The sequence below is a fragment of the Mytilus trossulus genome, chromosome 11 (assembly GCF_036588685.1).
Source record: "Mytilus trossulus isolate FHL-02 chromosome 11, PNRI_Mtr1.1.1.hap1, whole genome shotgun sequence".
Taxonomy (NCBI): Eukaryota; Metazoa; Mollusca; class Bivalvia; order Mytilida; family Mytilidae; genus Mytilus; species Mytilus trossulus.
The window spans coordinates 13,234,817-13,337,278 of record NC_086383.1 but is presented as its reverse complement, the minus strand read 5'-3'; the positions used below and the strand labels follow the sequence as shown (position 1 = coordinate 13,337,278).

At 32.0% G+C, this 102,462-nt stretch overlaps 3 protein-coding genes and 1 long non-coding RNA gene across 4 annotated transcripts; 2 read left to right on the top strand and 2 right to left on the bottom strand.

Moving 5' to 3' along the window:
• The first annotated feature begins 390 nt into the window (after window positions 1–390).
• Window positions 391–12,106, top strand: LOC134690753 (ras-related protein Rac2-like). Its single transcript, XM_063550808.1, has 4 exons — window positions 391–596; window positions 1,750–1,915; window positions 9,126–9,259; window positions 12,009–12,106. Exons 1-4 carry the CDS (start codon window positions 414–416, stop codon window positions 12,057–12,059), a joined length of 534 nt encoding a protein of 177 aa, XP_063406878.1. The 5' UTR covers window positions 391–413; the 3' UTR covers window positions 12,060–12,106.
• Window positions 12,107–21,651: 9,545 nt separating this feature from the next.
• On the bottom strand, window positions 21,652–30,160 carry LOC134689754 (uncharacterized). The gene is made up of 8 exons (XM_063549724.1): window positions 30,145–30,160; window positions 28,561–28,977; window positions 27,989–28,077; window positions 26,977–27,108; window positions 25,878–25,997; window positions 24,017–24,967; window positions 23,504–23,725; window positions 21,652–21,758 (listed from the first exon to the last, which is right to left on the bottom strand). The coding sequence occupies exons 1-7, from the start codon at window positions 30,158–30,160 to the stop codon at window positions 23,597–23,599; spliced, it is 1,854 nt and encodes a 617-aa protein (XP_063405794.1). The 3' UTR covers window positions 21,652–21,758; window positions 23,504–23,596.
• Window positions 30,161–54,295: 24,135 nt separating this feature from the next.
• On the top strand, window positions 54,296–62,881 carry LOC134689753 (probable serine/threonine-protein kinase roco6). Its single transcript, XM_063549723.1, has 7 exons — window positions 54,296–54,574; window positions 55,787–56,017; window positions 58,444–59,052; window positions 59,453–59,562; window positions 61,125–61,742; window positions 62,247–62,326; window positions 62,827–62,881. The coding sequence occupies exons 1-7, from the start codon at window positions 54,322–54,324 to the stop codon at window positions 62,879–62,881; spliced, it is 1,956 nt and encodes a 651-aa protein (XP_063405793.1). The 5' UTR covers window positions 54,296–54,321.
• Window positions 62,882–70,802: 7,921 nt separating this feature from the next.
• LOC134690513 (uncharacterized) lies at window positions 70,803–73,150 on the bottom strand. Its single transcript, XR_010101952.1, has 3 exons — window positions 73,025–73,150; window positions 72,540–72,616; window positions 70,803–70,921 (listed from the first exon to the last, which is right to left on the bottom strand). It is a non-coding gene; the product is annotated as an uncharacterized LOC134690513 (long non-coding RNA).
• Window positions 73,151–102,462: the final 29,312 nt, after the last annotated feature.

Below are 102,462 nucleotides of genomic sequence, written 5' to 3'. Positions count from 1 at the left end.
AACGGTAACAAAGTGATATTTGCTATTCATTCGAATTCACTATTTGACTGAGAATCAAATCGGCCACTTTTCATCTTTGGTTGTCATGGTATATCGTCTGTATAAGGAATGTGACTTTTAAATTACTCTGACATTACCTCTTATTTATATACGGAAGCACTAGATATAGGAAAGATTTGGTATGAGTGCAATTCACAATGAGACAACTATCTATCCAAGTCATAAATTTTAAAAGAGTATACCATTATAGGTCAACTTGAAGGTACGGTCATCAAAACAGAGCCTTGGCTCAGACTGAACAACATGATATGAAGGGTCACCAAAAATGACTAGTGTTAAACCATTCAAACTAAAAAACCAGCGATCTAATCTATTACAGAACTGTGTTACATTTTAGTCTTGCCTTGGTTGCTATGGAGAATAAGAACTTGATTGTTACCGGAGACAGTGGTGTTGGTAAAACATGTCTTCTTATTTCCTACACCACCAACGCTTTTCCAAGTGAATATGTCCCTACCGTGTTTGACAACTACACTGCAAATGTGATGGTGGACAGGAAACCATATGGGTTAGGACTTTGGGATACTGCTGGACAGGTAATAGTACTGTAGAACACACTATATTTCTGTTTGTTCTAGTACATTTAGTTGTAAGGGTCTGCATTGTCGGGGTGTTAATTTCTTTAGTGTTTAATTGTTAGGCTATTATTCTTTATATTTCACACCATTCTCTATTGTTTATATTTTAACACGCTATTAATCGCTATTCTACTTTTATTTTTGTCGGTTTAATAAACGTAAAAAGCTGTCAAATTCATGTTCACCGATTTCACTCAAATTCTCATATTTGATTAATATCACACTTAAATGTATATTTTAATTATTAGAATTGGAAAAAAAATATTACAGGGCATAGGTTTGATAATACTTTTCAGCATTTCATCTGTGTTTTAGTTTAGACGCCATCTAATTCGCCATCGCGGTGACCTTCTAAGACGGTACATAACCCGACAAAACATAAATCTAGATATAAATAGATAGCGAAATCGTGCCATTGGATTTTCTAGGTCTGTATTTCATTAATAGCTGACCACATCTATTTCATGCGTAACCCACTCTAGTTAAGGGGTTAAATTGAAGGTCACATAAATACGGATTCAGTGAGGTATAATTTTTCACTCACAAGTGAATAATTCAACGGCATTTTTTCTTAGGTTATTTTGACAAAATGTATATAAAGTTGCTGATAAAAGCGAATTATCATTTCACTTTTACACTTTCATTTATGATTGAACAAAAAACAATAGTATTCTAATTGTATTTATGTCTCGTTAGTAATGCACATTTAAGACCTTTGTATGGTTTAATATTTCAGGAAAAATATGAGAGTATAAGCTTATAGATTTTACATTGCGGAGGATTATGATAGATTAAGACCTTTGTCGTATCCACAGACAGATGTTGTTCTACTGTGCTTCTCCGTCAACAATAGATCATCCGTGGACAACATAGAAAAGAAATGGATACCGGAAATAGGTTATTAGGTTAATTTGACAAAATGTATATAAAGTTGCTGATAAAAGCGAATTATCATTTCACTTTTACACTTTCATTTATGATTGAACAAAAAACAATAGTATTCTAATTGTATTTATGTCTCGTTAGTAATGCACATTTAAGACCTTTGTATGGTTTAATATTTCAGGAAAAATATGAGAGTTAAGAAGCTTATAGGTTTTACATTGCGGAGGATTATGATAGATTAAGACCTTTGTCGTATCCACAGACAGATGTTGTTCTACTGTGCTTCTCCGTCAACAATAGATCATCCTTGGACAACATAGAAAAGAAATGGATACCGGAAATAAAGCACCATCTACCAAATGTAGCTATAATGTTAGTTGGTTGTAAAACTGGTAATAATTCTCCAGCACACCTCTTTTCTACCTTCAATATTAAATGTAAAAAGTATTTTTTCTGTTAAATGAAGGAATTCGTACGGAACTTAAATTCACAACGAGTGATTGGCACCGGTATTTGTTTAAGAATGACATATACTCGTATACATAAATGAAGATAAAAACACAGATTCTATACTATTACAATACTTTGCAAATAGATGTCTCATGGGTTTCATTGATCAATACCTGCTCATTCCCGTCAAATGAGTCTAAAACAGCACCGTCAAAATAAGTCAGCATTACATCATCTTAGCCTAAAACATCACCGTCAAAATGAGTCAGCATTACATCATCTTAGCCTAACAAAGCAGCGTCAAAATGAGTCAGTATAACATCATCTCACCATCAAAAAGCACCGTCAATATGAGTCGGCATTACTTCATTTCAGCCTTAAACAGCACCTCCAAAATGAGTCACATTAAACCATTTTAGTCTCAAACAGTACCTGTTTCGGAAGTTTACGGTTGCTCAATCGTTAAATGTCTGTCCACTTAAAGGGAAATCACACTATTGTTTACACGCATCGCTCTCGGCGCCGCTATAGTGTCGTAACTGTATTATGACGTCGCCGTTTTCGTGTCCGTCGTAAAGGTTGCTAATTTGAAAAATAGCGAGCCGCTCAAATGGACGTTACACTAAAGCAGGAGAAGTGACAACGAACATATCATATGTTTTTAGAACTGTTATAATTAAATAAAAAAATACGTGTCCACAAAAAAAGGTCTGATTGTATTGGGGTATATTTACGGAATACAGAATAATGGGCAAATACTGCAGAATAAAAGGCAAAAAAACAGATGAATAGAGAATGAAGCTTTTAAAATATAAAGAATAAAAAATATTGGTAACACAAAATAAATATTAATAAACGAATGACCCTCTATCCAGACCCTTATGATAAAAAGAACATATCAAGACAAAACACCTAATCATCATGATTAATCAACACTATGAACGATGGAAATTCATAGCATATTCAATATAATTTAGTACTCTCTCGGACTATTTTCTCGAAAACGAAGTTGCTGACAAATACTTTTCATTGGCAGCGTATCGTCGCGATGCGGTATGAAGAGTTCATGGTATATTTTCGGGGGAAGGGAGGGGTACAAATAGACCAGGAGTAGCAGCAACGTAAGCGTACACCTTCCTGAATCTGTAGTTTTCAGTCGAACAGAGAGTTGTAAATAGGAACAATGAGTTTCTACAGTTTTCTCATATCACATGCATGAAACGTCATAACTTTTTTTTTTAATACTACATGTATAAATAATTCATCAACAATCTCATTTCATATTTATATTTATCCGGCGCAGCCTGTCGGGTCAATACAAAGCAGGGTCAAAATTAATATGTTCTAGTTCCGAATACTTGTATGCACTAAACTTGCCACTGGACGTAAATAATGTTTGAAGTGCTATTTGATCTCGTTTTTTATTAAACATGTGACGCCAGAAATTATTCAAGTGTCGTCCATCTTTCCCGAATGTTCCTTTGACATCTAATGCTTCTCACTTTTTTAATTTTTTTTTTTTGGGGGACTGGTGTCATGAAAACGAGTCACGATTTGTAGAGTGATCGTATTTATTGAAATATTCAATCAAAAATGTTAATAAAATAACGAAAATCATCCAAAATTTTACATCGGTTTCTGGCTGTCGAAATCAAAAAAAAATTAGCACCGTATTGTATGGTACGTGATACTCAATCTCTCTTAAATGCTTTGTTCATGATAACATTTGGGCACAACAAAATATATTTCTTCAAACTGTCGTTAGCAAACTGTAGGACCAGCAAGTTAGAAATAAGGCCGCTAGACGTCAAATAATCTGGGAAAATCAAACACTATGCATAGTTATATATTTTGGTACTACTGATGACCTACACCAACAACAATAAAATGTTACGCTGAGCGCAGCCTGATATGCCCGCAGAGGTTGAACAGTTTTGGCACGTTTGGAAACAATATCCAAGCTTGATAAATATATATACTGCCTTTGGACTGTGATCAAATTTTTGACAAAATATAGGTTTCTGACACAAAATAAATATAGTAGAAGGTCTTAAAAAACTATTGTGCAATAAGAGATTTCTTTTTGGTATATTTCAAAAAAATTGAAATTAGAAAAATTTGAAGAAAAAATTATTACCCCAACCCCATTCCTTTTGTAGTAATTACCCCCAAACTCAATCCCAGCCTTCCCTTTGTGGTGTGGAAGCTTGTAGTACAATTTTAGATAGATCCATACACTCAAACACAAGTTAGTGTTAAATAGTAAAACTAGTAAAATGCTTCTTTTTGAAACCTAATTCCTGAACGTTTCGAGCAATTACATGTACCCCCAACTCAATTTGTGATATGAAACCTTGTGGTACAATTTCAGAGGGATTCATTAAATCTCAGTGTCATATAAGAAATTAATGAAAATCAAAACAGGATTTACATCAACAGATTTAAACAATTCATCAAATTTGTATGAAAATTGGAAAAAGCATTTTAGAGTTAGGCGTACGAAAACTGGAAAAGCCCCCCCCCCCCCTTTTTTAATGAATAAAACCCAGATTCGTACAATCGAAAATCTATAAAATTGAGCCTACATCAATCGATATGAACAATGCACTAAACTTTCATGAGATCTGCTGAAAGCACTTATTGAGGTATTGTCCGAAAACTTAAAAAAGACCGTTTTTAATAGTAAAACCGTATAACTCGGACACGTAAAATCTAAAATTCATAAAAGACGAAATGAAGCTAACGCCAATAAATACAAAAATTTCACCAAAGTTTTTTGCAAATTGGTTGAAGCGTCCGACATGCTGACAGACGGACGGACGGACGGACAACGGTATACCATAATACATGCATGTCCCGTAAACGGGCGTATAAAAATTTCTTAACACGTACTATACATTTGGCTTTAAAAGTCTCCATCAAGAGAAATATTCAACACACACACATGTATTTATGTAGAGTTACATGTCTCACAGAGTACTGCTTAACTGTAACCAACACATTAATGAAGGAATATTCCACTCATATAGACAAAAGTTTTGTGCTGATGATCATGAAATATTCGCCACTGAAAATTTTGCAAAATTCATGAAAACAATAAACAAAAAATAGTACTGACAGAACATTCAAATCGCTTGCCTGTCGACAGTGGTCCAGTCAAATTGTCGGATTTCGACCATGATTGAAAAGGACAACTAGTTTTTTAATACAAAGGTAGCTAATAAACCTCTCATTCTTTGGTTCTTTAAAAAAAAAAAAGAAGGCCAATATGATATAGCAGAGAGTGCTTAAATTGACACACCGATTCAATCAGTTATTTTCAAATTAACTACCATTAATCAGTATTGGCAAAAAAAAAGTACATATACTATCATAAAACAATATACATTCAAAGAAAGAGAGTTGCACCAACAAAAAATAGAAACTGCAATATTTCTTACTGTTAATTTCATCGGATCTCAAAATGTGTATGTACTCTTTCCAAAATTTTTACTCTATCTAACAGTATCACTCGAAAGTTTCTAAGTGTAACTCTAGCTTTGACTAGAAATCTTACTCGAATAAATGTTCGAAATCAAAATAAAACTCGAACTCAAAATTTACGTGGAAGTCGAACTTTTTTTTTTTTTTTAAGACATACAAACGTTTTATTTCTAAATATTTCCTGTGTACAATTACCTTAGTCGTCCAGGATCAGGCTAAGGGTCCCTGTTAACAAAAGAAACCATCTATCCAGGGGAAATAGAAGGCAAAAAAAGTTATCCACTTTTAACCTTGGAATACATTTAGTGTAAAAAATATAATATCCATATAATGTTAGAAGCATCTAACAGTTCTACACTTTAATTTCAAAATAGTAAGTAAATAATTATAAGGTACCCACATAAAAGATGTGCATTTACTACAATAACCATGATAGGCTAATACTTTTTTTTTATCATTTGTTTTTGATACAATTATTATTCTAATACTATAAACCATAAAAAATGTACTTTGACTCAAGCTGTATAAAAAATGTCCAAATTTTCATTATTACAGACTCCAATTTTGTCTTATCAATGATATCAACGCCTTTCAAAAGAAGAACAAATTTTAGATTACATTTCAAGTTTTGTTTCCAGATTTTATAAATATCTTGTGGTGTTTTAGGCGTTTTATTAAATTTTATTGAATTCCTAATTTTCCATAGTGTCCATTTAAAATATATGATTATTATGTTTAAAAAATTATCATAATTTAGTTGTTTCGTGTTTATACCCAATAGAACCTCCTTTTCACCAAAAGGATTACTTATTCCTATTTTTGACTTAATAAGTATTTCTTGGAGGTTTTTTAAAATTAACTGTGATGTACTACAACTGAAAAATAAGTGTTGCAGGGTTTCTATATTATTGTCATTTTGACAAATGTGGCATTTTCCATTTGATATCTTCATTTTTTTTAATCTTTCTTCAGTATATAAAATATTGTGCAAGGATTTCCATTGGAATTCTTTTACTTTATTTTCAATCTTCAAAAATTTTAGTCCCGACCACATATTTTCCCAAGGTAAATTTGTTCCATATATTTCCTCCCACTTAATTTGACATTTTGGAGATACATCTTTATTTAAAACCGTACGGATATAATTGAGTTTTAACTTTGATGGTTTGATTTTTTGGTTGTTTAAATTAATGATCTCAAGGTCATTTGAAATCTTTAATTTACTTTCATGATGCAAATTCTGGTTTCCGCAAAGTTTCAAAATTTACACGAAATCTTTAGGAATTGGCTGTTTAATTTTTGAAAATTCGGAAATACAATTTCTTCGATCAATCAACTTCTTATAAATTTCATTGCAGCTGATGAAATCTGTAGTTTCTAAATTCCAAATGTCCTGGATAGTTGTGAAACCGCTTTTTAAAAAAGAAGAGTAGAACAATGATTTATTTTTGAAACGAATAGAAGAGTTTCCAAATAACCTCGTATTTAAAATAGCACTTTTATAGGGAGGTATTTCAACATTTTGAATAAATCCTGACCACGTATTTATAATTTTCTGATAAATTTGTGGTAGTTGGTTCATATCTAAACCGTTTAAACTTGAACATTTACATACAAAAAAAGTGTCATTATATTTTTCGTCAAATTTCCGAAGCCAATACTTACCGATCGCATTCCAGCTTTCCAATGGCTCATGAATTAAACGATATACTAGTTTTGTTTGTTTGCTTTTTATAAACGTATCTATACTTACCATTCCCATCCCCCCTTTTATTTCGTCCAAACAACAGACATTTCTATCTACCTGGTTCACTTTACCTTCCCATATAAAGTTCCAAATTATATTATTTAGCTCTTTAGTATATTTATCCGGAATTCCTCGTATTTCGATCTCGTAAGAACAAAGAGAAAGTATCATATTTTTTACTATAAGTGTTTTACCTTTAAATGTAAGCTTCCTACTTTTCCATACATGTACACAGTTTTTAACCATTTTCTATTATGGAAGTGGAACTTAATTTGGTTCAATTATATATATATAAATTGAGCGTGGTGTAATTACGGAAATGTTAACCAATTTCAATTTTTTTCCGAAAATGGTGTCATTAAGGACTATTTTTTACAGTGCTCAGTTTGTGGATTTTTAAACACGGCATATCAGGTTTTATCTTCCCGGTACGAATATATACAAGTTAGTGAATTTATTCTATTTGTAGTCTACTGGAACGTGTTACTTTTCAGTCCAGATACCATCAGTCTTCCGAAGTAGAAGATTCTTTATCTGCAAGCTGTAAATTATTTCTTTAATACGGCACGGGGCAGACACTCGTTAACCCTATACAATGAATGCAATTAAAAAATGCAGATGATTTCAACTTTGACAATTATTTTATAATGAACTGTTACTGTATTTAATGTTTAACGTTTCGATAGATTGATAAAAATATCAATAAATAATCGAAATACCCTAAAAAAATGTTATTATATTTTGTAGTTACAAGGTTTAGTCCAACCCGATAGTTCCAAGCATTGCAAGAAATCACTTGCAAGAAACTCTCCTATGCTAGCAACGTTGTTCTCTAACGTTAGTTATAAATAGTTCCCGCCAAAAATCGATAATAAGATTGTTTCCGTTTTAGCGGATTTAAAATATCGGTGACCCCCCATTTTTATTTATGGTTTAAAAATCTTCCCTGAAGCTGCAGCTTATGCAGAAGTTTGAAGGAAAAAACATTAGTAGTTTTTTTTTATTTCAAGAAAAATCTATAATAAGTCGAAATTAAAAACGGCGGGAAATGTTCAAAGGCCTTGAAAAATAAGGAAACTGCGAAAAATAAATGTGTATAAGGTAAAAGTTACAATTGACTATTATAGTTTTACCAGTAAAACATCGTTTTTCAATAATTTTGCCTTCAATTGGCAATTTAGAGCGCTATTTCTATATTTCGGAATAACGCGATTCTTTACTTTTTGATGACGTCATATCTCGAAAATAACATCGGTGACCCCAATTTTTTTTTCGACTAAAATATTGTAAAAAGTATGATCTGTCTACATGCAAAATTTCAATGAATTATTATTAGTAGTTTAAATAGTGTGATTTCCCTTTAAGTGGTTTGTTTTAAGTTTGATTATTGACTATATTTTCTTTTTTATGCCCCACCTAAGATAGTAGAGGAGCATTATGTTTTCTGGTCTGTGCCTCTATTCGTCCGTCCGTCTGTGCATCCGTCCGTCCGTCTGTGCGTCTGTGCGTCCGTTCGTCCGTATGTGCGTCCGTCCGTCCGTCGTACCGTCCGTTCGTCCGTCTGTGCGTCCGTTCGCTTCAGGTTAAAGTTTTAGGTCAAGGTAGTTTTTGAAGAAGTTGAAGTCTAATCAACTTGAAACTTAGTTCACATTTTCCTTATGATTTGATCTTTCTAATTTTAATATCAAATTAAAGTTTTGACACCAATTTCATGGTCCATTCAACATAGAAAATGATAGTGCGAGTAGGGCATTCGTGTACTTGGGACACATTCTTGTTTTTAACATGTTTTATGTTGCTTTTCTTGAACCGCGATGTTTTTCCTGTTTTCCCCTTCTAGTCTGGTTATTTTAGAGATTGAGGATTATATTAGACTCGGTTTAACAAAGTACATTGACATGGGTTGCATTCACATATTTCAGATTTAAGAGATTCAAGTAAAGACACATGTATAGATAAAGAGGAGGCAGAGTCTTTTGCCAGTGATCACAGAATGCCATATTACGAAACAAGTGCACTTACTCAGAAAGGATTGAAGTCATGTTTTGATAATGCTGTTAGTAAGGGCATACAATACAGTTACGAGAAGGTAACAACGTTGCAAACGTATTTTTCTTTTCCGCGTCATCAAACTGTGACACATCGAGTAAAGATGCATTTTTTATGATTAAAATGATTTCATTTGAAAACGAGTACATAGACCCCTCTTTTTTAAAATGGCATTAGGTTTGAGTACGTATGAAAATTATCTGTTGAAATAAAAAAAAGTTAGATATTGTATGCATACTGAACAGCGTTATACTTCTGTTCCCTTAACATGCTTGAGTAAGAACTGACATGCACAACGCTGTATCACATGGTTATGATCGTCTGATTATGTTGTCTTCTATTTCTGTATTTATGTTGTGGTAACTACTTTTAATATTTTGAAACCGCATTCGTAACAGTTTTTTCTCTATACTTTATTTGTTGTCCTATTTTTCTGTTAGTGTAGCCAATTATTCCCTAATATTCTGTAAACCCCATCCAATTGCTTACATTAATATGATAATGCAATTTATATCAACAACATGACTATATACATTCTTATTTACACTTAATCATGAAACATGCTGAATATAAAACAGAAGATGTGGTATGATTGCCAACGAGACAACTCTTCACAAGAGACCAAATGACACAGATATTAACAAATGTTTGGCCTTTGAATATGAGCAAAGTCCATACCTGGACTTTATTATGCTTCGACATCGGTTATCTATTTGCTCTCATATGTTTATTTCAATGCAAAACATAACAAGAATTCCAATTCTGAATTACTTAATAATTGAGAACGATGTCAAGAAATCGTACCCCCTCAAAATTAAAACAAAACCCATCAAAAACAAATAATAGTGTGGCTAAAAAATAAAACGAGGGAAATAAAGTCAACAATAACAAAACTGGGTTTGAACCTCCGCGGGGTCACTCCAACGACTTTTAAATTGGAATGAGCTGCGCGGCATTATAAAAAAGGGCAAAGACTTGTCAGCTCGGAGTATGGATAATCTACTGACTATTACATTGCGAAGTGGTCTAGTTCGAATCATGGTAATAATTAATACCAAATTAACATGTTTACTAAATATGGGTGTATTTTGAATTTCCCGCTGGATGTTCAACATCCATCCATCAGCATCATCATTGAATGTGTTGTTAATTGTATCATGTTTCATATGCACTCACACGTACAATCGGAAGCAGTTGATTAAATTTGAACAAATTAAATGATAGTAATCTGTATTAAAGAAAAGGAATTTATTCTTAATGAAAATCCATTATCTTATCAAATACCTTAAATGTATTGCTATTGTATTTTGTCTTCTCATACTATAATTCCCCGATAGCTTTTCTGTAGTACGCGGTAGACTTCACCAAGCTATGTTTACTTATCTGGTCAAACGAACAGCGCAAGTGCGAAGAAAAGTTTAGGGGTGAACGATAATGTGGAAAAGTGAAGAGAAACAGTGTTAATTCCTTTTGGTAGACAAAAAAATAATGCAAAAGCACTTTTAAAACTGTAATTATAACGTATAATTTACATATATAAACACATGGGGAAATAAATACAAATACCAAACATTGATTTGTAGGATCATCTGCTAGCTCACTTTTTTATTCCCCGTTTATTGGCATTATGTTTTCTGGTCGTCTGTTCATCCGTCCCTTCGTCATGTGAAAAAAGCATGGACAAGGTAGATTTTAATGAAGTTCAAGTCCAATTAACTTGAAATCAAGTTCACATGTTCCCTATGCTATGATCTTTCTACTGTTAATACCACATGCTCCATGATTTTATATTGATTGTTTATTGTTTTAACGTTCGGGTAAGTTCCTTTAAAAGTAAACATGAGTTGTAAATATAAATTAGCAGGAAAACGGTGTTTAATCGATGAAATGTTTTTGTTGCAATTGATTCTACCATGAATTAAATGTGCAAAAAATTATGATAGGAAACTTTGTTAAGGTAGCACAATAAAAATATTTTATAACTCAAACTCCTAAGCTTTAAAATGCTGTAACTTTCTTAATAATGCTTGAAAATTTATAAAAGTGGTATTTATGGATAGCTAACAGATTACTCTTTCAAATTAATGCAAAGTTAGTATTACAGATCAGTTATGTGAGCAAATATAATGTTAAATGTGTCTAAAATATGTTTCACCAATTTTCCACTTTCAATTGAAATTAGCTTCTGCATAGGTATTCCTAGATGGTTTATTATAGGTTGTTCCTATGGCCATTATCAACAAAAATGTGTCTCAGATTTCAGATAGAAAGTATAGAACACATTTGACATCTAATTGAACATTTTCTACTGTTGTGTGGTTATAATGTTTACACTAATTAGAGATTTATGAGAGAATGGAATACGATAGCGATAATTTGAGACACACTTTTGAAGCCCATGACGTGTTGATTAAAATGTTCTGTATAGGTGAGGAGATGATAGAGCTAAATTCATTTGAGTGACCTGACCGAGAATTAGCCACTAATTACATAATAATTGATTACATAATAACTGCATAATAAGAATATTTCATCCATTTCAATGATTAATCTTTTATCTATCTATATATATATACCTCTATTACTATTTTATATGCATTCATTAGTTTTAAAAGTTAGTGGTTGGAAGTAAAAAAATCTTTGTATTGTGCTACCTTAAAAAGATATAAATGTATTAGTCGATTAAAACCGTAACATTATAATTTCAAGAAACTGCAAGTTTTATAATAGTAATTTAACTATCATTTCATTTTCAGGTAAGGGTAAGCTGCAGAACGACTGAAATAAAGTGGTTTCAGAAGAAATGAGCTTTATATAAATGGCATTGTTGTGCAATAAATGAAATAGATAAAACCAATAAATATGTTCATTGCATTTATTTAAAGTGCATATATTCCTATGTGTATGTCCACAAAGAATATATTGCAATTCATATTGGTATGCTTTTCTTCAAACACTTTCACTTAGTGTCTATCAAAGTTTACTGAGTCACATTATCAATTAATATATTCAGACGTTAGAATGTACCAAAGGTCAATACAATGATTTTTTACGGAGACGAACAATGATATTTATATCATAGACAAACAAAGTTGTTGATAAAATACTAAATCTACAAATGCATCTTACAGATTAACAAAGATGTTGTGACAAATATGCGTAATATATCTTAAATACTATAAGACATATTTGTGACACACCAGCTTATCATGGATCTTCTTACATGAAGCATAACAATAATTAGAATAGGAAAGCGACAATAACACAGCAATTATAGCCCTTCCATTAGTGAGTGAAGAATTTCGTCAGTTTAAATTCGTTCTTTCGTTATGTATGACATTTTGGTGTAAGTTTCTGGTCATGTGTTTGCAGTTCCAATGATTCACTGCATCGGGCAATGCATCAATAGGATAACATAATAATGTCTACTACTGATAAAAGTGAAACAAATCTCCACATAAAGACATAGTTCGGGCCGGATTTGGTGGTGATGCATTTCACTAAGTATATCTGAATCATTTGTAAACTATCCCACTCCAACCAATGTTAGGGATCGTCTTAATCTCACAATGTGGTGACAGTTATTTTTCGCTTTTCGACAATGTCTAAATCTCTTTAATACAATAAAAAGGTTTAAAAAACAAATGAACATACATGATCAAGCCAACAAGAAATTTATCATCAACATACTTAGGTGTCAAAATTACAACATAAATGAAATTGAACAAAACAACATACTACGACAAGCACAAACAACAGACTCTCCCACAAGAAATAGAAATAGAAAAGAAGATTAATAATCTCCATCTGTTAGCAAAACCTGTACTCTAATTTAGGTATCAAATTATTTTTAATAAGAGGACACTGCGATCAACATTGGCACGATTATGTCAATTTGAAAAAAATGAAAATAAACACATCATTATCTTTTAGACAATTTTACTTTCAAAATAATACGTAGATTATGGTACCTACTACAGTTAAGTGGTAACTGATCTGGAACAATAGAATCACAATGAACATACAAAGAGAGATAACTTATGTAGGTATGTGACTTAAACGGAAGTTACCATACGAATAAATCGATGACGATAATCGTACAAAAATTATGAATTGAACAGAGTGAGCATATAGGAATTATACGAAAAAATGTTGCTTGCAAAATCTGATCGTAAGTATTTGATTCTATGTCATTTACGTGTCTTAAAAATGTATTACACTTTCGTTTTTGCTAAGCTTTTGATATACTTAAATTAGAAGTATGAGCGTTATAATGTAACAATTTGACTTAACTGATGAACTTTAATGGAACGACAGTTGTTATGACTTTCGGACTGTTTTTAGGAACAAGCAGTTGGGCACCGTTTTGAAAATCTGTTTATTATTTTTATTCTTAAGGATGCATGTCTGCTCATTGTTAATAAATAATATGACACGAAAAACCGACCCAAAGATATAATGAAACGTTAACATCAATAATTGTTTCGAACTAAACAAATCTGAAATTGATTTGTAAAATAGATTTTCTAAAGGTTAAATACAAACACATTATTTTATAAGTTACAGGAAAACAAAGGTTAACTGTATTTGTAATAAGATCCAAACAATATAAATACCTAAACGTATTACAAAAGAGGACATTTAAATATACAACATAACTTTAACATTGGAGAATCGTTTTGTATTTGGTCATGTTAGTGTTAATAACAGTTTTTGTGTTACGAAGCACAAGATCTATAGTAATTCATTACAGATATCTTTGATAAAACACAAAAGGATAGATATAGAATAGTTTAAACTTGATTCATTTAACGAGATCGGTCGATTTAATTGATTCGCTAAACAAAGATGAGTCAAGCGTTTATTGGTAACAAATTTTAAATGCAGATTAACACTAATTTTTCGAATTGAAAAAGAAAAAAAGTAGTTTTTCATTGAAAAATACGAAATTTTAAAAACACTGAAACATTTGGTACATACTTGAAATGAGATGAATACATTATGGACTTGTATTTGGAAGTTTTTAGAAATTCATATTAGTTATTTCTCTTCTTAAAACAGCACCATAAAAAATCACAACATATTTTCCTTTTGGAATTCTACGACTTTTTTTAAAGATAACTCAAGTTTACAAACCGAATAATACAACACGGACCATCCGATATATGAGTGATAAGTGTTTTTTTAACAAGCAATATCCGTACTTTACACAACTGTTTGGATTTTTGGGTCCTCAATGCTCCTCAACTTTGTACTTGTTCGACTTTCCAACATTTTAATCTGAGCTTTACTGATGAGTCTTTTGCAGGCGAAAAGCGCGTCTAATGTATCAAACTAAAGTCCTGGTACCTGTGATTACTATTTACACCACTTTGTCAATGCCACTGCTTGGTGAAGTCTCGAGGGTATTACAAGCCCTGTAGCCAACACAAAAGGTGTTGACATGAATATCAATTAGTTGTCATTTTTTGATCTACTGTTTGCAAAATATTGGATTCTTTGAAATACAGTGAAACTTGTACTTCGTACTTTATTTGGCCTTTGTAACTGTTTTGGATTCGAGCGTCACTGATGAGTCTTTTGCTGACGAAACGCGCGTCTGGCGTATATACTAAATTTAGTCCTGATGTCTATGATGAGTTTCTTTACAACCACTGGGTCGATGCCACTGCTGGTGGAGATTTATTTCCACGAGGGTATCACAAGCCCAGTAGTCAGCACTTTTTGTGCTGACATGAGATGTCATAGTTATGGTTATATTTATAAATTTACTGTTTACAAATTTTTTTTTAAATACTAAGGATTTTCTACCTCAGGCATAGATTACCTTAGCTGTATTTGGCAAAACTTTTAGGAATTTTGGTCCTCAATGCTCTTCAACTTCGTACTTTATTAGGCCTTTTTAACTGTTTTGGATTCGGGTGTCACTGATGAGTCTTTTGCAGACGAAACGCGCGTCTGGCGTATATACTAAATTTAGTCCTGATATCTTTCATGAGTTTATTTGTCCAAACATAACAAATGTACGAAGGAGTTTCGTATCCTATGCATAGATTTCCGTGGCCGTAATTGGCAGAACGTTTTTGAAAATGTTGGTTCTCAATGCTACTACAGCCTGTATTTGATTGAATTTAAAAATATTTTGATCTGAATGTCATTATTTTAGTTAAGTAAACTTTTGACAATGACATAAGAACCAACTGTGGCTGACCCTCTTCTTGTTGCCTTGTACATGTTTTCTAAAGCGGAGACTTCTTTGTATGTTTTCGATTGTGTTTGTATCAATTCAGTATGTCTGTTGTTTCATTGTTTTCCTCTTATAGTTGATCTGTTCGGCTCGGTTTTCGTCTTGACCAGGATTTGTTTCAGGTTAACCGAGTATGACTATTGAACAGCGATATACTACTGTTACATGAAATCCATCACTAGCTTCTAATGACGGATAAATAAAAAACTAAATAGCTTCACGTTCCATTATACCGACTATAGCCTCTCACGAGTTTATTCACTTTGGTGACTTATTTGAAATTGTCGTACTTGTTTGAATTTCTAAATATTTAGATCTGAGCGTTAATGTTGAGCCTTATGTAGACGAAAACCTCGTATGGCTATCAAATTATTAACCTGGTACCTTTCAAAACTGTTTGAAAATGTTCATTTAATTGAAAGTAAATTTAAAGATATTCCATTTTAGTCTGCCTCATAATTTATTTACATCTAATTGTAATTCTTATAGTGGTCGGTCCTAAAACATTGCGACAAAAGATTAGATTTGACTAGCAAATTGTAATTTTGATAATTTAAGTAGCGTCTTCTAATGAAGTATGTATCTACGAGTTAAAATTAGACGAAACAAACAATATTGTCACTGGCAAAAAAAGAATGTGGACACAAAATTATCTTTAAAAATGTTCATTCCATATAATTTTCAAATATTGCTGTAAAACAGGTGATATGCCTACTTCATCTTTTCAAGGTTTTGAATCATATACATGCTTATATTAATTATTTTATTTCGGTGAATAAATATATTTGATTAAGTTTTTTACTAATATTTACGGTAATTTATAAAGTAAAATCCCAAAAATAATGAACTCCGAGAAAAGTTTAAAACGGATACTAGTAGTCAATTTAAATTGCAAAATCAAATCCCCAATCATATCAAACGAATGGATAACAACTGACTTGGTATAAACATTTTCTTCGTTAAAAAATTGTGGCTTGAATATTATTATCATGTATAACAGTGACCGCATAAAAAAAACCTGTCCACTTGAGCGAATAGTGAGACACTTTATCATAAATTAAATGATATTTATTTTTTATTTTTTGCAGTTTGCTGTTTAGATTTCACAGAAAAACGGTAAAATTGATGAATGATGCATTAACATGATTATTCTTCTAATACTGGTAAATATAGAAATTATGTGATACTATTGTTCAACAGTTAAACTGTTTTATTCCATTTCCCTCAATGGGCTTATGCTACGACACATATAAAAAATCTAAACAATGATTTTTTTGCTCAACCATTAATGAAAGTAATAGTAATTCGATTTAAACAGCCAGTGTGCCTTGATAAGATATATATTTTTTATAGGCGGAAATTAGTATTGTTCAATAGTCATCGCCAGTCAAATGTCACAAGTATAATGGGTGCGAAAATGCATTCACCTCAGTAAACGTCGACCTTATTTTATTTTGAATGTCATTAAAGGACCGTAACAGACACCCAATACACGCTAATGTTCAGTCTGACGGAGTTGATTACATAGTATAAGTAAATGCAATTTACAGTATAACATTATAATTGTACAGTCAAATCATTACTTAATACAAAGTTGATCATCAATCAAGATACTTTGCCAAAACGTAGTATCTATTGATATGTGTTCAAAAATATAATAAAAATGATAGGTCACCGTACATGAATATCAATAATGTGGTCATTTTTATAAATTTCCTGTCTACAAAACTTTGAATTTTCAAAAAACTAAGAATTTTCTTATCCCAGGTATAGATTACCTTAGCCGTATTTGGCACAACTTTTTGGAATTTAGGATTCTCAACGCTCTTCAACTTTGTGCTTTTTTGGCTTTATAAATATTTTGATTTAAGCGTCACTGATGAGTCTTATAAAGACGAAACAAGGCGTCTGGCGTACTAAATTATAATCCTGGTACCTTTGATAACTATTCTTGTAGATTCCTTTAGAAAATGTACTTTTTAAGAGTTACTTCCCCTTAAAATGCCAATTAAGAAACATTCAAAACAACAAAAAACAATCTAAACTTGTTAAAAATATTAATATTTATAAGTAAAATTCTTATGAACAGGTATTTTAAAATGAAAATTCACTTTAAATATCTGCCTTTCTGCATTACATTTTGTTAACTTAAAAGAAAATTTGGACCATAGGTTTCCGGGGTTTTTTTTACAATCCAAGACGAGAGACACCCATACCACATTCAGCATTGAATTATTAAACTAGAAAATTACCAGATTTTGAAATAACTACAGACAAAATGTCAAAACCATAAACTACGCAAAAGAATTTCAAACAGTTTAGAAAACATTGCTTGTCGAAATAATTTGCAGGATTTTACATCGTGAATGAAGATCATTTGCTTTGTATAAGTGTATATACGTTGACATACTAGAAATTGTATAGTAATAAAGGCTGACTTAAAAACTTATAAAACAGACACGTTAAAAAGATATTATACAATCATTGACATCTTTTAACATCGCTAATGAATATAATTTCCTATGTAAGTAAACATATTTTTTTCAATGATACAATCACAAGGTTTTAAATGAAGGAAGTCGTAATTTATGATATATTTCAGATTATTGGAACGGCGAACGGGTATAACTTAAAATGTCCAGCGAAAGCAGAATGGAGTTTAAAAGCAAACGTGTCCTGTAATTCGGTGGACAAATACACATGTTTGTTCAACGTACTGGAAGAAATATATTTGGAAAATTGTTTAGGTTCAGATCAAAGTAGCATAGGTAAAACTGATTTCTTGAAATTTATCATGTGATCATTAAGTGATTATGGGTCAGTTATCTTCTGAAATACAACAGTTCTTAAATCATTTTCAATTGTTTGACAATGTATTTTAAAGAGGCTGGGACATGAATCATTGAGCTAAGGTTAGAAAGTGATATTTTTTTATTTTCATAAAAATTATGATAAATGCTCAGCTGAAACAAGAATAACACATAAATAAAGTTTTTTTCAATTTTTATCAAATTTGATGGTTTCCATAGCAAGTATATACAATACACTTTATACGGACTAAAAATGCAATAATTTAAACAAAATATACAACTTTTTCAGCTTTGAAAAGAACAAAAAGCTGAAGCATATGGTATCTTATAAGTTTATCATTGCTTAATCATTTATTTTATAAATAAAATTAAAAAAAAAATTAAGTGAACAATTCTTTTTTCTGTTGCTATGGTTACATAAAACTTACAACTTTTTGATAATAATAATAAATGCGAAAAACACCATTTTTCCTATGCCAATTAAAAAAAATCGCAACAGTTAATTTGAAGTTCTTTCTTATTCCCTGTTCATTTATAGTATAATAATTTATTAAAAAAAAAAAAAATGGGTAGCAAATGATTAAATTTTTTTTTTTAGTCTTGGTGAAAATTTTAAAAAATAAAAAAAAAATAATCTAATTTTCCAGAATAGACTTAAAAATACTGGTGTTTTATTATACCACGAGAATTAACATATATATAAAGAACACTTAATATGTTTCACACATAATCAGATTCAAAATATCAATATTTTGAAGAAAAATGTTGCATAGCAACCAAAAAAAGGCCATAGCAACGTATTTCATTATTACTTTTTATCAAGTTTTGAGAACAGAATATCCTTTTTTATGATTAAAGATGGGTATATAATTGTTTACCAATGTCAATTATTGCTAGCTGTACCTTATTCATTAAACATTTTTTAAAAGTGCCAAAAAGGTTAAAACAAATCTTGGAGCGATAAAATTTAATAAAAAGTAAGAAGAATTTTGAATTTTGCAACACAAAGCTAAGCCAGATCATTTATATTTCTATCATTCTAGCAAAGACAACTTTGATATAGGTTAATAAATCAAATTGTATTGACAACCTTATATGACAAATTAGAAAAGTGAGGATTTTTCAGCTAACAACAGTTGTAATAATTTACTGAATGACAAACACATACTCATAATCCCATTTCTCCATTCCAGAACATAACCATTGTGAAAAATATATGTATGTTTCATGCAAGATGCAATCAATGCTTACCCTTCCTGAGCACCATAGATGCCTAACTTTAACCTTGAACTTAAAAAGTCAGTGAACCATGTCTGAAGGTGTCGGGTCATATAGTTTCATGGATACTATAGTACATGTATATATATACATGTCAATGGTTATTCAACTACATACCAAACATCATAGGGTTTCTTACAATATAAACTTATCATAAACTTAAACCATGGACATAATTCAGTCAGTAAGCCATGACTGAGAGTTTTTTAAAATAAAATTAACATAGAATATTTATGATGTACCTTATCAAAAGACATGAATTCATAACAATGAATACATTTACACTATAAGCAAGATTTGAATTGCAGCAGATCAAGTTTACGAGCCTATTCCATCTACGCCAGTGACTTACAACCTTACGACTTTTCACAGTGCGCCAGAGGGTTGCTTCCTGTTCTGCAAATCATGTTTTGCTTATTGAATGATTTTTCCCCCAATAGTTAAAGACACCAAAATAATAATGATGGAAAGACAGAGAGGGACATAACAATAAATATCATCTTTTTTATCTTATAATAATACAGAAATATTTAAAAACAGGCTATTTTCTATATAACAATTGGAACCCAAAAAAGTTTAAGAAAGACAATTAAACAGAAATACCATAATTGAGCATAGACTACAAATTGAATAATATAACAAAGTTAGTGGTAAAGTTAGTTCCTGGCCAACACTTGTAACTCTTCCAATGTCTCTGCAGCTATTCCAGCTTCCATATCTTCTTCATCATAAGAATTGCATGCTGTTTTTCTCTTCTCTAAAACAAGTCTACTAAAATATGAAGCAATCTGAGTAGCTGATAAAAAATCATCTTTGGAAAAAAATCTTTTTCCAAGGCTGCTTTTAGCACTTCTCATTTCTAGGGAAACTTCTTCTGGGTCACACTTGTGTCCAGTTCTTTCTCCTTTTGAAAATTTTTCCTTCAAGAAAGAAATTTGTGTGGTCGTGAATTTTTTTACAGTTCGTCTTTGTTTTAGACCCCATCCTTCACACAATTTGCTGGAATTTTCAATTTCTGTAGTTTCGTGGCAACAGCTAGGTAAAACAACCAATTTCTGTTCAATTTTACTAGCATATTGTATCTTAGACTTATCAATTAAAGATGAAACCATTGGTTTTATTCTATGAGAACCAACATCCAAATGTCTGACCAAATTACCATACTTGCTAAACGTTGATAGACAATTTGGTTCTGAACAGGTAAGCAGGTTGCTCCCATTATCATCAATAACTTCCTCAATATCAACATCTGATTGATCTACTGCAATATTTGATGCTTCATTTCTGCATTCTTGAACTATAACACCTTGCTTGGCTGTTCTGGATGGAATTGAACAAAGGTGGCCAGCAAAAGCTTCTACCACTGTAATATTACTGCAACTCAACAACTGCAGCTTTAGTGATGAATTGGTAAGAAACTTTCCTTCCCCTATGCCATACTGTCTGAACACCCTTATACCCGTTTGTTGGTAGGCAAAGTTGTTCAGGGTTGTAATGTTATTAATTTGAGATTTGATCTCTTTCTTGTTACTGCTCTCTGGAGGTAGTGCAACAACCACAGCTACATTTCTTAAACTGCATATCTGAAGTGCTTTCTTGAAATCAGCTGCAGTGCACACATCATGTCCTTCATTTACATATTTTCTAATTGCTGATTTTATGTGTGCAGCCCTCCTGTCACAGATAGATTTTCCTCCCTGAGGATCAGCAAAATCCATTTGCACAACCTTAATGTTTTCTTCTTTATTGATAAGTGCTATTTCACTGACTGCCAAAAAACCATGGAAACATCCAGCATTGTCTGACCTTATGTAAGCCTTTTTGAGGGAAGGATTCATTTGTTGAAATTGTTGGAGAGTGTTTCTTAGTACAGCATTTGATGTTCTTGCATCTTGGGAAGCATTATCAAAGACATGGATAATGGTTTGCATTTTTAGGTCATCAGTATCAGAAGTATGATATGATCCTACACTAACATGCCAATTTAACCCTCTTTTGCCAAACCATTTAGACTGAGACTCTCTATAGCGCATGGGCAGGAATTTCATAGCCCAGTCTCTCTCTACCAAAACTTCATCTTTTGATAATTTATGCAGAATCTCACTTCTTGCTGTGTCCTGGTTATAGGATCTCAGGAGGTGTTTCTTCCACTCTTGGACCGCCTTTATACTCTGAAATATAAAAATTATACAGGTACATGAATATAATCCACTATTCTAAGACTATAACATGGCAATAAATAGTTCCTAAGGATTGACAGTTTATTCTACCAAAACAAAATTGGAACTTGATGTATCAGTTGTCATATATAAACTATATCATATATTAAATATAAAATCAAAATATTTCAACATAATGAAAAAAAGTGTCAAAGACTGATTACGTTTTTTAGTTTCCTAATTTCCTAAGTCCAAGAACCATAACTTTGCAAAAATCATCAGACCACAACAGAATTTGAACTTTATCTGTAACTTGTCATGGTTAAACTATACACCAACTATAAGATCAATATATTCAAGAATGACATAAAACAAGAGGCTCCAAAGAGCCGGTGTCGCTCACCTTGGTCTATGTGAATATTCAACAAAGGACACAGATGGATTCATGACAAAATTGTGTTTATAGTGATGGTGATGTTTTTGTAGATCTTACTTTACTGAACATTCTTGCTGTGTACAATTATCCCTATCTATAATGTTTGGATTCAGTGGAAAATGTTAGTAAAAATTTAAAATTTTATGAAAATTGTTAAAAATTGACTATAAAGGGCAATAACTCCTTAGGGGGTCAATCGACAATTTTGGTCAGGTTGACTTATTTTTAGATCTTACTTTGCTGTAAATTATTGCTGTTTACAGTTTATCTCTTTCTATAATAATATTCAAGATAATAACAAAAAACAGCAAAATTTCCTTAAAATTACCAATTCAGGGGAAGCAACCTAACAACCAGTTGTCCACTTCATCTGCAAATGTTAGAGCAGATAGATCTTGACCTGATAAACAATATCACCCCTATCAGATTTGCTCTAAATGCTTCAGTTTTTGAGTTATAAGCCAAAAACTGCATTTTACCCCATTGTTCTATTTTTAGCCATGGCAGCCATGGCGGTTGGTTGGCCGGGTCACCGGACACAAATTTTAATCTAAATACCCCAATGAGGATTGTGGCCGAGTAAAGTTTAATTTGGCCCAGTAGTTTTAGAGAAGATTTTTATAAAAGATAACTAAGATTTACGAAAAATGGTTAAAAATTTACTATAAAGGGCAATAACTCCTAAAGGGATCAACTGACCATTTTGGTCCTGTTGACTTATTTGTTAATCTTACTTTGCTGAACATTTTTGCAGTGTACAGTTTATCTCTATCTATAATAATATTCAAGATAATAACCGAAAACAGCAAAATTTCCTTAAAATTACCAATTCAGGGGCAGCAACCTAACAACCAGCTGTCCAATTCATCTGAAAATTTCAGGGCAGATAGATCTTGAACTGATAATCAACTAAACTCATGTCAGATTTGCTCTAAATGCCTTTTTTTGAGTTATAAACCAAAAACTGTGTTTTACCCCTATGTTCTATTTTTAGCCATGGTGGCCATCTTGGTTCAATGGCCGGATCACTGGACACAATTTTTTAAAATAAATACCCCAATAATGATTGTGGCAAAGTTTGGTTTTATTTGGCCCAGTAGTTTCAGAGGAGAAGATTTTTGTAAAAGCTAACGAAGACGGACGACAGACGCCAAGTGATGAGAAAAGCTCACTTGGCCCTTCAGGCCAGGTGAGCTAAAAATGTGGAAAACTGATTTCTCAGACAGACAGAGTAAAATCCCTAAGTCCACTTCAGCTTCAACGGTAAGGGGCTTTATGGGTAATTGGGAGATATCAGCAAATATACAATGGGATTTTTTACCTGTTCAACCATGTATATGGTGTCATCTTTTTGATCAGCTGACTCATATAATACTTCATCTGATGATTTCTCTATTTTTACCAGGGTTTCTGTTTAGTCATCACATTTCTTACACACTTGGTTGTGCTCATGTTGACAAGAAGCAGTATATTCTTTTGATTGATCTGATAAGGCAAAGTTACAACAATGGTCTGCAGTTTCAGATTCTTTGGAAATATGCAACTGAAAAGAATAAAAAAAATCATGTTATAATTATCTTCCTTTTTGTTGCAACTGAGAGGAAAGTCTGGAAGTTAAGAAAGAGTTTCTTGAATGTGTAGCTACTCGGTATTGTTAGCACAGTTGAGTTCAAGAGTTGCTGGTCTACAATGTCCTCAAATATTGGAGATTTTTTTTTTATGGAATTCAGAAATTCATTTTTATTAATGGAAAATTTAGATGTGCATAATATTCTCATTTTGTTTTTACGTTGATACACACCATGACATTTCTTTGAAATAATAAGTTAATTACCATGTATTCTATTTTGAGGTACTGCTTCCCCAAGGTTAAGGATTTCTGGATAGACTCTTGCCATAGTGCTCCCTTCCCCAGTTTTCCAAGTAATTCTGCAACTTTTTTTAGATCTTCAAACGCCTTGGCTCCATCAGCAGCATAGTTGTCCAACCCCTTCATGCACTTTCTAATGTTTGGTTCAACTGCCTTCATTATTCTCAAATAGGATCGTGAACTTGCTGTGGCATCAAAATGTGTGTCTTTACAATAGGATTCATATTGTTCAATAACACGGGTTCTTACACTGTTCAATATTATTTTTGGCACATGAAACACTTCCCCTGATGAAATCTTGAGATGTGTCTCTCCATATGGTGCATCTGTCATTATGGATGGACTCATAATGAAGTCCATGAAATGGCTTATCTGCTCATCTGTCAAACCCTCTCGACTATATGATGTTTTACTAACAGGTTGTCCATTACCAATCATTGAAGAATGTTTTCTGGCTGTGGTGTACTTGTATTTTGACAAGTCAGGAATAAATTCCTTGATTGCTTTCAAGGAGTAATTTCCCCCAAACAGAGATAAAATCTGTCTTTGTGTTCCCCAATCTGTGGCTTGGTTATATGCAGCAGATAAAACTTCAAGCATATTATTGTCATCTGATTGTGTTGAAGACAATCTTTGTAGCACAGCATTTGATAAAGAAGACACTTGTCCAGGAGCAATAACATTCAAAACTTCTTGAAAGATTGAAGTTGCTGTATTTGTGTGATTTCTTCTAGTGCGCTCAGATGCTTTCTCCCAATTACACTGTAGCTGGCTGACTGGATCTAGACCACAAACAGTCAAAAAATAATCCAGGGCTTTTCTTTTTAAGTCATTTTCAGGCACAGACTCTTGGCTGTCAGGCCGCCAAACACTACCCTGAGATTCATCATCTGTAAAATCTGTCTGGGAAAATTCCTACAAAGAATATGTTTATATCAAATTTAATAAAAGATCTTGCACTGATTATAAATATTTAAAAAAATTAAGTGTTATAACATTTAGTGCAGAATTTAAAATTTGATCGAGGTATAGCTAATATACACATTTAATGAATTTATATCTATGAGAGTGTTAACAAGGTAATTTTCCATAATATTAATATTTCCAAGCAGGCAACTCTTTTTAAAAAAAGTTGATTTTAGAACTTGTCCGAGATATTGCTGATATTAACCTTTAGTACTAGTATAAGTTATATACAAAAAACCTCACAGGAATTCCTCCTTTGGGAGCACTAACAAAACTGGACACCCAGTATTTCTATGTCCCCGCAAAAGTGCAAGGAGGATTAAAAATAACATTATATGTGAGTTTCCATCTGATGATTTAAGCCTTTTTCAACTGACTTTTATAGTTCGTTCTTATGTTGTACTGTTATACCACTGTCCCAGGTTAGAGGAGGGTTGGGATCCCGCTAACATGTTTAACCACGCCACATTATTTATGTATGTGCCTTTCCCAAGTCAGGAGCCTTTAATTCAGTGGTTGTCGTTTGTTTATGTGTTAAATTTATTTGTTTCTCATTCATTTTTTTACATAAAAATGGACATTAGTTTTATAGTTTGAATTGTTTTACATTGTCTTATCGAGGCCTTTTATAGTTGACTATGCGTTATGGGCTTTGCTCATTGTTGAAGGCTGTATGGCTACCTATAGTTGTTCATGTCTGTGTCATTTAAGTGTGACAAAAGTTTTTGTGACTCCATCGATGAAGACACTGACGCAGGCAACATATACATCACTAACAACGGATGATAGAGTAAATAAGTCATATATCTCATCTTGAATATAATGTAACAATATCAATGTGTTTTAGTTTTAAACTTACTGTAATTTCAGTTGTCTCACTTTCTTTTACTGATTCATTTTCTTCAAATTTGTCAAATTCTGCAAGGTAACCAGGACTGCTGCATTCCTTTTTCTGCTTGTTTTTCACATACATTTCATTCTATAAAAAAAGAGATTTGTTGTTATTTTATTTTATTCTTAAATTAAAACAAATAGAAACAAGAATAACACAATGAGGGTAATTAAACCAGTCTTGTTTTTTTCTTTTTTTGTGTCACACCATTTTTAAATCTATAACCATGACAGTGGAATTTGCTAATATCAAACTTTACCTTCATTGTTCCATCAGTAACAATATGTTAAATTCAAAAAGCTTTTATGAAAAATATAAGCAACAGTTCAAAGGTTATCATTATACATAGACACTGTACCAGAGCTGCTGGCTCACCAACTAACCTGCCTGTGTGCCATACAATACATACAACCAAAATATCAATTGCAAGATCTTTTTTCGAAAATCTAGTTAAAAAATTAAAATTCTATAAGATATTATTTTTTTTTATGAGCTCTATGCAAAATATTTGCCATTTTTAATTTTCTGCAAAAAAATCTCTCAACACTTCCATACCAGAATTTAAATGACAGCAAAGTTGACAAAATAATTCATCAACTTTTAAACTGAAGTCAGAGAATGGAAGCCAATTTTGGGATCTTCATAAGAACATATATACATACAGACAATCATGGGTAAAACATAATGCCCCATTAACATAGCAGCGGAGGCATAACAATCAGATTTGAAATAGAAAGCTTCACAATAGGTGCTGACCTTTTGTACCCCACTTTATATAATAAATGGAGACTGTGACACAGATGATGCCCTCGTTCAGATATAATACCATTAAGGATTGGTAAAGGTAACACCAACCAAATTGGAACTTGATCTATGTTTTCTATAATTTTTGTTTGGGGAAAATTTAAGTAAGAGAATGGAAATCATTTGGGGAATGACATACAAATGTACAGACAGATAAGGCTTATGCATATTACCTGTTTATCAACAAGTGTTGCATAAAACCATAAAAGCTCTGTCAAATATGACTTGATATATAAAGGTACATTATAAACAGCTGACTTACTGTAATTTCATATCTCTCACTTTCTTCTAATGATTGTGATTCTTCCATAAGATAGTCAAGTTGATCTGCTAGGTAAAACTGACTGTGCAACTCCATATTTGTCTCTAGATCTCTTTCAATACAACTTTCATTCTGGAAAAAAAAATCAATCAATTCCAATCTGGCTGCATCATTTAAATATGTATATATATGGAAAATTACTGAATCTACTATGTTTTTGGAAATCATATAAAAATGAGGATACCCAGTAACCCTATCAATATTTATATTATGATACACGGACCAAAACTGGAAGGTATTGTACTAGACAGCTCATCCATAATTTTTTTTTCTTCTTCGTTTTAGCCTTTTGGCCAAGTTGGCATTTGAACACCACCAATATAAGGATTTCCTGATGTGGCTTGATTGTGATTTTAACTTGAACTAGCTGGCATGATCAGTAACTGCTGCGAGTACTCTCAGATCTGTACTAATTCTTTTTATTGTTGGGATATACAAGTACCCAGCCACGTCCACTGTGTGTTTTTTTTTAAAGATTTATTTCTATTTGTATTCATCTGATGAGTAAAGCTTTTTCCAACTGATGTATTATAGTTCGTTCCTATGTTGTACTGCTACACCCCTGTGTCTCAAGTCAGGGGATGGGTTGGGATCCAGCTAACATATTTAACCCCACCACATTATGTATGTATGTGCATATCCCAAGCCAGGAGCCTGAAATTCAGTGGTTGCTGTTTGCTGTGTTACATATTTAATTTTCGTTAATGTTTTTGGTAGATTAATTAGGCCGTTAGTTTTCTCGTTTTAATTGTTTTACATTTGTCATTTCAGGGCCTTTTACAGCTGACTATGCAGTATGGGCTTTGCTTATTGTTGAAGACTGTATGGTGACCTTTAGTTGTTTATTTCTGTGTCATTTGATCTCTTTTGAAGAGTAATTGTCTCATTCAGTCATTGGCAATCACACCATATCTTCTTTTTTATATTTTTATAAATTATAATTGATTCTTACATTCAGCTGGCATTCATAATCTTTATTATCCTTTGTTTCATGGTCCTTTAATTCTTTCACTATTTCTTTCCGACAAAAAGTACACACCCCTGTAAGCAAAATGTAAAAAAAAACTTTACTTTATATTGAACTGGAGGATGTCATAACTGTTCATGACTAAAAATCATTCAAAGAAATGATAGGTCAAATACATACAAATAATGTACAGCATGGATTAGTTACAATTTATTATGTTGTTTGGATTTGGAAGAAGTAGTAATTTGGTTTATATGATTGATTGATGTTGTTTTAATGTATTATCAGGGAAAGCAAATCCTGACATGATTACAGAGTGAAAAGTGAGGCCCCACATGGGAGGTTCCCATAATCACATTTATCATTAACTATTTCTTTAAACTCAAGAGTCTGTAATAAAAAAAATCATGTAATATTTGGTTTAGTAATCAAATAATCAGTAACAAATGGCCAAATAATCACATTTATAATCAATAACCCCATGAGGAGGTTCAAAGGTTTGTTATTCATAGTTTGAATATTGGTTCATTGGACTTATTCTTTAAATAGATTGTTACCTGGTCCAATCTGTATTAATTGGTGTCTTTGTTTCCACAGATAAAGGGACTGACACAAAGCAATAGTTCCTTTCAAAAGAGGTTTCTTTCTTTTTTGTGTTTCCTTTCCCCTTGAACAATATTTCAGCATGCATAATTGACTGCTTCTCCATCCTAAGCCTAATCTGTACCTATGGTTTGGACAAATTGTGCATTGCTCTGTTGGTATATCAAACAATCCTCCACGATATTTTAATAAGTCAGCTTCATTATTGACATCTTTAAAGTTTATATGAAAACGTCTGCAGTGAGATTCAATGGATTTGGTGCATGATATCAGAGGTAGAACTTTGTTACAATCAGCTTTAGCATTTGACTCACAAAATATATTATTTACACTAGTAAATTCTCCAAAGCTACAGCATAAAGGATTTCCACCTGCAAAAAAATAGAATCATTTATCAATAAAGTTAGAAAAAAATCAATAGTGAAATATCGCTTTATCAGCAAACATATCTAACATATGTCTTAGGCCTAAATCAATTTATTGTTTGTTTCCCCGATCACGACCCTGCCAAGCCAGGTGTGGGTACTAAGGTAGGTAGGTAGGTAAACAGTTTTTTTTCTCCAAAAAACCTGAATATTATTGGATGATCTGGCAGGCCCGGAAATCAGAAATGAATAAAATAATATTTGACTTATTTTTAACAATAAAATTTCATGAGTAGGATCACTTTTGAATGGTCGGTAGGGATTGGGGAAACAAACAATATTTTGTTTTAGGCCTTATATCAAAAGTTTAATTTATTTTCCAAAACCAAAAAAATATTTCTGACCTCAAAATTGAAATGACTGTAAAAAGTCTATTATCATAAATAACATACAAAAAATAAAATAATTCCCATGACCATATTTTTAAGTTATTGCATGGATAATTGTTTAAAAACAGTACAGTGGCAGGTTAAAGTAAATGCATATTCAGGAAAAGAAAATGATATTATGCATATTCAGTGACTCTTATTTGCACAAAACTCTTACATTGAACTGGACTTGTTAGAGCCAAAACTTTAAAATTGGGAAATTTAAGCAAGAATATCAAAAATCGAACCTTTTTCTGGTAATTCAAGCATCAAATTCAAATTTGAAGTTATATTGAATAACTGCCCCTCCCCCTTTTTGTATGTATGTGCCTGTACCAAGTCAAGAGCCATTAATTCAGTGGTTGTTGTTTGTTTATGTTTTACATATTTGTTTTTCGTTCATTTTTTTATATAAATATAAGGCCATTAGTTGTCTCGTTTGAATTGTTTTACATTGTCATATAGGGGCCTTATATAACTGACTAGTCACTATGTGTTATGTGCTTTGCTCATTGTTAAAGACCGTATGGTTACCTGTTATTGTAATTTCTGTTTCATTTTGGTCTCTTAAAGAACGTAATGTCTCATTGGCAATCATACCACATCTTCAGTCAACCCAGTAAGGCAGTATATATCCAGAAATTTTATGGCAAAACAGCTTGTGATTTGGACAGTGCTCATATTTTTTATTTGTACCTAGAAAAATGAATGGTTGCAGTGTGGTGGTTAATATTTTTCAAATTACCTGATTGATGTGCCATAATTGTTGTTCATATTGTATGTACAGTATCTTATTGCTGCAAAAATCTTGTAAATCGTCTGCAATCCTCAAATCAATGTTGTTGTCTGCTGTACAGGAAGTGTGTAAGGGAGATAATCGAGTATCTCAGTTGTCAGGGGAGATAATCAAAACATGTTCCAACTGCATTTCATTCAAATTTTCAGCTTTCCGTAACTGTCCTTTGAGTCATTTGCTACCCGATTTTGTTTTATTTGTTTTTCAACTAGCATGTCTGCTTGTTGTTAAATGTATAACTTCAATGATAATATGTTGCGCTTTTGAAAAAATGAATATTGAACATTAATTAAATTTATCGATCAAAAGGGGCAATAAATTACACAAACCACTCAAATATCCTTTGACAAAATAATTATTATTTCTATAATTTTTCCTTTATTTATTAACTTTTTACTTAAGTATAAACATTTTCTTTAATTTTTAAGCGTTTATTACATTGTAAAATGTGTATAATATGTCAAAGTACAAAACAGTCATTGGTTATATATGGATCCCAGGTGTAAGGGTCCTAATACACACAATAAAAATGGATTTCAACAACAAAAAATGTTTTTATGCCTTATATAAGATGGATACATGAAAATATCAACATTTGAAGAAATTCTATATTTTTCTATTTTCCATTTTTTTGCTGAAAAGCTCAACGATTCACGTCCCAGCCTCTTAAATATCCAGGAGTAGAATATCATAAACATGAGATACTTTCACCAAAGATACCTGGGTTTAAATTGTTTTCAATAGACGCCCGTTTCAACTACAAAAGACTAATCACTCACACTCGGAACAAGAACAATGATATGTCAAAAAAGGACCAACATAAAAAGCTTTGCGAATCCTCAATTCCGGCCGATACAGATTGTATTAATATGATTCAGTTATTGAATGTTATGTAGTGTCAATGGTTATTATGTTAAAAATTGCAATGATACTATGACACAATTACTACACACACACATACACACACACACACACACATGTATCACTTTCTGTTGTTGTCTGTTTTATGGTCGGGTTGTTGTCTCTTTGACACAATCCCCATTTCTATTCTCAATTTTATTTTCTCGTCTCGTTAACATCATAAATATAAACGATTGTCATATACATAATAATACAGTATAAGCTAAGTTTAAACTATTCATCATGTTCATAAAATGTTAAAATATTCGAAATCGAATTAGGTTCTAAAATAGCAACTCCGTTATAATGTTTATACGTAAACATGACTCTTATTCAGATTTCTTAAGACGAATATACAATTGGAAGCATACTTTGAACTTATTAATATGAGTTAAAATTTACAATGTATTACACTTTGTCTTTTCTATAAACAAAGTAGTTTTTGAATTAACAACCAATTGGTTGGATTTGTTTTCTAGATAGAAACAATAAAATACAAATTAGATCAAGAATAAAAACATGATGTTCTAGTTATACATGTTATAAAAATAGAGATGAAAGGCGAACATAAACGAATAACAATCAAACGTCAAACAACTGAATACAAAATATAACATAGAAAACAAAATGTTTAAGCAAATTGAACCCCACGAAAAATCTGGATTCATCCCAGGTGCTATGGATCGGCAAGCAAATCCTACTCCGCATATGGCTACTGGTGTGCAAGTTTTGTTAGTAGAAACGACTTTATGTAGAATGTACGTATAATGTGTTATTTCATGTTCATTATTCATTCAAAGGAAGTAAGTTAGTGTTCCAGCCGTTGTTCAATCTAGCAGAATGTGATGCCAGAAGATATCAACCTATAGTGTTCACCACTCATGGAAACAGTGAATTTATCTACAGTAAATCAAAGTGTACTGAAGAGGGACAGGTTGTATTCAAGAATGATTCTTCTAGCGCCGATACTGCTTGTCGTTGTGACTACACAAAGGGGTATGCTTTTGTTACGAGACCAACACACCGTTGTTTCTGTAACCCATCAGAGGAAGATTGTTCGTGTGTAAGAGTTACATGTTCAAATCTAACACGAGGTTAGTTTTTTTAGATATAAGATCGATAAACATTAATGGAAGACAACCTTTTCCTTATTTTGTTTTTCTTGGCACTCTTTATATACACTTACATAAATCGAAATAAACAAAAAAGCTAAGTTGATTGCTCGTCGTTTAATCAATATTTGCTTAAACCGATTTTTTGTCCCTCGATAGTAAGAAGATGAATAAAGGCAACATTTGTATACCGCTGTTCAATAGACTAGTTATATTTGAATTAAGTTAGACAAAATATGGATAAACACAGGCCGCAGTAGAATAGCGCTGTTAAATATCGATTGAGAGAAAACAAGTCCGGGTTACAAATCAAAACCTAGAGAAACACATCAATGATCAGATGAAGACAACGAAACAACAGAAACTATGAAGTTCAACAATAACTAACTACAATGCAACACACACAGAAACGACCTAATAGATAATAAGTGCTATTTGCCTGAATTCGTATATGATATTTCAAGAAAAAATTATTGGTTAAATTTGGTTATGTGGCTAGTAACAAACTAAAACCGAGGGAACCAAATCAACTATATGAGGAAAACAACGGAACAACAAAACGCTAAAACAATAGCAAATTGCTATAGTCCTGAGTTGGTACAGGACATTTAAAGACAAATGGTGGTTGGTTGGAACCTGTTTTATTACTTGCCAAACCACCCGCTTAAATGGATATGTTAAAATACGAAATGACACAACGTGACGTTTATATTATAACAGGCAAGTTTTTAAAAATAAAATAATTTATTTCATTTATAGACACGAAGAAGAATATATTAAAAAAACAATATGGAATCTGACATCATAAAACACACAAGCTATTTTTATCAATTATCTATGCAAAATTTAACATGTACCAATCATGCCAATGGCTCATCTTTGTTGTTTGGGGCTGAGGCAAAATTATATTTCAATCCAAAACCTAATGCAAACATTGGAGAGTGTCAGAGGTCAAAAAGAATAAAATTTGATTATGGTATTCAATTACTGAAGAAAAAAAAATATGGAACAATTCAGATATATTAGTTATCAAAGGTACATAGTTTATTTAAACATTTATTCCGTAGATTATCAATGCATTACTGATGGGGAGATAATAACAAATGCAACATGCCAGGAGATACATCAATCAATGTAAGTTATTTCGTTACTGGAAGAGTTCTTTCCTCTTAACATATCATTTGATAAAATCTAAACTAATATGTATGTAAGAAACACCGGATGATCTGTTCAAAACACAGTTTGATTAATTCTTTTTGTTTGTGTTCATAATATAGATATAGGAAGATGTGGTGTGAGTGCCAATGAGACAACTCTCCATCCAAGTAATAATTTAAAAAGTAAACCATTATAGGTTAAAGTACGACCTTCAACACGGTGCCTTGGCTCACACCGAACAACAAGCTATAAAGGGCCTCAAAATTACTAGTGTAAAACCATTCAAACAGGAAAACCAACGGTCTAATCTATATGAACAAAACGAAAAAAAACGACAACTACTGTACATCAGATTCAGAAAATTTGTTTTCATGTAACACATGCATTAAATAACCTTGCAAGTGAAAGCTGAGGTAAATATAGAACAGCGTTCGATCGTCATAAACAAACTTGGTTGATAAATTGAAACTCAATAATAAATGACTGTTATTTGATAAATACAGTCGCTTTTGTATATAAGTTGCATTCATTGTGGTTAATGATTCATTCATAGAGGCATGCAACGTTTTGTTCATTCTTTAAAAAGAAAAATAGTTTATGTTTTCTCTCTTTTTCACTCCTGTCTTTAATTTTATTAAGGGAAATTGCAATTAAACGATTGATTTTTTTCTAACGTGCTTTGTTTTTATACGTGTTGTTCCTTTAGTTGACATATAAGGTTTGTTTTATAGTGATTAATTATGTAACACAATGCTAACTGCAGTACCCCTATTTTTGTCATTTTTGCCAATTTTGTGTGTTTGTTTTGTTCACACCGCGTCAATACAATTATCTATTGTAAACAACCGAGAAACACACATTAGTTATCATTTAAGTCATTTTGAAAATGTACCGGTTGTGAATATAATACCTGTTGTCATAGTGTACGCAGTCTATTTTATTAGAAATGCATATCAAGATATAATGGCATCTGACACAGGTTTTATTCCAATTTAAGTTTTGTAAACTCGGATTTTCCTCTTTTCTCTCTGAAAAAAATTATAAGCTTGAAACTGACTATGTCGACATATCCCAAATTATCATGATGCTATTCTTGACGTTCGTTAATAACTAATTTGGTGTTCTATATATAATGAAAAGGTGGAACAACGATTGTGTACTGCATTATCAATCATTATATGCAGTGCCCACAACATTATATGCAGTGCTCACAACATTATATTAAGTGATCACACCATTATATCAAGTGCTCACAATATCATATTAAGTGCTCAAAACATTATATGCAGTGCTCACAACATTATATGCAGTGCTCACAGCATTATATGCAGTGCTCACACCATTATATGCAGTGCTCATATCATTATATTAAGTGCTCACAACATTATATTAAGAGCTCACAACATTATACGCAGTGGTCCAAACATTATATACAGTGGTCACAACATTATATGAAGTGGTCAAAACATTATAGGAAGTGCTCACAACATTATATGAAGTGTTCACAACATTAAACGTCTTTTGTTGTATGATGAGATTGATGTATGATGAGATCATTCGGTAAACTTCGTTTTTTAGCGGAAATTACCGAATCCATATTTGGAAAATTACGGTAAATTAATGTCCAGCAAACAAATTTAAACATTTATTCTTCTTCTTCTTCTTTTGTTACAGAAAACCATCAACGTACTGATATATTATTATATATGTTATCATTAAGGCAGTATGCAATATTTAAAACTGAAATAAGTAAATTAAGAAGTATGATCAATTTATCACAACTTTATTCCACACCAGGGCATTTTAAACTTATTTTGAGGATCAGTTTCACCATATTCACAACTTAATATGTATATTTATTTAAGTGTTTATTAAATTGCTTCGCCGAATGCAGTTGGATACGAACGCAGATGTCCAACCATGAACCGTTCGGACATAAATGGACACACTTTTCACGCTTGATTCAGGTCTGAATTTGGAATGTAATTAAATATTTGACACATAATAGGTTTCTGACACGGAATAAATGTAGTCAAAGAATTAAAAATTGGTTATATAATTTGAATTGATACTTAATTTTTGGTTTTTGCACCACGCTGTTGCAAATTGCCCCACCCCTCCAAAAATTAAAAAAATACCCTCCTTTTTTTTATTTTGAGCAATAAATTATGCTGTTGCATACTGACCCCAACATCAAGAAAAGAAAAATGTATCCCCCACTTTTTTCTATTTATCTTCTGAAATCTGATATAGGAAAAAAATCTTTACACATAATTTTAAAGCAGTGTAAGGAAGGTAATCAAACATGTCTGGATTACCTTAATATATTTGAATCACCTTCCTTACACTGGTTTCAAATTGTCTTAATTGACCATTAACCAAGAAACCCTTGTTTTCCCCTCTTGTTTGCCTCTAATTCCTAAATGGTTTGAGCCATAACACATCCCCCACCTACACCTCCGAGCAAATCATGACCATCCCTTTTGTAGTTTGAAACTTATGGAGATTCATACACTTAATGACTGGAAACTACAAAAATGTTTATTTCCTCCCCCTTTTTGGCCCCTAGTTCCTAAACAGTTAAGACCATAACCACCCAAATCAATCCCAACCTTTCTATAGTTGTAATAAACCTTGTGTTAAAATTTAATTGATTTCTATTCACTTATACAAAAGGTATTATCCGGAAAACATCTGTCTTCGGCAACGCTGACGACGACGACGTGATAGCGACCATTTTTTCTTTCATTTTTTTTTGCAGTCGTATTAAACATGTTGATTTATACACATATATTGTGCATTTCTGAATAAATTTATTCAGATTATTCGGGATTGTAAGTAAGATATGATGTAATGAGCCAGTATTTTTCATGGAGAACCAAATATCTGTCAGTATACTGTTCATTGTATTTTTTTTTTATTAATGTTGGTCAGCAATTGCAAATATAATTTTACTTAAACATTTTCGATTTGCAATCATATTTTAAAAAGGCATGTCACAGCAATGTTTGGTGCAAACAAACTAGTTTGTGATTTTAAATTCTTTTAAGAATATAATTCGGACTATGCTATACATAAAAGTCAAATAAGTTTCGACAATTTTCCATTTTTTTCCGTGAGTGATCCATATTCATCAGAAAAATGCCCCACAGAAACAATCATTATCTTACCTCCTGTACATTTCTAGGAATATGATTGATTAAAAGCGACCTCGTGGAGACCGTGTATATTCAATATTAGGTTAGTAGGGAGGCGTGGCTTATTTCAATACACGGTTAGTTGTGGATTTACGACTTGGACACTGTTTGATTGTTTAAAACTATTAAAGTTCTGTTCAATATTGTTGATATCAAGGTTGGTGATACAAAATATTTATCGTTTACGTTAGTTGTTTTGTGCAGACCAATTGAAGAAGGTTCTAAAAATTGTACACTTGAACACTTTAATACAGAAAAAAAAGATGTGTTATGTTAGCAAATAAGACAACTTTAGTCTAAATTCAACAAATAAAGATAGTCGGTAAGATAAATTCGTTACATAGTGTGCTAGTGACCTGATATGATATATACAGGGTAAGTAAATTCCATATGGGGTTCGAGCTTCGCTTTCACCCCGTATGGAATTTACTGACCCTGTATATATCATGATATTAGGTCACTAACACACTATGTTACTAATATGATCTGTCGTCAAAAGTAACTTTCCAGATAGCGAAAAATATATTCAGATATGAAATTTTCAATCTTTTACATTGATCCTAACATGGGATATGGAAAAAAAATTGGTAGCAAAAATAACAGAAATCCCCTGACTATAGACAAGCTAGTAGGCGAGCGCCAAAACAAGGATTCGGAGGTTTTTAATGCACCTATCTAACACACGGCTATATGATATATCATTTGAAAGGTCTTTTATCGTACATTCAGAATTGCCTGGTCGTCAAACTGGGAAATGGTCACATTTTAAAAAAAACGGCAAAAAAGGGGGGAAAAATATAAGTCATAATTTGACGATATTGTTCGAAAAATGCAGTTTAAGAACAAGTTCATCTGCAATATAATATGAAATATATCATTTGACAAACTAAAGTCTATCTAATTTTTGTTTCTGAAATAAAAAAAATTTAAAAAGTGTTTAAAATGAAAAAATCTCGTATTTTTGTGAAAATCATAATTTTTACGGATATTGACGCAAAACTCTCGGTAATATTTAATTTTGCATCTAAAAACACACAAATTCTATTGGTTTTATATTAGTAACATATATAACTAGTTTTTTTAGTTCTAATGTCTCGCCTAGCTTGTTTTTTATACCTACAAAATATTGATAAAACTATATTAAAGCATATCTTAAAACTGCGCTAAAGCGCATATTTACCATGTTTACAGCACAGTTAAAAATAAATGTTATTTTGGTCTCCTGTTAGTTCGACAGTTATAAATACAATATGATTTAATTGTCTTAAGCTTGCCAACCACGTCAAGGCCGAAGATCACTAGCAAGGTGTTGTTTTTTTTGTTGTTTTTTGTTTTGTTTAGATCACTTGCAAGGTGTTGTTTCTTTTTGGGTTTTTTCTTAACTACCACTATCATCGCATACGGAACTAAAGTACACAACCATTTGGTAGAGTTATTACAAAACACAAAATTAATAATAATATACATATTTACATTGAATAACAGTGAGGCGACTTAAACTTTGTATTGCCCCATTGCTCAAATGCTCTTTCGCTATTAGTCAATGGTATCGTTTTCATCTTCATCATCGTCATTCATTTGATCTTTTTTAGAGGTTGATGTTCTCTTTAGAATAAATATTTTGGCAAGTATCACTGCCCTGACATGGACAAAGCTCCGTGCAAGACATTTGCTGCTCTCGGCAAATACATTTCTTGCTACGTATTTATTCCCTCTTGCAAGAACATACTAGATCTTGCATTTAATCGGACTTCATCATGCCTAAAAAGTAGAATGGATATGGGCCATGTAAACTCTTTTCCATCCGTATTCATAAGGAGACAAAGGATTTGGATGATCGAGATGTGAGGACATCCAAATTGTCGTTTGTTGAAATGACCGCAACATATGTTCTTTGAATGCAGGTTCACTTGAGTCTATGCATGTTACAAGTTTAACACGTAACTTGTTTAAGTCAACATCTGATGAAGCGAATTTTTCTTATAAGTCACACAAGCTTGAAATAAGCTCTATGACAGCTGACAACGATGTGGAAAAAGCAATCTTGTCAAAGTTTTGGAGTTTTGTAAACTTACTCGAAGATTTCCTTATCAACTTGAAAACAGTCTTTTTGCCAATCCCAATTTTAGCAGAAGTGGTATCACAACCAGTTCAAGCATGAACTACAGGGAGAATGTTAGCTAGTAAAGGTGAAAAAGATTTACTTAACTCATGGATTGGCATGTACTTTCTACAGTTCCTAAGAGAATTAGTTGACCCCGTCAAAAACCACATTTGTTCAGTCGACACAAGAATCTTGAAATAATGAACACAGAGCACAAGAACATCTGTATCGGAACACTTGATTATGATTGGTCGCCTTATATTCAACTGCTAAAAGATTTTATGAGAGTATCACATGAAGCAAGATTCTGGTGTCTGTGTCTTCATACGAACAGGACAGATCTGAAGATCGATTACATGCTCTCATTGAGTGTTGTCGCTCTATTCTGGATTGGAAAATGCGCCGTCAAGAACTAAACATTTGTTTTCATCCTGGAACATATCAGACAAATTACTGCTCAGATAATCTCAAAGGAAAGAGCTTGCTTGTTTTTGTGCTTGGTAGACATTTTTTCCAGTCTGGAACAGTTCGGCCTTCAGCGATATGAAACTTTTTCGTAGTTGTTGCCGATCGTCTATGTCGCTCTGCTGATTTTATGAAATGTTCAGTAATAGTGTCATAGCGATCGAAGACATCAACAACATTGTCTGTGAATCGGAAGCATGATTGTAAAAGATGGACGAAAGATACCAACAGGGACAGTCAAACTCATAAATCAAAAATAAACTGACAACGCCATGGCTAAAAATGAGTGCCTGCATAATGTAAGATTTGGCCAAGTCTCCAATTGTGGACATCCTTTTAACATCAAATGACTGAAATCATGCCATTTCTTATTGGTACGGTAGCACTGTGATCAATTTGAGGAATGTTAGGGACTGATCCTACCTTAATTTTCAAATTCATGGGAAGATCAGACTTGTTTGTCTTCCTCATAATTCCATCGTCATAATATATGCAGTGGGAATGGGACAAATTAGATAGGACGAAACAGTTTCCACAGATACGTCATCTCTACATTTAGTTAGAGATAGTGCACGGGTAAACACAAGCTCGGGAATCAAATGACCTTTTACAACTTGCCCAGATTTGCATTTTAGTTGTACTTTGGGGTTCATACCCTCAAATTTCTTCAGTCCTGATCTTTGTCTGTTGATAGTGATGACTCAACAAATATCTTCCTTTTTCACGTTTTTGTTTTTCAAGTTTCAACTGATTTTAACAGTGAATCTTCAATGTCGTGACTTGCATGGAGACCAGTTGAAATGTTCATATGCTGACGGGAGAGATTATCAACGTCAAATGGTTTTGTCATATTTTCTGTTATATAAACAGTTAGATCGTCTACAAATGGTTTATCCCTTTTCATTGCAGCTGGTTTTGCTTCATCGTGACATTGGTCACCAACCTAGATAAGACACGCACGTGCTCTCATTGGCGATGTTATCTGACTAAGCAAATGCCTTGTAAGATTCAATCTTATCAATGAAGCCTTCCTCTTTGTTAAACCAACAATGCCTCTAACAACCTTAACACATCATCATGTCTTTGCCTTAAGCTATAAGCATTCATTAAGGTTGTGGAACCTCTATTAGTTGTCATACTAAGAGTCTCTTGTGTGATATTTTGACATATTATACAGCATTGCTAATTATGGACATGCGGCAGCGCTTCATTGGAAGTGGCGCACATTTCACAGGACTTGGACACTCATCAATGTCATCAATGATGAGAATTATGATAATATTCAAGAATATACTATTATACAAAATGCAGTCTGCTGCTTACATAGCACATGCTAATATCATTAGTAATGGTTAAAGTGGTCTTTTGGTAACACATATACGAATATTTATCTAGTAATATGTTGAAACACGACTTGTGTTTTTGAAACTCAAGTGTTACCTATGCATATTAGATACTAGATTTATATAAATGTTTAGCGTCTGGAATAAACACGATACAGATCCGGAATACCGTTTAATAATGCAGATTTTAGAAAAGTCGTCAAACGTTTATTATCCATCATTGAGCTTCGATGTGTGTCGCAATCTTTTCTGGGTATATGGAATTTATAAAAACAAAACATATAAGAGTTTTAATAAGTCATTGACACTGACAATCTAAAAAAATATGGTATTTTTTTTTACATTTTAGGGTTGGTCTTACAGATGCCTCAGAATCAACTAATTTTTCATAAAATCTTCTTTTTATTAGATTCCATGTCTTTTTAGAATGTATTCCAAGCTATCTTAGATAAAAACGAATAATATATTTACAACAATGCCGATATATGCAATGTTAAGTATCACCGTATAATCCAAAGTAATTCGACATGTCTGTGTTCTCGTGAGATTTGCAAGAAACGTGACCATAGGGAACTTTGACGACCACCCAAATCGTATGCGCTAGAAGTTTTTCTTTCGATTGATACCAAAATTAGCTGTGTGTTCGATAGGTGCATTAAAAACCTTAACGAGAGGCTTTTTCTCAAATCTGCGCTCGCCTATAGTATGTGAGATAAATTAGAACGCCAATAACAACAACGAGAATAATTCACAGTAAAACAATACTAGAAGTTCTCCATTATTATAATTATATTACAATTACATATTGACACAATAACAAGTATCGTTTTAATTTGTGCTTCTGTTACAAAATAAATTGTGTGGACTTTAAATACAAGAGTGCACACGCTGAAATGTCTCGCCTTCTTTACTAATCATTGATAGTTTGTAGATAGTCCTAAATGTAAAGCTTTATTACAACTGTCACATTAACTTAACATTATCCAAGAAAACTAAAAATTGACCAATGAACCATATACAAATAAGGTCAAGGTCAGTTGGACAATGCCAGGCAGACATGACTGTACAGCTAACAATTCTTCCATACAGCAAATATAGTTGACCTATTGCTTATAGAGTAAGAAAAACAGACCAAAACACAAACACTTAACACTGAGCAACATGAGCAATGAACCGTGAAAAGAAGGTCAAATAAAACGCGCGCAACTGACAATTAACTTTTGATTATTGAACCATGAAAATGGGGTCAAGGTCAGATGACACCTGCCAGTTGGACATGTACACCTTACAATCATTCCATACACCAAATATAGTAGACCTATTGCATACAGTATGAGAAAAACAGACCAAAACACAAAAATTTAACTATAACCACTGAACCATGAAAATGAGGTCAAGGTCAGATGACACCTGCCAGTTGGACATGTACACCTTACAATCATTCCATACACCAAAAATAGTAGACCGATTGCATACAGTATAAGAAAAACAGACCAAAACACAAAAACGTAAATATAACCACTGAACCATACAAATGAGGTCAAGTTCAGCTGACACCTGCCAGTTGTGGACTTGACCACCAAAATTTAACATTGTTCACTGATCCATGAAATGAGGTTGAGGTCAAGTGGAAACTGTCTAACAGGCATGAGGACCTTGAAAGGTACGCACATAACAAATATAGTTATCCTATTACTACTAATAAGAGAGAATCAAACATTACAAAAAATATTAACTTTTTTTCCAAGTAGTCACTGAACCCGGAAAATGAGGTCAAGGACATTAGCCATGTGACTGACGAAAACTTCGTATCATGAGGCATCTATATACAAAGTATGAAGCATCCAGGTCTTCCACCTACTAAAATATAAAGCTTTTAAGAAGTGAGCTAACACCGCCGCCGCCGCCGTAGCCGCCGCCGCCGGATCACTATCCCTATGTCGAGCTTTCTGCAACTAAAGTCGCAGGCTCGACAAAAATTAAAGAAGTGCTCAGCAACAAATAGCAATACTCGTTCATGTGTTGTTGCTATCATTTGGACCTAAACACAAATTTGAATCATTTTTCAAGGTCCATTGTTATCAAAAAAGTGCGATCTAAAAGATATTATTCTTATATATTATAAGTTTGATTACATTTTGTATCTTAAGATACCTTAACCAGAATTAATTTAGGTCAAGTAGTTATCAAAGGTACCATGATTATAATTTAGTACGCCATATGTTCGTTTCGTCTACTTAAGACTCATCAAAACTTTGAATTTTTCGAAAAACTAAGGATTTTCTTACCCCAGGAGTAGATTACCTTAGCCATATTTGGCACAACTTTTTGGAATTTTGGATCCTCAATGCTCTTCAACTTTATATTTATTTGGCTTTTTAACTATTTTGATCTGAGCGTCACTGATGAGTCTTATGTAGACGAAACGCGCGTCTGGCGTTTACAATTATAATCCTTGTACTTTTGAGAACTATCATCAGTGACGCTCATCTCAAAATATTTATAAATCCAAACAAGTACAAAGTTGAAGAGCATTGGAAATTACTCTTTTTTCATGAACAATCATTACTATCCAATAATAGTAAATCATTCTTTTTAACTCACAGTTTGTTTGAATCTTTACCTAATGCAACACTTAGATGCATGCTTTTTTATTAGTTGTTAGTGGCTTTGAACTAGCTGTCAGTAACTGCAAGTACTCTCAGATCAGTACTTATAGTGTCTTGTTTTTGTTGAGATATATAAGTACCCGCCCACATCCACTCTATTTTCTTGTTAGATGTATTTATATTTGTACCCATCTGATGAGTTAAGCCTTTTACAAATGATTTTCATAGTTCTTTCTTATGTTGTTCTGTTACGCCATTGTTCCAGGTTAGAGGGAGGGTTGTTATCCCGCTAACATGTTAAAACCCGCAGCACATTCTGTATATATATGGCTGTCCCAAGTCAGGAGGAGCCTTTATTTCAGTGGTTGTCGATTGGTAATGTGTTATATACATGTTAGTTTTTCGATCGGATGTCTGTTTACGTTTATTATTTCGGGGCCTGCTATAGCTGACTATGCGGTATTGGCTTTGCTCATTGTTGAAGGCCGTACTGTGGCCGTTTAGTTGTTAATTTCTGTGATGTCATTTTGTCTTTTGTAGAAACGTTTTATTCACCCACAAGCTCAGTTTTCATAGGAGATGATAACTTTAAATGTTAAACTGGGTCTTGAAAGGGTAATTTTTTTCTCATGAAAGTTTATATTTCTATATAAGACTGCTGATCATATTTAGAAGACAAACTACTTGGCGTGCTAAAAAGCTTGTAATAAAATTTAAATAATTGATGTTATTTTAAAAGTTATGTTAAACACCTACAATGAAATGCTTTAAACTGCATTTTCATATCTGTTAGATACTTATTCATGTAAACATGCCAAATTCTGAATTTCAATGCCAAAATGACGCTATCATGACATATATAAGCTAGCGTAATATGGCACTTATGTGTTATAGAAAGCTCGCTTTTTAAAACTGAGTACAGACTATAAAGTGGCATCTTGCTAAAGTTTTTCAGTAAGAAATGAATTCGAGGAATATATAATACAAACTTTCCTTCGATATTTCATTAAATAAACTTTTAATTATTTTACTTACATTTTGCCATTCGTATTTCTTACGACGAACATAACTACTTCAATCATTCACCTCTTAGTTTCATCTTTTCCTTACTTATTTCAATCAGATTTAAATATTGTATACTGCATTATGATAAAATGACTTTAATAACTATTTAAATTTGTTTGACGGACATTAATTTACCAATTATGGATTCGGTAATTTCCGCTAAAAAACGAAATTTACCGAATGATCTCATCATACATCAATCTCATCATTCATCAATCTCATCATACAACAAAAAAACGTATAATGTTGTGAGCACTTCATATAATGTTGTGAGCACTCCAAATAATGTTTTGACCACTTCATATAATGTTGTGACCACTCCATATAATGTTTGGACCACTGCGTTTAATGTTGTGAGCACTTTCTATAATGTTGTGAGCACTTAATATAATGTTGTAAGCACTTAGTATAATGTTGTGAGCACTTAATATAATGTTGTGAGCACTGCATATAATGGTGTGAGCACTGCATATAATGTTGTGAGCACTACATATAATGCTGATCATTAACATAAGGAAGTCATGGCGTTCCATAAAAATAGATAGTTGAGTTTTTGATACCAACTATATTATGTGGAATATTTAGACGAGCCCATTAGGGCGAGTTAAGATATTCAACATGATATAGTCAGTATCAAAAACGAAACTACCTATAATTCTGTTTATCGGTAATTATGACGTCACGCAATGTTATGACGCCACGCAATGTATAGCCTAATATTTTCAGTGATACAGCAAGTAAGTTGATACTCGAAAATGTTAGGCATTGAGACCAAAGGGAAAATATACGAATTACCGATAATCCATCTTACCTGTGTTATCTGTCAAAACCTTTTGGAATTATTGGTTAAAAATGCTATTGGAATCGTACTTTATTTGCCATTTTATCTTTGCTAATGTGATTTGTCTCTATAACTTTAGGTGTTACTTGGATACATATAGCGTTGTTCTTATACATCCCATCATTGTGCTATTGTAAAACATGTTTGTAAGCTTGTCGTTCATTTTTGCTATGCGCTTTGTCTACATGCTGTGTTTTTTTTTTACATATTTGTTTGTTGTTTATTGAATAAGAATATGACACAATGTTGACTGATGTAGCCCTATTTTTAGCATTGTTACGTCATATGTCTGTTTGTTTTGTTCGCGCATAGTTATCAATATAATGAAATTTGATGCGACTGTCATACAAGTGAGAGGTATAGCTAGCTTTAACCAGGTTCAATCCACCATTATCTACATAAGAAAATGCCTGCACCCAGTTGATATCCATTCGTTAAATGTTTTTTGCCATTTGAATCCGGACTTTCTGGACTGAATTTTCCTCGGAGTTCAGTAGTTTTGTAATTTTACTTTTTGCAACAGGTACCATAGATATATTTAGGGTCAAGGAACACTAAATAGGATATGTCACATATTTTAGTATTCTGTTGCGTACTATCTCGGCTCGCTGAACAAGAACTGAAGATAGAAAGACTACTGCATGTATTTCTTTCATTTTGTAAAAGAATTTAGATCAGAAGTATTTAAAAAAAAGAGAGAAAATTAAGTTTAATTGTTATTATTGACAGTTACAATTCAACGAGCTTATATCTTACAACGAATCGTGCCTACCTACTCTACCTTAAATTGATAGCATGTGTTCAAGAGGAATTCATTTAATCGCTACCTTACCAGAATATTATGAACAAGATCAAATTTCTAAAACACACACACACACACCAAGCAATTAATGACAACTTTTAATGTGGAAAATCATCATTGTAAAAAAAACCGACATATACGAATAAAATCTTTTATGAATGGATGGATCAAAATAATAGTTTAATAGTTATTTTTTTAAGTTTGAAAATGAGTAAATTGTATGAACTTATAATAAGTTACTTGTTTTCAGATCACACACCACATATAATAATACAGTTCAGTTCATCGAAAGTATCAGCAAAAGTAAGCATTGTAAGAGTGATGTTAAAATTAAGAAAAAGAAAAGATTTTTTAACTTTACACTAGCTTGAAATGGCTTAGTCCTTCTTATTATACCAAGCCACTGCAATATCAAAAGGGATCTTTTTGACTCACAGACTAGTTATTTAGTTAGAAACACTTTCCAAAAACTCCAGTGAATTTGATATTGGACATATTGCAACAATGTTACATGTAGGTAGAATAGAGGACATGTCTTTCTTGAATACTTGTAAACAAACGTTTAGCCCTTATCTAATCTTACAAAAATCCAATGGGACCTTGTGCTTGATCTTTATTATAAGAATAATTATATAGTTATTGTTTAACTTAGTTAAAACATATTTATGTATAGTGGATTGGGAAGCAAGTTATAACAATATAAAATCCCTTTCAACTTTGGGAGTTCGAGTGCTGCCGTGTAGTTCCTAGACTGTTATCAAACATGTTTAAAGCATTCCACTTTACATACCGAGTTGGATATTAGATCTAGTTATCTTATAGCACCTTTATATGTTGATCTATCGATTTATTGCTGCTAGGTTGATTTTTGTCCCAAGAGTCTAACCAGCTAGATATTTATCATGCAGACATGAAAGAATCTTGATTTGTTAATTTATACGAATTAACTGTTGCTAAAACGTTGAGTTTAAATCTAAATCATTAAAGTTTTTCTCATGCAAAGCATAGCTATCATAAGCCGAAAATATCCAAAACTATAAACTAAAGTATACATACGTAGTCGATTTTTTTTTTCACTGATTAAAGAATCGAGGGCCCTTACGGGTTTGATGTAGAATAAATGCGTGTTTGACCGAACAGTTTTCAAGACTGGTATCTTTGGTTATATTATATTTTTTAGCGGGAGGAAAAGTCCTTGTATCATGTGTATTCCCTTGAGAGATTTTTCAGGTTAAATGCAGTGCAGTTTCTTTTGTTAAATTTTCTATTTGCGGCACAGAATTCAATTTTCTCGAAAAAAAAAGTATTTTGACAAGTACATCGAATTAAAATTCAGTAAAAACGCGAGTTGGTTCGTTCTTATCTACGGCTTCTGTGGAATCTGCAAACAACGTCATTGAGTTGTTATGTCATAATCATGCGTAAGCTGATGCACACAACCAATAGACCTTTGGGTCTTTAATTGGAATTGTGTCCATTGTCATGTCATTAGAATATATTAATAATTGTTTGAATACAGATGCCTATATTCAAATTGTCGAAGCAAGCAGGATGCCTTAAGTGTAAAAGATCATATTTTCATGCATTTAGAACTAAAGCTAAAATGATGTTTTCATTAATATAATTTCTAGTCAAAACTGTACGTTCTACACACATCTCCGAGTTTATAGCTTTTTACTTATATATGTCGTGTACCTGTTGTTATTTTGTACAAGTTATTACTTGTACAAAAAATGTATACAAGTAAGTACTTGTACAAATCCCTCATACTGCAGGTAATTACTTGTACACATACAATTGTACCAATAATAACTAGTACAATCTTTACTCAGAAAAATATAATAACCTGTACAAATCATTATTCTACTACGACTTATTTGAGGTTATTATGAAATTGTTTTCCTTTAAACAAATAATTTTTGACTTAGCCTAAAGGCTGTAGAACTGTTACACCACTGTTCCTGGTCGGCAAAGTAAGATCTATGAATAAGTTAACATGATCAAAAAGATCAATTGACCCCTTAAGGAGTTATTGTCCTTTTTAGTAAAATTAAAATTTTATGCAAATCTTCTCCGTTTCAGACAAATCAAACAAACTGTTGTTAGGTTGCTGTTCCTGTATTAGTAATTTTTAAGAAATTTTGTTGTTTTTGGTTATTATTTTGAAAATTATTATAGATAGAGATAATTTGTAAGTAAGGGATATAAGCCGATAACAGTCCATTCTGTAAAATATTGGACAGGTCTGAGGCCGCAGAATGGACTGTTAGAGGCTTATATCTTACTTAAAACATTGTTTAACACGTCGATAAAAGTTAAAATAAAAGAAAAGCCAGCAAAGATTTATTTTCATCAAGTATGAAAATTGTTTTGTGAATAAACTTTCTTTATATTAAAATATATCCTACATATTGGCCCCTTTAAACAATAACTAAACTTAAAACAAATAGACAAAAAGAAAGTACAGCTGAAGGTAAACAACATGTATTACTACATGAAGAATAAGACACAGGGTATGTGTATCATGATTTTTACGTGCGCAAGGACTACTCACATTTTTTTGCTCATAGTTTCCGTGAATACCATTACATACGGTTTGTGTTTCAAAATGTGAAAAAAGTGATGAAAGTATATCTTAAATGCAAAAACGAAGAAAAAGATGTTGTTGCATGTATTAGTGATTGTGTTCTTTCAAACTTTGGATTAACATCAAATGTGTAATTGGAATCTATTCAGATACAGTATTCAGTGTGGATTACAAAGAGGATATAGACAAAGCAGCTAACAATGGTTAGTTTTATATATATTATATTTCAAAATGTAGTCCTCCTCTGTTAGTTTCTTGTTTCTTCTTGGGCTTTTTTTTACTATTAAAGTGAATGAGAAAAGAAAAAGAATAGGATATGAAAACAGGTTCTTGTCGAACCATATCGAGTGCACCGCAGTCGATTTTATTACAAATACATATTAATTAATATGAACAAATGAAGAAAAAGCAACATGCAATCAGTTACATTATTTTATTGGAATTTTCAAGAGACTGTACCCAAACGGTACCACCTGAATACATCCCCCTATTCTAGTTTTTCTTTCTTTCTGCAAGGTCGTGTCGCTCTTTTTTCGTTTATTTGTTTATTGAGTCCTTTGTGTTTTATAAAGGTTACCGAAATATATTCTTGTCTCGATTTTCTTTTGAAAAAAAAAATCTCTCATAAAACGATCACTGCAAAAAAGTGCGAATCGGAAACACGATTGGTTTGTGTGACAGATAAAATGCGGTAATGTGTTCCTTTATTCTTCTTTCCATATATATTCATCGTGGTTCATGAGCGAAGTGTAGCATTATATTCATATTTAAGCAATAATATCAGACTTAAAAAAAACAATACTTCTTAATCAATTTAGAAACTTGAATATTATTTAAACTATTATAGTCCCCTAGTTCATGAAGGAAGTTCAAGATTCGCACTTTCTACACAGGATAAGGTTTAGTTTGTTCATGGCCCTTGTATTGTAGCATGATCTGTCAAATTTAAAAATAATTACTTCATTGCTTTATTCATTTTTAATTGTAGTTGCAACTGATGTTAGGAAGAATAAGAGCAACACCAGAGGTCACTTTTGATAGCCTAAAGACGGATGAGGATAACTCTTTTGAAAAAAAGAAATAAAGTCATAAAATCCAAAGAACAAGACTTTCAACGAGCATAATCAACTTATTGAATTAGTCTTAAAAGAGACAACCCCAAAACATGAGAAAATGGCTGTGATATAAGTATTGGATGTGTTAAAAATCAATTTGAAAGTGATTTCTTTTCCTCAAGAAACCGTTTCGATGAGTGACAAAGTTATTGTATTGGAAAGTGACTTTAATAAAATGTTTTATTTAATTGTAATTTGTTCTTTGGTTGTATCTAATGTTTACAAGATGAAAACAATTGGGGTAATTAATAGGTTTTTTATTTCAGTGATTTAACTATCATTTACCTGTAAGAATCAGTTATGCTACCTTTAGCTGTCTAATATTTTTAAGAAAGAGGAGGGCTATTATTTAAAATATTGGACAGCTAAAGGTGACATAATGGTTTCTTACAGGTAAATGATAGTCCAATCACTGAAATAAAGAACAGGTAAAACAATGGAATGACGTCACAACAATGTTTTAAACAGAAATAATGTTCAGCAAAGTAAAATCTTCTATCTACCAAAATGGTTAATTAACCCCATAAGGAGTTAGTTCCCTTTGAAGTCAAATTAAACAAATTTTCGTAAATTCTTGTTATCTTTTACAAATGTCTTCTCCTGAAACAACTGAGACCAATTTAACCAAACTTGGCCACACATAAGCATAAGGGTATTTAGTTTTTAAAAATGTGTCCAATGACCCTACCTGACAACCAACATGGTGAAAATTCAGTTTATGGCTTGTATCTCTGAAACTAGAGCAAAAGTATAATGGTTGCATTATTTCATGCTTCAATTGTAAACAAAAATATCATGTGAGCGACACAGGCTCCTTGGAGCCTCTAGTTTATAATTATCAAAATGGTTAATTTCTTGATTGACAACTTATTTGTTACGTTTGGTGGACATGTTTTTCATCTAACAATCGGCATTTCAATTATAACAAACTGTGGTCATCTTCTTGCCTACTTGCTACTTAATTCTTGTAAGGTTGACTTCATAAGTGAACTTCTCAAGAAGAAAGAAAAAATGTTAGCAGTATCCTGTAACTTTACTTTCTGCTATACAGACGATGTTCTCTAACTAAATAATTGAACTTAACATAAGGAAAGCAGTACAATTTCAATTGCAAATGGTGGCCAAGGTCATGATCATCGCATCTGTCGGGGTGGCTGTAAATCAGGCAAATGTTTATCCGTTTAGCTAAATTTGCCCATGGTGTCATTTAAGCTTATGTTATTACAATACATTGTCTTCGTCTGAAATTTTCTAACATTTCAAAATCAACACAAATACTACTTGAAAGAAAAGAAAAACAAACACAATAAAAATATCAAAATACATTCACTGAGTGAAATCTACTAAGAAAAAATAAACAAACAAATATATAAATAAACAAAAACAACCTGACAAATGACAAAAATATCCCAAAACTAACAAAGCCAAAGAAAGGAGTGTTTAAATAAAACATTTGAATCAGAAGAAGTTACAAATACAACTCAAATATAGTGAGTTGAACTTGTTATTATCTTTTTCTCCACAAAAAATGTACATGTAATAACTTGTAGGATGGCATCATGCAAGTGATTACTTGTACAAAGTTTTTGTACAAGAAATAACCTGTACAAAATAATAACCTGTACACGACATATATACAAATTACACTCTCTCATTATTATTTATTTATATTTTAGGTTACTCCAATGCACATTTAGTTGCAAATATCATCATTACTGGTATAGCTAGTAAGTATCATTATCATTTTGTTTTGACAGGGTTATATAGTTGTTTTCAAAATTTTCAAAACGACTGCAAACAATATGGAAAGGATTGCAATCTATATAAAATTCAAACGTAGTTTTTTTATTATAAAATCGTAAAAGAGAGATTGATAGTTAAAACAACACATGAAGTTGAAGTTGAAGAGTAATTCATCAATCTAAAAAGACACAATTTGATTTAGCTTTCAAAATTTTTATTAGTAAATGTAACATGTGTAATATAATGAAGATGAGAAAATTTGTTCCAATACACATCCTGACTGTTTTAATACTGTGTAACTGTTAGTAGAACATCCGTGCTATTATTTCAAAGATTTTTATTTTTATTTTCGGCGAAATGTATTTTTAATCATAATAATTTGAATACCAATTATTTTCTTCAAATGCTGATTTTTCAATATCTAATTACCTTTGAACAGAATATTTAAAAATTGATAGTGTTACCTTTATTGTGTATTTTTCTATAGATTCTCTTTATGCCCCTTTATATGTATTTTGGAAACGGAATACTTTGTCGTTAAACATAGCTTTATACTTCTGAGTCCATTATTTTACAAGAAAATTATTCAAAATAAATTTCCTAACAGGAACAAGAAAAAGTAATAATTAGAAACACTTTTTTCTTTTCAGTTTACATGTATGTCATCGTTGCTGTTATAATGTTTTTAAAGACCTATGTTTTCGGTAAGCAATATTAATTTAAATTCATAAAAATGAATTGCATATCGCTTTCCGATAACCTAATGAGATTGATAATTTCGAATAGAAGTTCGATTTAAACGGACAAAATACTTAGGTACTTTTTAACTGTTAAATTTCAAGTAATGATGAATTATGTTGTGTCACTCGAATGTAGAAGTATTTTTTTCTTCAAAACTTTGATCTTTTTGAAAAGTGTTTTTTTGTTTGTCAAATGGGTGCATCTTTGACATGTCTAAGACTTTAAATTCATTATTGGACTAACATTCATGAATTTTTGTTCGTTCTTCGAAATGACTGAAGACGATAATCTGGATGCAAGGCTTAAGTACATTCATATATTTAAAACAAAACAATTGGATGACACTGAGAAACAGATATACAAAAATGAGATTTTAAATATTGGACATGCGATTCTTTGATACTGATAGTATATGATTAAAAATTATAATCTGAAAAAAAACAACGTTTTTTAAATAGTGTAGAAGTAAAGTGGCAATACGCTTGATAGGGTACTTATAATGGTCGATATGACACGTATGCGTTGTCATAATGAATGTTTTTGCTCGGTGTACATCATGTTTGGATATTTCTTTAAAAAATTGACATGTATTTTACGGTGTGATCAGCACGAGTATTGCATTTTTTACATTAGCTTCTGTCTTTTTCACGATTTTCTCTCAATGATGCACACTTCCACATTTTTTTCTGCTATCTGAACATAACGTTTCAGTTTCAAATTGGTTACATCCTCACAAAAACGCAAATTTCAATGCGGTGTTCATGAATCCGAAACAAAATCCAATCCACAAATAATAAAAAAAAAACATGTAAGGGTCACACATTGTTGTCAACAATACACATCGGCACGAGTTAACGAAAGATTGGATTACAGTTGTCAAAGACAATCGAATATTTATCATTTTCTATGCACAAAATCAAGTATAACAAAGGTTTCAAAAAACAACGCTGCTCAAACATTTTAAACTTTTTATTGCAAATGATGAACAATAAAAATACAACATTTCCAGACAAAAGATTTTGTTTTATCAAATCATCGTGCAACACTATATCAAATGTTAAATGTATTCGTTTCAGTTATTTATAACTTAACGATTAACATGTTTCAACATGATTAGAATGTTTCGGATTTGGAAAAGATTTTTCTATAATCACTTTATAATTTATATAATATATTAATACTAATTTACAACGAAATTGAACATTGAAATTGACAAACTTTCGTTTCTTCATCACATTCATAGGAAATTACAATAGTATGCCTTTGATTGACGATTTTTTTTGGCGAACAAGGACTTTTTTGTATTGCTTCAAATATCTGTAAATGAATAAGTATTTATATCTATTAGATTAATTTGACAGGCAATTTCATTTGAAAAAAGAATACCATGCATTTTAAGAACATATGCTATTACAAGTGTGTATTTATCGTTTAAAAAAAAGATGCTAACAATATTCATGGTGAATTGAAAGTACTTGTTATAAGTTGAAAATAAAACAAAATGACAACGTCATGACAAAAACGTAAAAGAACAATAGACTATCACCAAGACTAAAAAGAGACATTCAGAATGGCTTAAGGTGGTATGGGAGTCTAAAATAAAAATGATAGAATTTGTTCATACTTTGTCAAAATGTAGTATCTATTGATACATGATCAAAAATATTATAAAAATGATAGGTCACCGTGCATTTTCTCAAGCTACAGGTTGTGACATAATGACAAATTTTGTATGGATTATACAGGAAAAAACACCATTTTGTGAATAAAAACTAAACAAAATGATAGAATTGTAAAACAAATTAGGAAAATATTGCTTTCAGACAACGCTTTGAGAATATCAAAAGAAAAAGTACGTTTTTTCCGGCTAAAAGACGAAATAGGAAAATTTCATGTAGAGTCCTTCAGAAAATGCACTGTTATAGAGTTACCTCCCCTTAAAATGCTAATTTGATAAATATTCAAAAACAACCAAAATTAATCTACACTTGTAAAAATATTTATATTTCTAAGTTATATTCTTATAAATTGGTTCTTTTAAATGAAAATTCACATTACATTCTGCATTCCTGCATCAATTTTGCTAACTTGATAGAAAATATGGACCTTAGATTCTCTGTTTTTTACAATATAAGATGGCGAAAAACACCCATACCACCTTGATATGGGATATAACACAAATGCTTGATGTGCATGACGAACTGATATCATGATTATTTTCAGCAGTTTTTTTTGTTGAATTGGCGTATCTTATTTTTCTTGCAATTAGAGGCTAACAATTGCTATTTAATACATTTTTGTTTTTATTTCAATTTTAGTTCCACCCCGAATACTGTCACAAGACATGATTCAAAGTGACGGAAGGCATATTGGTCTTGAATGTTATGTTAGTTCACATTTACCACTAACGTCTGTGATATGGTGTAGAGAACCCGGAGACAGTATTTCTCCGGATATCAAGTCTTACAACGGATTTAGCAGTAACGGAATTAGAATATTGACCCTTGAAAATCTCGAAAAAGACGATTTTGCAACATACAAATGCATAGCTAGTAATATTATTGGTACCGTAGAAAGCGATCCTGTACAACCTAACGGTAAAAACATGTTTATACATGTTATCGTATTACAAATATTTCTTACAGATTATATCACAGTGAAAGATAACACTCTACTTGATTTATGTCTATATAATACCAGTTGTAAAGGTTAAGACAACTGGAGTTTGTAAACAGCAAATTTGAGCAAACATAGAAAAATTATTCAGGCAAACATTTTGTTCGTGGTACTAATTCATATAAAAGTTAAAACAATTCCAAATACAAAAACACAAAGAGTTTGATTCCTAAAAACAATGAAATCGTTTGTGAAAGCAGTCAAAATTAGGTATATCATTATTTATTATATTTGTAGAGATTATAACGTTGTTTCGTAACACTTTATCATAGGATACTCCCAAACTTGACTAAAAGAGAAAAGTTCTACATTATAAATAATAGGCAACGTATTAAAATTTAGATAGGCATGATTCCTAAAAAAGCTAAACAGAGCAAATGCAGATGGCGTATGAAAAAGCAAAACTGATAAGATTTTTGTGAATTCTATTCCAATATTTCTATACGTTTAAATATTGTTGCTATCTTCCACATCCAATTTAGCTGCCACATAAATAATGTTTTAAAATACCATAACTAAACATATTTGCAATAGTGTTATAAACAAGGCAGCAAATATATTAAAAGAAAATAATGATAAAATTAAGATTTTGAGCATAGTTTGTAGCTTATTCCATAAGATTATTAAAATGTTAAATGAAGTTTGTTTTTCATATATGAGCAAACAGATATTATGAATAAATGTCAAATTCGGGGAACAGTAGTCGATATTGTGTTATAATATTAATAACATTAAAAACAAACAAATATATCAACAAAGTAAAGGGAATGAATTATAGACAAAGCATAAAGGCATGAATGAAAGACACGAATATAAAGCCCGACCATAGGAAAATATCACAATTTCGGGATGTATACGTACCGATCTACGACAAAATTATTAAAAGCTATTCGTTTTCCATTAATTTACACAGTATCGTTAAATTTCAATACCAATATTTATAATAACATTAACGGTACCAAATTCCCAGCACCAGATGCGCATTTCGACAATACATGTTTCTTCGGTGATGCTCGTCGCAAAAATACTTGAAATCAAAAGCTTATATAAAACATGCATACCGTATTCTAAAAACAAATTGCAAGTTCAATTTTGGATTAATAGAAAACATTTCTTTTTCTTATTTCTATCAGATGACGAAAGACAAAAGTTTATACATGAACTTTTCCTCAAAGGTGAATGTGGAAGACTACACTTTGCAAGACTAGTTTTTATTGGAAAAAACGGAGTAGGAAAAACCAGTTTAATGCGACGATTACTATGGCACAAGAAGGAAGATGTCACTTCTACAAAGAGTACAGACGGGATTGAAGTCGAGAAATGCAATATCAATATTGATGATGGGAAATGGAGCCCATGTAAAGGTACGACGTATTCGTATTCAATTTAAAAAACAAAACCCTAAGGATTTTCTTATCCCAGGCATATATTACCTCCGCCGTATTTGGCACAACATTTTGAAATTTTGGATCCTCAATGCTCTTCAACTTTTTACTTTTTGGCTCATAAATATTTTGATATGAGCGTAGGTGATGAGTCTTATGAAGACGAAACGCGCGTCTTGATCTGAATTATAAGCTTGTTACCTTTGATAAATAACTAGACTATAGTCATTCGATTCACAAATGGAAAGAACTTTGAAATAGTTATTTTTCTTAAAAAAAATTGCATTACATTTTAGAAACACTTTCAAAAACTATCATTAAAGAGCGACTGTAAACTGCTTTTTAAAACCATTAAAAGTGCAGTGAGCCAATACCAGGTCAGCAGTAGAAGAACTTAAGTGAATATATTCGTAGTTTTATGTAAACAAAATAAATTACAAACTATAGTTATATCAAGCTTTATTTATATCTTCACTACACCTTTGACAACGATTGTTTTGTATTGAACTACTTTTGTTATTCTCTGTTTTCGTTATAATCTTTGACATTAATTGTAAACTGTTCATCTCGCCTGTTAGTATATTTAGCCCAAATATAGAGTGTATATATAGTCGTCACAGAAACAGCCATCCACCAGAGTACAAATGAAACAAATTAAGCTTCTATATGTCATTGTATAGTTTTTAACCATAACCATAATATAAACAGCTTTCAAAAGCCCAAATATAAAACAATGTGTTACATCTAAAAAAAAGTGTGTGTAAAAACAAAACATTTAAACAAAACATTAATACAAAAACAGCAACAAATAACAGCAGCCGAAATGACATGGGACATGCAGACATAGCATAAGGCGAGGTTACACATTCTTGGTTTGAGCTGGCAGAATACCAATGTATTTTTCTTAGAAAATATATGAAAACTTCGCTTCCCGTTTCCCTTACATAGTCATGATTCTACCGCGAAAGTCTGTATGATAATAATTCACCTTTTCAATTTACGCCTTTTAAAATCGTTATATGAGAAACAGTCACATTAAGAAATGGCGATGTTTTGGAAAGTGTCGTGTACCATTACTTTGTGAATGTGGACATGATTAAATTAATAAGGTTATTAGAACAACGTATAATCTGATAGACAGTTCTATTCCCTTGTGATAACTTATCTGATATATACACGAGTAACACTACGGATACTACCATTTCAACAGTAATATCTAAAGCTTCTTCCGGACTTGAGTTTATGATTTATTTGTCAATATTTTCCCATATCTGTAGTGTTTGGAAATTTTTTACATACCTGCTCGTGTTTTCTGTTGAGCATAGTTTTGTTTATTTAACTTTTAACTATCTTTTTCTACCGTTCCAGTATGCAAAATCAGTGCATGTACAGGATGTTTCACACAAAAAGCTAAGGAATAGCAATACTAGTATTCCTGTTCTTAAGTTCTAAGTCTCAATGAAGCCTTCAGTGCAAAACAATAAATCTCTAACCTAAATGCAATTTTAGGACAAACCTTAACGATAATCTCATCCAAATTCTTAGGAAAATGATTCGGATATACTATATGAGATGTAACACCAACAGATATCTCAAATAGCTGTATATGTTGTTTTTCTAGGCCTGGAGCGGAAACTGACAGGAAAGTATAACAGATTTAAAACAAAATACGTGAGGTAAACATTGAACGGCGAAGGACTGACGATCTTTTAGAACATATTTTAAACTTCTTCTGATTGTATGAATCTTGTTACCGTGCATCTGTATTACTAGTTTGCACCTAAAAGCGTTCCTTCTGCAGGTGAAACTATGAGTGAAATCATACTCTTGTATATATATTTTACTAAAGTTGTACTTGTTGTCGATAGTACATATGCAATTACATTTTTTTTCTATTCCAATCATTAAATTTATTTTTATTGGCGTTTCAAAAATGACTGTGTCAGATTTGTTTCATATATAAAATATCATACTTTGTAAATGTTGTACGTCTTTGGTGATTTTTAACACAGATTTTTATGCATGATCTAAATTGATTTTGTTTGTGTTGATATTATTACGAACTTGTAGACAAGTACCGTGCACGTGGGAGGTTGATAAACCTTTGCCATTATATTTAACGCACCCACTGTTTTGTAATTTTCTACACGTATATTCGAAAGCTACAGAGTCATTGTTCCAACCATAGCTTTGATTAGAAACTGGTGCATGATACTTACGAAAACTGTTTCACATTATTATTGTTTTCAAATATTGAAGATTTACGAAGCAGAAAAACTATGCATTACACATTTGTTGGTGTGTTTCTTCTTCGTGTGACACCGAAACAAAGAGGTATATAAATATTTAACATGTTTAATGTTGATGTACATGTTTAAATATCTTAATTGTTTTAATGCTAACAGAAACAGACGATGATGTACGCAGATTGATTCACCAAGTGTTTAAAGGGAAGATCCTTAATGTAGAACGCAAAGATATTGAAACTATTGATGATCCGAAACCTTTCAGTTCCAACGAGGATGAACCAAGAAGTGTATCGAGCAAAGAACCTTCTACAAGTTTCGATGAAAGTGATACCATAAATATCTTACATGAAAATTATAAGGGCGAAAGAAATACAAGTGATGATACAGGAGACATTCAAACATTTATCTCTGATAACAAAGATAATCATGTAACAGTAAATTTAATGCCACCGGATAGTTTTAAATTGGAAAATATCTATGACTCTGATATTAACCACTTAACAAAGCAAAATGAGTCCGACCCTATCAACGATGAAAATATAAACGAAATGACTTCCACAATTATGAAATCATGTCTTCAATTCAGAGAAAAGGAACAAGATGATATGTTGGCGTTTTGTTGGTTATGGGATTTTGCTGGCCAAAAGGATTTTTATGCCACTCACCAAGTTTTTCTGTCGAAACATGCAGTATTTTTGCTTGTAACCGATAGCTTAGAGTTCACCACTGCTGAGAATCAAGGAAACAATTTTGAAAGCTCTGCACGTAAGTTCTTGTATAGCGAATCTGACAACAAAAACACATACCTCATATTGGTATGTTCCCAACTTCATCATTACTGTCAATGATTACCAGATAGATAGTTATTAACACATGCATAGTACGTTGATAGGAACTGAACAATGATTAAGCATGTTAGTAAACCAAACGATAAAGTAAAGCTACTTCCGCGACGTTGTTAAATTCTCAAATATGAGAATTTGGTCTAATCTGTTTTTATTCATATTCATATCATTGAAGTATGATAGAAATTAGACAACTATCAATCATAGCTAAAATGAAGTAGTAATATTCTTGAAATAGTAAATTAATTGGTGTGAAGTTGTTTTATACAAAATTTGTACATATAAATACATTCACAAAACGTATACATGTCTTATTGCAGAGTATGTTAGTTTCTGGTTTGATGCCATTCACTGCTACTGGTCGACTACAATCGAAGGCAGACTAGACCCTCCGATCATTGTTGTGTGTACAAACGAAGATAAATTTAAGGTAAGCATGTGTATTAAGCAACACATTTGAGTTCAAAATTATGAATTTGTTACAACTAATAGGACGACGCTCTATACACGAATTAGGTCTTTACATTGAAATACGAAAGAAAATTATATAATTATAATAACCTATAAGAGTAGAAATTCTATATAAAACAGTAGGCAGAACATTAAAGATGAAGCATTAGAAATCGTGATGTTAACTCTTGCCCGGTTGTTACATTTCAAAAAGAAATGTTAAAAAAACCGAAGATTGCTTACCTAAGGAATATATTTCCAACGCTAAATTTTGCAAAGTGTTTAATCCCCTATTTTCGACATTTGAAAATGCCTGTACCTAGTCAGGAACATGACCGTCCATTCTTTTTTTATGCTTTTTGTATTTTAATTTTGCCATGTCATTATGGACTTTCAGAATTGATTTTCCGCTTAGTTCAGTATTTTTGTGATTTTACTTTTTACACTTTATACTTCATTTAGATTTTATAATACTTCTTTGAGGGTCACTGAGGTGTTTTTTGTAGAGTAAATTTCGAGATGGCTACATGCTAACATAATATAAGAAAAAATAGTAATAGATTTTAAGAATATATTATTTATTTAAATCAGTTATATAATTCAAGAGGTATATATGTTCTTAGCTAGTTTCAACCGTTAAAAACAATGATGGTTAAACACCATTTTGTTTCAACAATTGAAATGTTTATGTACTACACGAGTCAAGGACACTCTCAATTTATATGAGTAAAGGTTAACCTATGAAGCAAGCTAACTAATAGGTACCGCTTGAAGATCATACATATTTCAAAAGTTTTAAACAGGGTCAATATAATTCAAGGACAATATCTAAAACATAATTAATTTAAGAGTATCTAGCTAGCATCTGAATGAAGATGACAATTAAGCATGCCACACTTAAATTAGGTACATTCCTCTGTGCACATTTATCACTCAAATAGATAGGATTGATCCAAGCATTATTAATAAAAGTATAAGCGTATTCAAATTATAATGTCTGTAAAATAATCAGTGTTTTATATAGACTATTCCCTCAACATGAAATTTTAAAGAATGACAGTAGCAAACGGTTTTTATGAGCTGTATATGTTGGGTGCGTTTTTTTGTTTTTTTTTTCACGTACAATCATTGGATTTCAATCAAACCAAAATAATGCGTTCAAATCTTAAAGAAGTTACAGTTCAAATGTTTCACTTAGCATAAAATACACAATGCAATTTACTACCTGCATTTGAATTATCCGTCTTGCCTCTTGCTATTCGTCCAAGCTTTGAACTTTATATTAAACACTGTCCTAAATGACTGTTAGTATTATCTTTCAAATTTCACAATAAAATACATGAGCTAATTGTTTAACGATTATGTAGAGAAAACAATGTATTATAATTACCTTTATATCAGTCCCTTAAAACAATTCAAATGCAAAGGGTGATATAAATAATCAATAATTATGTGTTCGTATTAATCTTATTTTCTTCTGTGAGAATAATTAACCACATAAGATGAATTCAACATTACATTTATGCTTTGAATTTGTTGCAGACGCGAGAGAAAGAAAAACGTCAGACAAAATTTAAAGAAAATTTAAATCACGTTCTGAAAGGACAGGAGAAAAAAAGACACTTGAGAAACATATATTTTATTTCTAATACTGAGGATACTGATATTGTGTTTGAAGAGATTAGAAAAGAAATTTCACGTCAGGCTATGACCATGCAAGATTGGGGTAAAGACTGTCCATTAAAATGGCTTTTGTTTCAACGAGTCTTAATGAAATTAAAAGACAACAATGTACCAATTTCATCAACTAAATCATTGCTGAAAATTGCAAAACATAAAGATATTGATATCAGCGAAGATAATGAAGTCAAACAATGCTTGCAATACTGTCATGACATTGGAACAGTTGTCTACTTTGATGAGGATAAATTAGCAGATCATGTCATTTTAGACCCTAAATGGTTGATAAATGCCTTCAGATGTCTTGTTAGTGATAAAATCGATAATGTAATCGAAATTTCAGATGACTGGGAAACATTGACAGATACTGGTCAATTAACAGATTCACTCATATCGCTTCTGTTTGAGAAAGAACCAGAATTGAAATTTGTAGAGAACAAAGCACATTTAGTTGAAGTGATGAAACGATTTGATATTATTGTGAACTTGAAAGACTCAACTGAATTATACATGCCTTGCATGATGAAGTCATGTTCTTTCTTTGAATTTCAAAAGCAGTTTTTTGACAAATTTCCATCAATTTATAAAACAAGTTGGTTATGTTTAGAATTCAAGTTTCTTCCTCCAGCTTTTTTCAACCATATTATTGCATGGTACATTAAGCAGTATCGTGTGAGTATTATATTTGATACACAAATTCGACGCAAAAGAAATGCATTATATCGCCAGGTTGGTGTATTTGATTTGGATTCGTCTGGATGCGAACAACTTGTGGTTTGTGAAGGCCCTAATACCATTGCCCTTCAGGTATGGGATTCACGTATGTCAAATAAAATTTACGGAAAATTGAGATCAGAGTTATATCAATTCGTAGAAACACTGCGAAAGCGCTATAGTCTGTATATACCATATTCAAATACATTTACATGTAAAAAAGGGGATTTTGCAATAAATCGAAAAACATTTAAAGATTTACTTACTAAGGATTACCGGTGCTTAGAGCATAAGACAAACCACTCATCAGACGATTTAGTGAAGCCGTGGGGTTTAAATGAAGAGTTAGAGTAAGTACAACATTAATTCTTTTGTATTGTTTTTTTTTTTGCAATATACATAAAATTGAGAATGGAAATGGGGAATGCGTCAAAGAGACAACAACCCGACCGTAGAAAAAAACAACAGCAGAAGGTCACCAACAGGTCTTCAATGTAGCGAGAAATTCTAGCACCCGGAAGCGTTCTTCAGCTGGCCCCCAAACAAATATTAACTAGTTCAGTGATAATGAACCCCATGCTAATTTCCAAATTGTACACAACAAACTAAAATTAAAATAACACAAGACTAACAAAGGCCAGAGGCTCCTAACCTGGGACAGGCGCAAAAATGCGGCGGGGTTAAACATGTTTGTGAGATCTCAACCCTCCCCCTATACTTCAAGCCAATACCTGACAACATATAACAGTGCATAAATATAGTATTTTTCTTATTATCTTATAACTGTTTAATATCATCATCGTAGTTCTGCCCGTTAAAAGTATTCTGCTTTGTATCCTTATTTTAACAGCATCACTAATGTTCCTAAAACCAATGGCGGAAAAGGAAGTTTCTGGTTTAACTAACGTACAATAAAATCAAGGTGGTCATTTAAGACATTTATTTAGTACATTTGTGTTAGCTAAATGTGCTTTCTTATGTCCAATACCATGTCTTACATGACATTATCATTGAACACATATGTCTGAAGTGGAGGAAACAAAGTATAATTAAAATTCCACACACTCATACAATTTCAAAAGATGAAGTTCACCACAAATCTGACAAAAATCAAATCATATCAATCAACGGAACCAGTAAAATCAACTTTCATATTCTTGAGTTGGTACATACATTAAAAAAAAAGAATTTAAAGCAAGTTAAAATCCGAGAAACGTGCATCTCTAAATTTTTTATGATCTGCATGTCCCTCTGAAATCGTTCGCCTCTCTCTTCTAGACAAAACTATGTCGGGTTGGTTAACTTGGGAAATTCCAAACATTTAATGTTTGAAATTTCAAAACTTTAATATGCTTTACCAAATGAATGGCTCAAGGTACTTAAATCAGAAAAATCAATAAAATCAAAAGTAAAAAATAAACTTAACATTTGCATTAATACAAAAGAAAAAAATAAGATGATAATTGTACAAGTAATGGAAACAAAACAGATATACACAATCATTAATATTAGAAATGAAGACACGCCTCCAGGTTTCTTTGAATGGAAACGTGTCCTAAATTTGGATTCGTTAATCCAAATTAAATCAATGCTAAACTTTATATTTACTTATTTAAAAGATAACAGATTAAACATATTTAAATGGAAATTGCTACATCATATCCTTCCTTGCAAACAACTGCTTTTTCAATGGAAGATAAAAGAAGACAGGAAATGCGACTTATGTAATGTAACAGAAGATTATACACATTTTTTCCTAGAATGTCGTTACTTTAAAACTTTTTGGGAAAAGATCAAAATACTATTAAATAAAGTTAAAATAGATCATCATATCCTAATCTACAGAAATCTCATTATAGGATATAAAATCTGTGATATCAATTATTATGATATAAATCTGTTGGTGACACTCATTACGTTTCTATCCACAAGTGCACTCACAGTTCAAAATTATAAAACTTCAAATTTTGATGTGTATGCCCTGTTCAAAAAAGATTTTTTGAACTATTTAAATATTTCGACACTTTCAGGTGGTAAACATAGTAAAATTTTGAAAGAAATAAGCTTGTCAATATAATTATTATTCTCGCATATATGCTATATGCTAATTTATTCAGCAATACATGTGTCTATATATTATTTAATCTTAAAACCACGTGTTGTAGACTTCGTCATGATCATGATCAGTGATAAAGATTAAACCCCTACTATCCTTGACGCATCCTTTATTTAATATATCACATACTCATAAATAAATATACTTATATAATGTACTTCAATTCGTAACCAAGTATGTTCATCTACATAATTAATATATAACAAACTGCTTCGACTGTTAATTTACCTCCATCGTGTAATCCTTGATCAATAGGTCATGACCAGGTCAACTAGCATATATACAGAGTCAAAGTGGTTCACGAATGTATTTTTTTCCGGAAAATAATTTCTGTAGTAATCTGTATAATCTGTATACACAATATTGTAACATGTAAATCTAACCATTTATTATTATTATTAATTTACTGAACAATCTCCCTGTTTGTTCAGTAAAACTAACGCTTCAGGGATGCCCTGTCAAATGCTGTAGACATGGTATTAATTATAACAGCAATAGTGCAATAAATCAGATTTTAGATAAAAAAAAAAAAAAAAAAGAAATATAAATGAAGGGGGACTAGCTGTCAAATAAATGTTCACCAATTTGACTCAAATTCTCATATTTTATTTATAACTATGTACAACACTTTTTCCAAACTATCCAAAGTATGAAAATAAACAATTTACAGGCCATGGTCTCATTACGATTTGGCTTCGTTTCGTGAGAATGTTAGCAATGATGCCATCTTATTAAATTTCGAGTTGAACTTCTATGACCATAGAAGCGATGTAAACACACATATAAATAGATTAAGCAAATCGTGAAGTTTGATTTTTATAGGTCTACAAAATTTTGTATTATAGATTTATGTTATCGTCGATTTTTTCCTAAATAAGAATGATTTTTTGTGGATCGAATCAATCAATCAAAATATTTATCTTTGTTTCACTTGCCATATTGACATTGTTTTCCTCTAAATAAACGTACACGGGAAATGCATGCATTATTCTATCTCTTTCTATGGGGTTAAATTGGAGTTCACATGCATAAGAGTTTAATGAGGTCGAATTATTCACTAGCAATTGCATAATTCATGATCTATTTTTATTAGCTTAATTTGTCAAAATTGATCTATTTTAGCTGCTAAATGTGAATTATGATTTCTCTATTTCACTTTTATTTGTGATTGAATTTAAAACAAATCATACTTTATATTTTTCAAATATCTCGTAGCTAGTGCCACTTTAACATGTTACTCTTTTCATGAATAGCATTCATATATTAAAAAAGAATTTAGTCAAAAATATGTTTCCTAACATAACGTTCGACTCTGGCATCTTTAGAACTGAACAGTCTTTTAAAAGAGTGACGTGATACTTACATGTACATAAAATACGGTCGTAAGCATACTATCTATTGCTAGTCTGTTATCATTAAAATCTGCAAATATAAATTCAGTGCACTGTAATAATTTTCTGAGTAAGTACGCCGACCCCTCCTGACACTTCATAATTGTTTGTCAACACATTGGAAATTTAGTTAATTGTTATACGTATGGTCCGTGCAACATTTCGGAAAAGTAAGATTAATCTTGTTTGCACCACAATATCTCTTAATCCCTTAACATAGTTGTTTTGTCACTTGAGGAATTCGTTATTCCTCTAATTCTTATGAATGCCTCCGTTCTGACATGTTTAGAATTCACACAATATGACATATATGTTCCATCTTCTGATTGTGGATGTACAAAGCTCTTTAAATTTTTTAAACAAAATAAGTACAGCCTCGTCATTTTTCACAGCTGTAGTTTCCCCTGATTTAAGAATATCATATTATGTTATCATATTGAACGTAAATTCTAAATGATCCTAGATAACGAATATCTTAATTCATTTATCTTCATTTTGTCAACATTTCAGTTATAACGTTCAGTGAACTATACTGCTATACATAATAATATGTCAACATGTATCACATGCAATGACTGAGATTGATTTATTAAATTAACAATATTAATAGAGTTATATTTGATTGATGATTTCAGGCGGCTCAGACGTAAAGAGTAAGTATTGCTATAATTATACAAAGTTTTTGCTGTCATTGGTCTGTAACTCAATTTAATGGAGAAAAAAAAAATGCTTCATTAGTGCATTTTATAAAATATATTTGTACACCATCACGTTCATATGTAAGGCTAACTATCAGCCTCTGGAATTTTGTTTACCAAGATATATTCTATCATTCAATTAATTATATGTAATACACATATTTGAGTAACATCGCAGAAGAGGACAACACGTCTAATAAATTTTATTTTATTTTGTTTTCATATTGAGTATTTCCATGCCTGATCATCGGATTAAAAAAGAAAAATATACATAAGTAATCATATGCATTTAAAAGGTCAGAACGTAAATATAAATGTACAAACATTTTAGAATAATTTTATAGCAAAGAAAAATACGTTAATTGAACCTGTTTATTGGTATGATAACTGAGTGTTACTTGACTTGACATGAAACAAGTTCTGCCAGTCATTGTGTTTGTGATTATCATGATTATATCAATATTTGTTTATATCGTTACGCAGATCTAAATAAAATTCTAACGCTTTGAGTACACACCCGTGGTAAAATATGAATATATTGCATTGGCTGTTCCGTTCGTACTCCCACTTCATATGTTTTTTTAATGAATGAAGTACCCGACGTCATATAATGATGACGTTATGATTTGAGAGTTTACGGGAAAATACACGCTTTTGATACCGAAAATCATCACAACAAGGAAACATTAACAAACCATGCTAAAATGTGGTATTAGCCCATGTTTTTATATACATAGACGACATATAAGTAAGCTATCATCAAAATTCATTCGAATCTATATAAATAAGTTTGGTGAATAATTTGAGCATGTCACTTATTCTGTTTGCCCCGTTCTTTTTACGCCAATCAAAAAGTGCGTTAATTTTTGGGAACGGCAAATAATGGCCTCCACCTATAGCGCTTTGATCCAGAAAAATTGCCGTATTTGTCCTTTTAGAATCGAAATAATTCATGGGGGCTTGAATATATCTAGATTTTACCACAGGTTGTCCCTTTATGCCGATATTTTACCCCTCGCTTTCGCTCAGGGTAAAATATTTGTCATAAAGGGCCAACCCGTGGTAAAATAACGATATATTCAAGCCCCCATGAATTATTTCTTAATTTCGTATTACGTCAATTGTGTCTAGAAACTAATTATACATCAAACGCTTGCAAAAACAATCTGTATATAATTCTGTTTTGTTCCTATCAAAGGTTTTTATATTATTCTTTATCATGATGCCAACGAACCAGATATAACAATTTAACAGTTAAGGTTAATTAGCAATTACAAAAAAAACCCCGGAATATTCTGTATCAGTGTATCATACCAAAGCTCATTCCAAGTAAGTCCTGTATAAATGCCGACACTTTAAAATTTCAAAATATGGATGTCGACATTTATGAATATTCTATTGTGAGACGTGACATCCGCGCTTGTCATTGGTATTTATTCATTTGACGTAATATTGATGACATGAGATACGTATATTATTAACATCTTGTTCGTAACAAGGCTATTCTTTACCCCCTTCCACATTTTGAAATTTATGTACAACTCTAAAAAATAATGGTTTCCCATTTAAGTAAATCGTCATTGTGCTAAGTTACTTCTTTTACTTATTCTGACGTCTGTTGAACTGAACGGTCACTTTTGGGAGACTTATCACGTTTCCGGACAAAATAAAAAAATATTATATGGTATTCAGGTCTCAGACAGGTTATATTCTGTGATATATTTAAGTGGTCATACCATGTTACAATTATCTAGATGCATTTGTTTATATTTGGTTATTATCATTAAGGTGCCTTGTAAACACATTTCACTTTTAGTCAACGATTTTACCTTGGGTCCGTGAACGTTTTGAAACAACTCTCTACATTACACCATTTGAAACAGACATTAACATCTACAAGTCACCGTATGGCCTTCAATAATGAACATAGCCAATTCTGCAGAGTCAGCTATAAGAAATCCCGATAAACAGTTATAATTTATTAATGATTTCAAGAGGCGTAAGGAAAGAGAGTAAGTACTGCTGTATTTACACGATTATTTTCTGTAATTGATCATTGTTCTGTAACTTGATATAACAGTGTTTTATATGTACAATTTTCTACAGTAAATGTTTCTCAACATTACGTTCCTCCAAACTTAGTTAAAAAGTCAGAACTTGAATAAATCAAAAGAGATGTCTTTATATCGTTTACTGTTCGTGAAAATTGTAAACTATGATTTGTTATGGTATAAATGATTTTTCAGATGATAACGTATATCTTTAAACCTTATTGATCACTAAAGGAATACTATTACTATTTCTTCCATTATAATATGTGTATTGATCATGATTCTCATTATAACTTTTGCTGTCTTAATCAATAAGAATTACTGATTGAGTAAAATTTAATGCACGTTATGAATTGCCACATTATAAGCTTTGTTCGTGAAGTGATGACCGTTTTATCCCCTCATCACACTGATCACTGATTTTTTTAGAACTGAACATTTACTTTTGAGATAAATTTTTTTCATGTGTTTTACAATAGAGTATTTCAAATAACATCTAAATTTTCTTTAATTTAAATCCCGAAAAATAATTTTTTTTTGGTAATTTTCATGTGAATTTCATGTGAAAAATTTCACATCAGATTCATGTGAATCTCAATTCAAATTTATTTATCATTCTAATATGACGTGTTTTTTCGCTTTGTGAATAAAACCCATGCTCTAAATTCAATAACATTTGTTTGCATATGCGTATATTGACTACAGTACTGCAGAATGACGATTTTTATCAAACTAGCATGCATCTTATATATTCCATTAATTAAAACACTTCCAAACCCTTAAAGAATTAACATGTTACTAGTTCATTTATTATGACTGTAATATGTTGCAGTTAGAAATTGACATATTTGACAAAAGTACGACAACCGTTTATGCTGGCTGTTCAAAACTTATCCCTCTGTAAAATAATATTTACAGTCGTTTGCTTCTTTTCGAACAAACACAAATATATGTTCATAGAAGAGCCTACACAAACACTCTATACTTATACACATCTGACATAGAAATTAGTTTAACTGTCATAATCAGAATCGAAACAGTTGAGGCATTCTACACTTTATTGTCGTTTAAAAATGGGAAGGCATTACATTCGTGTTAGTTTAGCCCTTATTACCAATCGGGCAAAAATAATCACGTATATAATACCTACCTATGTTAAAACCACAATAAAGTATAGCTTGCATCTATAATTTCTTAGAGAACGTAATGCAATTAACAAAAAGTCATTTAACGTTTGTCACTTTATTATCTTCATTATTACAAATATTTGTTATTGTATTAATGCCAATTAATGTCGATTCTAATGGTTTTGTATAAAAAGAAATTATACCCCCAATATCATGACTAGACCGTTGGTTTTCCCGTTTGAATGGTTTTACACTAGTAATTTTGGGGCCCTTTATAGCTTGTTGTTCGGTGTGAGCCAAGGCTCCGTGTTGAAGGCCGTACTTTAACCTATAATGGTTTAATTTTTAAATTGTTATTTGGATGGAGAGTTGTCTCATTGGCACTCACACCACATCTTCCTATATCTATGTCGTACTTTCATATCAAAGTTTAGTAAATTTTAGAGTCCTTTCTTCCTCTAATATCGTTAATGAACTTTGTTCTCTGTTCTGACATAAATAATTTATTGTGTTATGCTTGCTCAAACCATAACATAATGGTGTTGACAGAACTGTTCAAATTTCTCAGATACAACATCGTCATAATACACAGCTCTTGTTTCTTCTGATCTAAGTATGCCTAATTATGTCATTATATTTAACACGAAATATACCCAGCAGACATTTGACGTTGTATTAACATCAGTTTGACGTCAGACCCTAACGTCGCGACTACGTTAGATTTTGGTTGTATATGAATTTTTTTAGACGTCGAAACTTGACGTCTATCCAACGTCCGTTCAACGTCTGTACAACGTTGGTACAACATCCGACCAACTAACAGGATGAACCTAAATAAAGATGTTCAACGTCTGTACAACGTCTGATCAACGTCATAACAACTACATTAAACCTTGTTGAATGTCCTCAGATGTCTGTACAACGTCTAATCAACGTCCTAACAACCACATAAAACCTCTTTAAACATCCCCTTATGCCTTAACAACGTCTAAACAACGTCATAACAACCAACATCAACCCTCTTCAAATATCCTCAGATGTCTGTACAACGTCTAATCAACTTTATAACAACCAACATTAAACCTCTCAAAATATCTGTAGATGTCTTTAGAGCTGATTAAAGACGAAAGTAAATCCTTAGTAAAGTTCTTAAATTTGACAACTTTAAGTAATGAAACAACAAATAAAGGTAACGTCCTGAATAAGTGCTTCAACATCTTGAAAACATCTTCTTTTGACTAGATGTGCTGAGTCTGAAGTGGAAATACATGTATACGATTTTGTCCAGTAGGAGAACCAAACAAATATCAATGAGCTAGTATCTAAAAAGGAAAACTATGATATTTGATCACTTGAAATTGTGTTTCAAAACAAAACAATAAATAATTGAATGAATCTACATATTTTATTGTGGTATTTTTAAAAACATTAATGTCAATTTTTTGCTCCATTTCTATTGATTTCGTTTGCTCCATCGGTTGATTTCGCAGCTTTTTCCTTCTGACTAATTCACCTTATCTGTCCGGTAGATACTTCAGGAAAGCTGTCGTCATGTTCCGTTTCTAAAATTAAAAAAATATGTAATTTAATATGTGAAAACCAAACAGTTTAGAGGCAAAGTGTTAAACCATTGAATTCAAAGCATTATAAATTGTTCTAGGTATATCTAAAATATTATTTCTATTTGTTTAAAAAAAAAAAAGCAGGGATCATACATTGCAAATACAGATCAGTGCTCGAAAATAAGAAGTACTTTTATTGAAATTATCTTGAAATATACCCGAGATCTTGACAGTCATTCACTGAACTAGAGAAATAATAATTAATGGACCGCAAGCATCGGGATATTTACAGTCACACATCTTGGGGAAACAATAATTCACTGCACTAGATTTCTACAGCCACCCATCTTTAGAAACACTAATGCCCCCTCCCCCAAAACAAAATCATCGATATCTTGCAAGTCACTCATCTTGGGAAACAATAATGCATCAGAAGCAACGAGATCTTGGAAGTCACTCATCTTGGGGAACATAATGCACCACAAGCACCGAGATCTTGACAGTCACTCAACCTGAGATACAATAAAGCACCACAAGCACCGATATCTTCACAGTCAATTATCCTGCGAAACAATAATGATCCACAAGCACCGATATCTTTGCATTCACTCATCTTTGGAAACAATAATGTATGCACTGCAAATACCAAGCTCTTTACAGGCACTATAAAATGCACCACCAGCACCGACATCTTGATAAACACTCATTTTTCAAAATAAAACACCCTTAAACAAAAATATGTCCATAGTACATGGATGCCCCAATCCCACTATCATTTATTATGTTCGGACCGTGAAATTGGGTTCAAAACTTTATTTGGCATTGAATTAAGAAAGATCACATCATACGGAAAATGTGTACTAAGTTTAAAGTTGATAGGACTTCAACATCATCAACAACTAACTTGACCAAACATTTTAACCCATAGCGGGACAGATAGACGAACGAACGGACGGACGCACAGACCAGAAAACTTATTGCCGTTAAATGGGGAATAAAAATGTATCCTTCATTGCCAGATAGACCCCTTTAATTTTTATATAATTCATAGTAAATATTATTCATGTATAATTGATTATATTGATATATTTTATCATATTTAAATTCTTCATCAAATGATCATTTGTCCATGTTTGCTATAGGCAAGGAGTAGATACAATGACACTTTGTTTACATTTTTCTTCAAACTGTAATAAAATCCCAGTCTTTTGTGATAATTGTTTTGTCTATGTTTAGATATCGAAACTATAGGAACATTTGCTTTTCCCTTGAGTTTTTATTGCTATAATAATTAAGTGTGGTCAATAAATAAAGCATCCGTATCAAATACATGTTATCATATAAACCACTTTGAAATTGGGCAGATTGTGTATTAATTTGCTATGGTCACACGTGTTCCTTATCTGCACATTACTTCACCGAAAACATGATGGAATACATGCTGTGAGCGACAGCTAGTGTAGAAAAGAATTTGATTGTTCTAAATGTATTTCAAGCTCAGGAATTTCATGTGTTGTAAATCTGTTGACTTTTAATTACATCAAAATGTTAAAACAAAATTGTATCGTCCGATATTATAAAGGTGAACTTTAGTAAGGTTTTATAAATATTTACTTACCATGCAGACAAGTACATTTTTCTATTTCATCCTGATCTGATGTTCCGTGATAATTTATGAATCCATCCGCCCTGTATCTGCAATGATGGAATTTTTTAGAAGGCGTAACAATTTAGTTGCTAAACATGGCGTGTCTAATTCATTTTGAAATTTTGAAATTTTAAAAATGTTTTAACTAATGATAGAATTATATACAATTGGCAAACGCCTATGTAATTAATTATTATCAAAACAAATCTTCATATTTTTAAATAAGTTAATAAGTGTTTTTTTTTTACCTATTACATGTATTTCATATATAAGTAAAATATATCTTAAGGTCAACATAGTACTCGCTCCCATGGACCAACCTTTCTTCAGGAATATGACAGACTACGTGCAGAAACAACCATATTTGATCCGAGATCTGATCTACACAAATCACTTAACTCAAACTTGCGGGGAAGCGAATAATTATTATTAAAGTAAACAATAAATGCAATTACTTTGCACGGTTTATAGCTATGTACATCAAACGTCGTGGAAGTTGTTTTTGCAATCAAATTGGCGAACAAAAATTCGAAATGTCGGACTCGTACGCATGCGCAAATTGATATCAAATCTGTATGTGTAATTGAAATATTTTGCTATTAAAAAAATGTTTATTCATTTGAATCGTGTCAACATGGTCAATGAGAAGATTTATTTATAAAAGTTATCATTGAGTTAATTTGAAAAAAATCATTAAATCAATATAAACAAAAAGTTGGGTGCTTGCAGAGATTGTGTGTCCGTGTACGTGTGATTTCGATATTTTAGATTGATTAACACGTCTAACCGACATTTGGCATCCGACGTTGTGTTGACGTTGTATAAGGTCGCGACCAAAAACCAAGGTTATATAGTGGTCATTCTATAACGTCCGACAGACGTTTGCTAGTTGACGTTGGGCCGACGTTGAATTTTGGTCGCCGACATTGCGACCTATTTTCAACCAAATATCGACGTCTGTACAACATCGGGTGCCTGCTGGGTAAGTGGTCATAGCATATTACGATTAACTAAATTAATCTATATATATTGTGTTTACTATTCATTGGAGTCTTTACGCCCAGCGAATCATATTGTTGTACAAAACAATATTCACATTCACTAGGTTGATCCCACTGATTGTTGAGTTTGTCCGCCTGAAGGTTTGACAAGCTCAATAATCAGAACTTATCAATTGACATGCAGTCTTATCAATATGCCCTTTGCAATAAATTAACTGCACACAAACTTTAAATTATCGAAACATGAATACTTTTGTATCACAGGAATAGTTCGTACATGTATATGACTAAAACGTAAATGAATGTTGGGTCCGTATTACTCTTCATCTTCGTACTATATTTGGCGATTTAAACCTTTTTGATCAGAGGGTTAATGACAAGTCTAATGGAGACCAAACGCACATCTTGCGTATATAATTCCAATCCTAGTATGTATATTGAGTTGAAATATAAATGAAGGGGGACTAGCTGTCAAATTAATGTTCACCAATTTTACTCAAATTCTCATATTTTATTTATAACTATGTACAACACTTTTTCCAAACTATCCAAAGTATAAAAATAAACAATCTACAGGCCATGGTCTCCTTAAGATTTGGCTTCGTTTCGTGAGAATGTTAGAAATGATGCCATCTTATTAAATTTCAAGTTGACCTTCTATGACCATATAAGCGATGTAAACACAAATATAAATAGATTAAGCAAATCGTAAAGTTTGATTTTTATAGGTCTACAAAATTTTGTATTATAGATTTATGTTATCGTCAATTTTTCCTAAATGAGAATGATTTTTTGTGGATCGAATCAGTCAATCAAAATATTTATCTTTGTTTCACTTGCCATATTGACATTCTTTTCCTCTAAATAACCGTACACGGGAAATGAATGCGTTATTCTATCTCTTTCTATGGGGTTAAATTGGAGTTCACATGAATACAGGTTGAATGAGGTCGATTTATTTACTAGCAATTACATAATTCATTATCTATTTTTATTAGCTTAATTTAGCTGCTGTATGTGAATTATTATTTCTCTATTTCACTTTTATTAATGATTGAATATAAAACAAATCATACTTTATATTTTTTAAATATCTCGTAGCTAGTGCCACTTTAATATGTTACTCTTTTCATGAATAGCATTCATATATTAAAAACGAATTTAGTCAAAAATATGTTTCCTAACATAACGTTCGACTCTGATTTCTTTAGAACTGAACAGTGACGTGATACTAACATGTACATTTTGTTTATGTAATTTATACGTGTTTCTCGTTTCTCGTTTTGTTTAAATAGATTAGACCGTTGGTTTTCCCGTTTGAATGATTTTACACTAGTAATTTTGGGGCCCTTTATAATATGTTGTTGGGTGTGAGCCAAGGTTCCGTGTTGAAGGCCGTACTTTAACCTATAATGGTTTACTTTTTAAATTGTTATTTGAATGGGGAGTTGTCTCATTGGCACTCACACCACATCTTCCTATATCTATATAAAATACGGTCGTAAGCATACTTTCTATTGCTAGTCTGTTATCATTAAGATCTGCAAACATAAATTCAGTGCACTTTTATAATTTTTTGAGTAAGTACGTCGACCCCTCCTGACACTTCGTAATTATATGTCAAAACATTAGAAATTAAGTTAATTGTTATACGTATGGTGCATGCAACATTTCGGAAAAGTAAGATAAATCTTGTTAGCATCACAATATCTCTTAATCCCTTAAAATAGTTGATTTGTCACTTGAGGAATTGGTTATTCCTCTAATTCTTATGAATGCCTCCGTTCTGACATGTTTAGAAGTTACACAATATGACATGTATGTTCCATCTTCTAATTGTGGATGTACAAAACTCTTCAAATTTTTGAAACAAAATAAGTACAGCCTCGTCATATTTCACAGCTCTAGTTTCCCCTGATTTAAGAATGTCATATTATGTTATCATATTGAACGTACAATCTAAATGATCCTAGATTACGAATATCTTAAAACATTTATATTCATTTTGTCATCATTTTAGTTATAACGTTCAGTGAACTATACTGCTATACATTATAATATGTCAACATGTATCACATGCAATGAATGAGGTTGATTTGTTATATTAACAATATTAATAGAGTTATATTTGATTGATGATTTCAGACTGTTCAGAACGAAAGAGTAAGTATTGCTATACTTATACAAAGTTTTTGCTGTTATTGATCTGTTACTCAATTTATTGAAAAAGAAAAGTGTTTTCATAAGTTCATTTTATACAGTATATTTTTACACCATAATGTTCCTATGTAAGGCTAACTATCAGCCTCTGGAATTTTGTCTACCAAGATATATTCTATCATTCAATTAATTATATTTAATACATATATTTGAGTAACTTCGCAGAAAAGAACAAAACGTTTTATAAATTTTAATTTTAGTTTGTTTTCATATAGAGTACTTCCATGCCTTATCATCGGATTAATAAAGACAAAATACATAAGTAATCATATGCATTTAAAAGGTCAGAACGTTAACTTTATAGTAAAGACAAATACCTTTATTGAACCTGTTGATATGAAAACTGAGTTTTGTGTGACTTCACATGAACAAGAGTTATGACAGTCATTGTGTTTGCGATTACTATGATTTTATTAATATTTGTTTGTACCGTTACGCAGATCTAAATAAAATTTTGCATTATGCCAATTTTGTCTAGAAGCTATTTATACATTAGACGCTTGCAAATAAAAACTGTTTATAATTCTGTTATGTCCCTATCAAAGATTATTATCAAAAGGTTTATATTATTATAAATCATAATGCAAATGAACCAACTATAACAACTTAACAGTCAAGGGTAATTAGCAATTACAAAATACAAACGGAATATTCTTTATCAGTGTATCATACCAAAGTTCATTCCAAGCAAGTCCTCTATGAATGCAGACACTTTAAATTTTCAAAATATGGATGTCGACATTCATGAATATTTTATTTTTAGACGTGACATTTGCGCTTGTCATTAGTATTTCAACATTTGACGTAATATTGATAATGGGAGATACGTATGTTATTTACATCTTGTTCGTAACAAGGCTATTCTTAACCCCATTCGCCATTTTAAAATGTATGTACAACTCTATAGAATAATGGTTTCTCATTTAAGTAAAACGTCATTGTGCTAAGTTTCTTCTTTTACTTCTTTTACGTCGAATTTGACGTCTTTTGAACTTTTGAGAGTGACATGGTGTAAGCCTGTACAATAGAAACAGGTGGAGACACCACTGACAATAGACTTATCATGTTTTTGGATAAAATGAATAAATATCATATGGTATGCAGGTCTCAGACAGGGTTTATACTGTGACATTCACGGCTTAGAATTTATTTCTCCTGTGCCGAAGGCAAAGGGTATATCAGCCCTATGCCAGGATTGTCATAGTATATATTCCCTGTCTGAGACCTGAACTACACATATATTAAGGAGTACATCTGACAGTTATTTTCAAGTGCAGGAGGTATTTTTTGAACATTCACAATGCAGCATGTATATTCATTACATGTTTATTGGTTCTTAAATATTTTGAGAAATCCATTTAAATGCACCTTTTTTATCTTGACAATTTTTTTCCCGGGAATATGTGCGGCAACGTGAAGGATTTTCTAATTTGCTGGTAATATAATTTTATCGTGTATGTAAAATATTAGCGTCAAAATTGTAAATTGCGTGATGATGTATTTAAAATGTATAATTGACCGAATCAGGTAATAAGTTGCCCTCTGTGAGACTTTGACATTCCTTAGTATTCTGTAAAGCTTTTGACTCCGTCACAAAGTAACCGGTGTTATGATGATGTTTTTGAGGATCCAATTGTGGATAAAAACGTCGTATATACCCCGGCAGTTTCCTTAAAATATACTGACATCTCTGTATTGTTATCCAATCACAAACCATGACACATTTGTAATCCGTAATATATTTTCCTATTTGGCCTATCTTCATATTTTCTTTAATATGTATTTAAAGCAATAAAACCAACCTGTTTTACGTGGTTAAAACACAAGTAATAATAGAGATGGGTATATTAGAAAACAAGAAATGCGAATGTTCTAAGTGTGCGATATCCTTATCATGTTGAGTCATCACATATTGTCATTGGCTGATTTCTACTCTCCAAAATCAATAAATACAAATGCATATCACTGTAATTACTCTCGTATTGTAAGGACGTCAACATCTCCTGAAATTTAGTTGTTTTTTCACACGTTTCAACGTTTACATTATTACAGCAACGGTTACAATTTAGGGTTCGTGCACTGTTCGGAAAAGCAAGATTACTCTTATTAGCACACCAATATCTCTCTTACCAGAGTTATATTGTTATTTTATAGGTAACACTTTAACAATTCATAAATTCACTAACGCTAGTACCAAAAATGTGTCTACGTCCTATCTACTGACATAGTCGATATAACGATTATACACACCATTACATAGGTTTCCCCTTGTTAGTGTTTGTGTACATTACTGTGCAAATAACTGAACAAAATGAATTACAGGCTCATCATAATTCACAGCTCCTTTAATCCCGCATTATAGAATGACTAGTTTTCTGATTATATTAAACGCAATATTTAAGTTCTCATACCATGTTACAATTATCTAGATGCATTTGCTTATCTTTGGTTGTTATCATTACGGTGCCTTGTAAATCCATTTGTCTTTTAGTCAACGATTTTACCTAGAGTCCCTGCAACGTTTTGAAACAACTCTCCACATGAGACCGTTTGACACATATATTAACAACTACAAGTCACCGTACGGCCTTCAATAATGAGCATAGCCAATTCTGCAGAGTCAGCTACGAAAGACCCCGAAATGACAAATGCAAAATGTGAAACGAGAAAAATAAGGGACTAATTTATTAACAAAACAATTAACGAAAACAAATATGTAAAACATTAACAAACGAAAGTCACTATACTTCAGGCTCCTGAATTGGGACAGCTGTTTGTCACATGTAGAATTAGTACTTTATCCAACTCACGTCGATGAACTCAGGTCTCCGTTCTGACAAAGGTGATATCTACAGTTTTGAATACCCACAATATTGTATAAGTTCCATCTTGTTAGTGTTGGTGAACAAAACTATGCAAATTGTAAACATAATTCAGTACAGCCTTGTCATAATTCACATACTCTAGTTTCTCTGATTTAAGAGTGCCATATTTTGTTATCATACTGAATGCAAAATCTACATATCCCTGTTTTATTACGAAAAGCTATATTCATCTAGTATATTCTTTTCTTTCATCATTTTTGTAATAAAGCTCAGTTATACAAATACCGCTGCTCATAATATAAGTTAACATGTAACACGTTCAATGTATAAAATTGTGTTTCAATTTAACAATATTTAAAGTTATATTTGATTAATTATTACAAGTGGCGTAAAGAAGGAGAGTAAGTACTGCTGTATTTACACGATTATTTGCTGTAATTGATCATTGTTCTGTAAGTCGATATAACGAAGAAGAGCAGTGTTTTATATGTACATTTTTCTACAGTAAATGGTTCTTAACGTTACGTTCCTCCAAGCTTAGTTAAAAAGTCAGTACTTGGGTATATCAAAAAAGATGTCTTTATATCGTTTACTGTTCGTGAAAAATGTAAACTATGATCTGTTATGGTAATGATTGTTCAAATGATAATGTATATCTTTGAAACTTATTGATCACTAAAGAAAAACTATTGCTACTTCTTCCATTATAATATTTGAATTGATCATGGTTCATTATAACTTTTGCTGTCGTAATCAATAATAATTACAGATTGAGTAAAATTTAATGCACGTTATGAATTGCCACATTATTAGCTTTGTTCGTAAAGTGATGGCCGTTATATCCCCTTATCACACTGATCACTTTTTTTTTGAGAACTTAACATTTACTTTTTAGAGGGACGCGATTCTAACAAGTACATACAGGTCAGTCAGATACATTGATAAACATATCTGATAACGGGGTAAAATAAGCACAATTTTTTCTATTGATTATATTATATATATATGATTTATATTAAGATAGTCACAAGACATATGTAACCTTCTTTAATATTGTAATATCTTTTTTTTTAATAAACTCCAATACCACCTGAATCAATACTATTTTTATATCGAAATGACATAATTAGCGAAATAACTGTTTTTATAATTTCAGGAACTTGGAAAGGTGAGTAGTAACATTTTTATTTTTAATTAAACTGTTTATTTGCTGTCATTGATCATTGATCTGTAACTCAATCTAATATTTAACGTATATATATATGAAGATGTGGTATGTGTGCCAACTTTCCATCCAAGTAACAGTTTATTAAAGTAAACCATTATAGGTCTAGGTACCGCCTTTAACACGGAGCCTAATATTAAATGCATTGTTGATTGTAACAAGGCTAACAATTTTTCTTACTTTTCAAATGTATGTGATGCTCTATGAGGGATTGGTTTCTTTATTATAGCAAATGTGTAAAGAAACTATTAGCTAGTTTAAGTTTAGTTTAAACATATTTATTTATAGTGGATTGGGAAACAAGTTTTGCAACTTATTTAAATCCCTTTCCACTTTGCGGGTGCGAGTGCTGCATTGCAGCGGCATTAGCGTACTCTTTTTCGAAATCTGCAAGGGTGTCTTTAACCTGCAAGAGATATGGCTCCCTCTTAACACGAGTCATAAATTTATCGTCCCCTTCCGACGGACTATTATCGTTTTCGTGAGACCATACTCGCAAAGTGTGTCAAGGGAAAGCCGAACGGGAATCTAACCAGGCACCTTTGTGTTAGTAGTCCGATGCACTAACCACTACACCCGGGCTCACTAGTATCTTCTGGAATATTGTCCACCAATAAAACAAATCATAAATTTATTAATGATATTAAGTACTTATCCAATATAAAGATAACTTTGATATTAGTTTACATATTTCGTTATCATAAACAGTACTTCCATGTCCCTTAATCTTATTAAAAAAATAATTCATCAGTAAACAAATGGATTGGAAAAGTAAGAATGTGAATATAAATGTGAAAACTCTTTAAGGTAATTTCTGAATAAAAACACACAAACAAAGAAAACTATTTCAATTAAACTAATACATATTATATATTGATATGATAACTGCAATTTAGTTTAACTTGGAATAATAGGATGAAGAATAATTATATTCATTGCGTTTGTAGAAATATTACTTTTTGTTTGTACCGTAACGCAGATATAAGTAAAAATACAATGCACTTTGTCATTTTGAACATTTAATCTAGCATAACGCACATTTTGTCTCATAACTATTTATACATTAGACGTTTTTTTATAATTTCATATTTCTTCATCTAAAGGGTATACATTATATTATATTCATTTTTACAAACGAACCGAATATAAGTAAACAGACAAGGACAATCAGTAACTACTAAATAATAAAGGATTCTCTTTATCAGTATATTTCACCATAGTCCATACCAAACAAATCTTGTATGACTGCATAAACGTTTATTTTTTTAAAAACCAATATCGAGGTTCATGATTAATTTATTATAAAAAGTAAAATGTGCACATGTCATTAGTATTTAATCATTTGACGTTATATTAATAATTATGATGAACAGTTATATCAATTGCATCTTGTTCGTAACAAGGCTCTCCGTCCTCCCCTCTCTTCTTAGAGTTGGACGATAGATACTTATATAACAGTCAAACTCATGGATCGAAAATTTCAATTGTATGTACAGGTCTTTAAAGTAATGGTTTCTAAATTTAGTAAAACGTCATTGTGCTTATTTTGTGACCTATTATAACGTGGGCCTCTGATTTCATTTGAATTAGACGGTCTATAATGAGAGTGACATGGCGTCATGTCTGTAAAACAGTACAGCTGGAGACATACAATAATAGAGTTTTCACGTTTCCTTGTAAAATGAAAATAAAAATGTGTTTCCTTTTTTAGCTCACCTAGCCCGAAGGATGCTAATTCACATTGTCAAGTAATACTAGAAATCAGTCTAATAAAAAAAAATATACCCATCTCCCCAGTTGACTGATACCCTTAACACACTGAGTCATCACCTTACATCAATGACAGTACTGTTCTTTCCAAAATCTGTAAATATAAATTCATATAATGTACTCACATTCTAATGGTAAGGACATCGACATCTTTTGATATTTGGTAGTTTGTTATCATTTGTCAATGTATACAGTATGAAGGTCATTTTTATAATTAAGGTCCGTGGACTGTTTGCACAAGCAATATATGTCTTGTTAGCACAACAATATTTCATACTCCCTTAACAAACTTCTCTTGTAAATGTGTTTTATACTTTCTCCACTGCTGGTATCTCAACTATGTCCTCACTTCTGACAAAGATGATATTTGCTGTAATAGTTCCATACACATTAACATATATCCCACCTTGTTAGTGTCGATAAATAAAACTGTGCAAATATCTCAATACGATAAATAACCGTTTCTTCATATTTCCCCTGGTTTAAGTTTGCCTAATTTTGTGATGATATTTAACGTAAAATCTTAGTAGTCATACCGTCGTACGATTTTCGACATTGAATTTCATTAATCCATCTTCTGTTGTCACCATTACAGTATTAACGTTTAGGGTTTTAAACTGATTTACATAATAATATGTTGACATGTAAATTACTTAATGAATAACATTAATTAAAATGACATTATTTATTGAAATCCTTTAATTTTTTAGAGGACGTTACATGTTATTATATATATAATTATCCGATATGTTTAAGGTTATTGATTATGAATCTGTTACTCAATTTAGCGGCATGAAAACGTAAATTTTCGTTGCTTTCACGATGCTACTACGTCCTTATTACGCTTCTACAACGATACCTCTACGAGTATGTCACGTTCTCACGCCACGCTTATTCTGCGATCTCACTACGCTTATCAAGAACTTACTACGCTCATCACGTTCTCACTACGACCATACTACGAGTTGTACGATTGCAACACGGTCTTACCACGCTTCTTCTGTGATTATAGCACGTTCTTACAACGAATAAGCTACCTTCATAGCGTGACATTACTACCTTCTGAGCAATAACGTCAATATCGTATTCCATATTAATACAGTTCCATTACTTCTTTATCTGATTAATCCGTAGATTTCTCGGAAATACTACAGTCATGCCACCAAAATCTACTAGAAACCGTGGGCTTGGTAGTAGGGGTTGATACAGAGGCAGATGGAGCTCTGATAGTAACGAATTCTGATAAAGCAGAGATGTCGGACCGACCAATCCTACCTATGTTACAACCTATTGCTGGTCCATAAAGCTCAGATGAAGATATTTCAGTGAACGGTATCAGAGATGACACAGATGTGTCAATTGATATAAGGAGATGTGGTATGAGTGTCAATGAGACAACTCTCCATCCAAGTAACAATCTATAAAGTAAACCAGTATAGGTCATGGTACGGCCTTCAACACTGAGCCTTGACTAACATCGAACAGTAAGCTATTAAGGGCCCCACAAAATACTAGTGTAAAACCATACAAACGGTGAAAAAACAACGGTATAATTTATGTCAAAACAAGAAGCATGGTTGAGAAGTTAAAGAAAATGGGCACGAAGTCTTAATAACATACAAACAAATAAGACCTGGAGAGATTTAATATTTTTATGTGAAAGTGACAACGAGAAGGATGGTCGTAGTATGAACATAGTTAAGTCGTATGACGAACGTGTTGAGGACGGCAAGGGCATGCTATAGTCGTAATATGGTCGTGAACAGCTAGGTATAGTCGTAGTGGAAGCGTAGATTGGTCGCGATGAGAACATGATGGTCGTAGTTAGGTCGTAATAACATCGCTGTGAGAACGAAGCGCAGTCTCTCCGAATAAGATCAAGTTCTGACTACGCTCTCGCTACGATGATACATCTACTTTTGCGATCTAAGTGCGCTTTCACTACGCATTTACTACGATCTAATTTCACCACGACCACACCACGATTGTTTTGAACATGTTCAAAGTTTGCCACGCTCATCGCAATATTATAGACCTCAACAAGACCGTGATACGACCTTACTGCGATCTACACGATGAACTACGATCATCAAAAATTGCATTTTTTTACAGATCGCAGTGCGATCGTAGCCTAGTGGGACTGCGCTATTATCACGTTGTGTTATCACATTCTGCCATTGGCTGTATTGTACTCTCCAAAATATGTGTAAATATAAATTCATATCACTGTAATAACTCTATTATTGTATGAATTGGGACATCTCTTAGCATTTGGTAGTCTTTTCATCATGTGTTAATGCATAAAGTAATAATAAAATGGTCACATGTATACTTTATGTTTTATTAGTAAAACAATATATATTAAGGATGTATTCTTTTGACGTTTCAGTCTCATTGTACTCTCCTTCTGGACTTATTTCCAAAACATGTGATACAAGTGAAAAATATCAATGAATTTAAAAACAAAATATAATCCAATATAGCCATGGGAAAAATGTGTATTTACAATGAATAGTTTTTGAATAATCCAGTCTTCAAATTTTACGACCAATAAATTCAAATTTTTAAGAAAATGGGTGAGGGATACAAAAAATGATTTTACAAGAGCCATGTACATCCGATATAATTTTTGTCTTTTCAAATTTCTTAGATACATGTATGTATTTTTCCAATTATTTTAAACAAGAAAAATAAAAAATATGCATTTTGTTCTAAAAACTGAAAAACGTCACAGATTTACAAAACTGACAGCATGGAAAGTTTTACACCAAAAAATTGCATAAAAATATGATAGAACTTTCTAATATTTACACCTACCTATAGTTTTGTAAGTAAAATATATTCAGATTGGTCCACTTCATCTGTATAGAAGGCATGACAAAAGTTTTAGTGTGGAACGTTAATTTTTTTTCACAATAATAGCTACAAAAATAGGTAAAAATCGGTGAAAAATTGGAAATCATTAATATAGGGCATTTTGAAAGGGGCGTGGCAAAAAAAAAGAGCACCACCATATATTTTTTTTCTTCAGCAATTTTATTTTTATAGTCTTATTACCCCCAAATAATTACGTTGTGTCATAACATTGTGTCATTGGATGTACTGTTCTCTCTAAAATCTTCAATTACGAATTCATATCACTCTTGAAATATACTGACATTTGATAGTTTTTTATCATGTGTCAACGTATACAGTATTAAGTTCTCTTGTTAATTTATACTATCGCCAGTAAATGTGTCTGAACATGATAGAATTTGTTCCCTTTTTTATATACAGATGACATATTATGTAATGATTACACACACGATACTTTACATATGATCTCCCTAGTTAGTGTTTGTGTTTCAAACTGTGTAGATCTCTCTGAAAAATATATTTCAACTTCGTCATAATCCACAGCTCTTGTTACCCCTGTTTATTGAATGTCTAATTTTTTTATTATATTTAAATCCAAGTTGTAGTGGTCCTACCATATAACGATTATCTAGGATCAACTGATTTCATCTATCTTTCTTTTGACGTCATTATTACAGTAGCAACGTTAAGGGTTTCATACTGGTGTATATACTATGGTAACATGTATATCATTTAATGAAAAAAACTCATATCTCAAAATATAATCATTAATAGAGTAATGTTTGTTTTATGATTTCAGGGAAGTGGAGCGGTAAGTAGTTATGTAATAATTAGAATTATTGTAGGTCATTGTGGATCTGCAATTCAAATATATACAGAAGAGATGTGTCGAAAGAAAGTCCTTTATATTACAAAATAATAATTAATCTTCAGTTTTATATTTATACTAGGATGTATCGTCCTTCCCTATGTCTATATATCACGTTACCTGGCCTCTCAAATGCTCGTATCAGGACTTTTCGACAAGAGCGGGGATTCTCAGTGACGTCAAAATATTTGGTGAGAAGAAATGAGCGACGTCAAATTAAGTGAGGGACGTTATCAAGATTGCTGTCGTTAAGAATAAAACTGTCTTAGGCAGGGGAAAGCTACCAGTAATTTAAAGCGTATCGGATATTATACACATTGATATTATAAAACAACTTCGCCAAAAAGGTTCACATTGCGGCTTGCAGTTGATATTGTGCGATATAAATGTGTCGACAATCCAATAATCTATACATTTGAATAGTGGTGTGCTTTAAATAACGATTGTTTGGAGTGAATATTGTAAACTATGATTAGCTATGATGTTATTCAAATACATAAGCCATATCTGTCTTACTCATTTATCAAGAAAATTAATTCAAGATACTTACGTCAATTTTATATTTTTTTATTTATCTTGATATCAAATAAATTCATATGTCTCGATTTTTCAATTAAACAGACACGTTTAGATATATAAATATCAATGTCGATACGCATGCTAATTTTACGTAAAGACGTGAGCCTCACAGTGGGGTTTGTGTTGAAAGTTTGACGAAATATTGTAAATCTTGGAAACGGATATCATTTCAACTGTTGTTCTTTGCAAAGCTGTCATCATCCCTTCCTTTTTAAATGTTTATACTTCTCTTTAATGTAAAGGTTATTGGCCTCCATGTTATGTCATCTATTACAACTCTAGACTTTGACTTCTTCAAACTAGACAGTCATTAATGACAGTGACGTAATTCCTACGAATACAGTCTAACCAGAGACATGCTGAAATAAACCTTTCACCTAACGGAGTAAAAGAAATATATATGAATATTTCTGAATGACCTATATTCCTTTTTTTTGTATTTTAAAAGATAACACCGACCACTTTTAACTTAATTTATACAAAGTAATCATACAGATGGGTTAATCAGAAGAATATATTTTATATTATAACCACGTAGGTAATCACATTATGTCTATGGCTAGTATATAATCACTAAAATCTGTAAAATATATAAATTCAGTCCACTATATTAACTTTCTGTTTGTAAGGACGTCGACACCTCCTGACACATCATAGATGTATGTCAACGCATTTGAAATTTAGTCAATGGTTATACGTTTGGTCCATGCAAGATATATCGTGTTAGCACCACAGTATTGCTTAATTCCTTATCATAGGCATCCGTTGTGACATGTTTAGAATCCAAACAATCTGACATAGGTTCCACCTTGTGATTGTTGATAAACAAAACTCTTCAAATTTCTAAATCCTCGTCATAATTCGCACCTATAGTTTCCCCTGATTTAAGAGTGACATATTTTGTGATCATATTAAACCTACAATGATCTCTTTATATTACGAATATCTTAATTCTTCTATCGTTTTACCCTCATGTCAGTAATAATGTTTAGTAAATAATACTGCTATACATAATAAAATATTAACATGTTCAACATTCAAAGAATGAAACTGGTATAGTAAATTAACAATATTAATAGTTATTTTTGAATAATGATTTCAGGCTGCGCAAACTAAACGAGTCAGTATTGCTATATATATACGGTGTATTTACTGTCATTGTTCTGTAACTCAACTTAATGAAGTGTCTTTATAAGTGTATTTTGATACAGTTTATGTCACATAACGCCTTCGTGTTTAACTTCCTAAAGTCAATTCTAGAAAAAAAGAAATGTCTTTCGTATTATTCTTTCAGAATATTGAAAGCTATGATCTTCTATAGTTATGATTATTTTAGAGTAATGACGTATAACTTCAAAACTTATTTATCAATTATGCAAAACTATTGATATTACTTCCATCAATGCAATATTTGTATGTACCATTATTCAAATTATAACTTTTGGTGTCGTTGTGTAATGACTACAGAACCTTTTTATCATTTAAAAAGCACTATCGATGTTTATAGTAATTTTGTTGAAAGAGGATATGTGAATAGTTTGTAATTTCAAGAATGGTGTTGTTTACTCCACCAATATCAGGAATAAAACGTTGAGAACGGAAATACGTCTAACTCTCATTTCAAAGTTTTCTCGTAAATTTCAGAATTCTTTTTTATTTCCTTACTCGTCCATGAACCATGTCCTCCTTTTTGATAAAGATGATGTATTTTGCAATGATTGCTCAAACCATAATATAATGGTGTTGATATACAAAACTGTTCAAATTTCTCAGGTACAACATCGCAATAGTTCACAGCTCTTGTTACTCCTGATCTTAGTACGCCTAATTAAGTGATTCAATTTAACATAATGATTAATGTCATACAATTTCCTTTTTTCAAAACATAATTTTTCGAAAAACTCAGGATGTTCTTATCCCATGCATAAATTACAGTATCCGTATTTGACACAACTTTTTTGTATTTGAATCCTCAATGCTCTTCAACTTCGCACTTGTTTGGTTTTCAACATATTTTGATATGAGCGTCGTATATAGACAAAACGCGAGTCTGGCGTACTAAATTATAATTTCAGTACCTTTGATAACTTTTTACAAAATTAGGTCGATGAAATTGCTGGTGGACGTTCCTTACCAGAGGGTTTCACCAGCCCAGTAATCAATACTTTAATGTTGACATGAATATCTATATTGTGGTAATTTTTTATAAATTTCCTGTTTACAAAACTTTGATTATTTCGAAAACTACGGATTTTCTTATCAGAGGCAAAGATAATCTTAGCCGTATTTGGCACAACTTTTTGAAGTTTTGATTCTCAATGCTCTTCAACTTTCTACTTGTTTGGCTTTCAACATATTTTGATATGAGCGTCGTATATAAACGAAACGCGCTTCTGGCGTACTCAATTATAATACTGGTACCTTTGATAACTTCCGATACTCATGATTATTTTACTTAAATAAGTGATATTTATAGTGGGATTTGTATTGAAATATTTGAAGAAATATTCTAAACTTTGGAAACGAATTTTATTTCAATTGTTGTTCTCAGCAAGGCTGTAACCGTCCCTTTCTTTTTTTAAATGTGTGTCTTGCTCTTTAACGTAAAGGTTTCACATGCAGGTAAGTGTGCAATACATTCTATTGTCCTCAATGTAATGTCATCTATGACATTTTTAGACTTTGACTTCTTCCAAACACGACAGTCATTAGGGTGAAGTGATTCCTACATGCAAATACAGTCTACCCAGAGACATAAATTCCCCTGTTTAGTGTTGATGAACACAACTTTGCAAATGTCTCAACCAAATGAATAACAGCTTCGTCATAATTAACAGCTCTTGTTATCTCGGATTATGCAATGCCTAATTCTGTGATAAGATTTAACGCGAAACGTAGATTTTCAGATAACATTACAATTATCTAGACTAATCTATCTATCTTATGTTTGGATGTCATCAATTTAGTATTACCGGTCAGGGAATTATACTATGGTACATAATAATATGCTATCATGTGATTCATTTAACGAAAAAACATTTATATATCAAATAACAAAATTAATAGAGTAATTTTTGTTTTATAATTACAGGTGTAAAGAACTGTAAGTAGTGGTGAACAGTAAATATACGATCTATTTAAGGGCATTCATAACGGATCTGTAACTCAATTTAATACTAAAGAAACTTGTCTTAATATGGGCATTCTTTTAACAAAACATCGGTTAATGAGACAAACTATGATCAACATTATAAATTTTCATATGGCTGGAAATGGTATAAATAATGATCTTCCATTTTGTATTTTTCAAACATAATCGTATCACGATATAAAACGGGCATTATCAGTAATAAAATCAACTTAAGATACTTCCGTCAATATTATATTCTTTTAGTATAATATCAAGTAACTTCATCTCTCCTGAGTGATCAATATTACAAGAGTTTTGTTGTTGTATAAATATCAATGTCGATGCGGGTGGTTATTTTATTGAATGAAGTAAGATTCACAGTTGGCATAATTATTGAATATTTGAAGAATTATTATAATTGATGCAATGCATATTATTCCAATTGTTGTTCAAAATATATGTTACACATCAACAAACGAAAGTCACCACATTACGGGCTCTTGAATTAAGACAGCTGTTTGTCACTTGTAAAATTAGTACCTCCACCACTTCTCGTAGATGAACTCAGGCCTACGTACTGACACAGATGATATCTTCCGTTTCGAAGTTATATCTTGTAAATGTCGATTTACAAAACTTTGCAATTTTCTACACATAATTAAGTACAGCCTCATCATAATCCACAGCTCTCATTTCCACTTATTTAAGAGTGCCATATTCTGTGTTTAAATTGAACGCACAATCTAAATGTACATACTATATTACGAATATCTTAATTCATCTATCTTCTTTTTTGTCATTATTTCAGTAATAATGTTCAGTAAATCAAACTGCTATACATAATGAAATGTAAACATGTACATATTCAATGAATATAATGGATTTATTAGGGCCCCGACTAAAAGTCGGGTCGCCCTATAGTGATCAGTCTGTCCGTCCGTCCGTCTGTCCGTCCGTCCGTCCGTCTGTCCGTCCGTCCGTAACACTTTCGTGTCCGCTCCATATCTAGAGAACCATTATGATTTCATACTTAATACTTAACATGATTATCAACCAACACCAGAGGGTGTGTCATGTTGTATGTACAACTTTCTAGGTCAAAGGTCAAGGTCAAAAACTTTGGTTTTAGTTGACAACCCCCTGTCCTGTGGTGAAGATCGTGTCCGCTCCATATCTAGATAACCGTTATGATTTCAAAGTTTATACTTGACATCCATTTCAACAACCACCAGAGGGCGTGTCATGATGTATGTACAAGTTCCTAGGTCAAAGGTCAAGGTCAAAAACTTTGGTTTAGAGTTGACAACCCCATGTCCTGTGGGATTGTGTCCGCTCCAAATCTAGATAACGGTTATGATTTCAAAGTTTATACTTGACATCCATTTTAACCACCACCACAGGGCGTGTCATGATGTATGTACAACTTCCTAGGTCAAAGGTCAACGTCAAAAAAACTTTGGTTTCAGTTGACAATCCTGTGTCCTGTGGTGAAGATTGTGTCCGCTCTATATCTTGAGAACCATTATGATTTCAAATCTTATACTTGACATCCATTTTAACCAACACCAGAGGGTGTGTCACGATGTATGTACCACTTCCTAGGTCAAAGGTCTGTCTGTCTGTTGGTCTGTCCATCGCTAACAAATTTGATCCACACTATATTTTGAGAGGACAGCTGTTATTATTTCATACTTTATACCTGACAAACATTTTCAACTTAACATATATATAAACCAACACCAGAGAATGTGTCATAATGTATGCATCCTAGGTCTAAGGTCAGTCTGTCAGTCTGTCCATCCGTTTGTTGTTCTTAACAAATTGTGTCCGCTCTACCTCTCGAGAACCGTTAATATTTCATACTTTATACTTGGTGGGTCATAATATATTGAAGGCATAATTCTAAAAATATGTGACAAATATCAATTGGGCAGCACCTTTAAACATATTGTTCAAACATCAATCCATACATCCAGAAGTCACCTTAGAGTAGTCAACAATTAGTTCACATCATGCAGTCATATCACTATTATACTATGAAAGTAAGATAAGAATATTTATCAGTTTTAACTTAAAATCTTAGATTGAAATCACACATGAGACTCCTTAGAGTAGTCAACAATTAGTTCACATCATGCAGTCATATCACTATTATACTATGAAATAGTACTATCACTATTACCCCACGTTATTGACAGCGGGGCCCACAGAGATGGCTTCCATCTCAATGATATCTAGTTAAATTAACAATACTTATATAGTTATATTTGATTGATGATTTCAGGCGGCGCCAGCAACGAGAGTAAGTATTGCTATATGTATACGGTATATTTGCTGTAATTGTTCTGTAACTCAATTTAATGAAGAAGAAAAGTGTCTGTATACGTGTATTTTGATACAGTTAATGTTTTTGTTTTTTACATATCGTTCCTCCATAACGTTTATTCTTCTGGAATATTGTAAACTATGATATTCTATAGTAATGATTATTTTTAGGTAATGGCGTATTCCTTTAAAACTTATTTATCACTAATGCAAAACTATTGATATTACATCCACCAATGCAATAGTTGTATGTACCATGATTCAAACTATAACTTTTGCTCTCGTTGTGTAATAACTTCAGAATATTTTCATCATTTAAAAAGCACTATCGATGTTTATAGTAATTTTATTGAAAGTGCACAGTTTATGATTTAAAGATTGGTGTTCACTCCCAATATCAGGAATATGTCTTATTCTCATTTCAAAGTTTTCTCGTAAATTTTAGAATCCTCCCTTACTCTTCCATAAACTATGTCCTCCTTTCTGGTAAAGATGGTGTTTTTGCAATGATTGCTCAAACCATAACATAACGGTGTTGATATACAAAACTGTTCAAATTTCTCAGGTACGACTTCGTCATAATTCACAGCTCTTGTAACTCCTGATCTTAGTACGCCTAATTACGTGATTCAATTTAACATGAAATAATGATGTCATACAATTCCCTAAGGATTTTCTTATCCTAGGCATAGACTACATTACCCGTATTTGGCGCAACGTTTTTGAATTTTGGATCCTCAATGCTCTTCAACTTGTCACTTTTTTTGCTTTAAACATATTTTGATATGATCTTCAATGAGGAGTCGTATGTAGACGAAACGCGCGTCTGGCATACTAAATTATAATCATGGTACCTTTGATAACTTTTTACACAACTAGGTCGTAAAATTGCTGGTGGACGTTCCTTACCCGAGGGTTTAACTAGTCTAGTAATCAACACTTCAATGTTGAAATAAATATCAATAATGTGGTAACTTTTATAAATGTCCTGTTTACAAAACTATGAATTTTTCGATTTTTTTTTATCATAGGCAAAAAAAACCTTAGCCGTATTTTCACAACTTTTTGGAGTTTTGGATTCGCATTTCTCTTTAACTTTCTACTTGTTTTACTTTTAAACATATTTTGATATGAGCGTCACTGATGAGTCTTATGAAACGCGCGTCTAGCGTACTCAATTATAGTCCTGGTACCTTTGATTACTTTCGATACTCATTATTATTTTACTTAAATAAGTTTAATTTACAGTGGGATTTGTATTGACATATTTGAAAAAAATATTCTAAACTTTTGGCACTGATTTTATTTCAATTGTTGTTCCTAGCAAGGCTGTAATCGTCCCTTTCTTTTTTAAATGTGTATGATGCTTAAAAACGTAAAGGTTTCACATACAGGTAAGTGTGCAATACCTTAAATTGTCCTCCATATAATGTCATCTATTATAACTTTAGACTTGACGTCTTCCAAACTAGACACATCTTCCTATATCTATAGACAGTCATTCATGAGAGTGAAGTGATTCCTAAATGCAAAAATAGTCTACACAGAGACATTCCGTGATAAACGTTCCACTTAACGGGATAAAACAAATATATATATACCTGTTTTCTGTATGACCTAGATTCCTATGGGTTTTTTTGGGTATTTTTCAAACCGACCTTTTTTAACATGATTTATACAGAAGTAATCATAAAGATTAGTTAATTAGAATACAATATTTATTTCCGCTATTTTGTGCATTTTCCTTTGATCTTTTTTATGATAATTATTCATTTCATGCTACTCGCTTGGGAAGGAAAATTATCGCTAGAAAACAAGGAGTCACGTGGCGTTTGTAATGAAATTGACAACGTCGGCATAGGTAAAATAGTAATTAACAGATTATGATTGGTCATCTCAACTCGATTGCTTTTCTTGCTTTCGCCGTTCCGGCGAATATTTTTGTATATACAATGATTCAAGTTAAAACTGTTGCTGTCTCGATTAATGTGAATTACAGAACCTTTCGGCCGTTTGAAAATTTCTGTTAATGTTCATTGTAGTTTTAATGAATGATTGTTTTTTTATGTCGGCATTGACAAATTTCATTTAGTCTGGTACATAAAGATTACGCACATTATTAGCATTTGTGTTTGTACCAGAGATAGCCGTTTTACCACATTCAAATGTATTTGCTGCTGTATAAAGAAATGGTTTCACCATACCAAAGTTCATAACGAACACATCTCGTTATATATTTGCAAAGCCCAATTAAAAACTGCCAGCCATTATATAGTGAAAAATGACCTTATACATCAATCATTAAATCAATCAGAACATTAGCTCAAAATAAAAATTCAAACTTGTATAATATCAGTTACATCAAAACTATTATGAAAGACCTAACTTGAAAACAACAAACACGTCAATTTATTAACATATCTCAAAAGTATGAACTGCAGTCAAACTACTAGGTATGTGTTTACCTTTATTTGTCTTTCTATTTTAGGGCTAGGAAAGCAGCTGAAGCAGCTGAAGAAGGTTGATTGAAAATGGTTTGAAAACAATGAGGCATACTGTAACTAAAAGATTTATGAAAATAAATTCAATAAATAAAGTCAGTTGTCGTATTATTTGCATTGATTACAATGTTTGATTATCTCATGGCCAATACCTTTTAAAAGAAATCTCTTTCAAATCCATGTACTGAATTGAATGATGAATTTGAACATCTGGATAGTAGATAAATAAACATATTAAAATACAATTGTATAACTAATGGTTAATAACACTCTTTTTAATGAACTTCTTACGATTTACAAATATGACAGCTGATATCTATGACAGTAGAACTATTTTACAACAATAAATACTAGAATTTTCAGTCGCAGCAATGTCGTCTTATTCCTGATTGTTATGTTTTTTTCACGATTGAATTTGTGTTCTGGAAAATTCATTCAAAGTAGCAGACGCTGAACCTGTCTCACATCTTTCAGTAATCATGCGATTATCAACGTTTTTGAAAGGGTGCGTTGGTAAAAGAGGGACGAAAGATACCAAAGGGACAGTCAAACTCGTAAATCTAAATCAAACTGACAACGCCATGGCTAAAAATGAAAAAGACAAACAGAAAAACAATAGTACACAGGACACAACATAGGAAACTAAAGAATAAACAACACGACCCCCCCCCAAAAAAAAAAAAACTAGGGGTGATCTCAGGTGCTCCGGAAGGGTAAGCATATCCTGCTCCACATGCGGCACCCGTCGTGTTGCTTATGTGATTACAAATCCGGTAAATAGTCTAATTCGGTAGGTCATTTCATGAAAGGGAAGGGGATTGTAGTTACGACGTAAGGAACATATCCGATATCATTTGTGGAACGGTTATTCCATAACGGTCAACCAACTCGTGATGGCGTCCGTAAAATTTACGAAGGGATGATTTCAACTTCACCATTTGGAACTCTTGGTTTAATAGCTTCCTTGTGAGCAGTAACCCTCTATCAAGAAAATCATGATAGGAAACGCAAGCACGGGAATATCGTATCAATTGGGAGATATATACCCCGTATGCAGGTGCTGCTGGAATGTTGCTACATAGAAATGGAAAGTTCACAATTGGAAAGCTGAAATCATCTCTTTTGTCGTAAAGTTTTGTCTTCAACCGACCCTCATTGTCAATTTCTAGATGTAAGTCAAGATATGAAGCCGACTTAACTGTATCTGTAGTATCCTTTATCTCCAATTCTATGGGATAGATGCGATCCACATAGTCACCAAATTTTGAATTGTTTAGTGAAAGAACGTCATCTATATAGCGGAAATTAGAGTTAAAGGATATTGCTAACTTCTTATCTTTCTTCCTAAGAAGTTCCTGCATGAAGTCACCCTCATAATAACAAAGAAACAAGTCAGCAAGTAGAGGGGCACAGTTTGTGCCCATTGGAATGCCGACAGTCTGTTGAAAAACACGTCCTCCGAAGGTAACAAATATGTTGTCAATCAGAAATCAAGCATCCCGATAACATCGGTCTCAGCGAATTTCCTGTTTGAAGCAGAATGATTCTCCACAAAGTAGGATTTATCCCTCCCTAAGACAAGACACCTGTATCCACGCTGGCCATTCCCTTTTATGAAGCAAATCAACACCAACTCTCCCAATCCGTCTTTCAGTTTGGAACGTGGAATACCTGTGCATAGAGCAGAAAAGTCAAATGCTCCAATACTGTTACAAGACGAAAGAGAGTTAAATTGTATGTACTCTGAGAGATCTTTGGAATTTTCAAGTATCCACATTTGATTGACGCCACCTCTGGAATAGGCAGTTTCACAATAACTTTGAAGCCCGTCTTTGATTGCTGATAAGATGGATGTTAATAATTTAGAAAGGGGTTTCGTGGAGCACTTGGAAGACCCAACAATATACCGTTGTTTGTAAGGACACTTATGTAGTTTAGGTATCCAATACAGTGATGGAAGATCCAGTTCCTCATCTTTGGTTGAAATACCAAGGAACAAAGAACAGACCTATGATTATCCAGGATTTCCTCTTTGGTTAGTGTCGTGAGGGTATATGTTGGGTTTCCAAGTGAATTGTCTATACCTAATTCGTTTATCAAGCAATTAATGTAATGACTTTTACAGACAAAAACGATGTTATTAGGGGCTTTGTCTGCGGGGACAACAACATATTTGTCATGGAGGTCAGATAGGTGTTTAGCAACATTTGGATCTTTGAAGATTGACGTAGCATGGGCATTTATTGACCCATTCAGTTTCTTAATTTTGATTTGTATTAACGACCTCACTGCCTGAATCCATTCGGATAGAGTGTCTACGTCTTCCTTCATTGCCTGGCATAATCCGCGACTGAATCCATCAGAATTTTAAAGTTGTATTTCCAATTGATGGATTTAGGCTCACGATATTTCTGACCTTTCGATAACAGGTTTCGTAGAGAAGTGTTATTAACAGTGTTAAGGTCTCCGGTAATAACGTGGCCAGCAGGATTATGTGTGAATTGGGAAATAGCACAAGTGCAATCAGGAGGTTTAGACTTGAAGTCGTCAATATCGAGATCCTGCAAAACGCGTTTGTAATTGAAAATTTTAGTTGCAATAGGTTTGGTATAGGTATAAGAAATAATTGGTACAGACTGGTCTTTGAAATAAGGAGGTATTTTCGATTGAACTAATTTATGATGAAGGATATTGCCTAGGTTGACGCTATCGAGACCTTTGTTGGCAAAAGAAAGATTTAGAAAAAATCTGTTCTCTTTTTCATCTTTTCCAATGCGAACTGGCTTGAAAAGTCTGTGACTAGCAATATCCGAAATGATAGCTTGTAGTTTGTATTGGTTTGAAGGAGGGTTTGTAACAGTGGATTCTAAACATAAATTGAACAGAGAATGAAGTTTTGAAAGGGGTAATGAATAAAGTTTCGTGCGAATGTGATGAATACCTAACGGTTTTTGTATGCATGGCAGCAAGTCATTAATAGAGACATCATGCAGAGAGGGTGATGTATAATGACGATGGCCATGACTACGTCTACGTCGAGGAGTCGAGTTGAAAATATTCATCACATTCACCGAGTTACACGAAGGACTAGATAGAATACCTATACCATCAATTTTGTCATTGCAGCCATACGGTGTTGTAGTTCCCAATTGTCTAATCCAGTGGTCTTCTTTTTGTCTACGGAGAGTCGTTGAAAGATTAGGATTGTTCGAGCTATGGTATATTTTTTCGATAAGATTCCACGGTTTCATAGCTGTGATATTGGCTTCGAAAATGAAGCAATCTGGTCCAAGTTAGCACGAAAATATACACTCAAGCAAATTTTAAAAAAAAGAAATACGGATTGCATTTACTGTTGATTTTTTTTTTCATGAGTTAAAACTTTGTGGTTTGCAGAAAACTTGAATATTCGTGGATATTAAGATCTTTAAAGTCGTGGTTTTGGACATTCTGCATAATTGTATTTTTTTAGAAAGTATGTAATTCCTTAAACATTTCCATTCATGTTTCACTTGATCCCACGACTTCCACGGAAATTGGTAGCCAACGAATATTAATGAATACCCAATATTTTAAATAAACTTTAAGTTTTAAGCAATAAGAACAAAAAGTGATACCTTTAAAGTAACAATTCAAATAATGAAAATAAAATATGTCTGATCAGTGCACGACTAATGAATATGGACTTTAGTAAATGACAACTAGCATATGAAAATCGAGAGGAATTACCTGACCAGTTTGGTTACTTTGGTCTTATAGGTATGTTTCTCCTGCTATGTATGCATTATCTGACATGCGATTTCACTATCAACCTTAATATCCCAAATCGGAAATCGGTTTTAATCAAAACAGTGGATGATCTTACAACTATATATTATCATGTGATAGTTATAAATAAACTTAACTTGCTGTTGTTTTGTTTTTCCTCTAAAAGTTGATGTGTTTTTAAGAACAACATGAAATATTTCATATTTGATTATATATTCCATTAGTAGTCTGTGTACCTTTCAATCAAGACAGAGGCGTGTTTTATGTCAGATATGTGTTATCAACGTTGGAAAATTCATATTCAAATAGGGCGATCCTAGTTAATTAATAACCTAGCGGATTCGTGCTTTTTTCAGAATAGTTTCAGGTTTAATAAAACTGGATATGGCTCATCAATTTATTTAAACCAGAGCTCCAAAGGAAGTAAGACTTCTTAAATAACAGTCTGGAGCACATTCTATCTGCTGATTTTTTTTCATTTACTATCTATTTTGTTTTTCTTATTATTGTTAGTACCAAAGTATAGTCTTCGTCCATGTGATCATCTTAACAGTAACATATGCACAATGCAGTTTTTAAAATCGTTTTTAATGATATCCTATTCCTTCTTTGCCACACAAACAAACACATCTCAAACAGCATTCAAATCTATTAGGATTGTCTAGAAGACGGTTTTTTTCGTTAGATACGAACTTTCGTGGATTTCACAGATATTCATCGAATTCAAATTTTTCACTAATAACATATTTTCAACAGGCTTTGTTTACAGAGATAAGCAAACTTACGAAACTAAATATCCACGAATATGTGCAAGTTTTAAGCATTCCACGAAAATAGATACCCACAAAAATATTTGAAAACAGTAAATGTTATCATCTCGGCAGGTTTTTGTTCTCTGTTGTTGGTTTGAACTGGCGAATGTCATACACATTTTTTTATTCAAATTCTTCAACACTTAAGATATTTCATCACACTTTTATTCATTACGTAGCTGGTGGGAAAAAGATGTAGCTTGCCAGTGCCTTCAAGCACGATATTTCACCACAGAGACGTTTGGTCCACATTCTTTTTACTTTTCCTCCCAGTGTCAGGGTTGAATATATGATGTGACTGTTGATTTTATGGAAATAGATGTAAACGAAAACACATTGTAGTAATATTCACTATATTGTTTGACATTTAAATTCTTGTGGGAACGTTATTTCTTATATTTTTATTATGTCATTTAAGAGGTAAACATATTGGGTCGTTAAAACAGTTAACCAAATATGTACAATGTCAAGAAGCAATGGAAGTGACGAATAAAAACACTAATATGTAATTTCCCTTTGCATGCGTTATCCTTTTATGCACATACTTATTACTTTATAAATATCGTGCATCTGTATCAATTCCCTACATGTTCGCCTAACAGTTTACATTTGGAAATTAATCATGAATACAACCGAAATGCACAATACGCTGTGTGACCGAAATGAACATCAAATATTTATCAAATTCATATAAGGTCAACTTTACTTGAAGTAGCTGGAACGCTAGTTTCTTTATTTTGGTTACTTTATCAACGAAGAATTTAAGAATTAGAAATTAGAAAACGCCTATACCAGGGTAGGCTAATGGCAGTTGTTAGCAATTTGTTTGATGTGTTTTATTAAATGATTTTGCCATTTGATTAGGGACTTTCTGTTTATTTTTTTACTTGGAGTTTTGATGATTTTACTTTTTCTTGTAAATCATAATAATACCGACGCGTTGATGACATGTTGATCATATCCTTCAACATTTACACACTCATTATGATACCAGCACTTGATACTACTATTTGAATTGAAATATATGTTAACTGTAAAATCAATTCAACAGAATTGTGTTAATGGAGTTGACCACTGTATGTAGACCCAAAGCTGACATCTTTTAGTAATAAAGTTTAAACTGTCGAATGAGTCCATTGACAATCTGTTAGCGTTTGTATTGCCTTTGACTTCCTTGGTCTGAACTATTGACTAATTTGTCATCACTACGTTTATTTTTTTCTGTTTATTGCGGGAGCAGGGTTTGGCCTCTGCAAAAATGTTTAAAAACATCGAAAACCATACTAGTTGAGCTTGTTATTACAAAACAGCTTAATTTATTGGTCAAATGTTTAATTCTAAAAATAAATCTGATTTCATCCTTAAGGAAAATTAAAAAAACACTAATGTTCAATATCTTTCAATTACTTATCCATTTCAATTTAGTTACATGTATAATGTTGTTTTGTCTTCAACTTTCTTTTCAGTATTTTCTCGAATACATATATTACCTTAGCCTAATTTGGATTAACTTTTAGAAACTTTATGTCCTCAATGCTGTTCAACCATTTAGTTCTTTGGATTTATTACTATCTGGTTCAGAGCGTCACTGATGAGTCTTATATAGACGCATCTGTCGTTTCACATAATGAGCCTGTACCTTTGATAACTGATTGAAAATAATGAATGTGTTATCAGATTGGAACATCCATAAATTACTGTGCAATTACGTTTTCTTTATCTTCATATCTGAAAACTAATTTCAATATTCAAAATATATCTTCTTCTTCATTAAAATGCTTCACGAGTTATTTCCAGATTGACACATTCAAATAGTTTGATCATCGCTTGAAATTGTTAAATAGCATTTTTTCTTTTAATTTTCCATCTTTACAATACATTTTAAATCAAGAATTTCATTCTATGATCATTGTACCATTTGTATACGGTACCCTTATTCCTCTTTCCAGTAATACTCACACTTCTACACTAAATTATTTATCTAACCTCTGACACATTTTTACTTATTTATTTATTTACATTCCAAGGATCGTCTGTCGAACACAAAACTAAGATTTGACTTTAGCTTTTCTTTCCTTCTCAACCTTATCCTACAAGCTCTCTTCTGTTCTTTTGTCAATCATATAACAGCCACAAATACTTGATCTTTAATTATTAACTGTGATCATTTGTTTTTCTTTAACAAAAAAACAACTTTCAAAAACGGTGGTGCATACTGAATAGCCTGGTAACCTCGTTTTTAAAGGTGTTCATCACATTGTTTATGTTAGTTCGAATGGATCGAAAAAACAGAAGAATCGTTCCTTATGATTTAATTAAATTTTTAAAGTTTTAATCATGATAAATGATAATAACGTAAAATTTTAGTCTCATGACAGGCACTTACAAATTATGGCAGAATTAAACATACTTTGGAGTGATCAACCATGCTCCAAGTTCATAGAGAGGTATACCTTTATATCATCAGAACAAATTGTAAAAATAGTTTGCAAATTGCAACTTTTTTATTTATAGATAGATACCTTATGTACTGCACTAATCAACAATTTTTATAAAAACGTGAGAGCTTTATATTTCAAGGTTTTATATAATTGATATGTCTAGTTAATATACTATAATTGCCTACACTGCTACTTTTGCATAGGAACTATTTATGTACTAAAAATCTGTAGCACTGGGAGTTTACTTTAAATATTCAGTACTATTTTTTTTACTTTATTGTAGTATTTAAGTACCTCGTCCGAGACCACAATTATTCCGTAGTGCGTTTCTTTTAAAACATAAATGAAAATGAAAAAAAAAACAACTGCACTTTCTCAAAGAAACTTGTACATTGTGTTGTACTACTTTCATATAACAGATACAAATACTTGATCTTTAATTAATAACTGTGATCATTTGTTTTTCTTTTAAAAAAAACAACTTTCAAAAACGGTGGTGCATACTGAATAGCCTGGTAACCTCGTTTTTAAAGGTGTTCATCACATTGTTTATGTTAGTTCGAATGGATCGAAAAAACAAAAGAATTGTTCCTTATGATTTAATTAAATTTTTAAAGATTTAATCATGAAAAATGATAATGACATCATAGTCACAAAATAAAGTCTAGGAGCAGATAGAAACAAAACTTTCAGCCAATTGGAAGCCGTGTTAAATAAAAAAATCAAAACATTCCTGTTGTAAAATAAAATAAACACATCCGACTGTAATAGCATACTCCTGTACAAACCCAAATGTACAGTACACCTCATTTGAGGTTTCATAAAGTCCACCACGGCCATACTTTGAAATATGTTTATACTTATACTAGTCTTATACAATATATTTTTTGTATATACGCGCTGTGTATTCTATATTTCAAAGTTGAGGTCTATTATATCTTTACTAGTAATGATAACCATTTGAAAGTTATTTGGGAGTCTCCTAAGAGAACTAATTACTTACTCTGCACACGTTCTGAAATATCTAAAGCACAGGTTTGTAACTAGGACATCATTCATCATTAAAACTATCCCTGCGTTTGTAGGTTTTTTATAGCATATCAACTTTTAACCAGGTACATAGTATGCATATGGATTTAATAAACCCTAAAAACGCTATCAGTTGTATTGGTATTCATTTCAATAAGGGTTTTTTATATAGTATAGCTCAAATGTACAAAGGAAATATAATTTGATCTGTATTTTTTCAATCACAAAACAATTCTTTAAAAATCTGGATCAGAGAGTCAACGTACGCCAATGAGTGGTTAATCTATCATATTTATTCTGCACTTGTTCTATTTGAGCAGTCAAAATGCGTTGACAGTACATATCTATGTCATATATAATCACTGACCCTATATAACTTTTCCTCATTAATATTTAAATAGAATTTGCCCAAATTATACCTAATTATTCACTCGACCTCTTTAACCTGTTCTTGTCTCTAAGGAATACAACGATGCGTGGAACGACTCAAACTTGTTTCTTTTTACAATTTTTGGAAAAACGTATTTCACTTGTTCATTGTTG

What these genes read in the sequence shown, in the direction of transcription:
- LOC134690753 (XM_063550808.1), top strand. Translation starts at nt 414, where the DNA reads ATGGAGAATAAGAACTTGATTGTTACCGGAGACAGTGGTGTTGGTAAA. An exon ending in GTTAGTTGGTTGTAAAACTG is followed by an intron (nt 1,916 to 9,125) that starts GTAATAATTCTC and finishes CACATATTTCAG; the next exon opens with ATTTAAGAGATTCAAGTAAA. An exon ending in AGTCATGTTTTGATAATGCT is followed by an intron (nt 9,260 to 12,008) that starts GTTAGTAAGGGC and finishes TTTCATTTTCAG; the next exon opens with GTAAGGGTAAGCTGCAGAAC.
- LOC134689754 (XM_063549724.1), bottom strand. An exon ending in ATTAATACAGATTGGACCAG is followed by an intron (nt 28,078 to 28,560) that starts GTAACAATCTAT and finishes TTTTGCTTACAG; the next exon opens with GGGTGTGTACTTTTTGTCGG. An exon ending in GTGAGACAACTGAAATTACA is followed by an intron (nt 24,968 to 25,877) that starts GTAAGTTTAAAA and finishes TATTCTTTGTAG; the next exon opens with GAATTTTCCCAGACAGATTT.
- LOC134689753 (XM_063549723.1), top strand. Translation starts at nt 54,322, where the DNA reads ATGATTCAAAGTGACGGAAGGCATATTGGTCTTGAATGTTATGTTAGT. An exon ending in GAAATGGAGCCCATGTAAAG is followed by an intron (nt 56,018 to 58,443) that starts GTACGACGTATT and finishes TAATGCTAACAG; the next exon opens with AAACAGACGATGATGTACGC. An exon ending in CAAACGAAGATAAATTTAAG is followed by an intron (nt 59,563 to 61,124) that starts GTAAGCATGTGT and finishes AATTTGTTGCAG; the next exon opens with ACGCGAGAGAAAGAAAAACG.